Source organism: Ictidomys tridecemlineatus, chromosome 3, assembly GCF_052094955.1.
Source record: "Ictidomys tridecemlineatus isolate mIctTri1 chromosome 3, mIctTri1.hap1, whole genome shotgun sequence".
In the NCBI taxonomy this organism is placed as follows: Eukaryota; Metazoa; Chordata; class Mammalia; order Rodentia; family Sciuridae; genus Ictidomys; species Ictidomys tridecemlineatus.
Genome location: NC_135479.1, coordinates 113,158,508 through 113,302,686, shown reverse-complemented (window position 1 = coordinate 113,302,686; position 144,179 = coordinate 113,158,508). Strand labels below are relative to the sequence as shown.

Sequence of the window (144,179 nt, the reverse complement as noted above, 5' to 3'; positions counted from 1 at the left end):
CTTACTTCCAATGTGGTAGCATGGAGCTGTTTTAAAACCTAGGGGACTGCAGAGTTAATAGGACAGCCAGTAATAGAGTCTGTATACTGTGACACCAGGGGAAAGAAGAAGACAAGGACTGAGGAGGAAGTGGCCAGCTACAGGACAACACTTTGCTTGCATCAGTAGGAGATTCTGAGTTGGGACTTCTGAAAGATATAATAATGGCCAGAGAATAGTCAACTTCAATCTCCTGCCAGCCCAGGATGTCTTGTAACTATATCAAAAATGCAGGAACTTTTCATTCCTTCCATTCCCACTGATGGAAAATTCAGAGAAGATAAATTCTAAGTTTAAATAAAATCTGGAATTTCCATTATTTTGTGAAATCAGACTTTGTTTTCAGAATCAAGAAAGTATTTTCAACCTTGATTATCTGAAAAAAAAACTTTTAAATACATAAAATGTAGCAGAAAATTCATCAACTAACCTATTTACTAATCAACACTTTGGGAAAGATTTCCTTGCTGAATAAAATTTAAAAGAACAATGGGAGGGTAAAACAAAGATCCTTTCTTGTATGACCCATGAGAACTACTTGTTTAATATACTAGTTTTGCACATGGCATTTAATTCTCATAATACTATAAGATATGTCCTAGTATTTTTGAGTTATTTTATGATTTTAAAGATGAGTAAACTAAGATACAAAGAGTTAGATAAGTTTAACTGAGTTAACTGGCTGTATGTTTTATGTCTTTAGAAAACTTAACTCAGGATTCATGATATTTAATTCCAATTTTTGGTATTTAAGACAGTTTATATTTAATCTTGCTGCTGCAGGTAACTCAATATAATGTTATCATATGCAAGTATATTCAAAATCCCAAATTTATTCTTCTCATCCCTAGAAGTGGGGTTCTCACCAAAGCTCATCTTGTTTACTCACTCATTCTCCTCTGGAAACCCCAGTGCTTGGAAGCCCTCTTCCGCAGAACACTAGGAAGCCAGCCCTGCCCTCTGCAACCCATGAAAGGGCTTCAAGGAAGTTTGGGGTAGAGATTACTTCTTCTTTAGAACCCACAAAATAACCTTCTTTTCTGAACCTTGGAAAATCTTTTTTTTTTTTTTCACTCTGGGGGAAATTATCTCTCCCTTTGATCTTTTCCTCTAATTAGATTGAGACCAGAGACTTTATATATTAAAAAGGTGAATTCCCAGATTCCTCTAAAAAAATTGGAAGTCCGACCTCCCTGGGTTAACATTCCATAGAACAAAGGCTGGGACAGTGTGGCAGCTGCCACCTTTTTACTCAAGTCACACACCCTACAGTTATCACAGACCTCTCCAGCCCACTTCTCCCATCACTTTAACTGCCAGGGCCTTCTAAATGTTTGGATTTGAAGCCTTGGCTTAGGGCTTTGGAAACAAACGCCAGGAAGGGTTGCTGGAACTTATTTGGCAAGTGTCATAATCTTCCCTGACAGAATGAAGCAGAGTAAGCTACATGCCATTCTGGATGACAGGAAGAAAAATTCAAAGCAAGTGTGTGGGGAGAAAGTATCAAAATGTGATTCATCTGCTAACTTTGCATAGTGAAGAAAATTGACTTGTATTGTTGTACACCTGAGTTTTTAGTCTGCAGTGCACACCTGCTCCCACTGAAGTGTAATGATGTGTTCAACATTCTGCATTGTACAGAACAGGCCTTCCATAAATATTTACTCAATCAGGTTGTCTTACTGTTCCAAAGTATGTTAGTCAAGAATATTTAAGATCAGCATCTGCGCCTAAACACAAATGAGAGAATGTTATAGAAACGTAGAGTGTATCAGTCTTATGTATACTAACAAGTTTGCCTGCTCCCATTCTTTGGAAATGCAATGTGTACAGTTGAGAAAGACATATTTGATTGATGGCTTAATAATTAGTTCCCTGGGCCTTCAAACATTTTTAAAAATGGAGTCATTAGAAAGCTGTCCCTTTATCTTGGATATGCCATCTATACAGATCAAATTTCCACAAAATAACAAAGGATTCTGGAGAGTTACCTGGGTAAATTCAGTAACCTGGTATTTTCTCTGGGTAACAATGCTCTTGAATTGTCAATAAAAGAAAGGTTTGTCCTCTTTGGATAAATTTTTAAACTAATTGAATGCATGTATATCTGACCCAAGAAAGAATAAACAACCTCTTCTTAACTGTACAAGACCAATTCCCATAATACAAACACAGTACTTTACCCACAAGACCTCAAATCATTTCTACAACAATCCTCTGAGGTAGAGTTTGGAAATAGTTCCATTTTACAGGCAAAGAAACTAGGAATTAGGAAAGTTGAATCACTTGTATATAATCACATAGCATAAGTACTTGTACAATCTGTGCTCAAATATGGTTCTGAAAGATTCTTATCTAAAGATGAAAGGGGGAAACTTCAAAATGAAATTGACCACATTATGCTATGTACACATATGAGTATACTGCAACAAATTCTCCACCTTTAGTATATCTGTAATTAAAAGAACAATGAATAATTAAAATGAAGTCCCACAGAGGAAGGGAGACAGGGAAATGAATAAAAGGAAGTACTGGGGACTGAAATGGAGCAAATGATATTCCATGCAAGTATGATAATTAAAAAATGAATCCCACACTCTTATCTATAAATGTAACACACTAATAAAAACATTTTAAAAAGATTAATCTCCTTCTGAAATAATTTCTTCCTTCTCTAAATTTCATTTCTCACCCTAACCATGTATCACTGCTAAAATTCCACCATCCAGAATTATTTTCTTGGGGGGGGGGAGAGAGGGACAGCTAATCAAAACATCAGAATTCTCCTGTTTCATTAAAACACTTATGTATAGGACATGCTAGGTGTCAGTTCTTCAAACCTTAATGTGGCTCACTGTAGTCAGTGGGTCCTGTCAGACATGCTGAACTAAATCCTAGGAGAGAGCCTCAACAGGGCACAGGTGTGGTTGGGAAACACTGATATACTCAGATGGGCAAGGTTGGGGTGGGGCTGGGGGCAGGGCAGAATAAAGTGTTATTCCTGGGAATAATTTGACAGTCCTGAGTGCCAAGGGTCCAGGGAAATGGGCTTCCCAGAGATGAGAATATTAATATATTAATGTAAACCCTAATATTTGCCTAGACTTGGTCATGGTTGCCTTAAAATAATATTGTACATTCAAACATATAGTGAAAACACTTGGGCTTGAGGACCAAGTTCTGCCACATGGCTGAAATCTGTCCCTGTTGTTGGAACCATTTCCTTCTAGTCATGCTTCTTAAGATCCAGGGTCACTGCCAATACTGTTAAGAGAGTTCATGTTTCCATAATTTATAGGATACCATTGGAGTAAATGGCCCCATATTGAGTCTAACTCATCAAAGGAGATTTTAATTGTCATTTATTATAAGCCACCCTTCTTTCAACCCTATCTTTTGTAACTGCCTAATATTATCTCTTCTATGTCTCTGCCAGTTGCCATATCCAAAAATAGACACCAGTGGGAGAGACTTCTGCTACTGTCTTTGATAACCTCATCTTTTTGACCTTCACAGTATACAATATTAACAAAAAAACAAATCATAGCCTACAAGCAGTCGCATATTTTTCAAGTTATCTAATTTTTATATAAGATACAGGAAACTTGATTTTCTCCAAGGACCATAAACAACATGGCTAAGGAAAATAACAGAATGTAGCAGTATTATTCTACAGGATTAGCAGAGCACATAGAAAAGCTCAGGTTGTAAGGTCATCTGGTCTGGGTTGAACCCCACTCTACTATTGACTAGATACATGACCTTGTGCAAATTAATATCCCTAAGGCTTAGATTCCACATTTGAGTTTAATGCACCCATCACTCAGGGCGATGACTGAATAAGTTAATGTGCATAAAACATTTATTATAAAGCCTACCACAGAGTAAAAGCTCAACAAATGGTGGCTAATATTAAAAAAAAATGTCAACGGATAAACATCAGTGTGTCTTTCTCCTACCCCTCCCAGAGTTAAATAAATTGAATCACTTACCAGGAAGAATTATGGAATACTTACAATAGTCTCATTTCTCTACAATTTCTTTTTACAAAACCTCCAGTAATAAAATGATTCATTTAGAAAAAGGAGAGAGAATAGGAAAAAAATTATACTAGCAAACCTACCTAATCTTCCTCAAGTTCCTCCTCCATAAAGAGAAGTGAGAAAAATCTATCAAAGTTGGGTAGATAAAACTTGCTCATATATGTAAAAATGTTTTATATACTCTACGTGCAGTTTAAGCTTATAATATTATTATTTCTTATTTGGGATAGAAATGACTGAAGATGGAGTGTTAAATAGAAGAAAGAACACTCAATAACTGCCTCATCAAAAGTATCATTTCTGTCTAATTTTAATCCTTATTGCTGGAGGTCAATGGATACTGGTGTTTTTATTATCAATGGCAATGATGAATTATGAGATTAAAAATATATTAACTGCTGGGAAAGAAGAAACCGTTACCATTACAGGGTCTCATTTCTTTGTAATATAGTTTCTCAGGTAGGTCAGATGAAAAGGAAATCACCTAAACTGCCAAAGGGGCTTGTCTGCTGGCCCTGCATTTACCATTCTGGAACCATTCTGAAGCAGACATTTGTCCAACATTCATTTTCCAGAGCAGACTACAGGGTATTCTAGAATCAGTGTTTAAAATAACCTTGCTTAGCATTCTATATTGGATGGAGACAATGCCATTTGAGAAGCCTTTTTCAAGGACAAATTTAAATTTTCATTTAATTAGGGTTTGCATATATGGTGAAACCTGGCAAAGTGAACATATTCATAGAGGAATGATTTCTATCCTATGTTGCTCCTAGATATGGACACACATATACACTCATTCCTAAGCATTGTTCCAGAAAGGCAAAATTTTCAGGTATGGGTCCAATTTAAGTGGTTTGTCTGAGCGAGTCTTAGATAGGACTCACTTTGCCAGGCTGATGATTCTCTTTTCACATTTTAGCCTCTCCGTAAGACTTGAATGTGCACATATCATAAGTTTATTTATTGAAGTGGGTAAACTATTTTTAAACTAACTCTCTCTTCAGAGAGGGAACAATTTTCCTTGGAAAGAAAGAATATTATTAGCATGAAAATTAGAAGGTGTATTGATTTTAAAAAGGAGCATGCTCTGAGATCACACTGCCTGGGTTTAAATCCTCCTCTGCACGTGGCAGCTGTGTGACTCTGGGCACTTCTCTTTATTACTCTCCACTTCAGCTCTCATCTTTAAGCTTGTTGCATGGACACAAAACTCACTAAATGTTGTGGACTTAGTCATTAGGCTGAGTGAGTGAAGATAAAGAACCCTAAGGGCAACAATAACACCAAATACAAGAAATTATACATTTATGTGCATAAAGGCTACCAGATTGTGCGGTGTGTTTCCTTTCCAATAAGAAGGCCATAGCTTACTTTATTTTTATCAATGTGGGTTTTTCAGCTAGTGCCTAATTTTATTACTAGAATATTTCTTTTAGGAGTGAAGCTAAAGTTAACACCCAGGGTGACATGTTCAGTTTATCAGTATGTTTGTGAACAAAGTGAAGATTGCTACAAGTGAGTTCTAAAAGCAAATCTTAATCAGAGTACTTCATCCTTCCATGTGGTAATTTTCTTCTGCACCATTAATAAATGCTGTAAGTCTAAATGATTTCAATTGTTGAGATTCTTTCTCAAGCATTCCTTTATAAAGGAACAAAGTCCTTGTCTTCTTGATTTCAAGAACATCCACACTCAATGAAATATAAACATCTATGTATTGGATTCTGTGAGCCCTGTATGCTACATTTCCAGGAAATCTTTCCTTTAAGATAATAACAGTCTAGTTCAGGAGTGCACAACTCCTGCTTATGGGCCAAATCGGTTCCACTGCCTGTTTTTGTACAGCCTGTGAGCTAAGAATGTTTTTTACTAAATGGTTAGAAAAAAATCAAGAGTAGTGTTTTATGATACATGAAACTCATATTTTACTTTCCATTAATAAGGTGTTGTTGGAACACAGCCACACACACTCATTTTCATGTTGTCTAGTTGGTTTTTATATTACAACAGCAGAAATGACTGAGTGGTATAAGGAAATCATAAGAACCACAAGGTCTGAAATATTGAGTATCTGGGCCTTTAAGAAAATGTTGCTGACTCTCTGTCTAGCCTACCTCTATCCTCGAAAAGATGGAACACTGATATTCTAATAAGATCATAGCCAAGATTCTACTAGACAGAATATGCTGGTATTTATCTGATGATTAAAAAGTAGTTTTCCACTTCAAGGCCGGATAGAAGAAAATAGGTCAGTTCTTTGCCAAATAAGAAACTTAATGATTTAAGAATTCCCCCCAGATTGTCTTATAGTGGTAGTCTGACCCTAACCATATGGAGACTGATTTTGGTTATTCCATTTTATCTTATTTTTAAATTTTTTTAGATTTATATATGACAGCAGAATGCATTACAATTCTTATTACATATATTGAGCACATTTTTTCATATCTCTGGTTGTATACATAGTATATTCACAACAAATCGTGTCTTCATACATGTACTTTGGATAGTAATGATCATCACATTTCACCATCATTAATTACCTCATGCCTCTCCCTTCCCCTTTCAACCTCTGCCCTATCTAGAGTTTGTCTATTCCTCCCATGCTCCTGCTCCCTATCCCACTATGAATCAGCCTCCTTATATCAAAGAAAACATATGGCATTTGTTTTGGGGGGATTGGCTAACTTCACTTAGCATTTTCTTCTCTTAACTCCATCCATTTACCTGCAAATGCCATGATTTTATTCTCTTTTATTGCTGAGTAATATTCCATTGTGTATATATGCCACATTTTTAATCCATTCATCTATTCAGGGGAACAGATAGAACACTAATCATTGGCATATATAAAGAACTCAAAAAGCTAAACACCAAAAAAACAAATAACCTAATCAATAAATGGGCCAAGGACCTGAAGAGACACTTCTCAGAGGATGATATACAATCAATCAACAAATACATGAAAAAATATTCATCATCACTAGCAATTTGAGAAATGCAAATCAAAATCCACTCTAAGATTTCATCTCACTCCAGTCAGAATGGCAGCAATAAGTCTTGGTGAGGATGTGGAGGAAAAGGCACACTCATACACTGCTGGTGGGACTGCAAATTGGTGCAGCCAATATGGAAAGCAGTATGGGGATTTCTTGGAAAACTGGGAATGGAACCACCCCATTTGACCCAGCTATCCCTCTCCTCAGTCTATACCCAAAGGACTTAAAAACAGCATAGTACAGGGACACAGCCACATCAATGTTTATAACAGCATGATTCAAAATAGCTAAACTGTGGAACCAACCTAGATGTCCTTCAGTAGATGAATGGTTATTCTATTTTAAATATTAAATAGACAGCAAGTCAGAATTTCTGGCAATAAAACCAAACTCCAAACCCACCCTCTATCCTGGGTAGTTGGTGACATGTTAATATCTGCCGTACCAGCACCCTTTCTGGGAAAGTGGGGTAGAAGCTCCTCTTGCCTTGTTGGGTGGCAGTTAACATCCACTGAACCAAATCCTACTCTATTCCAGGCACTATTCTCAGTTCTGAGGATCCAGAGACGAACAGGAAAGCTAGGCCCCTGGGTCTCAGGGAACTTAAAACCCAGTAGAAAACACAAACAGTAGAAAATGAATACATAAGAAAATTACCATAAAACACAGCGTGTTAACATATGATTCCACTTATATGAGGTACCTGAAGTGGTCATATGTCTAGAGACAGCAGAGATAGGAGTTACTAGGGGGTAAGGGAAGAGAAGAGTTATTATGTAAAAGGTGTAGAGTAGTTTCAGTTTTTCAAAGCTTATAGAGATGGATGATGGTGATAGTTGAACAATGGCAATTTAGTTAACATCATTAATCTGTATGCTTAAGAGTTAAGATGGCAACTTTTGCATTATATGTACATTATCACGATAAAAAGTAAAAAAAAATATCTACAAGGAATAATATGTGGTATTGAAAGCCTTCTCTAAAAGGGAGGAAAAAACACAGGTAATCTACCAAAAGGAAAAAAATAAGTGCACCTGATACCTTATCAGGAACATTAGACTAGAAAACTGTATTCCAAATTCTGTGCTAAAATTGCTTTCAATTTAAATTTCTATACTGTGGTGAGCCGCCTCTGCCGCTTATGCAGATTATGGTCGCCATTACAAGATGGCGCTGGCTCCACTGTGGTTTGTGACAAACAACTCCTTATTTGGGAGAGTTGGCGCATGGCTTTTCAGCACCCTATGAGAAAGTTCCACATGGCAGCTTCGCATTGGGGCTTGAGATGCTATATTAAGGCTGGGAGGGGCATCCGAGGGATCAGTAGAAGAAATATCAAGGGCCTGAATAAACCGCTGAAAGAAGATTCCCGAGTTGCGTCTTCCTTGCGGGCAAGGGGTCGCGACAAGTGGTGCCGAGACCCGGGAACCAGAACTTTCAGCGGTCAGGGGTGGTGCACCAGTTAGTCCCAGGTAAGTGGGATCCGCGATCAAAGTGGGGCAGCTCCTCTGTAAAGAAAGAGAGAGCGGGAAAAAGGTATTTGCTCCTCTGCAAATAAAGAGAGAGCGTTATATTTTATTGCAGCTGCAATGTGTACTTTCACTTTTGTTTTTTGTGCTTCTTTTGTTTGTTTTTTGTGCTTCTTTTGTTGTGTCATGGGTGCCGCATCTTCAAGTTCGCTTCTCCTGGCCCTAGATGGCCTGTTACGTTCCAAGGGACTAGAAGTAAAACGTAGTACTTTACAGAGATTTTTATAGAAGGCAGATATTGCTGCACCGAGGTTTGCATTTTCGGGCAGCCTTACTATACCTAGTTGGGATAAATTAGGCAAAGATCTTGACTTTGCTTCTGAGCAGGGCATATTAGAGGGTGGAGTGATACCCCTTTGGAAGATGGTCCGTAGTTGCCTTACAGATGGCAGATGTCAGGAAGCACTTACTAAAGGACAGGAAGTTCTAGAGCAATTACATGAGGAGAAATCAGAAACGGCAACAACAAAAAGTGAGATATCTCAGGAGAATGGGAGTGTGCGGGATGTGAAACAGGGGAGGAGACGATTGTATCCAGATCTCAGTACGCTGTGTACACCCCCATGCGAAAGTGGGTCAGAGGAAGAAGAGGATGAGGAGGAAGAGCTTGGGAGGCTGTCTTGTCAGCTAGAGAGTGTAGATATAGGAGAAGGGAACAGAAATAAACAGGGGCTCAGGAAAAATGATCCTCCGGATCCACCGCCGTACGGTGGGGGTGTTTCGGGGAGAGCTTTCCATGCCCAAACATGGAGGGCTGTTAACGCTGAGATGGGTCTTGCTTATCCAGTTTTTCAGGATGACAATAGGGGAAGATTCCATGAACCCTTAGATTTCAAAATTGTGAAGACCCTGGTGGAGTCCGTGCGCACTTATGGGGTGGATGCCGCCTTCACACTAACTCAGGTGGAGAGTCTGCCTAGATACTGCATGACTCACTCTGATTGGGCTAGCCTTGTTCGGGCTTGTGTTTCTCCAGGCAAATATTTGGACTGGAGAGCATTTATGCTAGAGGGAGCTGTAGAACAAGCTGCCCAGAATCATGCAGCAGGCCGTCCTGCCTGGGACAAAGATATGCTTCTGGGGCAGGGCAGGTTTGCTAACCAACAAACGGGGTATCCTCCTGAGGTATATGAACAGATCAATAATATTTGCATTCAGGCATGGAAGTCACTTCCAAATAGAGGAGAGGTGTCTGGTAATTTGACCAAGATTATACAAGACCCTACAGAACCCTTTTCAGATTTTGTAGCAAGGATGGTGGATGCCGCCGGAAAGATTTTTGGGGATCCTGATAGAGCCATGCCCCTTATCAAGCAATTGGTCTTTGAGCAATGCACCAAGGAATGTAAAGCAGCAATCACTCCTTATAAAAACAAGGGCATAGAAGCATGGATGAAGGTGTGTAGAGAGATTGGAGGACCTTTAACTAATGCAGGTCTTGCAGCTGCTGTCCTTCGGATTGCAAAAGGGGGTGGTCCTGGTGCTGGAACATGCTTCCATTGTGGTCAACCCGGTCATTTCAAACGTGAATGTCCCAAAAAAGGCAATTTTACTGGACCTCCTCATGGTGGCCCTTCCAATGGCCCTTGTCAACCGGGGCTGTGTCCAAAATGCAAAAAGGGGAAGCATTGGGCAAAAGAGTGTAGATCAGTGAGGGACATCCATGGACAGCCTATTTCAGCTGGGCCAAAAAACGGCCAACGGGGCCCCGACCCCAGGGCCCACAAATATATGGGGCAGTGGAGAATGTCACACCCGAACCCGTGACATGGCCATCTCTATGCCATCCCATGAGACGCGGAGAGCCACTACAGGTGCCGCGGGATTGGACCTCTGTTCCACCTCCAGACTTGTATTAACACCTAAGATGGGAGTCCAATTGGTGGAAACTGAGTTCAAAGGGCCTTTACCACCTGGCCCTGTAGGTTTGCTAATTGGACGTGCATCCTCTATCTTACAAGGTCTTCATGTTTTCCCCGGAGTCATAAGCCCTGATGCTGTAGGGGCAGTAAAGGTTATGGTGGAAGCTCCAAGGGGCATTGTGTCTATCTCCCCAGGGGATCGGATTGCTCAATTGCTAATTTTGCCTAGTTTACATAGTCACTTCCCTGCTGACTCAAGGTCACGGACGGGAAGTGAGATTGGTACCACCGGAGGGAATTGTGCCTATTTGTCACTGGATATGAGCAATCGCCCCACTTTGGAATTAAGCATAGAAGGTAAATCTATTGTGGAATTGCTGGATACAGGAGCAGACCGTAGTATCATAGCCCTTAAGGACTGGTCTAAGGGATGGCCAGTGCAGACTTCTGATCAATCCCTAAGAGGACTTGGATATGCCCAAGCTCCTCAAATCAGCTGTAGACATCTTTCTTGGAAGGACCCGGAAGGACACAATGGTACCTGTCAGCCTTATGTACTTGATCTACCTATTTCTTTATGGGGCCGTGATTTGATGAAAGACATGGGGTTCACTCTTAGTAATGACTATTCCCCAGTGTCTCAACAAATTATGCAAAATATGGGGTATAGGCCAGGTCTAGGACTAGGAAAACACCTACAGGGGCGTAGACATCCTGTGCAAGGTCATCAAAAGCTTAACAGATTTGGTCTGGGTTTTTCCTGGGGGCCACTGGGGCTCAAATACCTATAACATGGCTCACCGAGGAGCCTGTTTGGGTGCCTCAGTGGCGTCTTCCCTCGGCTAAATTGGCAGCAGCCCATGATTTAGTTAAAGAACAACTTGACTTGGGTCACATCCAACCTTCTACTTCTCCATGGAATACTCCCATATTTGTCATTAAGAAGAAATCAGGGAAGTGGCGCCTACTGCATGATCTACGAGCAGTTAATGCTCAAATGCAACTTATGGGGCCCATTCAAAGAGGGCTGCCTCTGCTCTCCTCTGTTCCTCAGGGCTGGCATATCATTGCTATTGACATTAAAGACTGTTTCTTTTCTATTCCTTTGCATCCTAAAGACTCACAACGTTTTGCCTTCACCCTTCCCTCGTGTAACCACGAGGAACCAGATCAAAGGTTTGAGTGGGTGGTGTTACCGCAGAAAATGGCTAACAGTCCTACGATGTGTCAGATGTACGTGGGGAAGGCACTCGCACCTCTCAGACAAAAGTATTCCTCCATCAAGATCATTCATTATATGGATGATGTATTATTGGCCGCTAAATTAGAGCAGACAGTTCATGAGGCCTATAAAGAACTAGTAAAGCTGTTAGCTCAATATGGACTGCATATTGCACCTGAAAAGGTTCAAACGGGGGATTCTATTAAGTATTTGGGAGCGACAATTGGGTATGACAAATTAAAACCACAAATAATCACCATAAGAACTCAGGATCTCCGCACTCTAAATGATTTTCAAAAACTGCTGGAAGATATTAATTGGATAAGAGGATATTTACATATTCCTAATATTGTGCTCCAGCCTTTGTATATTACTCTTAAGGGTGATCCAGATCTTGCTTCCCCTCGTAGCCTCACCAAAGAAGCTAGAGCGGCCCTTATAAAAGTAGAAGAAGCCATACAGCATGCTACTCTATGCAAGCTCCAGAGTGATAAACCTTTCCAGTTATGTGTACTTGCCACTATGCGGCAGCCTACTGGAGTACTGTGGCAAGATGGGCCTTTACTATGGATCCACCCACATGTATCCCCGGGAAAATCCTTAGAATATTATCCTGATGCTGTTGCAGCGTTGGCACTTAAAGGGATTCAACAAAGCATTCAATTTTTCGGAAAATCACCTTCTTCTCTTATTATACCCTACACTAAAGCTCAAATTAATGTTTTGTGTGCTAATCTAGACAACTGGGCTATTCTATGTTGCTCGTTTCTAGGAAATATTGATAATCATTACCCTTCTCGTCCATTACTCCATTTTGTTCAGGAACATCCCATCATTTTCCCTAAAGTAACTTCATCCAGTCCAATTCCGGGGGCTGTTAACATCTTTACTGATGGTTCCAAGTCTGGAATGGGAGCTTATGTAATTAATGATTCTCCCCCTGTCCAGCGTCAATTTGCTCCTGGAAATCCACAATGGGTAGAACTACAAATTGTTATTGAGGTTTTTAAGCAGTGTTCTTTTCCTTTTAATCTCATTTCGGACTCCATCTATGTGGTACAAGCACTAAAGTCCTGGAGGCCGTGGGAGCTATTAGTGATGCCCATAATGTATCTGCTTACTTTGATCAGCTTCAACAGCTTATCTGTAGCCGCACTGCTCCTTTTTATCCAATGCACATCCGGGCTCACACCTCTCTTCCTGGTCCGTTATCACAGGGTAATGCCTGTGCGGACTCAGCCACTAGAGGTCAGTTGATCTGCTTGGCCTCCTCCTTAGAGGGGGCTAAATTGTTTCACCAGAATTTACATGTTAATGCATTGACGCTGCCCAGGTGTTTTTCCATTTCAAGAGCGGATGCTCGTCAAATAGTATTACAATGTCCCCATTGTGTCACGTTTCTTCATCCCCCTACTTATGGAGTGAAACCACGGGGGTTAAAGCCATTGGTTGTCTGGCAAATGGATGTGACACACATACCTGACTTTGGTAACCTTAAGTATGTACATGTTTCTGTTGATACGTGCTCTGGAATTATTTATGCTTCTGCTTTATCGGGAGAAAAGGCACGTAATGCTGTTACTCATTGCCTAGAGGCATGGGCAACATGGGGTGCACCTGCATCCCTTAAGACTGATAATGGACCTGCTTATACTGGCAGGCAATTTACATCTTTTTGTTCTACTATGGGAGTACACCTTACTCATGGTCTACCTTATAATCCTCAAGGACAAGGCATTGTTGAGCGTGCTCATCGCACCTTAAAGGAAACTTTGCAAAAACAAAAAGGGGGAATAGGAGCTGAGCACACTCCTAAAGAACGCCTGTCCTTAGCTCTCTTTACCATTAATTTTTTGAATTTGGATATTCATGGTCGCTCTGCAGCCGATAGACATGTGTCCCCTCAGCCCTCTGTGATTGACTATGTTAAGTGGAAGGATGTTCTTACGGGCCAATGGAACGGCCCCGACCCCGTGCTGACATAGGCACGAGGATCTGTATGTGTTTTTCCCCAGGATCGCACGGAACCGTTGTGGGTCCCTGAACGCCTGACAAGAAGAGTCTTGACATCAACCAACCAGCAACAAGAGATACCACAACAATCCTGTGATGAGGATCTTCATTCTGCTAAGTGCTCTGGCTCTGGTGCTGGTGCCAATGGCACAGACGACACCAATGCAGTGGTGGGCAGTGGCACGGGCATGGCCAAAGCCAATGCCGGTTCATGATTTAATGATTCCAGGAATGCTTCCCGCATCATCGGTGACTATTTGGCCGGGAATTGGTCCATGGCGGCGGAAGACATGATCCAGTCTCAACTGACTCAGATAGCTGTCTTGAATAGTACCCGTGTTGATCCCGTGACTTTGGGTCAATTCACCGATTGGATATCTTCTGCCTTTTTCTTTTTTAAAGAGTGGGTGGGAGTAGGCATTTTTGGTGCAATGTGTTGCTTCGGTATGTTCCTCTGTTTGTGGTTTCTCTGTCGCCTCCAGGCCCGCAGTGCTCACGATAAGGCTATGATCATACAAGCTCTTGCAGCTTTAGAAAATGGCAACTCACCTCAAGTCTGGCTTGCGCATCTTAAACAGTAAATCTTTGACATGGTCATTGCACCCCAAGTTATTATAACATTGCACTGGGATTGACATGTCTTTCCTCGTTATTCTTTTAGTGTTGGAAAGCCCTTGCACTCTGCAGGTCTTGCTACCATTGCACGCAGATGGGTTTCCACACTAGTGCCTTTGACATGGTCGTTGCACCCCAAGTTATTCTAACATTGCACTGGGTTCGACATGTCCTTCTTTTGTCTTTCTTCTAGTGCTGGAAAGCCCTTGCACTCTGCAGGTCTTGTTGCCATTGCACGCAGAGGGTTTCCACACTGGTCTTTAGCTATGGCTTTAAAGCCCGTGCCTTTCTCTCAGGGTGTCGCCAACTTAATTGTGGTTGTCCTACAGAGGTAGTCCCAGCTACCCCCTTTTGTTCACCATCGTCACGATACAGGATGCGAGGCAAGGCACTGCACTTGAGTGATCCCGCAGTGGACCGGGACCTCAAGGAGAGCACGTCCTATGGCATGCGGGTTTGACGCGTCCACGCCCCGCCCCACGAAAAAGGCGTCGGCTGATATGGAGTCAGATCTGGGGAAGGCGCCTCCTTAGGACTGAGCCATACTATGCAGCCATTCTGCACAGTGGGATAGGACCTCTACTCTCGCCTGTATTGTTTTAAGAAAACAGAAAGGGGGAACTGTGGTGAGCCGCCTCTGCCGCTTATGCAGATTATGGTCGCCATTACAAGATGGCGCTGGCTCCACTGTGGTTTGTGACAAACAACTCCTTATTTGGGAGAGTTGGCGTATGGCTTTTCAGCACCCTATGAGAAAGTTCCACATGGCAGCTTCGCATTGGGGCTTGAGATGCTATATTAAGGCTGGGAGGGGCATCCGAGGGATCAGTAGAAGAAATATCAAGGGCCTGAATAAACCGCTGAAAGAAGATTCCCGAGTTGCGTCTTCCTTGCAGTCAAGGGGTCGCGACACTATACCCTAATTATTAATTCACTGTAAAGGTAGAATAAAAATTTTCAAACAAAATAGAATATAAACACACTCACATACACACACACACAAAAAAACATAACAATGGTGGCTAACTGAGCGGCTACGCTTTATGTAAATGCACTTTCATCTTAAAAAATATTTTGAATAGGTTATTCATTCACATAGTTTTAAAACCAAAATATACAAAATATATAAGGGTAAAATTGCCCTCTGCTTCTCACCTCTGTATTCTCAGTTTGGTCCCACTGTACCACATAAAAAATAAATAAATAGGGCTGGGATTGTGGCTCAGTGGTAGAGTGCTTGCCTAGCACTTGCAAGGTCTTGGGTTCAAACCTCAGCACCACATAAGAATAAATAAAATAAAATAAAATAAAGATATTGTGTCCAATGACAACTAAAAAATAAATATTAAAAAATAAACAAATATATAAATAAAGGTATTTTTTCCATCTACAACTAAAAAATATTTTTTAAAAACCCTAACAACCCAAAGTCAGCAGCATATTAAAAGATTATTTATCATTGCCACTGAGATTAATCTCAGTAATGCAAGAATAATTCAACATGTAAAAATGAAGTGTAGCTGGACACGGATGAATACACCTATAATTCCAGTGACTCTGGAGGCTGAGACAGGAGGATTGCAAGTTTCATGCCAGCCTCAGCAACTTAGTCAGGTCCTCAACAATTTAATGAGACTCTGACTCAATTAAAAATAGTAAGGACTGGGGATGAAACTCAGTGGTAAAGCATCCCTGGGTTAAATTCCCAGTATACCTGACCCTCCAATAGGTGATAGATCACCAAACTGGGAACTGGGTAGATAGCCAAGACTGACTCCAACATCATGTAGGACCTCACCTTGGTGGGCACATGCTCCTGAAATGAATGCAAGATACATGTCAGACAAAATCTCATCAGATCATTGCAAGAATTGACAAAATTGGTAATCACACCCGTGATTCGAGAAAAACATTCCAGACCTCATAACTCAGGCTGGGGTGGAAGAGTTGAAAACAGAAATAAGATTGCCATACAAAAGAGTTGAAGGTGACTAGTAGTTTACACTGAAATCTAGAATACCATTTTCCTAAGCTAAGAATGGTTTTTAGCAGTTAACTACTATGCGTAGAAAGGTTTTACGTTAAAATGTGCATTCTTATTACATACTATGTAGCTAGTCTATAGAGTGATCCCTCTGAAGTTTTGTGAACATAACATCTTCATGTATTGGACCTGGTGAGCCATGCTATGAATTATTAAACACAAAAACTTGGAATAATATTAACTATTATTATTAATCATTAATTTACTATCATTATTTAATAATATTTATTATTCACATTAATAGTGAAGGAAAAAATTGACATGGTCATTTGATTCACATAGAACATTTGACAAAATCTAATATCTTTCCACAAGTAAAAAAGAAACACACACACACATACCAAAGGAAAAAGGAAACTTCCTAAACTCATGAAGGGCATTTATGAAAAATATAATATCATATTTATCAAAAGTTATAGCCATAGAAATTAGGCAATAAAAAATTAAAATATCCAGTTGAGAAAGAATGAAGAAAAACTATCTATTTGCAGAAGGTTCCCAGATTGCCCTGGAGAAAACTCCAAAGGAAATGAACAGTGAGTGTCAGGGCCTGGGAGCTGGGGTAGGGGACCAGGGAAGAAGACCCAGCTTCACTCCACTCCACGTGCCCCAGGTTCCACCACTTGAGCCTCTGGTTTACTAACTCACTTGGGTCCCAGGGGTGCCCACAGGCTAATGTAACAGTTCCTGGAATAGCCCTGGTTGAAGGGGTTGTCACCCTGGGGTAATTATCCCTGGAGGGAGATAGGGATGGGAAGAGGAGCTCAGAAACAGCAGGACTGGGCAAGGCCATCTCTCCCAGTGACCTTCCCTAAGTTGGTCAGCTAAGCCAGGGCTCAACACAGGCCTGGAGCAAGACTCCAAGGCCAGGGAAGCCCAAGAGTGACCCAGAGCATCCTGCCTTCCTGGGATTCTAGGAAGTGTGTCCTCCCCCATCATATTTGAGAGCAGCTCTCCCCAGACACTGCTGACTCTGCACCCACCCCTCCTGCCTTCTCAGGGCTCCTCATCCCCTTGTGCCTCTCCCTGTGCAGCATCCTTGCTCTGTCTCCATTGGCCACACCTGTCCTCCCACCACGTCCTTCCAGATGCCTTATAAGCTCTTCCTTGTGCTGCCTCACAACTGCTCCAAAGACAGTGTCACTACTCTGCTCCCACCTCACTTTCCCACCTCTCATTTTTTCCTAAACACATGATTTCATCGAATTTCACTATCTGGGAGATCAGTGGCTGTGGGAATGCCAAATCACATTTTCCTAGTCAAAATCGCATGGTCCAGGAAAATCTGGGCCGAAGTAAACAAAGAAGTAAAGGTCAAGCTCAAGGTCAAGCTGACTGGCTTCTTCTATCCCTAATTTCACTTTCTCCTTTCCCCTACTCCATCCACCTCACCCATTCCTCCCCACCAGACCAGGTTGAGGCTGACCACAGCTTCAAGGTTTTAGCTAGTGAATATTCTGTCACCATGAGAAGTGGCCCAGCAGTACCTCTCTCCACACCAAACCCTCCCACGGTACATGCATGAAGACTTTGATCTTCAACACTATTCTCCACTAGAAAAAACTAAGATTCCACATCAGGCCAGCTCTGGAATATCCCACCATGTCCAAGAAGCAACATGAACCACTATGCTCTGTGAGGCTCTGCCTTCTTTTATGTGTTCACAGCGCTTAAGAAACTAGTATCCTGCAAGGTGCAGTGGTGCATGTCTGTAGTCCCAGTGACTTGGGAGGCTGAGGCGGGAGGATTGCAAGTTCAAGGCCAGCCTCAGCAACTTAGCAAGGCCCTCAGCAACTTAGTGAGATCCTATATCAAAACAAAATGTGCCAAGGATTGGGGATGCAGCTTCAGTGGTGAAGCACCCCTGGGTTTAATTCTTACTACCAGAAAAAAATTAGTTAATAGCAGAGTATAAAAAAGTTGCAGCATTTTTAAATCTGGAGGAAAATTTTTTGATTAGATGTGTATAAAGAATAGAAAATGTTGATTATACATAAGGTATAGAAAAATCCTTAAAGGAATAATAACTAAAAAAAATTTTAAACACTGAGCAGTAAATTTGAATACCTTCCTCTCTCCACAGGGACTCCTATCAGACACAAACAGAATTCAACAGCTCTGAAGCACCCAGACCAGCTTCTCTCATTGACTCCACTCCTGGGGCTCCTGATCCAGTTCTGTGTCTAAAACACCCTTACACTCCACAGGACCAAAATAAGGTGGCATCTTCCTCTTGCCCCATCTTCTGCCCAACTTCCTGCTGCCTCTCCTTCTTCCCCTTATCCCGAGGGATCAGGGCATCTGGCTTCTTTCTGTTCCTTTCTCTCTTTTCTTCTATGCCTACGTGTGGATTGTTTCTTTTCTTTGTGTTCTGGGGATTGAAGAACGCAGGGCCTTGCACATGCTAAGCACACGCTTTACCACTCAGACACACCCCCATATAGAAATATTTCAGGGCATCAAAGATGCCTCAGTCAATCTGGGCATGGTGGTGCAAGCCTGAGAACCCAGTGACTTGGGAGACTGAGGCAGGAAGATGGTAAGTTCGAGACCAGCCTTGGCAACTTAGTGCGAATGTATTTCAAAATATAAAATAGAAAGGACTGGGGTGTAGCTCAGTGCTTAGGGGCCTGTGGGTTCAATAACCAATAGCAAAAAAAAAAAAAAAATAAAGGCCAGTCATTGCATTAGGGGTTGAAAGCACACTGCAAATAGTATGGCCAGCCTACTTTCAGGGTTGTGAGGGCAGCAGCAACACAATGCCCTGAGCTCTTTAGGGAGTGGCCAGGGTGGTAAAGAGAGGGTATCATGGAAAAAGAGTAGGCAACCAAGCCCACAGCACCCAGGTACATGCAGAGTAGAAATCCAGAGACTTGCACAATAAAAAATGCAAGAGGGTTATTTTAGCTACTTCTGTTTTCAGAGACTGTCCAGTCCAGGAGTAATAGTCTGAAGAATGTCTGATGGCTTTGAGAGCATCATCATGATAGCAAGGGCTGGGGCTGAGCTGATGGGGGCCAGGAAGTGAAGGGTAGAGCTAATGAGCAGGGTCAACTCTTTCATGGAATAAGGCACAAAGGGTGAGAATGGGGAGTGGAGGCCTGGGAGGATAAGGGCAGGGTTTGCTTGGCTTTTAAGATGAGGCACAACCATGGGAAGGAATGGTAATAATAGTTATTGTCATACTAAAGGAATCCCATGGCAAAGATGCCAACTCTTATCATTCCTATTCAACACTAAAAAGAAATAAAATAAAGACACACAGTTTGGAACAAAGGTAATGGAACAGTTCTTCACAGAGGACATGATTTTCCACGTAGAATGAACAACACCACTCAGCAGTAGAATACCCCTGATTGAATCACCAGTATTGAAACAACAACAGTAATAACTTCAGCTTATTTGGAAAATGCTAAGAAGAAAATGAAGTGACAAGACACAGATTACAAGAAAAAAATTTACAAAGTATAGATCTGAATCCAGTATAGATAACTCATAAAACTCAGTAAGGAAACAATCCATTTTTTTTAAAGTGGGCAAAAGATTGAACCAAAACTTTACCAAAGACACACCTAAGACCAAGAAGACATGAAAATATGCTCAACATACATAATTGCTCATTAGGAAAACACACCTGGAGCTTTAATGAGGTACTACTCATTTATTACAAAGGCTGTAACAAAAAGACAAAACAAAAACAACTGACAATGTCAAATGTTGGTGAAAATGTAGAGCAAATGGAAATCTCATGCATTTTTGCTGTTAAAAATTAGGAATGGTACAATGGTTTCAGAGGACAAATTTGTCAATTTCCTATAAAGTTGCACACATGGTTACCGTAAGACTCAGCAATGCCACCCCTAAGAATTCGCCCAACAGAAATGAAAACTTATGTTCACAATGCCTCTACACCAATGTTGGTAGCAACTTTATAACTGTGAAAAACTAGGTTGACACAGTGGCCCACACTTGAATCCTAGTTGTTGAGAGGCTGAGATTGGAGGACTGCAAGTTCAAAGCCAGCCTCAACAACTTAGAGAGGCCCTCAGTAACATAGTGAGACCCTGACTGAAAAACAATAACAACAAAAATTAAAGAAAAAATAAAGAGGGCAGAGGGTGGGGGATGTAATTGCTGAGGGCCATTACCAAGTAGGAATGACGCATCGAAATTTCCTTGCCAAGCGTACCCTATGCTGCTTAGAGGACATTCGATGGGACATTGCATGCATGCTTTAATAAGGTGACCTTGCTCAAGGACCAAGGCGGATCCGGGATTAGAGCTGATCAGGTTTGAGGAAGTAACCGCTCCTTGAGTTTAAGGCGTTGCCAGTTTAAGATAATGGGTTTTAGGGAAGTTAGAGGTTGAAGATTATTGCTGGGATTAGGGTGTTCCTGCTGCTTGTTCCTGTTGAGTTCTCGTGAGATTAAAATGGGATTTGGAGATAGCCTCGTGGAGTAGGTGATTTGTGCGGGAGACGGTAGAACGCGATTGCCCCTGGACCTGTGTGGAGGCGGTGTGAGAGCGGGAATAAAGAATTGCTGTTTGAACCTACGAAGGTGTGTGGTGGCTCGTGATTCTGGTGCCAAGCCGAGACATTGGCTTTGGCATGTAATTTTGCAGTTAAGCACCATGGATTCAATCTCTGGTAGAAACAAAACAAAACAACAACAACACTGCAGAAAAAACTAGATACAATGTAAATAAAAATTCTTCAACTGGTTAATGCATAAATAATGTGCAGGGTGTCCATATAGTACTACACTGCAATAAAAGGAAATAAATAATATTTATTTATGAGATATGAGAAACATGGATGAATCTCAAATGCATTGTACTAAATTAATAAAGCCAGACTAAACAGTCAAAGACTCCATTTACATATGATTCTGGACAAAGAAAAAACAGAAAGATGAAGGGAGAGAAAATGACAACCGAAGATGATGCAATGATTTTCTGGGGTAATGATCATGGTGAAGAGAGCAAGACGATATCCATTTGTCAAAATCCTTGACCATAGACCAAATAGGGTGAATTTTATTGTGTGTCATTATTCTTCAATAAATGACTTAAAAAAAAATATCCTACCATGGCTCCCAGGATTTTACTTCATCCAAACTAAACTCCATGCTTGAATTTCTGAGCCTTGTTGATCTTGACCCTCACAGGGTCAACTTCATTGCCCATGCCACCTTGTGCTTGAATGAGAGCCATATCTTCCCTCATCAATCCTTTAACATCTTACTTTCAGGTTTCTGTGCTTTATTGCCCTGTGTGTCTCTCACAGGCAATGTCCTCCTGTCCTCTTCCTCTGCACAATCACACCTAGGTCCCTAGAGTGGCATGTTCTACTCTACAGTGCAGGCCTCACCAAACTTAAGTTTCTTCCAGTCTGCTATACCTACTCCCTCTCAGAGTGCAAGATCCCCAGAACAGGGTAGCATCTGGCCTAAAGGTCTGGGTATCTAGTATCAGAAAACCATGGGATGGGAGAGGCGGTACTGCCTTTTCTCCACATGACTCCACCAAGATCAGCACAGAGGTGATGCCCTTTGCATGTCAGCACCTATGGAAACAGGGCCATCCTCTCAGGCCAGGTGCAAAAACAGAGGTGATAACAGATGTAAGTGACCAAGAGCGGCTAAAAGCCACTTTTAGCAATATGGGAAGATGGTCTCATACCCAGCCCTGGCCCACTTATGCTGTGAGGCTCCTGGTATGACCAGGTGCCCAGTGATGGGTTAGTGAGTGGACAGGGAGGAGGAGTACTCACCTGTACACAGATGTTACAATATTCACAGTGGAAGGTCCTGGGTGGGCAACGGATGGAACAAAGGGGCATCTAGGTGATGTATGCTGCCTCAGGGTCCTGCTCAAAGGAGCCTGACATAGGAAGAGGTTTGGGCAGTGGCAGGAGGCCTTTTCATCATGTGACTGCTCAGGACAGCCCCATAGCATCACTGGGCAACAAGAAGGGTGGGGAGGAGGTGGGCAGAGGAATCCCTGTCCCTGTTGAGCAAGCTGTCCAATCCCATGGGCTGGCAGTCAAAGATAAGAGAGTTTCTAGCCACAAGAGCTCTCTATGGGACTCCCCACTTTGGAATAGCGATCAGTGCTTAAAGTCGGGTGTGAAATGGGAAGGAGGGAGAGGGAGCTGTGTGGTTTGGAAGAGCCTGCTGGCCTCTCTGCCAGCCTGCCCAGTCCTCCCTTCTATAGTAACTGGAAAACCTCCAGGATTCTGTTTCTTCTCACCTCAGTGGCTTGGGAAATGAAGTGCCAGGGACTAAGTAAGGATGACATGGGGAGAAGGGATCCTGAGCCATAGGTGGGGTCAGCACTTTAGAAATCACTCCTATAGGCCTCAGAACTTGGGGTGCCACCTGCTTCTCCATCAATGTAAGATGTTTAAGTCAGAGAAGTTCAGGGACACCAGGCTGCCAAAGGTGACCAGAAAGTGAAGGCCAGTAACCAGGCCAAAGACCCACTCCCCATTCAGAGCAAACCACCTGCATCTGAAATCAGAGGCAGACTCAGTTCTAGTCTGGGGCAACCCAGAGCTCCCCATGAGGACTGGATCTTCTGAGGTCAGACTCACAGACCACAAGGACAGATCTAAATATCCAGGCTAGAGACAGACCACAGAGACATCACCAAATGTCACCAGCATTACCAGCCTCCCACAGTTCCCTAAATGCAGCAGGCACTCTAGACCTCTGTGCTTCTATCTATATATCCTTCTTCCCCTCCTGACCCTCTCTCCACTTCCCTGCCTCTGCACTATCACTGTCTATTTTCCCTTCTATCTCTGTGTAAGAAACCTGACAGATTGTATGGAGACTCACGGAAAGGCAAAGAACACAGCACTGACATTCAGCAGCCATACCTCATTGAAAGTAGCAAAAAGACTGGGGATAATCCAAGCATGTCCAACTGGATGTTGGGTGGGGGACTTCAAGTCATTGGAGAATGCTCTGAGTAGGTCTCCTATTCTGAGCAAAATGAAGCCACCAGTGACTTTGGCTGAGTTAACAACAAAGTGCCATGACAACAGCAGGGAAGGAAAGAAGTATCAAGTGTGACATCACAGAGATTCCAGAATGGGGACTCTGGCTGCTTCCAGTGACTTCTGAGAGCAACCTTCCCCACCCCCACATACACACATATTGTGGATAGGAAATCCTGCTCTTATGGTGTTGGCTTTGTTGGAGCTTGTGATGGTGTGATGAGGTTTGTCCCCCAGAGGTTCATAGGCTAAGCCTTGGTCCTCAGTGTGACAGTGTTGAGGTGGTAGAACTTGTAAGACACATGGCCTAGTGAGAGTTAATTCTGTCACTGGGCATCATGCCTCAGAAGGGAATAATATACTTCTCGTGGTCCTGTGAGAGGGGTGAGTTATATCAAGGACAAAACTTATCCCTACCCAGGTTTCAGGTCATGTAATCTCTACCCCTTACATGTCCTGCCACCATGATGCCATTCACCATGTTATGATGACCTTCATCAAAGGTCAATCATAGGGCCTTCCAAATATTGGACTCTGAGGTAAATAATCATCATCTCTGTACAAAGTATGCATTCTGGGGTATTACATTAGAGCAACAGGAAGCAAGCTAATACAGGTTCTCTGGAGAGATGGCATGGGGAGGAGCTGGCTGATTCTTACCACCCTTCCAGGCCCAGTGCTAATTGAAGCAGACAGAGCTCATTGCTTATCCTATCTATCTCCCCTTCTTCCTTTTTGTTATAACAGAGTTCCAATTTGAGGAAGGATATAGCAATCTACCCAACTAAATAGCTTCCCAGTTTCTCTCATTTCCAGGGTGGGCTTTATGACACAATTCCAGTTAAAGAGATATGCCAATGTCTACTGAGGTTTTCTGGAAAAGCTTTTTCCTTTTCAATAAAAGGGAAGATGATGCAGTTGGCAGAGCTCTGCCCACCTTCTGTCTTGAAGTTACACCTGGTGCCTGGGGTGCCATGTGGGACCCTTGAGGCAACAAGTCATGCTACCCCAACATAACTTGTGACATTGTTGAATCCCTGTCCTATCCCTCAACTACCTCCCCCTGAGCTGCATATTAGGAGAAAATAACTGAGTTTCTGTTACACTGTATATGTCATTAGATTGGTCACTGAGCACCCGAAACCCTCTGTGTTTGTCAGATTCTGCTCACCATAGTTTTGGTGGGTGGCAGAAACCATGGAGCTGAAAATGGCCCAATATTTGTGGCTTCTCTGCAAGTGATTAATGAGGCCTGTGACCCAGGTGACATAAATTTCACTCTAGAATTGATACCACCAACTGAGAAGTCTGTGCTGAGATGCAGCAATTGTACAAATGTTCAAAGCCCATATGAAGAGCCCCTTCCCTTTTAGGGGGCTGGGAATTGAACCCAGGATCACTGAGCCTCATCCCCTGCCCTTTTATTTTGGGACAGGGTCTTACTAAGTTGCCAAGGCTGGCTTTGAACCTATGATCTTCCTGCCTCAGCCTCTCAAAACTCTGGGATTACAGGTTGTGCCACCATGCCTGGCCAAGAAAATTAAATTGATTAAAAATAGAGCAGAGGTGGTGGCATTGAGGCCTGGGAAAAGAACAGTCAGCTTAGATAATGAATGACTGGTTCAAGAAGATGGGGGCTGATTCAAAAGAAAATAAAATGTTGATACCTTCAGAGGACATCTCCCTTCTCCGACATTTTGCCAAGGTTGCCTGCCTCTAGGGAATTATACCTTCCAGCAAGGACTTGTTCATGGGTACCCCCTGGGGCTGGCTCCCTTCCTGCCTTTCTGGGCTGATATGGAAAATAGGGAGAGGAACCAGGAGAGCTCTCTTCCTTCTCTTTGTCCACATAGGCAGGATAGGAGGGGGGGGAACAGGAAAAGAAAGAAAACCTGAAATCTTTAAAAGGTGCATGACACCCCCACTTTTTCAGACAGCAGCTCTGGACTCCCTCCTCTTCAGTGTGTAACAGTGGTACACTTTATGCTTTGCATATATATGCTCTGCCACTCAACTGGTTTTTAAAATAAATATGATTCTTTCACTTCTTCTCTCCCTGTTACTCTGTAATTTCTCTTCCTCCCTCATCTCAGGGAAAACGGGATTACCTTTCTTCTCCATTTTAGACTGATTTGTCTGTCCTTGAGTACAAATCCACTATAGGAACAAAGTAATCCAGACCTTGGGAATGGTACCAGAAAAATCTCAGAAGTGTTATCTTCCAAATTAACAAGTGAGTCACAACTCCCACAGGAAACTCATGGAATGTAGCCTTTGAGTCACCTCTTTTATAATCCCCTGTTTCTGCTGATGAGCAGAATCACAGGCTTATGGATAAGAGTCCCCTGTGTTTCTCTTGCAACAAATTTGGCATCCTCCAGATGGGACCCATGTTGCTTAGGAGCTGACTTACTTAACAAGACAAACAAATCTTTACCATGTGCACCTCAGATAGAGCACTAATCTCCAGGATATATATAGAACTCAAAAACTTGACACCAGAAAAAAATAAATAACCCAGTCCATAAGTAGGCTAAGGAACTGAACAGACACTTTACAGAAGAATAAATACAAGTGAATAATAAATATACGAAAAAATGTTTAACATCTCTAGCAATGAAAGAAATGAAAATCAAAACCACTCTAAGATTTCATCTCACTCCAGTCGGAATGGCAATTATCAAGGATACAAGCAACAATAAATGTTGGTGAGGATGTGGGGGGGAAAGGTACACTCATACTTTGCTTATGGGACTGAAAATTGGTGTAACAACTTTGAAAAGCAGTATGGAGATTCCTCAGAAAACTTGGAATGCAACCACCATTTGATCCAGCAAACCCCCTCCTTGGTTTATACCCAAAAGGCTTAAAATAAGCATACTACAGTGATACAGCCACATCAATGTTTATAGCCACTCAATTCACAATAGCCAAACTATGGAACCAACCCAGATGCCCTTCAAGAGATGAAAGGATAAAAAAAGTATGGTATATATTCATAGTGAAATATTACTCAGCATTAAAGAATAATTAAATTATGTCATTTGCTGGTAAGTGGTTCAAACTGGAGACTCTCATGTTAAGTGAAATAAGCCAATTCCCCCCAAAACATGAGAGGAATATTCTCTCTAAAATGCTGATATTGACTTGCAATAGGCAGGTAGATGGAGGGGAAGGGAAGTTCCCCTGATTGAACAGGGCAGAGTTTGGGGTAGGGAAGCAGGATGGGAATGGGAAAGACAGTAGAATGAATCAGACATAACTGATTTGCCTATTACACAGTGCATGCATGTCTTAAAACATCAAAGAAAGGCCATTTGTATACAATTTTTATGTGTTAATTTAAAATACTATAAAGGATTTCAGAATGCTCAGAGTTGAGTGAATGAGGAAGGGAACAACAGGAGAAAAGGTAGAAAGGGAGGAATAGGCAGGTGGTTCACGCTAGAATAGTAGTTGATAAATGTCCAACCCTGTCTTCATTGAGAAACTGTCATGATAGGCTTCACTATTCCATCCCCTATGATATTTAAATCTCAGAAACAGCACTGGATTGACCATTACCAGGTCCAGAAAATGGTCAGCTAGGGAAAGCCACCATCCCTAACTCTGAACACTCCTACTGCTTTTCAAGTTTCCCCTGGTTGCTCATTTGCCCCCCTGAAGTCAACGGAGACCAAATGTGCCTAAGACGAGATATAAAGTCTCTGGTTTCCAAAGGCCCCGCCTTAATAGAATGCTTCCCCATCAGAGCCTGTGTTTCCTTTTTTTTTTAACTATTTTTTTTTATTGGTCCATGTTATTTATGCAGAATGGTGGGTTTCATTGTGACGTTTTGATATAATTACATTTTATATATAGTTGAATATGAATATAATTATGTGCTTCCTCTTTTTATTCTATCAGCCTTGCTCTGATTCCTACCACCTTAGAATTGCTATGGAGATTGATGACAGATGGGTCTCTTTGCCCAGTTTATAAATATACTACCTTTGCTAATTTTGTCTCTGACACAGTTTTATCTTTGACATCATGAAACGTTTACACCTTTTGCCTAAGAATAGAGTGCCACCTTTCTCCAAGAAGGACGAGTGGAGGGAAAAATCAGCAAATGCTATTTTCATTTATTTATTTTGGGTACCTTCCATGCTTCCTAAATTCTGTCTCTCAATACTATTCCAAATACTTATTTCAACTCTAAAGTTGGCATTTAGAGGAATTTGGTTTTCCCCCCAATAAAAGACCTCTATATTGTCCAAAATATATGTAGACATAAACTTATGAAACTTTCAATGCCTTAAATAGTTTTCTCATGTGGTTTCCATAAAGCAATATTATGGCTCAGAATGCATATTTAGAGAGTTATGATGATTTTTGAAAAAATTCTAATTATAGTTTAAATGACCTAATTGCTATTCAAAATCAGACACATGATACGTAATTCAATATATTTCTTTAAAATGTTATGCCAAGGATTAAAGTAAATTATAGTGTATTGTGCATAATTTCACCTTAATTATGTATTTCTGTGATTGGTTTCCAGATTTACTATTTCTGTTATCATTGTCAACCACCTTCCTCCTCCATAATTTTTCTTGCTTATAAGGGCATAATGCTGAAATGATGAAACTCTGAATTTTTTTAATAGTCTTAAAAACAAGTGCATAGTTAAAAGAAAGTTTAAAACAATATGAAAATGGATAAAGGAAGAGGTGAAATCTGTCCTGCTCATTTTACTTGTGTGAAGTAATCAAGATATAATATGTGTGTGTGCATGCATGTGAGCATGTATGTGTTTTATAAAAAGTTAGGAAGGAGGTTTTATAAGAAGTTTACACAAATGTGAATTTAAAGAGCACCCAGTCCACACAAGATGGCGCTCACTCTGACAACCAACTTCCTGGGGACCTCCAAACTACTCTCAGATTTAATAATTCTCTAGAAGGACTCTGAATTCACTGAAAACTATTATACTAATGAGTATGTTTTATTACAGGAAAAAGATGTAGTTTAAAATGAGGGAATGAATGATGCATATAGAAAGGAGTCCAGGAAGTACTGAACATGGAGCTTTCTCTCCCTGGATTCAGGGTGCATTACTTTTCTGGCATTGATGTTTGACAATACACATGGAGTATTGCAACCTGGGAAATTCCTTGGAGCCTCACTGCTTAGAGTTTGTACTGAGACTCTGTGGCATCAACACTATAGGTAGATTTGTTTACCTACATGATTGCTCTTGGTTTCCAGCCTGTCTGACACCACATAGCCCAAATCCCCTTCCTTAAATAAAATTGGTTGTTGTCCTGGTGTAATCACATCCCATCCAAAGCCTACCTGTGTGTGGTCGGCTCTCACCATATATTAATTTGTTAGACTATCTGGTGAACCAAGGCCCAGGCAAATAATCAATCTACTATCAGACCTATCAGACATTAAAGATACATTCCAGAAGGCAATATCAAAGGCCAGGTCTCTTTTGGGGCAAGGTTGAATTCTTTACTACACAGGCTCCCAAGTGAAGAAACCATTAAAGGAGTAAAAACATTCATCCTGATTATTTTCAATTGATTTCAGACATCATTCCATGAAGTTCTTTAGAAGAAGGAATCAGTACTTTTTAACCATATGGAGCATCTGCAAATGATGGGAGAAAATGGATGCTGCTCAATTTTTTGTTTGTCACGGCAGTTCTTTACTTCACTTGATTCCTGTTCTCTCCTACTCTGTTCACTCCTTTGAGTCTGATTACTGGAAGGCTGGCCTGAGTTAGAAATAACTTATACAAATACCCACAGAAGTGGGCACGAGAGTGAGCCTTCCATTCAACATTTGTGCAACATTAATATGTTTCACTTGCAGAATTACCACTTAACAGTGACTTCGTTGCTCAGTTTAAGTGTTTATGGGTGTCCTATATATGGGATGCCAGGGCATAATAGATTCAATACAAAAGATAATATTTCTTTTCCACCATGAAAATATATTTCACTCCTTCTCCCTTGATCCCACTTTTCTCCTTCAAATATACAGACCACTCAGAAATTATCCTGTTTTCTCACTTTTGATGGAAAATAAGAAGAAATAGCTCTCTGCTATAGTTACGTTAAGAGTTTAGGAGTATAGTAACTGGGTCTTGATTCCTAGTCTCTGACTCAAATAAACCATTGAGAATGCTGGGAATTGTTGTGCCCCAAAGTGCATCTTCTTACCTAAATAGTTAGTGACTCCTTAGCTTTAGTGGACAGTTTCATGATGAGAATGACAAGCAGTTTCTCCAAAAAAAAGTAGAAAATCTGAAATTCGTCCATTCCTTCATTGATTCGGGTGAAATTCACACAGCATTAGATTAATCATTGTGAAATGACTGCCTCAAGTAGCATCTGATACATTCAAATTGTTGTATAATCACCACTTCTGTCAATTGCAAAACACTTCTCAAAGTAAAACTGTACCCATGCTAAGCAGTTTCTTCCAATTCCCCCCTCTGGCAACCATGCTAGGTTTTATTTCTATGATTTTATCTGTTTTGGATATTTCATACAAATATAATTTTATCAAGAGATGGTGTTTTGTGTCTGGCTTCAGGAATCACTCAATTTTAAATGTGGTCACAATGTTAGAACAACACCGATACCATCACTGGGATAAACAGACAGATTTTAAGGTGGGATTGGCCTGCTCGCTGTTAGTTAACAGCCTCTTTCCTAGTTGAAAGAGTGGTAGAAGAGGCTACAGCTGGAACCTTAGTGAAAAGGAAGGGTCCTGGTGAAAATATTCTTTAGGAGATCAAGGAGTAGAGACAAGCCATCATTGATCCATAAGTCCAGGGAGGACACAGAATCCTGTAGAAATACTACCAGGAATAATAGTTTCCATACATAAGCCAAATATGATATCCTAGAAAATCCTCAAAAGTAGAGAATAGAGAAAAGTATTCTAACTTAGGCAATCAAGTAGACTCCAGACTCAAAATGCATGGAAGAAGCAAAGAAGGTTATAGGGTAAAATAGAAACATTAAAGATGACACCACTTGAAACTCAACTTGAAGCAAAATTCTTCTTTGATCTTTTTGCTTCTCCATCAGAAAAATGAGTATAAATATCTACCAGGCTGGATGGTTGTTAGAATAATCAATATTGTTTATAAAACAACTGGCACAAAGATAAGAGTCATTAAGGAGGAATTATAGAAATGAGGCCAATATCTGTGGAGTATTAACCACTAATCTTGGGGTAGGCATTTTCCCTTTATCTACTTTCCTGTTCCCTGTGGGGTAGAACACTGTGTTCAGGCTCAGCAGGCACTGGGTTAGTGGATCCACCTTCAAAACCAGCATTGCCATGAGTTTGGAGGGAGTTTGGTTGTGGGTTATTAAATGGATTCCACAGTAATTTTGCTCATTGGAAAGGATGGCAGATGGACAGTGTGACCCTCTATAATCTTTGTAGTTGTAGAAATGGCAGTTAGTGGAGGGATTAGGCCTTTTGATATTGCACTGCCAACTGGAAAGCTCTCAAATTTAGAAGGACAACTTCTGTATCAGACTAAGTAGGTCAATTTTTTTGTGCCTTTTCCATGAAATGCTTTCTGCCAAGCAGGAGGTGAAGATTCAGGGTCATTTGTTGGTTTGATAAAATTTATGTTTATCAAGTATTTTTTAGTATCTATCTCAACTTTAAAAAGAAATACCAAATAAGTCAACATTCCATAATACAAACAATATTTTGAGGTATTTGAAACCAATTTTACATCATAAAGGCATTTAAAGGCCTGAGACCAAGTCTTAAATATGACATAATCTGAAACAATGCCCATATTTTTTAATGCAGTAAGCTACACATACTGCACTAAGGAAAGGAAGGACCATCTCTTCCTCCATTAATTTTTGTTTTCTGAATAGCTTTGTGTATTTTAATCATGAAAACTTTATGTGCTTTCTAGAAATTAAGTTCTTCTAATTAACCAACGTTAGTTGGAGAAAAAAAAACAATTTGGAATTCAATATAACAAAGCAAATCAAGTCTGAAACTCATTTGTCTATTAAAAGACGAAATGCATGATTTGCCACATGAAGTCCTTTCCTGGGTTTTTTGGTGATCCTTGTCTTGAGTGGCAGTTGATGTTGATATAGGAAAGAATGATGTGAAGCCTACTGGACAGATTTATACTATCATTTTAAGGGGTAGGGGATGAGAGATGAGGTGGGTTTTGTTAGATTCCTTCTTTTTAGAAGATAGAGGCTACTGACAAGGTAAAGGTGCCGCAGTCTGGCTGGGCAACATTCAGGAGCCACTTGTCAAAAGAAACAAACTTTATTTTTAGAACACACATGCCCACCACACAGCTCTTCAGGAAAAACCTTCAGAGCCCAACTGCCACCACCAGCTTCCCACAAGCCTCTCTACCTCCCCCACCCCTCCTGCTCTTCAGGCGATTGGCTGGGTTGCGTGGGCGGAGCCAAAAAAGTCCCCCAATGAGCAGCTCTGTGGTCTGAAAGGGCTGGGAAACAGCCCAATGAGCATCACCACAGAGGAGCCAGTCAGTTGGCAGCTAGAAGTTTGCTGGGCCGCTGTGAGCCAATCATCAGCTGGCAGCTGGAAGTTTGCTGGGGCCCCTGTGAGCCAAACATCAGCTGGCAGCTGAAAGTTTGCTGGCAGCTGGAAGTTTGCTGGGGCCACTTCGGCTGTGGCTCTCAACAGGAAGGGAAGGAAAAAATTGTGGGGAAGGAAGCCCCATTTTTGGACTAATTCACCAATTGATTGCTTGGTTAGGCTAGAATTTGAAAAGCAAACAGGGAGCAGACATCTGATTTAAACCACTATTTCCAAAAATAGTTACTGCTTTGGTGGTAAAATGATAACATTAGGTCAAATACACACTTTCTATTAATGTTTTTAAGCACCTTCTCTGTGACTAAGTGATGCTGATTTTACATTTACATTGGTGATATGTTGTTCTCTTTTTACATATATTTGTTTAAATAAAAAAATTAATACAAAAAGAGTTCTATGTAATATGCCAAAAATTATGAAGATTGTATAGGAAAATTTGTGATTTGGGGAATATTAATTTCAATGAAAAAAAGCAGGCAAATTCCTTAAATACATCTAGTCCTAAAATGCACTGGTCATGAGAGTTGACATTCTAAAGACTCCTGACCTGTTTGAAGAACTAGATTTGGGGAGTCTTCAGAATTTTTTTGTACAGAGACATAATTAGGTACGGTGGGTATCAGAAAACTGAGGCTCCTGGGCCAAATATTATGTACCACCTGGTTTTGTAAAGTTTTTCTGGAACACAACCATGATGGAGAACATGCTTCTCCATTATAAGCAGAACTGAGTAGTTGCAACTGAGACTGCGTGAACTTCAAAAATATTTATTGATCTCACCTTTACCAAAAAATGTTTTGCCAATCCTCAATTTCCACTATAAAGTATCTAAGAGGTTTTTTTTTTAATTTTACTGATCCAGGAGAAGCATAGCTCTTTTAGCCATTAAATCAATATTGAAACTCAACTTGAAGCATAATTCTTCTTTGATGCTTTTGCTTCTCCATCAGAAAAATGAGTATAAATATCCACTGGGATATTTAATTTATTAAATCTATCAATATTGATTTAAATGTTTATAAATATTGATACTTTTCATTATTAATGTTCCCATGTTAATAGGTTAACAGAGATAGGTTATATTATAAATTTCAGTTTGCCAAAGTTCATCTCTTATATAAATAAATTACTATAATTCTATAACTACTTAAAAGTTAGTATAAAAAGGTCTAGCCTCTGTAGGCCCAGATTTAAAATAAACCCATTACCTTACAGCTATTCCTTCTACCTTTGAGGGTGCACCATATTAATCATTAATTTTAGAGGAAAAGCAAACTCTCAATAAAGGACATTTTCTTCTGCTCAGTCTTAAGTAAAGCTCAACAGCAACTGTCATGTAATTGGTTTAGAGCAATACACTGAAAGAAATGGAGAACACTATCAATAAAGCCTCTTTAAAAATCTATCCACTTGGGATTTAGAGATGGCATGAAATGAAAGTGAAGGGAGGCAGTTTCAGTGATGACTCCTAGGAAGCTAAATTTAAAGCCCACTTTATTCCCTGCTACACTCCTGATCTAAAAAGAGTAGATCTGATGGTCAGTTGCATAGTCAGTTTCTCTCTCCAGAGAACCAGGAAGAGATGGCTTGTTGGTGCTGAGGCAAAAAAAATGGCGGCTCCCTAGGAAGAAGACTTGAGCTGGGCTGCTTGTGAGACACCTGGAGCTATGAAACTGATGCCTGGTGCTAGACTTCCCATAGATCCTGTGAAATTCTCCACATTTCCATAATTCCTACTACCTGTATTGAAAATAACTTTAATTAATTAATCCAGATAGTATTTTTCAAATATTTGTGGATCGCTATCATATCTTCCCTGACTTTTCTTCTTCACGTGAAATGTAACTATTTTAGAAAATATCTCCTCAAAAAAAAATTTCTTTACTGAAAGAGAAAAATCTTAATAATATAAACAAATCAATTTTAAAAACTGGAGTTTAATCCCAAACCCAGTGATGTGACCAGCACAGCGTAGACAAAGCGCTCTCATCTCCCTTGCTCTAAACACTTGTACTAAATCATCCATAGGTCATATGTAGTTGTTAGTGTTTTAAAATGATACATCATATCATTAACCTTATATTTAATTAATTCAGTAATGTTTTTATAATTAAAGCTGACAGCAATCATTTTTTTGGGGGGGTGGTCATCAGCAACATTTATTTTACTTCCCCTCATGATCATTTGGTAATACAATTTTAATATGTAACTTTATAACAGATTTCATGATCATTATGTGGTTCATTAAACTTCAGTGGAAATAGGAAAAAACAGGTGGTGGGGAGGGGAAGAATGGGATCAAATCCTCACTCCCAATATTCCACATACAGATGGTACAAAAATACCTACAAGATAACATTCTTCCTCTCTTTTGGCAATCAGAATCCACAGACTCACACACACACACAAAAAAAAATAACCTGGCAAACTAACCTGTCTTGAAATACATAGCACACATTAGCGTTTCAGAACATAATTGATTGTACAACATGTGAGAATTAAGTTATTGTATTTTTAAATGGTAGTGTGAATTACAGAGACAGAAAAAAGAAATAAACAAATCTTCTACTTCAGCATTAATGTCTACCAAGACTTGGCAGAGAAGACAATATCTTATTCATGATACCTTAACATATATTCTGCTCTAAGATATCTGAGAATAATTGGTCTCTCCTTACTTCGGTATGGAATTTTTTAAACAACATTTTTAAACTTTTCAGTCTGTTTTTCTTCATTTAAAAGTTGAAGATTTACTTTAATCCATCTCTGGGAAAATAAAGTCTTGCAAATAGATGATTTTCTGCTAAGTAAAATTTGGCTAAAACCTACAGTGTAAAAAATACCTAAGAGATGCAACAATTACATATTTTTTCCCAAAGACTAATGTTTTCTCATTATATGGAGAAATAAAAAAACATGAAAAATCCAAGAGAACACACAGCAAGAAGTCCAATATTTAATATGACTCTAACTTGTGGAGTCTCTTCTAACATTTGTAAACAGACATCTTCCTCCTCCTTCAAGTCTCTGAGACTCCTTTTGCTGATGCTTTTACTTTTAAATCCACAAAACCAGTCTCTGAACTTCCATTACTGGCTTCCATTCTCCATTTCTTTCTTTCTCTCTTTCTCACCCATGAAAGCCACTTGCCCATTGGAATAAGTATCTACTGGTATTTCTGCCTCCAAATGACCCAAGGAAGCCACTGGGTTGCCCTCCTCTCTGCAGGTCACCAAAAGATTGATATCTTCAGGCTGAAATCCCTTAATTCTACCTTCAGATTTCCCATTGGGAATGACATAGATGATGTCCTCACTCATCTCACTGCATTGCAGAATGCTCTTCTCCTGTATCTTGTATGGCTTATCTTTCTGAGAGCAGTTTTCCTTCATTCCAGCCATTCCACCATACAAAGCCCCTTGTTCATGGCAACACTTCCAGAAAATTGCCAAAAGGAATAGGGTCACAACTAGGGAAGTCAGGTAATCTGCTACCCCCTGAATGTAAAGGTACAGCTGGCCTCCGTGCATCTCCATAGTGATTGATACCCATGCTATGCTGATCACCACCATAAAAGCCACGAATCCTCCCCACAAATATTAGTGCCTGGGAGCTTACACTCTCAAGGATGAGTTTACATCAAGAGTGAATTTGATAAATATAGAGTCCAAGTTACTCATTAGATAATATATAATATCACATTGATAAATATAGAGTCCAAGTTACTCAATAGAGGTACAATGATGATGGCCATCATCAAGCCCCAAGGAACAAGCTTCATCACCAGCATGGGTAAGCCATATTGGAGTGCCCAGCTTGACTTCCACACTTCACTTGCATGCAGTGTGCTCTGTGTTGATGCAAGCTATGTCATCAGTAAACAGTATCCTGGAAATCGTTCCTGGGAAAACTATCATAAACACTGACAGAAGCTTCAAGAAGCCAGCCTTAAGAGTAGAGCCTTTGGTGTAAGCAATGTTTCTGGCTACCAGAAGTTGCAAGTACAGTGACTTAGTTGGTCAGCACACCAGTACCACTGAAGCTGGGGTCTACACAAGAATGAATCTAGGCCATGGAACAACATTGGAAACTTCTGTCAGGAATTACAGTGACTATCTGTCATCATTTTTAGGAATTCTCTCTTAGGGTAGACATTACAAGAATTTGTGTTTAAAAAGTTGTATGTCAACAAGATGAAAGGGATATTAAGTGAGGCCGACATATACTTTCTCTTAACTTTCTCACCTACCAATCACCGTAATCATAAGTGTGAGCTCCCCAACAATCATGAGCAGAGCCTGCAAAGTGTCTGTGTAGATCACCTCAACAAGGCCTCCTGTGACAGTCAGCAAAGCAGTCATGCTCATCCAGTGAGCAGGATGACAGACTTATGGAAGTTCCAACCCAAAGACTCCTGGATAAAGAAGGCACCCAAATACAGATCCATGGAGAGCTTGGTGAAGATAAAGAGGTTCAGAGACAAGGCTGCAAAGTAGACCTGAATCCTATGGCCACCAAATCTCTTGGACAAGTATTCAGGCATGATGTATTCCCCTGACTCGATGTAAATTGAGATGAAAACCCATCCCAGAAATTGCAGATGCAGTAAGGCATTGAATTCCCATGTGCCCATTGCAAATTCACTCACAGCTCCAGATCCTGCTAGCCCAATGAAGGGCTCACTCCCAATATTGCTCACAGAGAGGCACCAATTGCTACCCAGGCCATAGAGCTACTCACCATGAAGTATCCACTTAGGGTGCTTCTATTAGATTTCCACCTGGCAAAAAAAAAAAAAAAAAAAACAATGCACATCACCAGGATAAAATGCAGGGCCACTGTGGCCATGTCTGCTATCTCCAGAACAGTCCTTGTTGTGGTAAATTGTGAATGAAAGCATCCAAATGACAGAAATGCCCAACTTTTTATTTACTTATTAGTAACCTCAGCCAAGTCTGTAAACCATACATGAACTGGATTGTACAGAGCAATACAGCAGGTCAAAGTCTTTGTCCTTTGGTTTCCTGTCTTGATGATAAGACTTGGAAGGAGACAGTTTAAATTTCCCTCCGTTTCTTAATTGGGATTTGAGAATTTAGCTTGTACTCTTAATCCACACTCTGAAAGACCATTGGCATTTACTCAGGTGCTGGGGGAGCTATTCTGAGTTGCAGCTAAGTTTGGTGAAGCCTACTGTACCAACCCTGGTGGAAAGGGCCCAGTGCGTACATCGCATACTATGTTAGCAAATTCTCCAAAGAATGGGGATTTCAGTGAGGACTTGCTGAATGCCTGACCCAGAACAGAGAAGGAACAGCTAGCTGCCTCTGAGGCAGGGAACTGAAGGGGAACCTGGCAGGGAAGTCCTGGCATTTGGGCCCAGTGTCTCCCAGGCAGCGAAAGCACCCAAATCATGTTTTCATTTCTAGACCCAGGTATATAAATTATACTTATCCCTAGCACGACATGATCCTATTAATTGACTCAGATTTCCAGTTTGCCAAAATTCATCTACGTTCATAATAATTAAATGCATAGCTCCTGTGTGCTAGAGAACATTTTGCACACTTTCTATTATTTCATTTTTCATGATAATACCACCAGAAGTATGTTTCTTTGTCCTCAACTTCTTTCACTTCCCCCTCCACACCTCCACCAAAGAAGACATAAATCTTTCATTAAAGTTCATTTCTTGATGGAAGTAAATAGCAATCTTGGCATGACAGAATTATATAAATAACTGTGTAAAGGGAAAGAAAAATTAAGATACATCATGAAAAAAATGTGTTTGTCTCTACCGTGTACAAATAAGAAAAGGCTTATGTAGAAAGAGCAAAATGAAAATGATAATGAAATGGAGAGAGATTGGTTACTTGACCAAAGTTAAGAGAACCAGCAAGCAATGGGACTGCTTTTAAAACCAAACCCCATGAAACTAATCAATATGTTCCATTGTCTACAAACTTTAACCAGACAACTGCCTTCTAAAACTCAATCTTCTTGATCATCAAGTTTTTTAAACATATTTTCTCGTCTTTATTCACATCATCGATTTAAAAAAAGAAACACTGTATAGAAAATATAGTCAGGAATACAGGATAGCAAGCTGCTAAAAACCTGTTTAAACTTTTATCTTTATATTTATCAGCACCCCTTTGGCTATGTTAAATCCACCTTATTGAGCTATTATCTCCTTTGCATTTCTAAAACTTTTCCTTAAAAATAAAGTAAAAAAAAAATCCAGCTAGCTACATTATGCCCATAGATCCCACTGATAAAGCAGTCAAATTAATGTGTCAAAAAGAAGTTGTAGCCAAGCATAGTGGCACATGCCTGTAATCCCAGTGACTGGGGAGGTTGAGGCAGGAGGACTGCAATTTCAAAGCCAGCCTCAGTAACTTAGTAAGGCCCTGAGCAACTTAGTGAGACCCTGTCTCAAAAGAAAAATGGAAATTAAAAATAAAAAAGAGTTGGGGATATTGCTCAGTAGTTAAATGCTGCTGGGTTCAATCCCTAGTACAGAAGAAGAAGGAGGAGGAAGTGGAGGAGGAAGAGAAAATTATTGAACAACCCTTCTGGAAAAGAGTGCAGAAATCTATATCAAAGTTCACAAAAATATTCTTATTCAACCATCTCACAAAATCTCCCTTCAGGAATATAACAGAGAAAAATAATACAACTTTCTAAACATAAATATTTTTCTGAACTTTATATTTTTAGCATTATCCTATTTCTGTGTTCCTTATTGTTTAGAAAGGCAAACACATAAACATACAGAAAATAGAATTATGAATAAGCTACAGCTCTTAGTGAACTGTTACATTAACTTAATGATGTTTCTGAGAAATACATGTAGATATATATATATATATATATATATATATGTATATATATATATATATATATGAGCATTGCAAAATGCTCATATAAATCAAATGAATCATGAGGTACAAATGCATAAGTGTGATCTTTTTATTGCTCTATTTAACATGGGTCTATGATGTATATATAAATGTATGTGTAATAAGTAACTAGACTCCTATGCTGTGTTCTCCTGGTCTACCTTTTTGAACATTGCAAACTTCTGTCAGGAATTACAATCACTATCTGTCATCAGATGCTATTGCCAGGTGACTAATAATGCTCCAAGGAAAGCTCTCAAAATCACCAAAAGATAATAAGTTCTGCTTCTCCTAGAGTTTTCCAGATATCTGTTTTCAACTTTTCATGATGACTTGATAATTATCTGGAACCTATAGTTAAGTCTACTGAGCACCAAATCACTGAACACCCAAAATGTCCTTAACCAACAGTAACTTGTTATGGAAATGCCAGTGAGTTTACAAACTATATTTTCTCATGGTTTCTGTTCACCACCTGCTTGGGCACTGAGTATCTCACATATTATGGATATTTCAACAAGGAACAATATAGAATTTATATTTTCAAGACGTTTATTCACATGTCTCCAAGATATTACCTAATATGGCTATCTCATGCCAATAAAAGTGTTCTTCCCAATAAACCACAATGCTAATCATTTTTTCCATGAACTGTTCATTGGAAGGTAGCAGGAATCAATAAGATTCTTTAGTTTTTCTATGGTCTAGTTTTGAAGGAAGCAGGAATCACAAAGAATTTTTAGGATGTGTCCTAAAAGCTCATATATGAGACAATGTAAGAAAGTTTAGAAGTAAAATGATTGGGTTATGAAAGCCTTAACCTCATTGGTGAATAAATCTCCTTGAATGGATTACCCAAGTGGTAGCTGTAGGCAAGTGGGGAGTGGTGCAGAAGGTAGGTCACTGGGATGTGCCTTTAGGGTACATATTTTGTCCCTGGTGAGCTCTCTTTGCTTCCTGATGGCCATGTCCTGAGCTGCTTTCCTCCTTCACATCCTTCTGCTATTATGTTCTGCCTTACCTCCAGCCCAGAGCAATGGAGTCGCCTGCCTATGGACTCACTTCTGAAACTGTGAGCACCACATAACCTTTTTGTCCTCTAAAATTGCTCTTGTCAGGTCTTTTGGTCACAGTGATGTAAAAGATAACTAAAATGAAGTCTTTTCAGTTGTGGTGGAGCCCACAGCAATGAAGACCACAATCTTGACCTTTTTTTTTTCCTTAGCCTTAGAGATGTGATATATTATTCTTCTGGTATATTTGTATAGATTGTATACTGCTTGATGGTACAGCAGCTAAAGAGGGGAGATTTTTACCTCCTCTTCACCATAGATTTATATAAAATGTTTTATTATAAATAGATAATTATATTATGGGAGTGATTATATATTGTTTTTGGAAGTGCAATATTTCATATAAGGGGTTAAATGTGTCTAATTTTCAAAAACATTATATGGACATCTAGAAGGTGTAGATCTGATAGTTTTCACTTTTCCAACACTGAATGGATTCTATCTAACACTTAAGTAATTAGAAGAAGCTGAGTTGATTTTGAATGACCTGCACTAGTCAAAAGTCAGAGAGGGAAAGGAAGAAAAAGAGAACTACTTTTTAGAGTTGGGAATTGAAGACTGGGACTCAAGAAAAAGTAAGTGTTGGAAGTCTTGAGGGTTAAATTCTTGAGAGTGAATGAGATTGACCAAACCGATGATGTGCATGTGAAGCAAAAATATACTCAAGTCTAAGAAAATTGATAAACCAGCCCTACTCAAACAGAAAAGGGAAAATTTAGTTAAAAGTACAGAAAAGGGGCTGAGCTTGTGGCTCAGCAGTAGAGCACTCACCTAGCACATGCAGGGCGCTGAGTTCGAACCTCAGCACCACATAAAAATAAAATAAAGATATTTTGTCCAACTACAACTAAAACAAAATATTTTTTTAAAAAAAGTACAGATAAAATTGTCACATTATTATATTAATTAAAAGAATCAATGCAATCGAGAAGGAAAACAAGTCAAGGAGAATGAGAATTCGAATACAAGACTCTCATTACCTTCAACAACAGTTAATTCTAGGGAGGGATTGGGCATGGAAATCAGACTGTCATAGTTGAAGAGAGAATAGAAGGTGAGTAACTAAAGATAATAAACATAAACTTTCTTAAGAAATCTTGTTTTGGATGAAGAAAGATTATTATTTGAAGTATAATTTCTTATAGCAAAAAAAAAAAATGTTACCTTCAAGGGTAATAACCTAAGTCAGCCCAGAGCACTTATTTAGTCCATAATGAAAACCAGAAATTGTCGATTGATGATTAAAAATAGAGGAAAATGGAAGATTCAAGAGAGAGTGGTTGCATCATGGAAAATGTTATTGTTTGATGGGAGGAAAAATTCTGGTATCTTATAGAAGGGCAAATGTAAATTAAAGGTAATATATTATATATCTCAAAATTTGTTATGAAAAATGAATTTAAAGGTACTTATCCAAGATATAATAAAAATTAAAGTAACAGATATGTTAATTTCCCTGAATTAATTACTATCTATCATGATGTGCCCAATAAATACAAATATTATGCATCAACCAAAAAATTTTAAACTTTTAAAAATATTCAAATTACACAACAAAACATCTTATGCCACTAAGCAACAGCTTTAAAATTATTTTTGGAGAAAAAATAAATGAAATGCTATTGCAACACTTATAATTTAAAAAAACCTAGAAGATAGTGCATTTAATGCATAATAATGCTTTATGTCTTGAATGCTGGTATGTGATGAAAATAGTTTAATGAAAGGATTATAAACTGGAATGTAATTTTCATGAAGGATTATGATGTGGCATTCCAGAAATTTTTAGTCTCAATCTTTCCTTTGTGTGTAATTTCACTTCTAAAAAATAATTATGTTGTCCTTTTATTCTCCATCAATGGCATTATTTTCATAGTTTCCAACTCTGTTGTGAGTTTTTTTGGTATTTATAAAAAAAAGAGGAAGAGAGAAAAAAGTCATAGTAAAAAAGTATAAAAAGAAGCCAGTCTCAATTTTTAGTGTGGAGAAAAGAAGTTTTGTGTTTCAACAGCAGTTATCTTTTGAAGTACATTCATTTAAAAATATATATATATTTATTTTTTGTTGTATCCAAAATGCTCAAAAACATAGACATTTGAAGTGTTTATATTCCAATTTTTACTTAAAATGAAAAGGGCAAAATTGTGAGAGAGGCTCAAAGTTCCAAAAAGTCAACAATGAAGGAAGAATGAGAATAAAAGGAAAGCATTCAATTGACCAAGAAATTAAATATATTTTCTCAATGAGTTTCCTGAGTTCTTTCCTTACTAATATATAATAAAATACTTCAGTTTTCCATTGAGTGAAATGAAGAATGATGAAACTGTACTCATCTATATCATCAAGGAGAGAAAATTCAACTCTCAAGGGGAAACTTCTTATTGTACCATAATGGCTTCTCAGCCACAGGAAAACTAAATTTATTGGACAAGTGAGGTAGTATTTGGAAGTTCATGTATGTGAGGCATATAAAGGAAAATAAAAATGGACCTAAGTGTTTGCTAAAAACTTTAGAAAACTTTGCTGCTATACATATCTCAACCTGAAAGAATTTAATGGGCCTGAAAATGTTAACCTTAACCATTGCTATAGGTTATATATGAAGAAATATTTAAGATAACAACTCAAGAGAGTCTGCCTTTTTCCCCCTAACCTCCACCCCCTTCCATCTCCCACCCCTCTGATAAACTGAAAAATGACCCTCTCAGGTTCACATTCCTTCAATATTGAATTCTACAACTGTTTAAGGAATGAATAATACAAGTTCTATGCAAATTCTCAAAAAAATAAAGGAGGAAGAAATATTTAACTTATTTTATAAGATCAGCATACTCTAGTCCTAAAACCATACACATAAAAACAAAAATCACACACCACTATTCTCTGTGAAAAGAAGATATAAAAATATTTAATAAAATCTTGACAAATAAGAAAAAGAAGGATATATATATATATATATATATACACACACACACTATATTCAGATAATTGGTGTGTAGAATAAAAGTGCATGATATTAAACTAAAGGATAAAAAACATGACCATCTCAATGGATTAAAAATCATTTTATACAATTTAAACTTATTCTTAATAAACAAGTGAAATTTTTCACCAAATAAGAATTCAGAGAGCTTTCTTAATATAACATAATACCAAATGGTGAAAGATTACATGTTTTTTTCTTACGATTGGAAACAAGAAAAGGATATTTCATGCTACACTCAAAGTCCTAGAAAATATGAATGCTATTTTTACTTAGCAATTTTATTTTCAATTTTTCCTTGATAATGACTGATTTTTTCATTGATCCTACATTCTTTGATAAGAGGTTTCTAATGCAATAGCATTGCAAGCCCTGAAATATGTGGAGATAATTTTTAAAATAATGAATAGACATGCATATTAACAATTACAAACATTGCTTACAGAAAATAAATAACATCTTAGAGAATGGAGCAGATATACCATGTTCATTGATTCGAAATTTCAATAATGTTAAAATAATTTGTGCCCAACTGTTCAGTGAATTTAACCTAACCTCAAACAAAGTCATAGCAGGCCACTTGCTATTGAAATTAAAAAGTTGATTCTATAAATAATATAGAAATTCAATGGGAACAAAGTTAGAGGACTTTTACTGGTGTAACGATAGAAATGAAAATCAGTGGAACAGATGGAGTCCATAAATTGACCCACTTATGTATAAATAATTGATGTTTCTTAAATAATTAAAGACAATCCAATACTGGTAAAAATAAAATATTCAATAATTGATGCTAGAACAATTAACTAGCCATAGACGAAATACAAATCTTGTTATTTCATAGCATACATAGAAAATGTAAAATGTATTATAATCTCAAACATGATTAACAAACTTCTAGAAGAAAACATAAGATAAAATGTTTGAGGCATAATTTAGACAAATATTTCCTACTCAAACCAAAAAGATGAACAAGAATTCTGTGTCACATGGATCATGCTACATGACTAAAACTAGACACAGAAAGACAAATAGTGTGTGTTCTCACTCCTTTGTGAAAGCTAAAAATAATTTATCTCATAGAAGAGGGTAGAGTAGCAATGTCTAGAGAATGGGAAAAGCAAAGTAAGAGGGATGGAGGATGGAGAGAAGATAGACAATGGGCAAGAAAATGCAGTTAGATAGGTGGAATTAGTTCTGGTGTTCTAGAGCACAGTAGAACAACTGTAGTAGACAGTAATGTATGACATTTTAAAATAATTAGAAGGTTGGGGTTGTGGCTCAGTGGCAGGGTGCTTGCCTCGCACATGTGAGTTACTGGGTTCAATCACATAAAAATACACAAAATAAAGAAATTGTGTCTATCTATAACTTTAAAAAAATTAGAAAAGAGAGTCCAAGCATTCTCAGCACATAGAAATGACACATGTTTGAGGATGTAGAAATTATCCTGTTTTGATTTTATTTGTTGAACATACATATTGAATTATCATAGAATATCCCATAAATGTATACATATATTATTTGTCTGTCAAAAATAAATAAATACATACATACATAAACATTTCTTTTCTTTTCTTTTCTTTTCTTTTTTTTTTTGGTACCAGGGATTCTTAACCACTGAGTCTTGTCCTTAGCCCTTTTTATTTTGAGCCAGGGTCTTAAGGTCAGCTGAGGCTGAACTTGTGATTCTCCTACCTCAGCCTCCCAAGTAGCTGGAATTATAGGCTCAGGCCACTGCACATCGCTGGCTTCAACTTTTGCTTTATATATAAAAAAAAAAATACACTGGTAAACTTCTTGTCAAGACAAAATAGCAGGGACTTATTTCTTATTTCTCCTTGTTCCTCCCCCTTAAATAAAAGTATAATTCCTGAAGTAACACAAGAGGAAACTAAAGGAGAATTTCAAAAGGTGGTAAGAGGAACTGGGACAGGAGCACAGAACAGAACAACAGAGGATGGCAACTCAGACCTGGTGGTTCCCAATCCCTAACTTAGCAACAGAAATCAGTCCAGTAGGCCTGTCACTACTACACAGAGTTGCCCTGACAACTCTAGATGAGCCGGATACCACTAGCAAAAGGTTTGGATCCTAGTGTCCTACAGCCAGGAAAGTTCTCTGCTCCCCCTCCAGGCATGGAACTTTCTACCTTTGTCTTGTAGGAAACACCAGCAAGAAAAAACCCTGCCTCAACAAGCTGACCATCTCAGGAATCCTCATTGCCCTCATAGACCTCATAGACCTAAGACTACTCTTCTTCACCAAGAGACAACAGGCTGCCATCTTCAGAAACATTTCCACCTCCCAGCACAAACAGGCCAGTGGGAATCCCTGAAAAAAATAAAGGAAAAGTGAATAACACCATACTTCTCTAAAAATTAAGTTAGGATTCACATGCCCACAATAATAAGTTAAGATTCACATGACAAATCTAAATGGTATATGCCTGCTGAAAAAAATCTCAAAGGAAAATAAAAATATACAGATAATTGGGTGAAAATACAACATGCCAAAGTATGTAGAATGCAACTAAAATGGTCCTAAAGGGACATTTATTCCACTAAATATTAGAAACTTCTCAAATCAGTAATCAAAGTTCCTACCTAAAACAAAACAAAACAAAACAAAACAAAACAAAACCACCAAGATTGAAACAAACCCAAAGCTAAAAGTTAGGAAATAGAAAAATTTGAGCAGAAATCAATGAAATTGGTAATAGGAGGAAATCAGGTGAGAAAATCAGCGAAATAAAAGCTTGTTCTCTGAAACAGTCTGTAAAATTGGTAAACCTTTAACAAGACTGACAATAGTGGGGGAAAAAAAAACACAAAAAAACAAAAAACAGGCCACAGTTACCAGTCTTGAAACAGAAGATATTACTACAGGTTCTATTGCCATTATAAAGCATAATAAGGCAATACTACAAACAATGTAGCACCCATACATTTAAAAACTTAGAAAAGATTAACTAATTCCTCAAATACCAGATACTACAAAAATTCCAACTAAAGGAACCAGATAATTTAATTTTCCTTAAATAATTAATTTATCATTAGAGAAGTTGAATTTGTACTCCCCCTCCTTACCCGGCAAAAAAAAAAAGAAAAAAAAAATCTCCAGTCCCAAATTGTTTCACTGTAGAATTATATCAATTATTTAAAGAAGAACTAACACCAAATTTATATAATTTTTCCAGAAAATGAAAAAAGGAACATTTTCCAGCCTACTCTACAAAAATTTATGATATATTTTCCATCCTAGTCTACAACAATTTATGATGAATTTTAAAATAACTAGACAAAAAGAGATCCATATTACCCTAATACCAACACCAAATAGAGACTATAAAAGAAAACTGCAGATCAGAATTTCCCATAATTTTAGGTGGAAAAAATTCCTCATCCATAGATTAATAAACCAAGTGCAATAATGTATAAGAATAATCATATTCCATAACCAAAATTTATGGGAAATTCTGGTCTGCAGTTTTCTTTTATAGTATTAAAGCTTAGTTCAATGTTTGTAATTCAATCTATATATTTAAATCAATTAATTCAGAGAAAGCATTTGATAAAATACAACATGAAATGTTAAAAACTCTCATCAAATTAGGAATAAAGCAGAATTACTTCAAGGGCATCTACAAATAATCTATAGCTGATATCATGAAATGTAAAAAGTGAAAAATTTGGTGCTTATTCACTTTTTGGGGGGAGTGGTTACTGGGGCACTCAACCACTGAGCCACATCCCCAGCCCTATTTCATATTTTAATTAGAGCAAGGTCTCACTTAGTTGCTTAGTGCCTTGCTTTTTACTGAGGCTGGCCTTGAACTTTTGATCCTCCTACCTCAGCTTCCTGGAATTACAGGTGTGCCACCGGGCCTTGCACTTATTCACTTGGCCACTCTTATTCAATATACTACTTGAAGTTTTAAGCACTGAAGTAAGGGAAGGAGAAGAAATAAAAGTTAAGCAGATTGGAAAGGAAGAAATTTAACTTCTCTTATTTGAATTTGTATTGATTCGAAGATCAAATACAGAACAGTATGACATTCTCCTCAAAATAAGATTGAATAGAGTACAGTACGGCATTCTCAAAATTCTAGCACACTTTTTTTGTGAGTATAGATAAAATTATTCTAAAATTGATATAGGGGGCTGGCATTGTGGCCCAATGGTAGAGTACTTGACTAATGTATTTGAGGCACTGGGTTAGATCCTCAGTACCACATAAAATAAATAAATAAAATAAAGGTATTGTGTCCAACTACAAATAAAACATAAATATTATTTTTTTAAAAAATTATATGGAAAGGCCCAAGCTTTCAAATGGCTAAAACAATCTTGACAAGAGTAAAATGAAAAGAGCCATTTACCCAACATTAGGACCTACCATATAGCCATGGTAATCATGGCAGTGAAGCCTTGTGGATGGATAGGTACTTGCATCTCTTGGAACACAATAAAGAAACCAGAAATAGATCCACACAAACTTAATTGATTTCTGACAAAGGAAAACTAAATGTAGCAAGGACAAGCTTTTCAACAAATAGTGATGAAGCAATTGGATATTCATAGGCAAAAATTAAAGAAAAGAGGGAAATTAAGAAAAGAAAAAGAAAATAGTCATTTCAAACTAAACCTCACAGCTTATAAAAAGATCTTACTCAAAAGGGGTCATTGACTAAAATGTAAAGAATAAAACTTAGAAAATAAATAGGATAAAATCTTTGGGACTTGGCAAGGACTTCTTAGATGATACCAAAGCATAATCCATGCAAGAAGAAATTCATGAATTATACTTCAACAAGATTAAAAACTTTTATTTAGTATGTGAAGAAGGTGACATCATGCCAATTAAAAGAGATCTAAGTTTCACTCTTTCTTTAGGTCCACTTGAACTATCATTTACATAAAATTGTTGCAGATCTCTTTGCCTACCTCAAATCAACACTTCTTCTCCACCAAAGATATTGCTTCAAATTCCAAAATTTCTTTTTGCATTTTACTCTTTTGGAATTTAACATATGTTACCTGTTAGTGATCCATTCATACAAAATTGGATGGCTCATCTTCCCAACTAGGCTGTAGGTAAGTCCAAACATCCCTTGGTGATTATCAGAATGAATCTACCAAGGAGCAATCTGGTAAATCTAACTCAAGGAAACATTTTTCTTATATTTTTGTCCCCAATTTATTTAATTTTTAAAGGTAGATTTTAGTTTTAGAAGTTTTAGATATATGAAAATATTGAGGGGAGATCCAAGATGATGGGCCAGAGGGAGGCAGCATTCTGTGTCTCTCTGTGACCTGGGACTCAGTAGTGAGAATACTGCTTCTCTGTGAGTTACAGAGGACATCCCACAGCTGCTCCCGTGCAGGAATCACAGCCACCATGCCCATGCAGGGCTCCAGGCCTTAGCATCAAAGTAGGTCTCCCAACTACTCACCCATGCAGGACTACCGGATGCCCAATTGGGACCACCAGTATCAGGACCTGCACAGAAATTTTGGCCCCCCACTCCAGCAGAAATCCCAGACAGCACACCTCCCACACAGGACACCCAGCAGCTACCCACATACAGGAAACTCTGGCCACCAGTCTTGTGTGGACCCTCATCTACCAATGTAGGGCTCCCCTGGTTGCCTTTATCTTGGAACTCTGCAGCAACTGAGAGAGTCCCCTACATGCAGTAGTCTGCCTGCACTAGGGGACATCGCACAGGCTCTGAAATCAGCTGACAGACACTTACTGCACAACACAGAGCTCATCTCTGAACACATCATCCTACACCATCGCCCAGCTCCCCCCACCCTACCTGACACCCCAACTCTGAAAGCCGCTGCCTCCATCTTGGATCACCTTCTCACCATCTTTACTGAGGGAAACTCCCAGTTTGGAACTCTGGCTGGCCAGGTACCCACAGTTTCTAACTCTCCCCTTCTCCCCAGCAGCCACTAACTGGGCACAGTGACTGCCCAATACAAAATAGTTCTCAGCAGCAGGTGCAGCAGGTGTGCAGTGCTCAAATGCAACACACAAGACCCCCTGGAGAGAAAGATCCCATATTAGGAAGTAGAATGGGAAAGGGTGAGTGTGGTACAGTTTAAAGACTAACATAGAGACCAGGAACTGGGAGGACCTCAGGCAAGATAAGGAGATAAGACCAGGTGCCCACATCACACCAGCAGGCCCTAAAGGATATCCTTGAGGTACAGTCTCCCTTTGGAGCCTGGCAGGTGCCACACCCAACTTCCAGGTGCCCTCTACCCAAAACCAACCCTCCCACCCTAGTTACCTTTACCATCCTAAGGGTGGAGATACCAGCTAACAACAGATGACTCCACCTATTGGATGAGATGGGAAGCAGGAAAGATACTGATCTCTAACCAAAACAATCCTTGTTTCTTCCTTTGAGATTTTTTTTTTCTTTTTCCTTCTCCCTCTCTTATTCTCCCACTCTCACATCTGCAACCTATGTGATACTTCACATGAATTAGGACACTGAGGACTGGGATGTTGGAATAGTATATTATAATTGTGTTGTATATTATTTTTTTCTTTCTCCAATTTTTATAATTTTAATATTTTTCTTAATATATATGTGTGCTTGTTTTATATACTCTACCGTCTTCCCATTCACTTGTTTACCCAAAATTACTTCCTGTCTCTTCTCCTTCTTCTTTAAATTTTGCTTTCACACTTCCTAAGATATAATATCTCTATATCCTCATCTCCTACTTCCTCAGCATATCATTCTACACCTCATCCCTGGTCCTTTGTTCATCATCAGAAGCTGTAAACCCTTTTGCAAACCTACTGATTATATTATAGATAATAATTGAATTCTCCATTTCTGTACTTTGTGACCAAACTATAAATATCTTAATAGCAACTACTTGATTTAAGGTTGTATATTGTTTATATTGGGATCTGTTAACATTATCCTTCACTTCAAAGGAGAGGTATTGGAGCCCTATAGGGGAATTAGGAGCTTATAGGGTAAAAATGATAACACCTCAGATCCAAAGTGTTAGAAGGGAAGATACACAAGCAATATGAAAAGACAAGAGAAGGGCCTCAAACAAATCAAGATACCACATTATTAGAATCCATGGCCAGCATAGCAGAAGAAATCATAGAGAAGGAGTTCAGGATGTACATAATTAAAATGTTCTGTGAATTAAAGGACAATATGAGAGAGCAAAACAGGAGCAAAAGATTATTTTGACAAAGAGCTTCATTAACAAATAAAGGAAGCAAATGATTACTTCAATAGGGAGATAGAGGTTCTTACAAAAACAAAAGAGAAATTCTTGAAATGAAAAAAATCAATAAACCAAATTAAATGTTCAATTGAAAGCATCACTAACAGAATAGACCACTTGGAAGACCAGACCTCAGACAATGAAGACAAAATATATAATCTTGAAAAGAATGTAGACCACACAGTGAAAATGATAAGAAACCATGAGCAGAACATTCAAAAAATATGGGATAGCATAAAAAGACCAAATTTAAGAGTTATTGGGATAGGGGAAGGCCTAGAGTTCCAAACCTAAGGAATGAACAATCTATTCAATGAAATAATTTTCCAAACATGAAGAATAAATTGGAAAATCAAATACAAGAGGCTTATAAGATGCCAAATGTACAAAAATCACAACAGATCCACACCAAGGCACATTATAATGAAAATACCTACATACAGAATAAGGAGAGAATTTTAAAAGTAATGAGAGAAAGGAATTAAATTACATATAGGAGGAAATCAATTAGGTTATGTGCTGATTTCCCTGAAAGCTAGAAGATCCTATATAACAACATATATCAAGCTCTGAAAAAAAAGGGGGATGCCAACCAAGAATATTATATCCAGCAAAATTAAGCTTTCATTTGATTATAAAATAAAAACCTTCCATGATAGACAAAATGTTAAAAGAATTTACAACTAGAAAACCTGCACTACAGAACATCCTCAGCAAAATATTCCATGAAAAGGAAATGAAAAACAACAATGAAAATGAGCATGGGGAGGTATTACACTGAAGGTAAAACTAATCAAAGGAGAACCAAGTCAAGTTAAATACCAAAAATAAACAAAAGGCCTGGGAATACAAATCATGTCTCAATAATAACCCTGAATATTAATGGCCTAAACTCACCAATCAAAAGACACAAACTGGAATCTTGGATTAAAAAAAAAAAAGACCCAATGCTGCCTCTAAGAGACTCATCTCATAGGAAAAAACATCCACAGACTGAAGGTGAAAGGTTGGGAAAAATCATATCACTTATATGGACTGTGGAAGCAAGCAGGAGTGTCCATCTTCATCAAATAAAGTAGATTTCAAGCCAAAATTAATCAAAATGGATAAAGAAGGACATTTCTTATAGCATAAGGGAACCTTTCATAAACAAGACATAACAATAATAAATTTATATGCCCTGAACAATGGATCGCCTACGTTCATCAAACAAACTCTTTTCAAGTTCAACAGTCAAATAGACCAAAACACAATAATTCTGGGTGACTTTAACATACCTTTTTTACCATGGGATAGATCTTCCAAACAAAAGCTAAATCTTTGTTCAGCTAAACTATATAACTCAATTCTACAATCAATAATTTAGACTTATGTGTCATATAGAGAATATTTCTTCCTTCAATGAGTGAATACACTTTCTTCTCAGCAGCACATGTATATTTCTCTAAATAGACCATATATTATACCACAAAGCAACTCTTAGAAAATTCAGCAAAGTAGAGATATACCTGTATTCTATCAGATCATATTGGAATGAAATTTGAAATCAATGATAAAATAAAAAAATAAAACTACTCCAATACCTGGAGACTAAATAATATGCTACTGAATGAACAAAGCATTGCAGAAGACATCAAAGAGGAGATTAAAAAACTTTTAGAGGTAAATGAGAACACTGATACCACATATAGAAATCTCTGGGACACTATGAAGGCAGTAAGTACTAAAAGGAAATTTCATTTCATGGAGTTCATTCCTAAAAGAAGAAAAAGTCAACAAATAAATGACTGAATATTACTTCTCAAAGCCCTAGAAAAAGAAGAACAAATAAACATCAATAGCAGTAGAAGATAGAAAATAATTAAGATCAGAGCTGAAATCAATGAAATTGACCCTTAGCCATGCTAATGAAGAGGAGATATAAAACTCAAATTACTAACATTCATGAAAAAGGAAATATCACAACAGACACTACAGAAATACAGAAGATAATTAGAAATAATTTTGAAAACTTGTACTTTAATAAAATGGAACATATAGAAGGCAGCAAAAACTTTCTAGAGTCATATGATTTGCCCACGTTGAATCAGGATGATATACACAATTTAAGCAGATCATTTTCAAGTGATGAGATAGAAGACACCATCAGAAGACTACCAAGCAAGAAAAGCTTAGGACCGGATGGATACACAGCCTAGTTCTACAACACCTTTAAAGAAGAACTAATATCAATATCTTCAAATTATTTCATGAAATAGAAAAACAGGGAGCACTTCCATACTCATTCTACGAGGCCAGTATCATCCTGATTCCAAAACTAGGCAAAGACACATGAAAAATAGAAAACTTCAGACCAATATCTCTAGTGAACATAGGTGCAAAAATTCTCAATAAAATTCTGGCAAATTGAATACAAAAAGATAATGCACCACCATCAAGTGGGGTTCATCCCAGAGATGGAAGGTTAATTCAACATATGGAAATCAATAAATGTAATTCATCACATCAATACGCTTAAAGATAAGAATCATATGATCATCTCAATAGGTGCAAAAAAGTATTTGACAAAATACAGCGTATCTTTATGTTCAAAATACCAGAAAAACTAGGGATAACAGGAACATATGTCAACATCATAAAAGCTATCTATGCTAAGCCCCAGTCCAACCTCATTCTAAATGGAAAAATATTGAAAGCATTCTCTCTAAAAATTGGAACAAGACAGGGATGCCCCCTTTTACCACTTCAATTTAACATAGTTCTTGAAACACTGGCCAGAGCAATTAGACAGATGAAAGAAATTAAAGGGATACACATAGGAAAAGAAGAACTCAAAACAGCACTATTTCCCAATATGATTCATACCTAGAAGACTGAAAAAATTCCACCAGAAAATTTCTAGAACTAGTAAATAAACTCAGAAAATAACAGGATATAAAACTAACACTAGTAAATCAAAAGGCATTTCTGTATATCAGTTACAAATCCTCTGAAAGGGAAATGAGGAAAATTACCCCATTTACAATAGCCTCAAGTGAATAAATAAATAAATAAATAAAATACGTGGGAATCAACTTAATGAAAGAGGTGAAAGACCTTTACATAAAAACTACAGAATGATAAAAAAAGAAATTAAAGAAGACCTTAGAAGATGGAAAGATCTCCCTTGTTCTTAGATAGGGAAAATTAATATTGTCAAAATGACCAATACCAAAAGCACTATACAGATTTAATGAAATTCCAATAAAAATCCCAATGACTTTCCTCATAGAAATAGAAAAAGCAGTCATGAAATTCATCTGAAAAAATAAGAGACCCAGAATAGCTAAAACAATCTTTAGCAAGAGGAGTGAAGCAGGTGGCATCACTATACCAGAACTTAAATTATACTACAGAGCAATAGTAACAAAAAGAGCATGATATTGACACAAAAACAAATTGGTAGACCAGTGAGTGGTACAGAATAGAGGACAAAGAGACTAACCCATTTTCTTACATTAGACAAAGATGCCCAAAAGATACATTGTAGAAAAGATAGCCTCCTCAACAAATGGTTTTAGGAAAACTGGAAGTTCATATGCAATAAAATGAAATTAAGCCCCTATCTCTCACCATGCACAGAACTCAATTCAAAGTGGATCAAGGACCTAGGAGTTAAACCAGAGACCCTGCATCTAATAGAAGAAAAAGTAGGCCCAAATCTCGATCAGGTGGAATTAGGCCCAACTTCATTAATAAGACTCCTATAGCACAAGAATTAATATCAAGAATCAATAAATGGCATGGATTCAAACTAAATAGCTTCTTCTCAACAACAGAAACAATCAGTGAGGTGAATAGAAAGCCTACAGTTTTGGAGTAAATTTTTACCACATGCACATCACGTAGAGCACTAATCTCTAGAGTATATTAAGAATCAAAAATCTATACACCAAAAAACAAAATAACCCAATCACTAAATGGCCAAGGAAATGAACAGACACCTCTCAGAAGATGATATTCAATCATTCAACAAATATATGAAAAAATGTTCTACATCTCTAGCAATTAGAGACATGCAAATCATAACTACTCTAAGATTTCATCTCACTCCTGTCAGATAAGCAGCTATTAAGAATACAAACAATAATAAGTATGGGCAAGGATATGGGGGAAAAGGCATACTCATACATTGCTGGTAAGACTGCAAATTGGTACAGCCAATATGGAAAGCAGCATGGAGAATCCTTGGAAAACTTAGAATGGAATCATTATTTGACCCAGCTTATCCCACTCCTTGGTCTATACCCAAAGGACTTAAAAACAGCATACTACAGGGACACAGCCACATCAATGTTTATAACAACACAATTCACAATAGCTAAACTGTGGAACCAACCTAGGTGTCCTTAAAAAGATGAATGGATAAAGAAAATGTTTATATATATATATACATATACACACACACACACACATACATACATACACATATATATATACATACACACAATGGAATATTACTCAGCATTAAAAGAGAATACAATTATGGCATTTGCAGGTAAATGGATGGAGTTGGAGAATATAATGCTAAGAGAATTAGCCAACTCCCAAAACCCAAATGCTGAATGTTTTCTCTGATATAAGGAGGCTGAATCATAATGGGGTTGGTGCAGGGAGCATGGATGGATTAGACAAAATCTAGATAGGGCAAAGGGATGGGAGAGGATGGAAGGGCCCATGGAGGTAGAAAAATGGGAGAGGATGGAAGGGCACATGGGGGTAGAAAAAATGGTGGAATGAGATGGACATAATTACCCTAAGCTCATGTATGAAGACATGAATGGTGTCTATAATTTGTATACAACCAGAGATATGAAAAATTGTGCTCTATAGGTGTAATATGAATTGTAATGCATTCATATATACTGTCATATATAACAAATTAGAATTTAAAACATTGAGAAGGTAGTAAAGGTATTTCTGGTGTACTCTACAGCCAGTTTCCCCTGGTATTTAAATCTCATATTAGAGAACATTTGAATAAATATTGTTATGTTATTATTAAGTAAAAGCCCATAATTTTTTGGACTTCTTTAGTTTTCAAGTAATGTCCTTTTCCTATTCAAGGATCACATCCAGGATGTATTATAACTGTGTTTACAAGTCATGCTTACCCATTATGTCTCTTTAGACTCTTTAATGTGATTGTTTTAGACTTTCTCAAGAAAAACGCTTTTCAGAAATTTAATCAGAAGATAATTTTTCTCATAAGAATCATTTAAGATATGTATTTTCTTTTTCTAAAGATATTTTATGTTTATTGTCTCTATCATAATTTCAAGGGGGGACAAACTGAAGAAACTCACATCACCCATCTGACTACACCTGGCTCGTCAAATTCAGAAATATTTGAAACTAGTAAGTAGAAATCTATTTCCAGACATGTTTTCAAGGATATTGACTTGACGCTCCATTTCAATGCTTAGGGTCACCACATTGGGAAAGGCAGATTGTTTACTACCCAAGACACCTGGCCAAGTTTGGGATAAATCCCACACCACTCTACTCCACAAACTGTACACCCATGGATTGTCTCTTTCTCTAGGAACTACTTTTGTCATATTTGCACAATGATGATATTTGGACTGAGTGTGGTTTCCAAGTCCATTCAGTTGTACTAACACAATTGTTTCTTAAATTACAATTCTCCAGTGTCCAACTCAGTACCTATACCACTGTGGCCACTTACTAACTGCAATATGTGCAAAATTCGTTAGCATACCATATAAAATCTTTTGCTGTATGGCCTCAACTTAGCTAATTGGCCTCAGCTACCTTTACTATTCAAAATGTAGCCTATGATCTAGCCATGTGAGGTGATTTGAACATAGACTCTTTTGTGCCTCTAGAAAATGGAGCAAAAGATGCCCAAGAGAGATCTGGAGAATTCGAGGCCAAAATGACATGAAACTAAGGGAAGTTTCAAGACAGTTTTTATGGGTAATCATTGTGTCTGCAGTAAACAGCAGTAAAAGAGCAGCAGAATGTTGCAGAAGGTGACGGAAATAACTGAGAATGATGTAAACTCAAAGAAAGTCTGTGCTTAGAAATAAGAGCTGATTCATCATGACTTATGAGAGCAAACGTTCAAAGAGCAGACAGAAACAAAAAGCATCTCAGCTGAAGACTATATAAAGATAGCCCTGCAGGAAGCTAGATGAACCCTCTCTTGTGCAGCTGCCTCGCCATCATCAAACCCCGGGACTCCGACCTCACCAGGCCATGGGGCACAGGAGTGCTTTAGTGACTGATATTAAATTTTCCCCACCAATAAAACAGAGGTTTAATATGAATATTAATTATGTCACAAAAATAATAAAGTTAGAATTTTTGGGGAACATCTGATTTCATGGACTCAACTACAAATTATTACTAAGTCCCAATACTCATTAATGTGCCTGGTACATAGCAAGTGCGCAGTGGATGTTTATTGAAAGAGTGAGGAAAGCTCCTAATAATTATTTCAAGTCTTCCACAACATCTGAAATCCTCGTCATTTTATTTTCTGTGGAATCCTCCAGAGTCCCGCTAGGTGGCGCCCGCCATCCGAAGTTTCTTCTTTCCTGGGCTGTTCAGATTCTTCTCCCCAGTGATGCATGGTTTCCTGTGTGCGGTTGGCAAAAGTCTTTTTGACTATTTCACTAGGCTTTTATATTTCCTTCCTATGTGATACTCCTGGGATATTTCCCCGCTAATCTTCCCAAGCTGTCTCAGTAACTGCTGAAGGGGGGAAAAATAGACTGAAGAAACTTGGTGCAGCTCGTTTAAATACCAGAATAGCTACAGTAAAAACATGCATTTTCCTCTCTTAAAAATACTTTTTCAAGGATTTTGTTATATTTTGCTTGCCTTTGCGAGCCTGTCATACTTTTATGCTTCCCACTCTCATTTCTCCATCAGAAGTGACATTAACATTTTAAAGTAAATGTTTCTGAAAGTTTTCTGTTTAGACTTGTCCAGATTTGAGGCAGGAACATAAGAAAGTGAATATGAATGGTTCCTAAACAACTAGAAACGTTTACTTAGGAAACTAACTTCTCAAAATGTAATTTTAAAAATTTGGACTAAATCTATTATTTGAAGGTAAACAAGGGACTAGAAAGATCAGTTAAACACAAAGTACTCAACAGGGATTTGGTGAGATCATCTGCATATTCTCCCAGAGTCCAGGCCAAAAGGACTTAATGCTTTAGAGCCTTTCACTCCCCTATTTCCAGAATTTTCTTTTAAGAGAGAGAGAGAGAGAGAGAGAGAGAGAGAGAGAGAGAGAGAGAATTTTTAATATTTATTTTTTAGTTCTCGGCGGACACAACATCTTTGTTGGTATGTGGTGCTGAGGATGGAACCCGGGCCACACGCATGCCAGGCGAGCGCACTACCGCTTGAGCCACATCCCCAGCCCTCCAGAATTTTTTTTTTATATTTATTTTTTAGCTGTAGTTGAATGCAATACCTTTATTTCACTTATTTATTTTTATGTGGTGCTGAGGGTCTAATCCAGGGTCTCGCATGTGTGAGGGAAACACTCTTACCGCTGAGCCACATGTTTTAACTGATCTTTCTATGTATTTTGTTGTTTCTGGGGATTCTTGTCCTCATCTGGCCTACACCTTCTGCTGAGGCATCGTCCTGGAAGTTCTTGTCACCACAAATTCCAATCCTAAAAATACTGCTCCCTATCCCACCCTTGGTATATATCCAAAGAAGTTAAAATTAGGATACTACAGTGACACAGCCACATTTATCCATTTATCTGTTATGTATCTACCTTATATATGAATATAGACGGATGAGTATATTTTCATCTGTTTTATTTAGTGGTAAATACTGTACCGAGCCCTACTCACTACCCATAACACCTTAAGCAATAAATGAATGAAAAGGCAAGGTATGAATTATCAAAAGTTTCTTACCACTTAATCAGAGAAGCACTGTCCTAAAAATTTTGTAAACATTACCTCACTTAATTCTCTGAATATCCAACAAGGTAAATTCTAAAATTATTCTTTTGTACAATGTATTTCATAACTTAACTATAAACATATGAAAAATCAGTATGTGCAAATGAAGGGCTCGGATACTTTGCTTAGTATGCTTGACCAAAGCTCAATTTCTTAACCGCAAACCTGTGCTGCTTCCCCACAGATTGAATATGAGGAAACATTCTTTTGACTTTCAAACAAATTAAAAAAAAAAAAAAGATGACCATAGATCCTATAAGCTACTTCTGTGGGTTTAATACTGATTCCAGAAGGAAAGAAGGAAAAAAAAAGTGTGACCTCTCAAGCATGATTTGTATTTAGTAAAAGGATGATTTGTCTTAAGACCAAGCAAACCCAAAGCAACCTCACTCTATTCTGAGCAGAAGGATGACTTTACTAGAAACCCAGGGAAATATATCACTGGTATATAAGGTCCAGCATACCTTCCTGCCCTGCTGGACCATGAAGCATCTTGCCATTTTGGGTGTTGATCCCAGTTTCAGGGGGTGAGTACTGTTTTGTCTAAATCAATGTTTCTCCAAGCACTGGTGCATAGAAATGCAATTCATAGAGTTTGGTGAAAGCTCATTTCCAGTGCCCATGACTAGTAGATCTAGAGGGCCAGTAATTTGCATCCAGGTGAATCTAGTAGAGATGGGCTGGAGTCACACTTCAGAAATGTGTTCTCCACTAATTATGAGTAATCATCATTTTGCCAGGAGCCTTAGCTTAAGCCACTGGGCATCAGATATTATCTTAGCAATGGTGACTGGACCAAATAGAGGTGCTAGGTTGACCCACCATCTCTGTGTGCCCAAGATGTTCTTGGTTTGAGCACAACAAGTTCCATGCCTCAGGAAGCCCCTCACTCCTAAGCAAATCAGGAATGACTAGGACCTAGTAGGTGTCCTAATCAAACTGAAAGAATAATCTTCCATCTATTCTTTCCTTCCTGTCTTCCCTGAACACCAACAAGGAATTATGTTACCCTTACTGCTACACAGTAAGCCCATCTTACAACCACAAAGTTGACCTGAGGAAAACACATGGGAGAAAGTATCGCCCACCTACAAGCAAAGTCACATTCATGGTTGTACCATGCCTGGGCCCTCCCAACCTCTATGCAGTAATAAATGTTCTTACTGTTTGTTCCAGGTTGATTTACCATTCCAGGCTTACAGGCAAAAATATCCTAACCAAGGTGGTTTGGCAGCTCAGGAGCTGCCAAAGAGGACAAAGTTTTTCTTAGACTAAATGAAGGTTGTACACTTAAAAACAGGGTGGTGGTTGGGTAAATGCATTATTTTGGTTGTGGAGAAAGAATTTCTCTAGGTCCTCTTCTTGAAAAGTATGGAAAAAGGTTTGTGAGAACCCAAATCACTATATAATATATTCACCCAAAGCTGTCCCAGTAGCCTAAATCAACAAGGTGAAATTATTAGACATAAACGTAAAGCCCTACTTCTAGGCCCCAAACAGTCATTAACTTCACAAGTGTAAGATGGTAAGAGGCATGGCTTAAGAGGAGCGTGTGTGAAAGATTTAGGGATTCTGTTTGACTGTAAGCTCAATATATGCCAATGGTATGATGTGGTTGCCAAAAATGCTAATGCAATTGTGGTCTGCCTTACCAGAAGTGAAACAAAGATTTCCCCTGAGCCACACCAGCCACAGTAACCTTTAAAACGGGATTTATTCTTTCTTAGTCAACTGTGTTCTCCTGTTCAGTCCATGGGAATTCTAGGTACCTTTCTCCACCTTCTGGGAATTCTTTGGGGTTGTCTTATTATGACCTCGTCCTTCTGTTTTTCATTTTCTCAGCCCTAGGTTTATTTAGCTATCTGCATTATACATTCTGACATCCAAACACTAAACACTAAAGAAAAGCAGATAAATGGGAGTGGTACAAACTACCTTCACCATTCTCAGCAAGGACTTCTAACCTGTGCAGTTATCTTTCATCTTTCCCAAACAGGGCTCTGTCCCATTCTCCAGGTATCTAGAGCCATCTCCTAAAGATGTCCATCCTACTTTACACTGTAGAAACATGCCTCTTTTTCCATGAAAATGTAACATGAATTGGTATAGCCCTCACCCTTAGGATGGTTAGTCTGTGACTTCATGGGCATCTGCATGGAGAATCCATTCCAAATTAAGAGACACCAATATCATAGAGACCAACACCATCTCCAACTTTGTATCCCTGAGCACCTCCATATTTTTCACACATGCCTGTGCCACTGCTGTATGAGGAACCAAAGTGCCAGGGTCCTCCAGATGCCAGATAGGGCTTTGTTCCAACAACTCTTACCTAGAGTCAGGTATCTCCGAGAAATCAGGAAATGGGAGGGGAGTGCCCAAATGTCTCAGGGAATATAAATCTTACAGCTTTTTTTTTGGTGGCTTCCTTTTGGAGGGGCTGTAAGTAAACATCTTATCCCTTCCCCCACACTACAACTAAAAAATAAATATATAAAAATATATATTTATTTTTTAGTTGTAGTTGTCAATACCTTAATTTTTTAATGTATTTTTATGTGCTGAGGATCGAACCCAGGGCCTTGCATGTGCTAGATGAGTGCTCTACTCCTGAGCCACAACTCCAGCCCCCCTTTTCCTGCTTTTATTCCCCCCAAAAATCTCTGTCTTCTTTCTCATTTTACAGAACAATAAAGCTATTCTGGAAGCTGACTTATATAACTGATTACTCTGGAGCCTGTTTGTCCAGTTTACCCACTGTGCCCAGGTATGCCTGTAGCCCTACCAAGGACACATCTCAGAGCCAAGATAAGTCTTCATGTGGAATAACTAGAGACCAACAAACAGGAAGTCAGATTCCTGACTTTTCACATTTGACTCTGACTTCTCTGCTCTTTCAAATCAGTGGAAAGAGATTTTTCCTCCAGTCTTTATCACAGCTTACATGTGACATCTGCTGACACCAGCCACTTCTTCTGAGATCATTCCTTTCTAGAATTTTCACTCTTTTTCTTTTCAAGATTTTTTTGGGGACACACACACACACACACACACACACACACACACACACCTTTTAAAAAATAATAGAACAAGAAATTTTTAAAAAATCATGGGCCAGTGACATAACTAATAGAAATGTGACCTAGTATATGAACCCTTCTCTATAAATGAATTCACACCTTTCTTTTCGTTTTCAGTATTATAAACTATAAATGAGATTGGTCAAGTAAGGACAGACTTTTCTTTTTTTTCTCCTCCTCCTCCTCCTCCTCCTCCTCTTTCTCCTCCTCCTCCTCCTCCTCCTCCTCCTCCTCCTCCTCCTCCTCCTCCTCCTCCTCCTCCTCCTCCTCCTCTTCTTCTTCTTCTTCTTCTTCTTCTTCTTCTTCTTCTTCTTCTTCTTCTCTCTCTCTCTCTCTCTCTCTCTCTCTCTCTCTCTCTCTCTCTCTCTCTCTCTCCTGTCCCACTCTTTGAGGGGTTTCATGTGAAGAGTACAGGGCTTCGGGTAATAGAGATTGAAAACAACTGTATATTTTCCTTTCTTTTTACATATTGAGGTTGAATTGCACAAGAAGAGAATATAGAGTCAGTTTTCTGCTCCTGAGACTCTCACAAATCCTTACAAGGTGCTCAAGGTCACTACAACCTGCTACAAGACCATGCCACAGTGAGGACTCTGAGTAAGCAGAGGAGAGACAGCAGGTCCAGTGCCTTCCTGTGGCCATGTAGCTCTGGCACATCTTTGTTCTCTTTCCTTCCAGCTCCTGGCACTCCACAGAAAGGCTGTTCCCAGCCCCAGCATGAAAGGTGTGCAAGCTAAGTCACAGCTTCTCTGCCGTCAGTCTAGTGTTGCCATGTTTCCGAATGGAGCCTTCACCTTCTGAGCTTCTGTCCAGCTTCCCCATGTCCCCTCCTCTCCTCTCTTCAATCAACACCATGTGACTTCCCCTCCCTACCTGCTCCACAGTGACATCTCTCACTAAGGTCACCAGAATCCACTGTGTTGCTAAATGCAATGAACATTCTTGGTCCTTCACAACTTGGATTCTTTACAACATTAATTGCTAGTTTTTACCTTTTCTTGAAACTTTCTTCCTTGGTTTCCATGAAATCACTTGTTTTAGCCTCTCTTTCTGTCTCACAGGCCACTTAATCTCAGTCTTCTTAGCTGCCATCTCTTTAAGTAATAGTATTCTCTAAGATTCTGATCTTCCTCCTCTCCTCACTCTTCACCTCATCCTTAAGTGGAATTGTATGCACTCCTGTGGTCTTAATGGCTACCTGCAGACTAACAATTTCACCTACAGACTAACAATTTACAAAGCTGATCTGTCTTTAATACTGATCTCTCTTTTGAGTTGCAAACTCTTGTCCTCTAAATATTTGTTGGATGTCCAGTAAAAGACTTCCAATTCCACATGTTCACAACTGAACTCATTATCACTTCCCTCCAATCCAGCCTGTGGTTTGTATCTCTGTTAACAGCACCAAGCACACAAAGCTCAGGGCTACCTTAATCTTCTGCATTTCCACCATTCTCCCACATCTTTCCTAGAAGTCAAAGCCTTGCATCTTCTATAGATGCTTAACTTTCAGAAGATCTACTCCAGGTCTCTATTATCATCTAGGTGATGGTAATACCCTCCTGAAAGTTCTCCCTACCTCTAAAACTTTACCTCTCTCTCTACAACCTGTTATCCTCATTATTACCAAATATTTTTTTCTAATAACAAGCAAGTCTTATTTCCTTGATCAAAATCCGTTAACAATGGCTTCTCACAGACTTCAAGACAAATATTAAATCTCTTATCATGAACTATGAGACCATTATTACCTGTTTTTAGTTTCCTTCCTAGAACTATCCAACTCGCTACTGAGAGTGACATACAGATCACAGGCTGTCCTGGCACCTAGAAAGAAAACCTATATGATGAAAGGGGAGGTAGCAAAGCCTTTTCTGTCTTTAAAATATTAGTAATTACTTGTGTGCTTGTGTATTTCTCCCAAAACTACATTGTAGGGTCCCCAAAAGCAGTAATGGATTTTTTTCCATATTTTTATTTTAAATATTTAGTTTTGTTCCTTTTCTATTACATTGTTTAATCAGTGAATGGAAGCAAAGAGGAAAAGGAAAAAAAAAGATGAGGCAGAGATGGCAATACCAAGTGGGAGAGAGAAAAAGAGACTACAGAGATAAAAGGAAGAAAGGAAAGTCAGCCTTTAATGACACTGTTTTACTGTGACTGTCAAGCTTTGTTCTGCTCTTGGCTTGTCTCCATCTTGCAAACATGCAGCTCCTAAAGCTTGCTATATAATGTTTTAATCAAGTAACCTAATAAAAGAATTTTTATTTGAGAGACAGAAAGAATATTTGCCCCAAAACATCTAAGAATCTTGTTGGAGAGCAAACATCTAAGCATCTGAAGACAGCTGGGGATATTTTTAAAGAAAAAGAGAAATGTTAGGAATTGAGCAGAATTATTCACTTGCATCTCATTAATATTTAACCTTAGGTATATCTTTAGCAAGCTGGAGAGAGAATATTAAAGTCAGCCTATCTTCTAATTGAATATTCTAAGTATGCTAGACAACCGACCAAGACAAAATCAGGCCTGGAGTAAATAACTGCTGAAGGAGTCAGCAGTGTTAGAACCCTTTCTTCCTGTCTCCAGATACATATGACACACCATGTGATAGCTCTTGACTTTTGTCTCAAGTGCTTCATCTTTTCCCCAGCTGGAAAGATGGGATATATGATATTCTGCATAATGTCCCAGTTGGGTAAGGCTGAACATGGAAAAGGGATTACAAATACCAAGGCTTTCAGGAAAAAGCCCCAAATAGTAAAGGACTGTCATAAGATTCTGTCACCTCACGTGACCGATCAGAGCAACTTGTCAGTTCCCAGGACGCATTTTCACTGACTAAGGTGAAAAACCTTGGTATCAAGATGATATTCTTTCTTTTTCTTTCCATTACTTCCTCCTTCTTTCTCAGTAGCAGTTGTACACATTAGGAACTCAGGCTGATGTTGAAGGGGAAAATATCATATATTTTGACCTTTAAAACACTTGGCCAAACATGAAAAAATGTTTAACATCCCTAGAAATCAGGGAAATGAAAATCAAAACTACTTTGAGATTTCATCTCACTCCAGTTAAAATCATAACCAGCAAGAATACAGGTAATCATAAATGCTGGGGAGGATGTGGAGGGAAAGGAATACTTAAGTACTATTGAGATTGCACATTAATACAACCACTATGGAAATCGGCTCAGAGGTCACTCAAAAGACTAAACGTGGAACCACCATATGATCTAGCTATACGGCTTCTCAGTGTTTATCCAAAAGAATTAAAGTCAGCATGCTCTAGTGATGTACATACCCTTGTTTATAGCCGCACAATTCAAGTTATAAAATCAGACTATATATGTCTCTCAGTAAAGGAATAGATAAGGAAAATATGGTGTATGTGTATATATATATATATATATATATATATACACACACACACACACACACATACAATAGGGCTTTGTGCAGCCATTAAAAAGGATGAAATTATTTCATTTGCAGGACAATGGATAGAACTGGAGAACATTCATGTTGAGTAAAATAAGCCATAAAGTCAAAGGTCATATGTTCTCTCTCCTATGTGGAGGCTAGAGAGAAAAAAAAATATTTTAAAAGGGACCCATGAAAACAGAAAGGAGACCAGTAGAGTGGAGGACAGTGACCAGGGAGATAGAAGAGAGGAAGAAAAGCTGAGGTCCTGGGAGATAAAATTGATCAAATTATGTTGTGTGAATGTATGAATATGTCACAACCAATCCCACTATTATGTATAATGGTAATGCACCAATGTAGAGAACCTTGACCAGAAATATATATTTTCAAGAGGGTTGATAGATTGCATTCTTATCTCTAGCCTGAGGAAGAAACTCGAAGGTAATAGCTCATGAATGACTCAAATGAATTGCACTCCACATAGTGGAGCAAGTTTGCAAACAGCATATGAGTGACTGAAGTCAAGGAGGGGCAGGGTTAGCAGGAGCCAGGTATCATCACTGTGGTGGTAAATATTTTAGATTTGACCTGGTAGGCAATGATAATACATTAATATAAACATTTTAAGCTAAAAACTGAAACAGATTTGATTTTAGAAGATGATTCTGGCAGCAGATAGGAGAGAGAAGATGAAGGGGAAATCAGAAAGTTTTTGCAATAATCCAAGGCAGATATGAAAGGGTTCCAATATAGGCAGCAGAAATGAAGAGTAGTGGTCAAAAGGCCAGGGAGAGAAAGGGAGAAACTAGGGGAAGTAGTGAGTAGCCTGGAAGACACTCGCCTCTAGCCATGTGACTTCAACTCCAGGTTGTTGTCTGGTTACACCAGTTGCTCCACAACATGACAAGTTGACAAGTGTTAGGGAAGACATCTTTCATATTCTTGCAAATCTGGGCATTCAAAGGAGAACTTCTGGGTTGGGGATGTAGCTCACAGGTAGAGCACTTGCTAGCATGTGCCCTGGGCTTGATACACACACACACACACACACACACACACACACACACACACACACACACACAGTGTCTCATCAGCACTACCCATTGAGCATCCATGATCCCTAGGCTTTGCGCCAGACTCTCCTTGTTGCAGTTCTGTTAGTTACTCCTGATTAACAAAATCACTGCTGTAAAATGAAATCACTTCAATAAATACATGCTCCAAACATTGAAAAAACAAGCATTTTTTAACTCTTGCATTTTTAAAAAGTCCAACATAAAAAATAAGCAGCATATTTGCCAGCTCAAATATTTGAAATGCACTTCTTGTTTTATTTATAATGTTCACTAACAGCTTACAACGCATTTTACTCTGGATATAAAAGAAAGAATAAGTGAAGAAAAATGAATATCATGAATCTGAAAAATTAAGAAAATTACTTCAGATAAAATCATACACTTACCCTGTTTTTCTCAAACCTAATGTCCATGATAATTATATCTGGTGAATGTTAAATATTTACCTTCTAGATTCCAACTCTAGAGATTCTTATTTGGTGGATTCAAGAAGGAATCAGAATCTGAATTTTATTTAGTTTCCCCAGGAAATTTTAATGTGGGTGATCTCCCCAAGCCAATATTTGAGAAACATGAACTGTCTCACTTGTATATGGCCCATAGAGTATCAGCAAAACATATCACATTTCTACCTCATTTACAAAGACTTTTGCCTGGTCTCTCACTGAATCCAGGTCTCCTCATTAGTTGTGAAATCAGGTTCATCAAAATGGTGAAAGAAAATCTTCTTACATTTTATTTACTTTGAGGAAAATCACGACACTGTATACTGTGGAAAGGGGGGTATACTAGAGATCAGGAAGTCCTGCCCTCGGTCTGGCCTCCAAGACTATGGACTGGAATTTGTGTAAGAAGTTTTCCATGCTTATGGGGGTCTCAAGAATGTGGCATTTGATGTGAGATATAGTTCAAAATTGTGTAAGTAGTGTGGAAACCTGGGTCAGGAATTAGATGAAATAGAAGGTCCAGACAATGAAGCAGGAAACCCGGCACAGGAGAGCTCTAATGACCTTGATCTCACATTAATTCTCCAGTTGATTCTATGTGAAGCTGAGATAGAAATCCACTCCACTGAAAAGTTTCTTCTGATGATGTTTATTGGCTCAGTTGCAAATGAAAAGGCTCAATTTCTAGTGCCTTTTGGAAGTATTACTGATCTTTCTGAACTCAGCTCCAATATCACATCCTTAAGGAAGTCTCTTCTGGTCCTCACCCCATCCCCTCCTTCTATCTGTAATCTCTACTCTGCCGTCTTCACTCCTTTCAGACCATCCACTTGTTTGAGCAGTGATCCATTTTATATGTTTGGGGACCCTTACCTTAAAAGACATCTTGAAAACTGTAGAATGAAGATGTTTTCCCTTCCTTAGGTTGGGAAAGAAAATATGTGACTCACAGTCTAAGAAACAGAAAGACATAATGGTTTCTGATAAATTTCAAGAACTTATTATTTGTCTCCTCCACTAGGTTCTTCAAGGGCATGATTTATTTGTGTTTGTATCCCCATCTCATTTGGCATGTTGTCTGGCAAGTGACAGGCCCTCAGTAAATGCTTATTGAATTCTCAAGAATTCATAAATATTTATTTATTCTTAAATACATATTTAACCATCTTATAACTCATTTTCAACACTTGCAAAAGGAAGATTGAACTATATTTTCTCTAAATCCCTTTGAGATCTAAAATTTAGGGGTTTTTTTCCTCTTTGTAGCATACAAAAATAATATATATTAAAGAAGTTATATATATATATATATATATATATATATATATCCTAAAATTTAATGTGTATTCTGTACATATGCAGATCTTGTTAGAATGCAAATTATAATTCGATAAGCCTGGATATGAACGTGAGATTGTGCATTGAATATAAGCTCCCAGGTCCTACTGGTTCATCTGGTTAAGGATGACATTTTGAGTAGCATTATTTTAGGAGATGGAGCTGATACTATCCCTGACTAAGGTCATGTCATACACTTTAAGGTAGTTAAAGTCATAGTACAAGATTTCTTTGTTCAGATCCCAGCTCTGACAGTTCAGAGGAATATTGGACAAGTCATATTTGTGCCTCCGTGTCCTCTCCTGTAACATTATCTTCATGGATAATGATAGGCTTTCATGACATGAACAAGTTAGTTCACATACAATTCTTCTACTGGTGCTCACACTTAATAAGTACCTTAGACATGAGCTCTACGTTTCACTCTTTTACAGTCTTCTTGCTTTAGCAGTAATTCATATTTTTTATGTTTAGAAACACTCACATTAAACAACAACAACAACAACAACAAAACCTGAAAAACATAGAGAGAAGATATTTTCCCTTTCTTAGGTTTGGAAAGTAAATACAGAATCCATAGTTCAAGAAACAAAATTAGAAGAGGAAAAATAATTAACTCATCTTTTGTCCAGTGACAATATTCTCTCCCTTTCATCTCATAACTTCCCAATGGTAACAGTGAAAACATGTACTTTTATCCCTTTCAGAAAAGGTAAAATGCAGGAACTGCAATCTATAATAAAAAGAAATTCCAGAGTCTGGGGTTGTGGCTCAGTGGTAGAGGACTTGCCTTGCATACATGAGGCACTGGGTTCAAACCCTAGCACCACATATTAAAAATAAAGAAATAAATAAAATGGGGGTGTTGTGTCCATCTACAAATACAACTAAAAAAAAAGAAAGAAAGAAAAAGAAAAGAAACTGGATACAAAATATGAGTTGAAACTCAGAATAGCCATAAAGGTTAACAGAAACAAAACAAAACAAAACAATACAAAACAAAAACCCATACACAAAATAAAATCTACTAAGATACAAGGGTGATTTTCTAACATTAAAATAACAGTTCTTTAGCAAGCCAACTGTTTTTCAATTGTGGGGACAAGTGCATGGAGTAATGCATACACGGCATACCTTAAGGGTGTCTGAGTGGCAGGCTGCTTACCTGTAGGCACAGTCCTGGGCATGAGGCCATGTGTTGCAGTCCCTGTGCTTGCTCTATAGCCCGCTCCTTGATTGGTCACTGCAAGGGCAGTTAGCAGAATGGCATTGATGGCTGCCTGTAATTTGCTTAGCTTCTGCCTGAGTATATATACATGGCAACTGCACAATAAAATCAGACCTGCTTCCTGCTTGGTCTCCAGAGGTCTTGATTAGTGACTCCACAGACACACTCTCCTCTACCCTGTTCCATGGACCTCCTTGCTGGACAAGAGGGAGCCCATACATTCAATGACAGGTGTCTAACTCATAAGGGGTTATTATAATGCAAGAAGGCCATTCCAACCTGAAATAATTTAATAGAAAACAGAGTATTCATTTTCAGGAAAGGAGAAAAAGATAAGAGTCAGAGTGCCACACGGAAAGAAAAACACTCAGAGAATCTTCTATTATCAAGAGTCTTGTATTCCCATTAAGAAGGAGGGAGGGAAAAAGACAAAAGAGGTTCAAAACAAATATTACTGAGAACCCACTGTATGCCAAGTTCTTCATTCTGAGTCCTAAACATCCTAAACAGTGATGCTCTCTGTTCAAAGAGTTTCAAACCTCCTTTTAAAGATGAAGAATCTTGTGAGTCTCTGACTCTCCTGACACTACCAAGAGTCAGAAGCTTATACTTGCCTGAACAAAGTTTGGCACAGCTTGGATCTAAGTATAGTCATAGTAGATTCTTTAAGACTCTAACTACTCCCCTTGTTTCACTTTGCAGGAACTTCTAGATTTGAGCTTTCTCAAGATTAAAACAAGTTTAAGGTCATATATTAAATGGAAAGCCAAGACAAAATGAAGTGGAAATGAATATATTGTGCTAAAGATTCATTCCATCTTTGAATTTTGGAAAAGTAAATTCTGGGGCCCAAAAAGGTTGCAAGGCTGGTTAACAGTCCTGTCCGCTGGGTTTAGACTTTCCCTGGATTTCAGCCAGTATGTGGCTTGCCTTCTTTTAGTTTAACACACATGTAGAGAAGAATATCTGCCTCATTTTTAAGCAGTGCCAGATACAAAACCCACAGGTTCATGAATTGTGCCCTATCTTAACTTTGATTGCTTGGGTTGCCAGTGCTCTTTGGATTAGTGTTTCCACTGGACCTCTGAACCATTGTTAAGTTATGAAGGTTAACCCCAGGAAGGGGGCAAGTAAACCCATGGCCCTAAAAGATGCTTGGTTACACCCAGAGAGTAGATAACTCTTTACTTATAAATAAAATAGAACACAAAGTAGAAAACCTGGGCTGTTGGTTTAATTTATATCTCATTATGCCACAAAATTTTTTTTTATATTTTGATGTATATGCTGTCACTTTTAATGCTGAAACTAATCCATCCCTTTTGTTTGGACTACACACACACACACACACACACACACACACACACACACATACTCTCTCTCACACACATGCATGCAAATCAGTCTCTTTTTCACATTTAGAAAATTTCACCCTACATCATGTACAATCACAAAAATAAGATTCTGATTAGAATAAGTTATATTCCATGTATGTATAATATGTCAAAATATACTTTACTGTCATGTATATCTAAAAAGAACAAATAAAAAAGTAAAAAACAAAATATATAGGAAATTCAATAGTGGGATTTAAAAATTAGTGAAGGGCTTGAATAAAAATTTCTAAAAATAGAACATTCTAATGGGAAAAAGAGAAAATTCCAATTATTCAAATTTAAGTTCCTATTTAGAAGAAAGAAAATCTTTACTAACTATACTCTTAAGAGAATCAAATAACTTAGCAATGTTTCATCACTGTGAGCTTCCTGAAACAGAAAGATACATAAATATTGCAATTCTACCTTCATATTTTCAAAGAATCAATGAATAAAAAGAAAGTAAAAATTGCATCCTGTGTGCAGGAATTTTTGACAGGCTTTAAAGAAGATTGAAAACTAAAAAAAGATTGCAATCCTGTTTTTCTTAACATAGCTTAGGATAAGATGTTCTAATAAAGAATGAATTAACATTCACATAGTGTTTAGATTAAATATTTACAAAGAATGGCAATTTCCTGGACACTGAAGTAACCTGAAAAATATAATTTAATGTTTCTTTGCTACATCAGAAGGTATTAACATTGTTACACATTTTGAGTGCTACAAAAATAACATCATCTAACAGAATTTATCTTGCTACTGCCCACATACAGACACCTTTAATGGGAGAATTGCCAGGTTAAAAGAGCAACCAGTGTTTCACTAAAATAATATGTAATATTTGGGAAGATATATTCCCCCTTTTGTATTATATTTAAAATATAGTATTGAGAAATAAGTATTTTAGGGTTCATAAACTCCACATTCTCTTGCTAATCAAAATGTAATTGCACATGATTTCTGTTTCTACTTGTTGTTATTATAAACATGGATTTTTTAGTGATAGACATATTCCTCTCCAAAATCCCTATTTGACACACAGAGCTAAATAACTTAAGAGCCTTGTTTTAAATACATGAAAGCAAATCTAAGAGATCTAATGTTTTCTCCTAATTCAACTCTCAGTCTTTTTAAACAGAGGAAACTTCCCAATCAACTTACAATTGTTATAAATTGACCAATTTTTCCATATAAGCTAGAAACAAAAAGCAGACTTGCTTTTGAAATTATTTGAAGTTTTTATGAGTCTTGAGAGTTATGTACTTCTGCAATATTACAAAATGAACATTAATGTTTTCATTTTGGAGATTTGGAAGATTTATCTAGTAATTAATATTGATATATTGACTATAAAGAACAGCTGTTTTATAAATGGACCTCACTAATGCAATCGATAGCATTTATTGAACGCATTAAACAGCAACCAAGCATTAAAACAGAAATACAGACTGGAAACTGTGCATCCATTATGTTCATAATAAAAACTGACACACTCCTAAAGTTTTCACCATAGAGAAATGTCTAAAATGTTCATTTCCTTCATAATAAAAATAACTGGGTAGGAAACTAATTTGAGGATGGGGAAGAATAAGGACATTCTGCATTTCAAAAACATCAAAGGGGAAAACTCTTGAAGACTACAGCTTCTTAGTTACAAAACAAAGATAACAAAAGTCAGAACTCTGAAAAATCATGGAAGAACTATATAACCAGCTGTCTGGGAAGGAGTTCTATAACTTCTCTGCAGCATCTCTATGGTGGACAGCTATGGTTCCCTCAACCCACTGTCACAGAAGCTACACATTTCATCTTGATTTTCTAAATCCTGCCTTTAAAAATTAAATTTTAAAAATTTTAATAATTTTATTTATATTTTTTAATGTGGTGCTGAGGATCAAACCAGTGCCTCATATGTGCTAGGCAAGCCACAGCTCCAGTCAAGAACATATTTTTATTAAAGTATGTTTTTAAAATAATCTTTTAAGTGTATAATAATGCCCATGTAACCAGTTTGAAAAGATATATTAGTTAATATTAAAAAAAACTGAAAGAAAAAATGTACTAATATCACCATTTTTATTATTTTCCTGCTCTTAACTTTATTTTTGAATAGTAATTCATTCATAGAATACAAAATTCAGAAGCTAATAATATTTTACAAAGTTTGATATATTGTTGAGAGACATGACTGTGCCCTAAGCAGTTCTAAAAATAGTCAACTGCCATTAATATCACATTTTGTTCCTCGTCCATATCCTGATATGATATTTCAGCCCTCTAGTTTTAACACTGTATGTGCACCTTCAATATTCTAAGACATTGCTTCAACCAAGAATGCAGAACATCATTAGGGTATAATTCATAAAGTAGGAAGTATTTAGATTTGTATATACATATACGCTTATGCCAACTCTTTATTTTAATGTCTTATCTCTCTCCTACTCAATAAAATGGCTACTAAAATAAGTTGTTTCTCCATCTTGTGTGGGAAATAGGAATAAGGAATATAATATAAAGTAATGTAACATAGGGTTTGTTGCAAAAGGTCTACTAGCATTGAGAAGTATGCCCAGTTTTAAGATTCTTATAACAATAACACAATTTTTTTGAATTTTAAAAATTTTTAAACAAAAATTTATGATGAAAAGCTAATGTGAAAAACCTAGCATATGGTCCAAATTCACACTGTTATAGATCAAGAGACTTAGGCCCAGGGAAATTAAGCAGCTTGCTCAAGATCGTATATCTAACAAATGACACATCTGAGACCAGAATCCAGTCTCTGGTCCCTGAATCTTGATCTCATTTTGCAGCTAAAATTATTTCCACTGATGCACATTGCCTTTGAATGTCCTGCCAAGATAGTACATATTCAAATAATGAATAGGGTGTTCCCTTAGATCTTTGTAGGAATAAATTAATAAATAGAATAATGAAGGAATAAGATAAATTCATAGGCGATTTACTCATAATAATTTGAAATTAAAATTAGACTGTTTGTAGGTTATTATCAAAATTATCACCTAGAGAGGCCCTCTTTATCTTATTGAAACCAAACTCTTTAAAATGATGGCCACACCCAAGAAATTGAACTCAGGATTAACTGTTCTTCTAGGCTGTCTAGCCCACCCTCTGTCCCGTGTCTTGGCCATCTTCTTTAATACTTTTTTTGGCTTTATTCCCTCTCTGCTTTCAAAATTACAGCCTCCCCCCGAACTTTTGGTACTAGGGATTGAATCCAGGGGTGCTTAACCACTGAGCCACATCCCCAGCCTTTTCTATGTTTTATTTTGAGATAGTTTCTTGCTAAGTTGCTTAGAGCTTCACTAAGTGCTGAGCCTCACATTGAACTCATGATTCTCATGTCTCAGCTTCTTGAGCCACTGGGTTTATAGACATGCACTGCCCTGCCCAGTTATAGCCTTTCTTTAAGGTCTATTGCTACTCTCTTTTTCTCTCATTGTGATATGACCATTTGCATAATTAATTCTCTATAAATGGTCCCAAATTTCCTTCCTCTGTTCTTTTGTTGATCTTCACTTAGGGTTATATTTCTCACTGCCCAAAGAAAATCTCCTTTTGAGCATCTTAAGCAAGTACTTCAAATTCAACCTGCTTAATAATGAATTTCTTTCTCCACCTAAAAAAGTCCCTCTATTGAATTCCATGTTTTTTATGTCCTTTTGATAAAGCAGAATCACAACTTTGGAGTCTTCTTTGGTTTCCAACAACGTGTGCCATCACTAGACTTTGTAAGCTTTTTGTATAATTTATCTCTTAACTTCTCTTTATCCTACTCCAGTTGCCTCTTTCTTGTCTTTATTACCTAATTTGGGACTATTTCATAAAACTTTTAATTTTTTTCTTTTTGTCTCTGCTTTTCATCCTCTAGCTTGACTAATAGACCCATTCTTCAGATGAATCTTTATAGAAGGTGAATCACTTGTATTCTCTTAGGATCCATCAAATCCACTTACTCTTTACCCAACATTTTTTTTTCATGGTATCTGATTTTGTTTTTGACAATCTTATGATCATATAATTTCTAAAGTTGTTCTGATTATATATATATATATATATATACACACACACACACACACACACACACACACACACACACTCACACACACACACACACACACACACACACACACACACACACACTATATCATCTTCTTTTATTTTTCTTGTTTGGGTATTGGGAATTGAACCCAGGGACACTTTACCACTGAACTGCATTCCCAGCTCTATTTCTTATTTTAAGACAGGGGGGGCTCTCTTATTTTAAGACAGGGGCTCTCAGACTTGTTTAGACCTTGATAAATTACTGAGGCTGGCCTCAAACTTAGGATCCTCCTGCCTCAGCTTCCCAAGTCACAGGGATTACAGACCTGAGCCCCTGTGACTGGCTATACTTTATCTTTCTAATGGATCAACAAAAGCACCAACCACATACCTACACGTGTGCATGTATGCACATACACACACATGCATTTTGCCATTGTTGTGCTTTGGATGTGGTGTCCCCCAAAAGCTCACGTGTGAGACAATGCAAGAAGGTTCAGAGAAGAAATTATCGGGTTATTGGGTTATGACAGCCTTAACCCAATGAGTGAATTAATCAAATGATGAAATTAATTGAGTGGCAGCTGAAGGCAGTTGAGTGTGGCTGGAGGAGGTGAGGTATTAGGGGGTGTGGCTTTGGAGTATATATTTGTATCTGGCAAGTGGAGATATCTCTCTCTCTCTCTCTCTCTCTCTCTCTCTCTCTCCTTTCTGATCATTACATGAGCTGCTTTTCTGGGCCATATTTTTCTGCTGCAATGTCCTGCCTCACACCTTGAGCCCAGAGGAATAGCTATCTATGGATTGAGACCTCTAAAACCATGAGCCCCAAAATAAACTTTTCTTACTCTACACTTGTTCTGGTCTGGTCTTTTAGTTGCAACAATGAAAAAGCTGATTAAGAAGCAGCCATCTTGCATGTTTCTGTTTGAAAACAATCCTGAATTAAAATTTAGTCTGACTTGGATGGTAAAGAATTTTAAAATAATGTTTAATTTGTTATCGTATCTTGTCATGTTGATTTTCAAAAGCAAAGTAATTTATAGGTCATGTATAAAATGTGAGTAGTGTTAAATATTTTTGATTTGCATTATCTATAAGCCATGCTAAAAATTACTTTAAATAAGTAAAAGACAGCATTTTAGATACAGAGAAATATAATTAGATTGGCATAGTTAGGACCAAAAATGTAAAGTAGACATTGCTTCCTTATCTTCAGCCATTCCACAAACAGGCTAATGAACACAATTTGAAACAGAAGAAAATCTTGCTCAGTTTTGAGTCAGTGAAGGGATTTCCCCAGTATTCGAACATGTCAATATAAACAGTTACATAAGTTTAATGTAAGACCAGTAAGATTTGAAATGACATTCCTCAGCTATGTGAAATGTTGAGCAATACCCGTCTAGTCCTATCATATTTTTAGAAGAGGAAAACAGTACTTGCTGAACCAGAATTACAATGAAAATTAACAACAAATGACAAGATATATTACATCCATTTAGCCACAAGCCAAACTTACTTAAATCAGAACTGTCCATCAAAAATAATTCTGTCAGCCATTTATGATCTGAATTCTGGTGTTTGTAATCAATTAAATTATAACATACATGAAAAGACATGAGGCACTTCTATTTTGTAGTAAGGTGGGCAGTGCCCAAGTATTACGCTTTAATAGATGTTTTGAGATAAACTATTAAGTCTGCCGCTACTGCCTTCTTTTTAATGCCAGTGATCATTTTTGTTGCAGGGATGTATTTTCTAGGATTTTTCCAAAAACTCCATCAGTGGCTCCTCTCCCTGGCATTGAGAGAATCCAGGGCCTGACCTGCATTCCACCCAAACAGCCCCATCTTCTGGTTGCCTTTCTTTTCTGCGATGTAGCATTGGGCACCCTCCTGAATGAAAATCTTCTTGCCTTTCTCAGCATTACCCATTTCTAATTTACTTTTTCATCATTCCTCTTGCTAAGGTTGACTTTTGGAAGTGGAACATCCCATTCACAATGACCAAGAACCTAGAGATCTCTATTCAAAGTCTTTATCTTGGCATCTAAGGCTGGACATAGCCCACTATGGCCTCATCTTCCCTGAAAACTTGAGCTTTAAGGCCTGCCCCACACAGCAAAGTGCCTCTGTAAAAGATTTGGTTCTAAACATCTTACTCTGACTTGTCTCAATTGACTGACTATAACCTGCTTTTGGTCCTTACGGTATTTGCCTTTAGAATTAAAGTTCCCTGGCCTGATACTCCTGATCATTCCTCTGCTGTTCAACTCTTCAAACCCTTCTCTTGAAACTTCTCTCCCTGATTGCTACTATTTTTTAATCATCTTGTTTGTTACCATGACCAAAAGACCCAACAAGAACAATGTAGAGGAGGAAAAGTTTATTTTAGCGCAGTCAGAGATTCAGTCCATGGTTGACCAACTTCACAGCTCCGAGCCTGAGATGAGGCAGAACATAATGGTGGAAGAATATGGTGGAGAAAAGCAGCTCAGGACATGAAAACCAGGAAGAAGAGGGAGAGCTAAGACCACCAGAGACAAAATATAACCCCCAAAAGCACTCCCCCAGTATTTCTTCTACCACACCCTACCTGCCTATAGTTACCACTTAGTTAATTAATATCAGTGAATTGATCCACTTATTAGTGAAATTTTTAATAACCTAATTGTTTCATTTGTGAACATTCCTTCATTGTCTCATACTTGAGCTTTTGGGGAACTCAGATCTAAACCATAGCAGTTACCATTAGTTATGCAAGAAAAACACTCTTCTTTTTTTTTTTTTTTTTAAAGAGAGAGTGAGAGAGGAGAGAGAGAGAGAGAATTTTTTAATATTTATTTTTTAGTTCTCGGCAGACACAACATCTTTGTTGGTATGTGGTGCTGAGGATCGAACCCGGGCCGCACGCATGCCAGGCGAGCGCGCTACCGCTTGAGCCACATCTCCAGCCCAAAACACTCTTCTTTTTTCTGGCACATTAAACATTGCCAAAATACTTCCATGCTCTTCTCTCCATACCTACTCTAGAGGTTGCTCTGTGTACACTCAAATACTTTCTAGACAACTATTGTCCATGACTGTTTGCTCCCAGACAGACAGATCTAATCAATGCCTCCTATGAATTATCAAGCATATCCATCTTGATTTTTGTTAGCACTGGTCTAAATTGTCTCCTCAAGCTTTCTTTGTTGATCTCATGTCCACCTCACTCAGTGCCCATCAAAATTACTTAAGCATTGCCCACAAAGAATACTTCCTCTGAAATCATATAGCAGCATGGTTACAAAGAGGTATCATGGGCTGGGGTTGTGGCTCAGTGGTAGAGCACTTGCCTAGCATGTGTGAGGCTCTGGGTTTGATTCTCAGCACCACATTTAAAAAAAAGAAAGAAAGAAAGGTATTGGGTACAACTACAATAAAAAATAAAAATATTTTAAAAAGAAGTATCATGTAAGTTCCATATATATGAAACATATTTAAGTAAAAAAATTTTCTTGCATGCACAAGGCCCTGAGTTCAATCCTCAGCATACCCCCCCCCCAAAAAAATTAGTAGGCTCATTACAAAAGTAAAAAAAAAATGGATAAAATTAATTTTGTTTAATTTTACTCAACATACCCAAAATTTCATCACTTAAACATAAAACACTGAATTATTGAGATATTTTCACATTCTTTTTAAATTTTTCATTCTAAGTCATCAAAGTCATCAAAATCTGGTGTGCAGGGTTGCTGTGGCTCAGTGGTGGTGCACTTGCCTGGCATGTGTGAGGCACTGGGTTCGATTCCCAGAACCACATATAAATATTTAAATAAAATAAAGGTCTATCAACAACTAAAAAAATATATTTAAAAAAAACTGGTGTGCATTTAGGGGGTTGGGGGTACTGGGGATTGAGCTCGGGGCCACTTTACCACCGAGTTACATCCCCAATCCTTTTCCCAGATAAGTTGTTTAGGACCTCACTAAGTTTCTGAGGCTCTCCTTGAACTTGTGATCCTCCTGGATCAGTCTCCCTAGTCATGGGATTAAAGGCATGTGCCACCATGCCTGCCTCTGGTGTGTATTTTGTAGTTATAGAAAATTTCAATTCACATCAGTCATATTTCAGATGCCTAATAGAAACATGTGCTTTTGTGGGTGCTGTAATGGACAGCACAAGTCTATCATAGATGCTAATTTGTTTGGTATTTAGCATATGCTAGTGTGAAAAGTTAGTTACTGGGTTCTAGATTGTCAGCTCCTAGGGCTTGGGAATAGCCAGTGCCAGTACCCAGTGCTGGGGCACAAACCTGATAGGAAACAAGCACCAAGTAAAGAGGCCAATATAACACACTGCATAAGAGCTAAAGTGAGATGAAGCTCAGTGCTGGGTGCTCCACGCCTCCTCTATACCTTTCAGATCTGCCTCCACTAAGGTCCACTCAAGGAAGGAAGTAAAGTACTAGGCCAAATAATTTTTTAAATGATTAATAATTATAAATATGCTATGTTCTATAAAGCAGAGAGGTGCCAAGAATCTCAGAACTAAGGAAAACTCACCTAGTATTTAAATAAAATTTAAAATGAGAACTGAAAGGCATGTAAGATCCAAAGGAACAGGGAGAGAAAGTGGTTCTGGGCAAAACCAATGGCCCGGGTGAAGGCCTTGAGGTAGGAAGAGGTTGAGAAAGGATCCTGAGAGGTTCCCTAGAACCTAAGTCCTGATGTGCTCTTGACATACTAACCATGTTTTCTTAAAAACTTGAAGGAAATCCAGATGGGCTCTCAGCCGCTGCAAGTCTGTAATCCCAGGGGCTCCAAAGGCTGAGAGGGAAGAACAGTGAGTTCCAAGCCACCCTCAGCAAAAAGAGAGGCACTGGTCGATTGAATGTCTTCTTCTGAGAAGTGTCTGTTCAGGTCCTTGGCCTATTTAGATTGGGTTATTTGTTTTTTGGTGTTTAGCTTTTTGAGTTCTATATATACCCTAGTGATTATTGCTCTATCTGATGTGTGAGGGGTAAAGATTTGCTCCCATGATGTAGACTCTCTGTTCACCTCACAGATTATTTCTTTTGCTAATAAGAAACTTTTTAGTTTGAGTCCATCCCATTTATTGATTCTTGAGTTTAATTCTTGCGCCACAGGAGTCTTATTAAGGAAGTTGGGGCCTAATCCCACGTGATGGAGATTAGGGCCTACTTTTTCTTCTCTTAGATGCAGGGTCTCTGGTTTTATTCCTGAGTCCTTGATCCATGTTGAATTGAGTTTTGTGCATGGTGAGAGATAGGGGTTTAATTTCATTTTGTTGCATATGGATTTCCAGTTTTCCCAGCACCATTTGTTGAAGAGGCTATCTTTTGTCCAATGCATGTTTTTGACACCTTTGTATAATATAAGATAATCAACAAATATATGAAAAAATGTTCATCATCACTAGCAATTAGAGAAATGCAAATCAAAACCACTTTAAGATTTCATCTCACTCCAGTCAGAATAGCAGCTATTGTGAAGACAAACAACAATAAGTGTTGGCAAGGATGTGCAGAAAAAGGTACACTCCTACACTGCTGGTGGGACTGCAAATTGGTGCAGACAATAAGAAAAGCAGTATGAAGACTCCTTGGAAAATTGGGAATGGAGCCACCATTTGACCCAGCTATCTCACTCCTCAGTCTATACCCAAAGGACTTAAAAACAGCATACTACAGGAACATAGTCACATAAATGTTTGTAGCAACACAATTCACAATAGCTAACCTGTGGAACCAACCTAGATGCCCTTCAATAGATGAATGGATAAAAAAAATGTGGCATATATGCACAATGGAATATTACTCAGCAATAAAAGAAAATAAAATCATACCATTTGCAGGTAAATTGATGGAGTTAGAGAAGATAATGCTAAGTAAAGTTAGCCAATCCCAAAAAAACAAATGCTGAATGTTTTCTTTGATATAAGGAGGCTGATTCATGGTGGGATAGGGAGCTGGAGGCATGGGAGGAATAGATGAACTCTAGATAGGGCAGAGGGGTGGGAGAGAAAAGGATGGGGCGTGGGGTTAGAAATGATGGAATGTGATGGACATTAATATCCAAAGTACATGTATGATGACACAAATTGGTGTGAATATACTTTATATACAACCAGAGCTTTGAAAAATTGTGCTCTATATGTGTAATTAGAATTGTAATGCATTCTGCTGTTATATATAAATTTTTAAAAAAGTGCTAAGCAACTCAGTGAGACCCTGTCTCTAAATAAAATACATAATAGGGCTGGGGAAGTGGCTCAGTGGTTGAGTTCATTTTTAAATAGATTTTTATGTATGTTGTAAGAAGAGGGCCCAATTTCATGATATGTGAATCTTCCCAACACAATTGCTGAAGACACCATTATTTCTCCATTGTGTCTTCTTGATGGCCTTATTGGAATGTAGCTAACAACATATGCTTGGGTCCATTCCTGGGCTCTCTGTTCTATCCCATTGGTCTGCATGTCTGTTGTTCTGACACTTTCATACTGTTCTGACTAACATACCTTTGTAATGTAATTTGAAATAGGAAGAGATGTCTCCAACTTGGTTTTTTTTTTCTTCTCTAGATTGTTTTGACTATCCAGGATCTTTTGTGATTCCACATATTTAAAATTTATATTTCTGTAAAAAATACTATTTCAGTTTTGAGAACAATTGTATTGAATGTATATAATGCTTTGAATGGTATGAACATTAATTCCCATTATCAATACATATTTTTAATTTTATTTGCATCTTCTTGCACTTTTTTCATCAATGTTTTATATTTTTTGGTGTTCAAATGTTTCACTTTTTTGATTAAATTAATTCCTAACTATTTTATTTTGATTATTTTTCTGAGATTTTTCAAATAGATCTGAAACATAAAGAATGCAACTGATTTGGGATGTTAATATTATATCCTGCTGTTTTACTGAATTCATCTACTAGTTCTAAAAGGATTTTTGTGGGGTCTTTGAGGTTTTTTTAAATATAAAATCATGTTATCTGCAAACAGAGATAATTTTATGAATTACTTTCCAATTTGGATACCTTTTCTTTCTTCTTCTTAGCTGCTTGCTCTTGCGAATAGTTCCAGTCCTGTGTTGAATACAAGTGGCAAAAGTGAGCCTCCTTGCCTTGGACCATATCTCAGAAGAAAAGTTTTCAGTTTTTCCTCATTGGCTACTTTATCTATGGGCTCTTCATAAATGGCCTTTGTTAGGTTGAGGAAATTTTTTTCTACACCTATTCTGTTGAGAATTATTATCATGAAAGAATGTTGAATTGCATCAAACTAAGAAACTTCTGCAGATCAAAGGGGAAAAAAATCAACACAGTGAAAAGTTAGTCTGTGGATTGAGAGAAAATATTTGCAAACCATATATGTGATAAGGAACTCACAAAATGTATAAGGAACTCAAAAAACTTAATAGATGAATGACCAATGAGGAAAAAAAAAAAAGACACAAAATCCCGATTTAAGAAATGGTCAAAGGACCAGAATACATGACGAGACATTTTTCTGAAGAGAACAAAAATGGCTAACACTTGTATAAAAAGGTGTTGGACATTACTAATAATCAGAAAAATATAAATCAAACTCACAATGAGATATCACCTTCTACCAGTTAAGATTGCTATTATCAAAAAAGCAAAAGATAAGTATTGGTGAGGGCAAGGAGAAAAGAAAGAGAACCTTTGTACACTGTTGGTGGGAATGTAAATTGGTGCAGTCATTATGAAAAACAGTATGTAGTTTCCTCAAAAAATAAAAATAGAATTATTATATGACCCAGCAATCCATCTGCTGGGCATGTATCCAAAGGAAATGAAATTAGCACATCATAGAGATAATCAGCACTCCTGTGTTTATTATAGCACTATTCATGAAAACCAGGTTGTAGAAATCATCTAAGGGTTCATCAACAAATGAATGAAGAATTTGTGAGATGTGTAGTGTGTGTGTGTGTGTGTGTGTGTGTGTGTGTGTGTGTTGTTCAGCCTTAAGAAGAGAGAGATACTTCCATTTAGGACAATATAGAGGAAACTAGAGGATGCTATCCTAAGTAACATAAGTCAAATGAAGGGAAATATTGCATAATCTAATTTACACATGGAACATAAAAAATAAGTTAAATACATAAAAACAGGGAGTAGAATTGTAGTTACCAGGGTCGGGAGAGGGAGAAAGTGGGAACATGTGGTTCAAAAGCATACAAAGTTGCTGTTATATAAAGATGAATAAGTCTGGAGATCTAATGTATAGCATTAATGATATTTTTGTGAATAATATTGTATACTGAAAGTTTGCTAAGAGAGTAGATTTTATCACACCAAAAGAAAAATAAGAAACAAAAGCTAACTATGGAAAGGGACATATATGTTAATTAACTTACTTGTAACATTATTTTACTACATGTATTTATCAAAAACAGCATATTTCATACCTTAAAGATATACCATTAAAAAAAACGAGCTTCTATTAAGGAACTCTTGTGGGTGGTCACACCACAAATTTAGGGACAGAATTTTAACAAGACTTTGGGTCCCATCTTAATGAGTTTTCTTCAAGTTTTAGACTTTTTCCAATTCCATAATCTTTGGGACAGAGAACAGAACCAAAACTTCTGCATTCTGTCCCCAAAAGTAAAATTTTATGAAATGACCCTGAGAGAAAGTGATCACTCAGCCCACTGGATTGATGTTTGAGAAAACAGGTGTCCTACAGTATCTTATTAAATCATAAGCAACTCCTCAATTACTTGTCTTGGTGTTAAGCAATAAAGAAAAGAACTGTGAAGGGCAGCTAGTCCTATATCCCAGAATCCACCTATTAAATATAAACAGGAAGCCTATGAATAGAATGAAAGACAAAGCAGCTAAATCAAAGTTCTACTTTCCCCCAACTTCTGTTTAATTAAATGTGACAGAAAGTCATGACAATGCTGCTAAAATTATTTGTTTTTAATTGGCATCTCCTACACTCCCCAAAATCAATGGGGGTAAAAAATCTCTGGCGGCTGTACTGGTGTGATCACAGCATAAAGCTCTTTCTATTTTTGAGTTCCTGCTTCCTATTATTCAAATGCACTTTGGAATTTTTCCTCCACAATTGAAGCATTGGTTGTTGCCCTGTTACTTAGTCAACATTGTAGGATTTTAATTGAGCATGGCTGTATCTAGGAGGAAAAGGGCAGCAAGATTGTAAAGCAAACATCTTATCAGCATGGCCCAAGCCTTGTTAGTTGTTTTCCGTCTGATTTAAGATTTCTACACATGCTCGGAACTTTGCCACATTGCTGAATCAAAGTCTCCATTAAAACACTCTATTTATCAAGCCAAATCAATAGGATACGCAGTAAAGTTGGTACTTTTTCCCCCCCAACATAATAAATCAATGGAATATCTTGAAATAATATATTTAATTCCTCATTCAGTTGTATTTTGAGTTTATTCAGCAATTGCATAATCAGTCAATGAGCCTACTTTTCTGGTCCAGAACTCCTGGGACTCTCTCCAGCACATTTTTCTCCTCCATCAAGATAAATTATTACTAATATGTTATATAACCTAAGAGCCTAAGTAATTATTAAACAACATTTTTTTCCAACAGAATTTAAAATCTACACAATTTTAAAACTTTTTGCATAAAGACAAGAAGCCAGCACTAGCCACAACTCTAACCCAGTGGACACTAACCATAGTGACAATGGAGTATATATTGAGCACTACTGGACATGTTGTTCTTCAAACACCTTTTTCTCATTCTTTTCCAACAGAACCCCATTTTTTTTTACTTGAAAATGAACTTTCTTACCTCCCTTGCAAGCTGATGATGACCATGTGTTCTTGGCAATAAATAGGTTTAAATTCTTGGTGAGTTTTCCAGGTTAGCTATTGTTTCCTTGAGAGAGAGAGAGAGAGAGAGAGAGAGAGAGAGAGAGAGAGAGAGAGAGAGAGAGAGAGAGAGAGAGAGAGAGAAAGAGAGAGAGAAGAAAAAAACTTTCCATTTTTTACTGCCTGGAGCTCATAACTGGTTATAAAGCAGTCATTTTGCAAAATTGAGGTGAAACCTTCCTGGCACAGGAGGTAGAACACAGAAACAAGATGATCTATATCCCTGATGGTACCTTTTGAGCAACTGCACATCAGTTCAAGGCTACCACCTCTAATATTTCTAACTATTTAAGAAGAAGAAACCCCCTTTGGTCAAGGAAGAATGGTCATAATTTGTGACATGTAGCTGAAAGAAACCCAACTGATAGATGTTCTATGCATCCAGTGCAGTTGATACGCTAGTATAGGAAACCTTGTGGGGGTTGTTCTCCTACAATCAAGAGTCCCCGTAGCTGCCCAACACCAAGTGTGTTTGGGGGGTTCAGAGGTGAAAGAATAAGAGATTCTACCTTTCAGAAGCCTAAAATCTAATAGTTGAGACAAGTTTGTAAAATGATCATTACAATATAGTGGTACTTATAAAGCCAGGGTTTCATAACAGTGTTGCCTAGGACAATATTGAAGTTATAAAATCATCTGTTATCATGCTTACCATATATTTTATGATATACTCTGGCAATCTAGAGGCTCTGAGGAGTCCTTCACCAAGGCTACCTAACTTTCTTTTATCTACTATATTTCTTTAAATTATTTAATAATAAAACCTTTATCCCCCCATACCATTGGCAGTACCTCTTAATGTTCAAAGAAGCATTTTGGGAGGGGGGGGTGGTTATACTAGGGTTTGGACCCACGGTACTTAACCACTGAGTCACATCCCCAGCACTTTAAAAAATTTTAAAATTTTGAGACAGGGTCTCCCTGACTTGATGAGGCTGCCTGTGACTTAGGATTACAAGCATGTGCCATCACAACAAGCCCAAGAAACATTTTTTTTAGGGAATAGTGTACTAAGACATTTAATAAAGTTATAATATCACTGCTTTGACAAATGTTAGCAGTAGAAATAATTCAGCCATATTTCAATTATTCACATATTAGTACTTTTTATTGGTTCTCTTTAGTTATACATGACAATAGAATTTATTTAGACTTGATTATAAAAGCATGGAATATAATTTGTTCTAATTCAGTCTACAGTACTTCCCTCCCTTCCATCCACTCCTGTTCCCTTCCCTTTACTCTATTAATCTTTCTGTTATATACTTATAGTTTTTTTAAAATTAGTGTCTTATGAATGTACATGATAGTGAGATTCACTGTGGTATATTCATGCATATACATAGGAAAGTTAGGTCAGATTTATTCCACTATCTTTCCTTATCCCATCCTTCCTCCCTTCCCTTCATTCCCATTTGTCTACTCTACTGATCTTTCTTCTATTCTTCTTTATTAATCCCCCTATCTTATTTTGGATTATCTCCCCCATATCAGATAAAAAAAAATTTGACTTTTGATTTGTGGGGATTAGCTTATTTCACTGAGCATGACAGACTGCAGATCCATCTATTTACCAACAAATACTCTAAATAGTCATTCCTCTTTATGGCTGAGTAATACTCCATTGTGCATATATACCACATTTTATTTATCCATTCACCTATTGAGGGGCATTGGTTCCATAGCTCCATAAATAAAGAGGAATGGGATAACTGGGTCAAATGATGGTTCCATTCCTAGTTGTTTGAATAATCTCCATATTGTTTTCCAGTATGGTTGCACCAATTTGCAGTCCCACCAACAATGTATGAGCATACCCTTTTCATAACATCCTTGCCAACATTTATTATTATTGTGTTCTTGATAGCTACCATTCTGACTGGAGTGAGATGAAGTTTTAATTTTCATTTCTCTAATTGCTAGAGATGTTGAACATTTTTCACATATTTGTTGCCTTCATATTTCTTCTGAGAAGTCCCTCTTTAGTTCCTTTGTCCATTTATCAACTGGGTTATTTGCTTTAAGTTATTTTTGTGTGCTAATTTTTTTTAGTTCTTCATATATCCTGAATATTAATGCCCTGTCTATGAAGCAGGTGGCAAAGAATTTCTCTCATTCTGTAGGCTCTCTCTTCATGTTCTTCTTTTCTTTGCTGCAAAGAAGCTTTCTAATTTGATAACATCTGTGTATTATTTTTTTAAAATTTCCTTCTTGGCCTTGGGTTTGTTACATATAGAATTTATTTACAATGTTGAGTATGTTAAGAAAGTCAGTTTCTGAGACAACATGATGGATTGTTGAACCTACATTTTCTTCTAGCAGGTGCAGGGTTTCTGTTATAACTGCTAGATCTTTGATCCACTTTGAGTTGAGTTTTAAAGTAGGGTGACAGGGTTAAATTTCATTATACTACATATGGATTTTCAGTTTTAATTGTAATATATATGGATTTTTCAGCACCATTAGTTAAAAAGGCTATCTTTTCTCCAACAGATGTTTTTGGCAATTTTGTCAAGTATAAGATTACTGTATTTATATGGGTTTGTCATATCTATCCTATTCTATTTGTCACTTCTATCCTATTCCATTGGTCTTTATTTCTGTTTTGGTGTCAGTGTTGTGCTGTTTTTGTTACTATAGCTCTGTAGTATAATTTAAAGTCTGGGATTGTGGTGCCTCCAGCTTCACTTTTCTCACTAAGGATTTCTTTGGCTATTCTATGCCTCTTATTTTTCCAAATGAATTTCATGACTGCTTTTTCTATTTATATGAAGAACGTCATGGAAATAGAATTTCAATAGGAATTAAATTGAATCTGTGTACCACTTTTAGTAGTGTGACCATTTTGAAAATATTAATTCTGCCTATGTAAGAACATGGGAGGTTTTTCCTTCTTCTAAGGTCTTCTTCAACTTATTTCATATTATATAGTTTTCATTATAGAGGTCCTTAACCTCTTATTAGATTGACTCCTAAGGGTTAGTTTAATTTGTTTGTGTTTTTGAGGCTGTTTGAATGAGATAGTTTGCCTAATTTCTTTTTTAGCAGGTTCATCCTTGGAGTATAAAAATGTGATTGATTTATAGGGGTTGATTTTGTATCTCAGTATTTCGATGAATTCATTTATGAGCTCTATAAGGCTTGTGGCCAAGATTTTGGGGTCTTCTAAATATAGGATCATGTCATTGGCAGACAGAGATAATTTTAGTTCTTCTTTTCCTATCCCTTTAATTTCCTAATTTTCCTAGCCCTTTAATTTCCTTTGCTTGCCTCATTGCTCTGGCTAGAGTTTCAAGAACTACATTGAATAGCAATAGTGAAAGTGGGCATCCTTGTCTTATTCCTGGTTTTAGTGGAAATGCTTCCTGTTTTTCTCCATTTAGAATAATGTTGGCCTTGGGTTCCTTATATATAGCCTTTACATTGTTAAGCTATGTTTTTTCTATCCTTAGGTTTTCTAGTGTTTTAAACATAAATGGATGCTATTGGCAAATGATTTTACTGCATCTATTGAGATAATAATGTGACTCTGTCTTAAAGTCTATTTATGTGGTGAATTCTATTTACTGATTTCTGTAAATCAGACCAATCAACCAACTTTGCATCCCTGGGATGAAACCCACTTGAGCTTTGTGCAGTATCATTTTAATGTGTTTTTGTATGTAGTTTGCCAATATTTTACTAATACTTCAATTATTCACATATTAGTAGTTTAAAAACAAACATTTATTGTGGGTTGAATTGTGTTCTTGCAAAAGATATATTGACATTATAATCCCTGATATCTGTCTATATGATTCTTATTTGTAAAAAGATCTTTGCCTATGTAATTAAACTGTACGTAAATATGAGATCATGATAGATTAGTGAAGTCTCTAAAACAATCCCTTGTAAAAAATGACAATGGTATCCTGTAAGAACAGAGGACACACAGACACACAAAGCAGAAGGCCATGTGAAGACAGAGGCATAGGGCTGTGGTGTATGTCAGTGGTAGAGCACTTGCTTGAGGACCTGGGTTCAATCCCCAGCACACACAAAAAAATAATAATTAAAAAGAGGCAGAGGACAAAAGCAGAGATTAGAGAGTCACAGCAGCAAGCCAAGGAATGCAGAATTGCTGGTAACATACTCTAAGTTAGACAAAAACCATAGAAGAGATTCTTCTTCTGGGCTTCCAAGAAAGAACCATCTGACTGGCACCTTGATTTAAGCTTGTGGCCTCCAGAACTATAAAAGAATACATTTCTATTATTCCAAACTGCTGCAGTCTGGCTGGGCACAATTCAGGAGCCACTTGTCAAAAGAAACTAACTTTATTTTTATAACTACAAACGCCAAACAAAACAGCTCCTCAGGGAAAAAACCCTCAGAGCCCAACTGCCACCACTGGCTTCCACAAGCCTCTCTCCCCCACACCAGCCTCTCCACCTCCCACAATCTTCCTGCTCTTGAGGCCGATTGGCTGGGTTGTGTGGGCGGAGGCAAAGAAGTCCCCCAATGAGCAGCTCCGTGGAGGACCCAATCAGCTAGATGTTGCTGGGGCCGCTGTGAGTCAATCCTCAGCTGGCAGTCTGAAGGGCAGGGAAACAGCCCAATGAACATCACTGCAGAGGAGCCAATCAGCTAGATGTTGCTGGGGCCGCTGTGAGCCAATCATCAGCTGGCAGTCTGAAGGTTTGCTGGGGCCCCTTTGGCTGTGGCTCTCAACATCTCCCCCTCTCTGTTTAAACAACAAGCATGTGGCTTGGGGACCGTGCCTGCCTTAGGTTGTCCAATACTACATATGGTCCTTACCCGTCTTCGAATGAGCTGACCTCAGGGAGTCAGCCTCCTGTCTTAGGTTGGTATCATTGTAATTGGATCTTACCCGTCATTGACTACCGGTCCAGTATACAGCCACACCTGTGGAGAGGTCTTTGTACCAGCCGGGGGGGGGGGGGTGAGGTTCTTTACCTCACCTCTGTTGGCCCCCAAATTTTAGCTGAACGATCATGACAAGCAGAAGGGAGGAAGATACACCAAGCCAATTGACGGCTCTTGTTGGAAAAATTGTACCACCGATGACATCATCAGCAAAAATACCCCAACACTACTACAAGTTGCTGCACTAACAGATAGTTCACAATGCATACAAGTAAGTTCACAATACATACAAGTGACACATAGTCTAGGCAAGTTCTGCAAGCAGTTCAGTGATGGCTATTGCAGAAGCTGTAGATTAGTTTTATCTTTGTCTTCACCGGCACTGGGATGAAGATAGGAATTCTAGCAATAATGGCTAAAGAAAAAATTATGTAACATTCCAGAAGGCACTAAAAGAACACAATTTTCTTAACAATTTACATTATCTTGAGAATTATTAAATATAATGAAAAGGAAAGGTGAAAGTAAACAAACAGATCTGTTAACCTCCTTTTTTGTTTACATATTAAAACAATTCTTAACAGTTATTTACCCAATTTAAATTAAACCATTTAAATCACGTGAATAAAAAAAAATATTTGGATCCATTTTTTCATGAGCGCTCATCATATATGATATATGGACATATGGACATTCAAACATATAACACAAAACACAAGTGTGCACACATAATATAATACATACAACACATAACATAATAGTAAAGGCCTTATAACTTTTTCCAGGTGAAATCTCCATTGCAATGTTTAAAATCTCTATAGTCAAAAAATAAAAAATAGAACTGATCAGCAAAATATTAACCTAGGTCTGTATGAGCTCAAAAAACAAAATAGAACTTCGTGATATGGGAAAGGGCAATAATAAAATAGATATTGAAAAAAGCATCCTGGTTCTGTCACAGATGTAAGGATAGCCAAATTGGAGTTTTGGATATCAGCTGTTATGGATTTGAGCCAAATCATCTTCTTTTTGGTCTGTAGAAATCGCTTTAGTTAATCTCTCTGGAATCCAAATCGGCTGCTGTTCTTCCTGTGGAAACACACAAACAGACCCCCGACTCCAGACAATTACAGGGTCAGGACCTTTCCATTGTCCTGTTAGAATATCTTTCCAAAGTACCTTGGGCTTATGTACATTTTTTGGATACATATGCCTTTCTGCAGCACTAAGTCCTGATGAATACAAATTTAAAAAGTTTAGAGTAAAAAGGGTTATTTTAAGTTTATCTTTGGGGAATATATACCCCTTCCCAATTCCGTCTTTTTGCTTTAATAAGTACATTTTAATAGTTTGATGGGCTCTTTCAACTATGCCTTGTCCCTGTGGATTGTATGGGATTCCTGTTATATGAGTAATGCCAAATGATGAGCAAAATTGTTTAAAAGAGGTGGAAGTATAACCAGGGGCATTATCTGTTTTTAACTGTTTTGGAATGGCCACAGTGGCAACATTTTGTAAGCAATGAGCTATAACATCTTTAGTTTTTTCTCCGGCATGAAGGGAGCCCATCAAAAATCCAGAAGAAGTATCAACTGTAACATGCAAATATTTTAACTTTCCAAATTCTGGCAAGTGTGTGACATCCATCTGCCAAATATGGTTAGGTATCAATCCTCTAGGATTAACTCCAAGATTAACTTGTGGTAAAAAGCTCACACAATTTTGACATTGTTTAATTATTTGTCTAGCTTGTTCCTTAGTTATTTTAAAATGCTTTTGTAAAGTATTAGCATTGACATGGAACCTTTTATAAAAATTTATAGCTTCTTCTAGTGTAGAGAAAATATGTATGTCATGTGTAGTTTTATCTGCTAAATCATTGCCCAAACTAAGGGCTCCAGGCAATCCTGTAGGTGCCCTGATATGTCCTATAAAGAATGGATCTTTTCTGTCCCAGATTAAACTTTGTATAGTGGAAAACAAAGAGAAAACAGTAGAAGAAGGGGAAATCCTACCAGCATCTTCAAGGGATACTATAGCATTAACTATATACTGACTATCAGAAAATAAATTAAATACAGAATCTTTAAACATCACAAAAGCTTGTAATACTGCATTAAGCTCTACCTTTTGAGCTGATTGTTTGGGTACTAAAAATGTAAAAGTTTGATCAGGTGTAACTATTGCTGCTGTACCATTATTTGACCCATCAGTGAATATATTTGGAGCATTCATGATAGGTGTTTTTCTTGTCATTTTTGGAAAAATTACAGGATGCAATGACCAAAAAGACAATAAAGGATTAGATGGTAAGTGGTTATCAAATGAAACATTAGATTTGCACATGATTATTGCCCAAGTATTTAATTCATTAGCTAATTCATCAATTTGATTCATAGTATATGGAGTAATAATTTTATTGGGAGAAATTCCAAACACTGCCTTTGCTGTTTTTATTCCTTTGAGTATTAATTGTCCTACAGCCTCAGGATACCTAGTAAGAATAGTGTTAGGAGAATAAGATAAATGTATCCATAATAATGGACCTTCTTGCCAAAATACTCCTGTAGGAATATTTTTGTTGGTAGTACAATAAATAATAAAGGCAAACTTATATCAATTCTATCTAGATGCATATTTTCCATATATGTTTCAATGATTTTTAATGCCTTTCTTGCTTCAGGCGTTAACATTCGGGGTGAATTTGGATATGATGGACCTTTTAGGATATCAAATAAAGGTCCCAATTCTCCTGTTGGAATACCTAGATAAGGCCTTATCCAATTTATGTCTCCTAATAATTTTTGAAAGTCGTTAAGTGATTTGAGTTGATATACTCGTATTTGAATTTTTGGTGGATGGACCATGGTAGAGGATAATAGAACTCCTAAATAATTAATTGGAAAATTTAATTGTACTTTATCTATTGATATCTCTAGATTATAATTTTTAATAAATTTGTAAGTGTGGCATAACATTCTAGCAATGTGTTTTTAGCTTTGTGTGCTAATAATACATCATCCATATAATAAAATATTTGTAGTTCAGGATTTTGATTTCTAAGTGGCTGGATTACTTTGTTAACATAAATTTGACACATAGTTGGGCTGTTAGCCATCCCTTGAGGGAGTACTTTCCATTCATATCTCTGATCAGGACCTTCGTGATTCAGTGCAGGGATAGTAAATGCAAAACGTGGACTATCCTCAGGATGAATTGGAATTGAAAAAAAAATCTTTAATATCTATAACTAAAACATACCAAGTTTTTGGCAAAGCAGACAATTGAGGAATCTCCGATTGAGCAGGTCCCATAATGACCATTTCATTATTAATGGCTCTTAAATCTTGCAATAATCTCCATTTACCATATTTATTTTTGATGACAAAAATGGGAGTATTATGGGGAGATACAGAAGGTTGTATCTGTCCTTCTGCTAATTGTTGTTTGACCAGATCATGGGCTACTTGTATCTTTTCTTTAGTCAAGGGCCACTGAGGAACCCATACTGGTCTTTCTGATTTCCATGTAATTTTTATTGTCTCAGTGGCCCTTTGTGAAAATCCAACTCATGTCTGTCTGTTCCTTGATCTATTTGTATTGGTGCTGCTATACCTTGTTCTTGTTTTTCTAATCTTTTTCTTTTCCTAAAACCTTGTCTAGCCATAATAGTGGGTGCATTTTCATTGATGTTATTTGTTAATGTCAAATCTAATTGATCTAGGACATCTCGTCCCCATAAATTTACGGGAAGACGATCCAATACATATGGCTGTATAGTTCCTTCACATCCTTCAGGATCCTTCCAATCTAATACCATTGCACTTCTATTGGGATTAGTCGCCACTCCTAGGCCTCGAAGCGTTTGAATGGCTTGTTGTAATGGCCAATGTTTTGGCCATTATTGACGAGAGATGATGCTAAGGTCTGCACCTGTATCCAGTAGCCCATTAAATTCATGTCCTTGAATATTTAGTTTTAGCATGGAGCGAGAATCTAAATTTAAAGAAAGCATAGCCCAATCTACACCTGTGGAGCCTAATCCCTTGGAACTTCTTTCTACAGCATGACTGGAAAATTTATCATGTAGGCTTGGTATTATTAGTAACTGTGCTATTCTATCTCCTGGTGAAGTTACTGATATACCCTTTGGAGAACTGGCTATAATTTTTATTTCACCTTTATAATCGGGATCAATTACCCCAGGACTTATCAAAAGTCCTTTTAGAGTAGAAGAGCTGTGTCCCAATAATAAGCCTACTGTTCCTTTGGGAAGAGGTCCTTTTACCCCTGTGGGAATGATTTGAACTCCTATCTCTAGAGTTAGTACTGCTCTGGCAGAGGTGCAGATGTCCAACCCTGAGCTCCCTCTGGTTTGTCTGATGAGAGATCTGATGGACAATGTGTCCTGGGCACTACCCTGATGGGGTTGCTGGGTTTCTCCAGTGCTCCGTATATTTGTGGTTTGGGGCCCCGAAGCATTAGGGCCCCCTGTCCATTTTTTGGCAATGGAGCCCGATGCCTTTGTCCACAATATTGTGGATAAACACCTTGTCCTTGTTCATTTTTTGATAATGAGTTACCCTCTATGGTGGTTTGAGAACAGCATTCATTAGCCCAATGTAATGGAGTACCCTCTATGGTGGTTTGAGAACGGCATTCATTAGCCCAATGTCTCCCTCTACGGCATAGTAGGCAAATACCCGGTATTCTACTCCTTTGATACCTAGTTTTGTTAAACCCTCCTCCTATGGGGCAATTCCTTTTAAAATGTCCTGTTTGTTGACAACTGTAGCATGTTCTTGGCCTGGCATATAAAGCCTGTTTTACTGCAGCTGCCACAATTTGCCCTTGTTCATTAATGTCTCTGGCATCTAAAGCCTGTTTTACTGCAGCTGCCATGACTTGCTCTTGTTCATTAATGTCTCTACATAATTTAATATATGTGTTTAAATCTTCCTGTTTCCATGGTCTAATGATATCTCTGCAACAACGATTTGCTTGGTCATAAGCCAGTTGTTTTATTAATGGCATTGCTTGTTCTGTAGTCCCAAAAACTCTGGTAGCTGTTTGAATAAGCCTATCTACAAATTCAGCATAAGGTTCATTAGCTCCTTGTATTATCTTAGATAATTGACTTTGTAAACCTCCATGTCCTTGTAAAGTCTTCCATGCCTTAACTGCATCTACAGCAATTTGTAAATATACACCAGGATCATATGCAATTTGTTGCTGCCGATCCTCATAAGGTCCCTTTCCTAACAACATATCTAGATTTCTCTGAGGATAACCAGCTGCTGCATTTTGACTAGCCGTCTCCTTGCAAAATTCCTCATTGGCAACCTTCCATAACAGGTATTGTCCTCCATTTAGCACATCTTTACAAATATTAGCCCAATCTGCTGGCGTCATGTTTAAGTTGGTAATGGATTCACCAAGCTTACAGTGAAGGGTGCTTGAGGACCATAGATTGTTACTGCCTCTTTTAGCTCCTTCACTGTTTTGAAATTTAAACCCTGGTAAATTCGCTACCCTCCTACCTCAAATACAGGGCATACTTGAGATCCTGTCTCAGGATCCCAACTATCAACTGCGGAGGTTGGGAGTCTCCTAGAATATGGAGGTGGTGCTGTTGATTGGACACTTATGCCCTCTGGTAATAGAATGCTGTTAGTAGCAGTCTCCTGTAGAGGTGGTGCTGTTGGTTGGACACTTTCGCTCTCTGATAGAAAGGTGTTATTAGCAGTCTCCTGTTGTAACTTTTCCCCTGATGGCTTTTTCTGCTCTAAACTTCCTTCCTCTGTCTCACTAGCTCGAAAGACCTTCTCTTTTACTGGAATCTTTTCCTCTTTCTGACTAACTTGAGAGACCTTCTCTTTTACTTGAATCAATATGTCTTCTCCTTCCTCTACCTTTGTCTGAACTGAAGGCTTTGGACTAAGCAAACCAGATATGAATGTCCACAATGGCAATGTGCCAACTGGCAGAGTCCCTGGGTTGTTCTTTTCTATTCTTTTTAAATCTTCACCATTATGGTTCCATTGTGATATATCTAACAACTCCTCCTTAAAAAGCCATGGGCTACATTTTTGTATTATATCAACGTATGCCCTGACTGCTCTTGATTTTACTGGGAAGCTTCCTTCCTCTAACAATTTACTTAACAGTCTTTTGGTTTGTTTTTTACTAATTTCTGATCCCGTATTTCTACTATAATACAACCCAATAAGATGATGCCAAACAAAACTGAGACAGAATCCAATAAAAATGGAACAACAAAAATTCATTATAGCCTTTCTATCCTCCTGACGTGTGCATCGGTCCTTTCTCCCTATCTGTTCCTCAGACGCAAATAGTTTTTCCTCAGATGTGAGCAGTTTTTCTTCCGTCTCACTCATCTCCAGGGACAGGCAAGTTAAAACAAAAATGAAGCAAAACAAAAGAGGAAACTTAGAATGGCTACCCATCCTCTCGCCCTGCCCTCAGGGGCGAGCAGTTTACTTACCCTCAGTCACTCCCTGTGCGAGCCACCAAATGCCTCAGTCTGGCTGGGCACAATTCAGGAGCCACTTGTCAAAAGAAACTAACTTTATTTTTATAACTACAAACGCCAAACAAAACAGCTCCTCAGGAAAAAACCCTCAGAGCCCAACTGCCACCACCAGCTTCCACAAGCCTCTCTCCCCCACACCAGCCTCTCCACCTCCCACAATTCTCATGCTCTTGAGGCCAATTGGCTGGGTTGTGTGGGCAGAGCCAAAGAAGTCCCCCAATGAGCAGCTCCGTGGAGGAGCCAATCAGCTAGATGTTGCTGGGGCCGCTGTGAGCCAATCATCAGCTGGCAGTCTGAAGGTTTGCTGGGGTCCCTTTGGCTGTGGCTCTCAACATCTCCCCCTCTCTGTTTAAACAACAAGCATGTGGCTTGGGGACCGTGCCTGCCTTAGGTTGTCCAATACTACATATGGTCCTTACCCGTCTTCGAATGAGCTGACCTCAGGGCGTCAGCCTCCTGTCTTAGGTTGGTACCATTGTAATTGGATCTTACCCGTCATTGACTACCGGTCCAGTATACAGCCACACCTGTGGAGAGGTCTTTGTACCAGCGGGGGGGGGGGGGGTGAGGTTCTTTACCTCATCCCAAACCACCTACTTCATGGCACACAGGAAAGTAATACATCAATGTACTTCCTGTTGGACTTCTACCAGTTCTATTTGTTCTTGAAATTTCTCTGGGTACTCTGTCTCCAGTCTAGCAACTGCAGGATGGAAAAGGAAAGTCTGGAAGAGTTTGAGCCCTGACTTAGACTATTTTCAACTCTTTGAATTTAGGCAAGTTACTCCGAGTCTATCTTCCCGATTATAACATAGAGATAAAAATTTTTATTCATAATATCATCCATTCATTTGACAAGTACTGACTGAGAAGTAACTGTGTGTCAAGCACTGAGCAAGTCACACAGATAGATAATAAACAAGCAATTAATAAATCTTATGTCCTATAAAGGAAAAGCAGTTGCTAAAACAGGGTATATCCTGACCATCTATGCTAGTCTCAGAGGTATTTCTGAAGATTAATTCAAATGTATATGAATGTGCTTTATAATCCTTACCTCAAAATACAAATATAATAGAAATAGGTTCAGGTGAGGCAATGAAAATGAATGTCTCTATTTCCTCTGGTGAAATTCATACACATAAAGAAAAAAAAAAGAACAAAATCAGAAACAAAGAACTATTCCTAGGATTTTTGAAGGACTGGCAGGAGATACCCTTGTAGGGATCATAAAAGGAGATAGGATATGAGGAATTCATGAATTTATTCAGCACTCATTCAACCAAGCAGTTAGTCATGCTCCTCACAGAGTTTAGCTAACCCCCATTCATCATGTACTGTAACTAAATAAGATGATTGATAATTGTTCCTTTTTCTTTCAAAAAAGAGATAAAATGAACAGTCATGTTTATTCACTAGGAGGTACACATAGGAAATATTACTGGTGTGCCAATAAAAGGAAGGCAAAGTAGTTAGCCCCGTTACTTGGGCAAAACCTATAAGAGAAGAGCACAAGTTATTTTAAATGAAACATCTTTGAAGTTATGGAGCTGAGTTTTGAAAGTTCAAGTTATTGATATCTGTCTGCACAGATGAAAGTATAAAAATAATCTTCCTCAACAAACCTAGTCAGGGGTCATCTTCTGAGTTCTTTGGGGATTACCCAGACATTGGAAAGACAATCTCCTCAAGCATTCAGAGGACTTGATTTTCCAATCCTCATGAAGTCAGCAGTCAAGAGTTTTCCATGCAAACATAACTATTGTCTTTTGCAAATGTTAAAAGGTGGTAAAAGACCTCTTCTTCCAGAAATGAGTCATGCAGCAACACTGAATATGAATTTCCAAAGACACATTATTGCTTATCTTCTAAATAAAACTGCATTGGAGCACAAAGGAGTCAAGAGAGGGTGAGCTCTGGACAAATGTGTTGAGCAACTGGATGTACCAACCCAACTCTTGTACCTCTCAGTTTCTTGATGCTAGTTTGGATTTGAAATGTCCCCTGAAGGCCTATGTGTTAGAGAATTGTTCCCCAGGGAGGTACAATTGGGAGATGATAGAAACTTTAAGAGGTGGCACCTAGTGAGAGGTCTTCCAATCACTGGGACATGCCCTGAAAGGGACCATGTGAACCTGGTCTCTTTCTCTTTCTTTCACATCCCATCCACAAGGTGAGTGATTTGCTTCACGACGTGAACTCTGCCAGAATGTGCTGCTTCATCATAGGCTCAAAGCCACAGGGCCAAATAATGATAGACTGAACCATCGAAAATTGTGAACCTAAATAAACCTGTCCTCTTTATAACTTGATTATTTCAGGTGTTTGTTATGGTAATGGAAAGCTGGACAACATACAAAGGTCTATAAATTCCCTTACCAATTTCTTCCTGAAGTTTAAAAAAATAAAGAAAAAGAATAAATTTTAAAAAATGATAGTATGTGTGGTATAAGTAAACACACAAAGCTTTGGGGTTATTTTAAAAATATGTTTATAATTTTAAAAAAAGACATTTTACAGTTTCAGGACTTCATATGTTAAGGCTTTGATATCAAACCAACTTTTTGACATCAAATTGGATATATTTCATTCATTCAATATTCAAAGAAGAGTGGCCATAACTCTAAACCTTGCCAGCAGTAATTCAAAATCAAATACCTAATCAGCAAGAGGAGAGTTGTTTCATCAACTGTGAGGAAATCGTGGCAAACAAGACTCATGTGTTCAATCAGCATCAAGAGATTGTGAGGATAATGGCATGCATGAGTAGTATTTGAGTTGTAATTACATCTACTCCCTGAACCACTTACAATTATGTCCATAAATTTTCCTAAAACAATCTACACCTCTGGAGATGTGCTGCCATCACACCCTGAGAGCTCCAGATTCCTTCTCTTTGACACTTCCACGGTTGTGGAGCTGAGAGGTTCAGCTGAAATGGAAGTTCATTCACATGATTTGAATATGGAAAATGTTAGATTGAGCAGTAAGAGACAATTCATGAGGCAATTTGATATTCTCAATGATGACAGAGGTAAGTTAGGGACTAACCAAGGACATCTAGAAAAAGTATGAGTAATTACAACAGGATCTAGAAAGAACCTTAGGCATGCACGTGCACACCCCCCCCACACACACACACACCTACATTCAAGCCAAGAGGACATGTAAATATAGTATCTAGTTATTTGTCTCAAATCCATAACTTCAACTTTAAAATGTTAGTTTTGAAAAATAGATAAGAGGTCATCTGATATCTTATTTTACACTTGAGTGGACAAGGGCAGGAAAGGCAAGGTTCCTTAGTCAAGGACAGAGTGTGCAGAGTTGGCTGGAATCTGGCTGGCCAGAACCTGATGCCGAGGCGAGGATGGGAACCTGGATGTGAGTGAGCTGGAAAAGAGGAATCTGACCTGGAAAACATATGCTCCTGGAGAAAGTCCTGCTCCTATCCTTTGCTCCCTCCGGGGATCTGGGTGCTCACCTGCTGCAAATCAATGGCCACTTAGGTTCCTTCCACAATGCTCTTTTTGACAATCCATGGGTGCTATGTTTGCTTTTGTTTTCTTCAACTGAAAACCAGCATCTCAACTAACAGTAAACCCCAGTAAATCTGTATTCATCTGTGTACCTCTAAGTTGTAATTATATCTACTCTCTGAACCATTTACAATTATGTCCATAAAAGATGTGCTCCTTTAATTTACAGTATCTGATTGCTCAATGAGAATCCAGAGTTTCTCATTATGCTTTTATTAGTTTTGTTTCCTCTTTACACTTAAAATTCTGCGTTGTTCAAGAGAAAATGCAATGGAACGGGTACATAAAGCAAAGTGTTGGTTTATATGTCACCATTAAGGGATTTCCTCCCCCTACCTGTTGCTCATAGCTTTTTTTTAAAAAAAAATCATTTTGAACTTACAAGGACAAAGGCAGAGGACTGATGTGTTTTGTGGCCTCTTGGCCTGAGAGGTGTCTTGTCTTACTTTCTTTCCCCAGGCTTAAGCTTTGAAGAGAACAAAGCAGTTCTGGAGCTTCTCTCCCTTCCCCAGAGTTATTATTATCTGAAGAGCAAAGAAAATAAAGTAGAATGTCGCTTCACTGCAATACTTCTCAAACTTTCATGCTTGTTTCATCTTGTGGTAGTGGTGGCAATGTTCCAGGCTAGGAGGAAATAGGCTCTTACATGGGGGTGCTTAAGCAAAGAGTAATTTATTAGTGCTAATACAGATGAGTACATAGGAACTAAAATAAATAAACAGGAGGAATAAACCCTTTAGGCATACTCACAACAATAAGGCCACTATTCCCTTAAGAGCCACTCCTTGGAAATAGCACTCTCTCTCAGTCCCCTTGTCTCTAAAACTTTGCACTCTCAATTGCTTTTTTATCACAGCCCCAGTTTATTCCTAGAACTGCATTTTCTCTGGTAAGTTCTACAGATTAAAAACAGAAGCATGTATTATTGACTAAATTCATGTCAGATATAATTGCTCTGTAGAGATTATTAAAATTGAAACAGGTTTATCTGTTCAGGTTTGCAATATGAATGCAAAGTAGAAATGTCAGTGATTTTTATTTAGCCAATAACCAAGGAGAAAGACTTTGCAACAGCTCTATTTTTTTTCTGAGATACAAAAATATGTAGGCAATCACCCTTCTTACACAGAACTTGTGTTTTTCTTTTAAAAAAGTGAAATTAAATTAATAGTTCAGTGAAAATCTTTCTAAATGCATAACAAGATTCCTCGACTCTACCAGTAAAGCAAACAAAATATAACTTAATTCTTTACGAATCCCGGGATTATCAAGTGAGATCTAATCTTCCAGATTAAGAGAGTTTCTTTGTCACAGAGCAACATGGTTTCTCCTAAGTGATTGGGACCAGTTAGGCAGCTGCTAGGCAGAAGGGACTCCTCCAAACCTCTGAGCAACTGGTCATCAGATACTTGTCATCGTGACAGTCAAATGAGGCCCTGCCATGACTGTTCTCAGAAGTTCTGGGAAAGAGTCCTATTTAACTCCTCCAGAGTAGAGTTTTGGCATGTGACCACAGCTACACCCAGAATTCCAGATGGGCCTGTCTCAGGAGTCTGTGGGGTGTTTGCTTCTTTATTTGGCTTTGTGCTGAATTGTATGTCATTTTCTGCCCACAACTTGGTAAAAGAGAACATCTCTGGGTTCCCTCCTAAGCATGTGCTCCCAATGCAAAAACAAGGCTTCCAAGTGCCAATCATAACTGAATAAAGGACAAAGAAATAAGAAAATTTATTCTCTCAAGTTACCTAAGTAATACTATCCAAAGAATGCACTCTACTTTCAATCCTATGGGTATTTCATGAAAATGTAATAATCCCCACCCTTGAATTAAGTGGAGAGTTAAGGTTATTAACATGTTTTAGAGTAACAAAGTAATTCAAACTCAGCAATAGCAACACTTGCTTCATAGATTTGAGCAAAACATTAATCTTTGAAAAATACAGATATAATAAATAATTAGAATCCTCACCAGACAGCTACTAATTTAAACTCTTTCACATTCTTGTTCACTTGAAATATTTAAGAAAACACTATGAACAAAAAGAGATTTAAAGATCTTATGATTCACACTATCAAATGTTCCTTTCCCAAATTCTTTGATTATATACTGGTGCCAATTTTCTTCTTTTAATACTGAGTGCAATTTTACAATACTTTGATCCATCTCAAAATCCTATTACGGCTCCCTGTTTTCTAAAAAATTAAGCCCACATGTGTTTATATCTTAGTGTTTTTAAGCTTATGCACTCTGGCCTAACTTATTGCTAGTTTACTTTCTATTTCTATACAAATTACTTCTATACTATTAAATCTTTCATCATTTCTTGAGAAAGCTTTACATTGTCCTCAGGCCACTTCTACTATCAATTTCTATAGGAAGCCTCTGTGATCCTTCCAGATATCTTTTATCGAAATCTACTTTTTCCTCTGTACATGCCATGTGGCATTTATCATGTATCAAGCTGTGCTATTATCTTCACATATTTTATCTCACTTACTAGATTGTAAGTAACTTGATGGCAGAATATAGGTTATCTTCCCCATATGGGTATTACTTATAACACCAAAAATGGGGTTTTGCAAACACAAAATGAAGATAATAGAAAAATATTACATAATTATGAGTAAGGTCCCATTCAGTTGCAAAATAACAGAAACCCCACTGAAACTCGCTTTGTTTCTAAAAGAAGAATTCACTGGATCATGTAAATGGGCAGTCCTAGCATACACCTGACCTGGAGTATAAAAAGATTGAAGAGGATATCATTTCAATTTTTTCTCTCAGTCTCACTACTCTTTTTGTGACTATATGACTTCATTTTTAATGGAGATGGTGGTCAAGAAAAGGACAAGCAGCCTCAGAGCGCATACTCCAAGGAAGACCATCCTTGGCTCAGCTGGGGTTTCAGATAGTCACATCAAGTCCAGGATGAGGGCACTCACAGGCAAATGATAAAAATATTTACAAAATTACACTACAAATTTCAAATTGAGTGAGCTTTTTAGGAATTTTTCAGATTGCCATGAGGGTTAAACTCAATAACTTTAAAATTTTAGTGAAAATATCAAATGAATAAACATGAACTTGTATTATTTTTAGGGAATACAAATGATATAAAAGCCAAAGTTACAATCACCAAGGAATCATGGTCTAGTAGGTAGTTGATAAAATTTGAGGTTCGACAAACAAAAGATTATAAAACATGGTATTAACCAAGAGTTAAATATTGAGCACACATTATAACCTTAGTAATAACTTAGGATGATTGTGAAATAGATTAGTTACTGAAGATATTTTGGAGGTGGTGAGAAACACTCTTATTAACAAAAGAGGGATTGCTTTTTAATTGTTGGGATAGGTTAAGAAAGAATAAGATGGAAAGTCAAAGAACAAAATTTCAAAATAGACTCTCTATTTGTAGAGACTTATTTATAGACTCACTTATAATGGAGAATTTATGTTGAAAATTGGGCCAGATGGTTATAGTGAAGTTAACTTAAAGAAGATTGTGAGTACTAGGTTTATGAGTTCAAAGATAGAGTTATTAGAATTTCACTACATGTAGGTTTCTAGATGAATGGAAATGGCAACCCAGCTGCAGGTTATAATATTAGAAGTTGGAATATTTCTGTTGTGACTGAGGGGCCACCACTATGTTTATGCAGGTCGTGCAGTGCAGAACTTGTGTGGACATCAATCTCATTTCAGTGGGAATGGTGGTTCTTGGCACTACACTGTTCTTATTATGCTGCATGGCTCATCTAGATGCCTTTTAGGAAACAAAGAACACATAAAATTTAAGCCAGGAGGAAGATAACTAGATACAAAGTATAAGTTAGAAGGCTGAAGAGAAAAGTAGAGACTACATTATGGAGTTCTCTGGATGTGAGGCTAAGAAATTCAGAATTTCTCCTGTATTTAGTGCAGGGGATAGACTGGGGAGGTCTGTGCAGAGCCACCCCTGAGCTATTTGAGAAGTCTTCTCTCAGCCTTGAGCCAACGAAATTTTGGTTTGGCATTGCAAGCTCTTTTGTGGCTCCTCCCACTTAATGAATTGCACAATGACCTCTGTCTTCCCTTGGCTAGAAAGACTGATCTCCTAGCTCTGGAGTTGGGAGTGACCCACTGGGAACTGGAAAGCCCACCTCCTACCTTATTTGGTGAAGAACATTCTGTAGAAAGCCTTTGAAGTTCCCCCATAGAAATAAAGCAAATGTGAGCTCTCACTCTCTTTTTCTGATGTGGAAGTTGACCCTTAAGGTTGAAAAGCCATTCTGCCCTCACTTTCTAGAATTACTTTCTTTGTAGTGTGGGTTTTCTTGCCACCTTCTTTTCTTAGCTATATTTCATAGCCACCTGCTTCACGCAGAGGAACCCCAAATTCTATCACCTGGGCGGGGGGGTGGGTAAGAGAGGACACTGAAGGATTTTGAATAGAATAATGGAAATGAATGAGTGATTTAGGAAAGTTAAATTTAAGTTACAGCGTTCAGGATGGATCCAAGGGACAGAAATTGATAAAATAGATAATCTTTAAAGGATTGTTAGAAACAAGGTGCAGTGGCCCAGGCCTATAATCCCAGTGGCTTGGGGGCCTGAGACAGGAAGATTCTGCAATCTGCATTTGGGGTAAAAATTGGGAGTTCATAACCCACTTCAATCTAATGTATGAAATACGATATGTCAAGAGCTTTGTAATGTTGTGAACAACCAATAAAATAAAAATAAAAATAAAATTTAAAAAAAAGATTGCAAGTTCAAAGCCAGCCTCAGCAATTACTCCCCCCTCAAAAAATCATTAGATGAATGAAGAAGAAAGCAGACAAATGAACCATAGAATAGAAAGCAAAGGCATGATTTAGTAGGTATTTTGAAAATTAAAAAAAAAAGAATGAAAAACCAGAAAGGGAATTTGTGAATCCTTTGCTGAAGAAAAGAAAATATATCCTGGGATCTATTATTATTACTTAGGTAGACATAAAAGACACAATTGCAATTTTTTTGAAGTCACTCCCACCAGTGGTTATATTACTGGCAGTTATAATAGCTCTTTTCAGTTTGTAGTTTGCATAGTGCTTTCAAATATTTTTTCCCATTTAGATATAGATATTTTTTGAAATCATGGAATTAGGTAAGATCCTAAGCCTAGGTCACATAGCTAAAAAGTAGAAATTGTCATTTATCACCTATAACACAATGCAATTTAATAATGTAATGACAAACTTTCCTATGTTTACCTAGACCAGAAAAATCATAAACAGACAGGGATCCCAGCACGTCCAAAATGGTCTTGTGTTCTGGTTTCCATTATTTTATGGCTCCAGGGACCGTTGTTTCCTATCTTTCCTCTTCCTATTACTTATCTTCCTTTCAAAATTTTAGAAAAATAAAAATTCTTTGACCCTATTTCCATCTACATCACTTTACTTCCCCATCCATCTAAGCTGCCGACACAGTAGTATATGTCTCTGTCTTCTCTGCAGTAAGTTACTTCTTAATCCATTCCACCTCTGCAATTGATAACAAGAACCTTCTCCTGGTCATTTCTATTGGAAATTTAACAGTATTTGTTGTGTTTAACCTCTCTGCAGAAGATGATATAATTTAACTTTCCTTTATTCTGGAAATTCCTGCCTTACTTTTCTGTTCTCTTTCAGATTTATTTATTTTGCCTCTGTACCTTTAACTTTCTTCTGTCCTTTCAGGTTCAAAATCCTCCAGGGCTTCATCTTTCACTTTCTATTCTTCTCATTATGTATACTTTCTTTGGGCCATTCCATTCGCTCCCTCCAAAGCTTGTGTACTGATGGCTATATTTATTATTACATTTCCAATTGAGATTCAAAGCCATATATTTATAACTGAGTGTCCAATATAGGCTTTATAAAACATGCCTAGCACTGCATTTCTTACTTGCCCTTCACCTGCATCCTTCCTTCCCTATTGTCTTCAGAATTTATTGACCCACAATTCATAAAAGAACCTAAGGTAGAAAACATGAAGGATCTTTGATTCCTTTCTTTTCTTTTATCTTCCCTGGAGTAATTAATTTTACATGCCAACTTGACTAGGCCATAAGGAACCCAGATATTTGTTTAAACATTTTCCTGGTTATATCTGTGAGGGTGTTTTGAGATGAGATTAATATTTGAATCAGTAGGCCTGAAAAGCAGGTTGCCATCTCAAGTGGCCTCATTCAACATATGGGAGGCCTGAATAGAATAAAAAGCTGAGTAAGAAAGAATTCTCTTTTAAAAAAAAATTTTTTTAGCTGTATATGAACAAAATACCTCTATTTTCTTTTTTTATTTTTTTTATATGGTGTTGAGGATCAAACCTAGTGCCCCACACGTGCAAGGCAAGCCCTCAGCCACTGAGTCATAGTCTCTCAGCCCAGAAATAATTCTGTCAACTGTGTTAAAACAGAGAATTCAGTCTTCTGCCTTCTGACTTGAACTTAGAATGGAACTTCTTCTCTTCGCCTTCCTGATTCTGGACTCACACTATACTAAAATTTCTCTTATGCTTCATCTTTCAGACTAAAATCTTGGACTTCATGGACTCCATAATTGTGTAAGCTAATTCCTTAAGGTGAAGGTGAATTTATTTCTATAAGATATATTAATATATATATATATTAATATATACCCTCATTTCTATTTTTCTGGAGTGTGTGTGTAAAACATATATATATATATATACAGATTTTAGTGTCAAGAGTGGGTCTAGAGGAATATAGCTCTAAAGATTAGTTCTGTGGTTGCTGGAAGCAGATTTTGCTATGGTCTTAGTACTAATACACTGAAAATTTGGTGTTCCTCTGAAATAGTTTTGTTGAAACTTAATTCTCAGTGTGATAGTATTAAGAGGTGAGGTCTTTGAGAAGTGACTAAGTCAGGGGGGCTCTTTCCTCATAATATAAAAGATACATGTTTTCCCTTTCTGCCTGTGAAGATGTGGCAAGAAGGTGCCATTATGAACCGGAGAACAAGTTCCCACCAGATACTGAACCCACTAGGGCCTTGATCTTGCACTTCCCAGCCTCCTAAAACCATGAGGAATAAATTTCTATTGTATATAAATTATCAAGTCTGAGTTATTTTTTGTAGCTGCCTGGATGAATTAAGACAGCTCTCCGATCTGATTAGATGTAGAGATACCAATGACTATTTCTAATAGTAAAGGGATAATGATAGTCCATCAAATGTTCTAGCAATAGGGGTAAGCAAAATATCTCTTTTGGATACGCATCAAACACTTACAAAAAGCAAGCAGCTAGGTGACTGTGTAGAAGATACTTACAAACACTTTTGGAAATATAACAAATATAAAAAGGTTGACTGCTCCTAATGGAGCTGGAAAGAGTAATGAAAGAAAATGTTAAGCTTAGAGATGTAAATTCCCAGTTCAAACATCTCATAAATGATCCAAGCTTCCATATGTGCCCTAAGGAGATTCTTCTCTTTTGTAGCTGCAAGGATGAAAATGCTGAAAAAAACAAATGCATAATCTAATCCTGCAATTTCCTGAATCAGGACACAAACTGAACTCGCAGTCCTGAACATTGCCTACTGTTAAAGTGAGGATACTGATTAGGAAAGTTAGGGTTCCATAAGTTTAAGGGGGTCATATGAGGAGATCATAATGAAACTGAGGACACTGAGGCCCTGGATTCTGATGAGTTTTCTTTGCCAAAGGAATCCACCTCTTCCTGTAGTACAAAAAGTGGTCTCCCCCCATCTCCAGTGGTCATAGCTACCCACACCCAGTGTTAACTGGCCTCTCCACCCTCATCTAATGGGATTAACCCTGCATTACCTGAGGAATCCATAATGGCCATCCCTGAGACAACTACCATGCAAGACCATGTAGACTCTCCTCAGGACACCCCCACCACACCTCACTTTTATACCTATAACTAGACTCAAGTCCCAGTAGGAAGTACACAGTACGTTAAACTCTGAAAAAAAATAATTTATATGTACACAGGCAGAAATCAGGGAACATGTGGGAATGTACATTGTAGATATGGTGGTAGGAATGTAGAGTTGAATCAATCCGAATTTATTAATATGGGCTCACAAAGCCGAGATCCTATATAATGTTGCAGCTTTGGAAATTAGGAAGGGTTCTACCATCTTGTTTATTTCTTTCAAATATGAATGAAAAGGTGACCCACCATGAATGAATTATAATTGCCAGACATGCTTTGGTTTAACGTAAATGAAGAGATTCAAAGGCTTTGGGAGAAATTATGAATATTAGATTGTACTTGTCATCCACTCTGGGAGAATCCAAAGTACATGATTTTCACCACAACTTTAAGAAATAAGTTTTTAATGGGGGCCCTAACAACCTTGAAGAGCTCTGCGATTACTCTTCTCTTTAGGCCAGAGCTCATAGTGGAGACTGAGTCACTGAATTGAAAAACCTAAAAGCAATGACAATAATTAGATCTCAGGGTGGCAGGCCAACTAGGAGCACTCAGTCATCAAAGGCAAGATGGATATGGGTACTGTAATAGACAGCAGACTCAAAGTAACAATCCTAATAGTCTGATCAAGCTGGGGACGCAACTTCGAGGTAGAGCACCTGCTAGCATGCACAAGGCGCTGGGTTCTATCTCCCGCACAGAGGAGAAAAGCAACAACAACAAAAGAATAGTCTGACCCATGAAGTCTCATACATGTGGCTAGTTTAACTTACTATTCCCATTAGTGAAACAAATGGAATGCCTACTAAATTCTTACATGATCTGTATAAGCAGAGAAGTTCTAGGTCAAGTTAATGAAGTCTAACCCAAGTCATAAAATAAAATAGATTCATAGTCCCTTCATCAATTCCCAAACTCCAGTCAGTTTATAAACATGGTTTATAGACTCGTTCAAATACAAGGATCCAGTTCCCCTTGAAGAAGAACCCCCCAGTACAGTGCCCCAAAATCTATTCTGTTCATTTTTCTTCCAGCTTCCCTAAAACGGACCTAAAACCTTTAGCCAGAGTAAATATGCACTGGAGAGAAGGAAATAATAAAACTTTTCAAGGACTATCAGACTCTGGCTCTAATTGATAGTATTTCCAGGAAACTGCAAATATTACTGTGTCCCATCAGTCATTAGAGTCTAGTGCATTTCAGGTGATCAGTGAAGTCTGAGCTCAGGTCTGTCTTACATTAGAGCAACAAGTCTCTGCTATGGTCTGAATGTTTGTGTCCCCTCTAATAATTCTTATGTTGAAATCCTCACCCATAAGGTGATGATATTTAGATGTAGGACCTTTGGGAACTTATTAGGCCAAGATGGTGGATCCCTTATAAGTGGCATTAATTCCTTTATAAAAGAACTCCAGAGAGAAGCCTCATCCTTTCCATCATGTGAGATCACAGTCCAAAGATACCTTCTATGTACCAGAAAATGGGCTCTCACTAGGCGCCAAAGTGAGTGACTCTTTAGACTTCAATTTCTCAGCCTCCAAAACTCTGCAGAATAAATTTCCATTGGTTATAAACAATCCAGTTTTTGATATTTTGTTATAGCGGCCTGAATGGACTAACATAGTTTCCAAACCCATTCTATGGTTAAATCCCACCTTCAGAGTGCATAACTGGAATAGATTATAATGATCGATTTTTAGTATCAACTTGACTGGATTAAGGGATATCCAGATAGCTTATAAAGAATTATGAATTCTCAATCATTGTATTAATAGGCACTGAGCAAGTCCTCCTGAAAGGGAAAGCCAGTGCTTCAGCATTTGACTAGAATGACTGGGCTATACCAGGTGTTCTTGTGAGGGTGTTTCCAGAAGTCTATAAGTCAATGGACTAATTTGGGGAAGATCTACCCTCAATGTGGATGGGCATCATCCAATAGGCAGAATTTCCAAATGAAACAAACAAACAAAAAAGGCAGAAAGATAAATTCTTTCTATCTCTTCTGAATTCAGGATGCCTTTTTCTTCTTGCTGCAGACATCAGAACTTTCGTGTTCTTCAACTTTTTGATTCCAGGACTGTCTGGGTACTCAGGCCTCTATCCTCAAAGTAAGAGTTACACCATCAGCTCTTCTGGTTTTGAGGGCATCAGACTTGATAAGCTATTCTTCCAATTTCCCTGGATCTCCAGCTTGCAGATGATCTCGTAGAACTTCTTAGCCTCCATAATTGAGTGGCATCTGAGCCAGTTCCCTTCATAGATCTTTTCTGATATCTCTCTCCCTTTCCCCCCAACAAACATCTTATTGATTCTGTCTAGAGAAACCTGACTAAAACACAGATATACTTAGCAGCTGGCAGAATCCCCGTATTGATTTAACTGACCTGTGGAAGGAGAAATATTATGAGAAAGGGCAAAGAGATGGAAGCCATTTCCACCCATGGATTCCTGAGCCTATGAATCTGGACTATGGGATAAACAGTGCCATGTATTATCAAATGCTGATTCAGAGCATATAAACCTTTTGACCAGGCCTTAAAGGTCCTACCACCTGGCTAGTACTGTTTCTCATTTTTCAAAAGACCATTCTAATGTTCTGACAAATCATCTTCTGCAGATGTTGTGGGAAGCGTGTTAAGAACAGTGTACTCCATTGAGCATTGGTTCCTTGCTACACTTTATTTGCTGTGAAGCATTTCCCTTGATCAGAAGCAATGCTGGGTGAAATAACTATGATGATGGATAAGGCATATTGTGATGCCACAGATGGCAATTTTGGCAGAAGTTTTGTGTGTAGGCAAGACAAATCCTTATCCAGAGTGTTTTCTGCAGTGACTAGCTAGTTCTTTTCCACTACTATAATGAAATAGCTGAGGCTGGAAAACTTTTAAAAAGAGGTTTATTTAGCTCAGAGTGCAAGTAGCTGGGCCTGTGGCTGCTCCACCTCAGGGTGGGTAGTGGCACTGTGGGCATGTTGGAGAGGAAGAGATTATGCAGTGAGAGGAGAGAAAGAGGAAGGGCAAGGGCTGGGGTCAGGCTTGCTCTTTTTATACCATTTTCACCAGAACTAAAGCAGAGAACTACCTTAATCCATTCTGAGGGCAGCGACCAGATCCCAAGGACATCTTACCAGGCTCCACCCCTAAATGTTCCACCACCTCTCACACCACCACCCTGGGGACCAACCTCCCAATACATGAACTGTGGGGAATAAATCACATTGAACCACAGCTCTAGCTTTGCAATGATCATATTTGCATGTTAAAATGTTTTTCTGTCCCCCACATTATTTTTATGGATGGATTCCTAGAAGGGAAAACATTAAATCAAAGGGCCTGAATATTTTATGGTATTTGAGTCATATTGCCAACTTGCTCTTCAGAAAACATGTAGTAATTCAGAGTTCCCTTTCAGCATCCCTTTAAAAAAATGTTACCACATCGAATAAATCTTAACAGGAATTTAAAAAATATGTTTACTGATTTTATTAGTGATAAAAGATTACTAGTATTATTTTCATTTCTTTGATTTCTAATGAAATTGCATAGTTTGCTACATATTTTCTAGTTGTTTCTCTTGTGAATTATCTGTTTATGAGTTTTGTGACTTTTATTAATTATCTCTGTTTTTAACAACTTACTTAAAATCATATGATTTCAAGTTAAATCTGTGATTTAGAAAATCTACTTAATCTATACAAATATTTTCTCTGTATATTTAAAATTTTAGCCTTTGAAATGTGATCATTTTAATTATCAAGTAGTCAATCTATTTAGTTGTTATTTCTTCTAATGCTTCTCTACTTAAAAACATGTTTTGTACTTAAAATTAGATTAATTTTATCTCACATTTTCCTGCAGAATTTTTTTCTTTTCTTTCTCCCTTTGACTTTTTTCTTGTGAACTTCTTTTTTTAAAAAATTTTATTTTGATGCACAGCAGGGATGAAAAGTAGATTCCATCTTTCAATAAAAATTCATTCAATCAATATTTATTTATTCAATAAAAATATATTCAGGGCTAACTATGGATCAGGCACAGTGTTAGATATGATTAGTGGAGGCAAATGTTGATATGGATATCTTAGTCATATTTGAGATCTGTGGGAAAGGCCACCTGACTGATTATTATCATGGGAAAGGGAAATGTGGAAATGTGTGTAAAGGTAACTCCGCATGCTAAGGATCCTGCTGCTCCTTTTGTATAGTGTGATATCACTCACTCCATGAAGAATCATATCTTAGGATGAGGGATGTGCTCAACAATGTTAAAAACTGCAAAGGAACATAAAGCATCGTTTAATCCTAAGAACAACAGATTTTCATAGGTTATTGATAATATTCACCCTTTGTTCTCTTTGTCTAATTACTTAAAAGTAAGAAGGTATAAAAGTAAGTTAAGCTGGAGGCTATAAAGGAAGAGTTCTTGTGTGAGAGTATCTAATAATAATGATAATAAAGGACTGTAGAGTCGCAAGTTTGTCCTGAATCTGTTTGAGCCTGATCTCATAGTACTACAAATCTTCCTAATCTCCTAAATAGATTAACTCCATCTATTTTTCACGGGTATACTTATGAGTTACTGTCTTTATGGTTTTTAGAGAATGGCTGACATAGAACTTACTTTTGTGCTAATTGTTTACAAAAAAGCAATGCTTTCCTGTCTTGCTTATTGTTGTCTTAGCATGATCCCTGACCTATGTATGCCTTGTCTGGTCCCCCACCAACTGCCACGATGGACCTCTAGATGAATACCCTTATGAATATGTTTTATAATCCTTACCTCAAAGTATAATATATTAGAAATAGGATCAGATGAATCAATTAAAATTATGAATGTTCCTATTTCTCATAAACATAAACATAAAAAAAGAAAAAAATCAGAAATAAAGAACTGTTCCTAGGGTTTTTGAAGGACTGGCAGGAGAAACCCTTGTAGGATCATAAAAGAGATAGGAAATCATAAATTTATTCAGCACTCATTCAACCAAGCAGAGTTGGTCATGCTCCCCTCACAGAGCTTAGCTACCCCATTCATCATGTACTGTAATTAAGATGGTTGATAACTATTCTATTTTTCCCTCCAAAATGAAGGAAGACAAGAGGCTTTGCACACATCCTGAAGAGAGATCTCTGAGGAATCTCAGCTGACTCTTAAGAATAAATAGGAACAAGATCAGTTTTGACCAACTTGGTCTTAAAATACCTGGAAGAAGAGTATAACCTAAGCACAGTTCTACATGGACATTTAAAAGGAGAAATCAATGGTTGTTTTTTTTTTTAATGGAACTTAAGATGTACAATTGTGTCGGCCCTCCCAAAAGTAAGTAAAGTTGGAGGCTATAAAGGAAGGGTCCTTGTGTGAGAGTGCTTAATAATAATGATTGCAAAGGGCTCTAGAGTCACAAATATATGCCGAGTTAATTTGAGTCTGATCTCATAGATCTATAAATATTACTAACTTCCTCCATTGATAAGCTTAATCAGTTTTTCACTGATAAGATTATGTGTTACTGTCCTCATGGTTTTCACAGACTGGCTAAAATAATAATTGCTTTTGTGCTAATTGTTTACAGAAATTAATGCTTTACTGCCTGTTTATTGCTGTCTTAGTATGATTTCTACCCTCTGTATGCCTTGTTCAGTCACCTGCACGTGTCACTGTGGACCTCGGGACTGCTCTGATGCTGAATATCCTAAAATGCCCACCACCACCCCCAACACACACACCTGGTAGAGAACAAGCACTTTGGGTTACTCCCCACAACTTCACTCTCTTTCAGCAGGAAGCCGTTTGGAGATGTTGTCATCCATTTTTCCATAGATATGGAATGTAGAAATTGACAGTGAGGAAATGTAACAGTGGACCACTTCATGCTTTTGGATATAACCCTTGCAGCTCTGCCCCTGCAATGGATTTTTTAAATGGCTATGTTTGATTCTCTTCCTCTCTCCCTGCTCCTCTCTTTAATGTCTCCTCCTCCCTAATCTCAGAGAAAAAAGGATTACCTTTCTTTCCCATTTTAAGCAGATTCATCTGTCCTTGAGTACATAGGTACCCTAGGAAGGAAGTAATCTAGAATTTGGGGATAGTACCAGAAAGTCTCAGAAATGACTATCTGGCAAATTAACAAGTGAATTACAACTCCAACAGAGAACTTATGGAATATAGCCTTGGGATCACCTCTTTTATAACCCCTGTTCCTACTGATGGGCAGAATCACAGTTTTTGGAACAGGAGTCCCCTGTTCTCTTTTATCAGTAAAGCAGTGATCATGTTTCCTTGTTTTCAAAACTGTGTCCATGAGCTGGGGTTGTGGCTCAGTGTCAGAGCGCTCACCTAACATGTGTGAGGCACTGGGTTCAATCCTCAGCACCACATAAAAATGAAATAAAGATACTTGTGTGTCCACCTGCAACTAAAAAATAAGTATTCAAAAAAACCATAACAATACAAAACTGTCCTTATTGTTGAATTGGCATTGAGGACAAGGATGAAGCTTTCAGAAAGAGACTATAAGGTCCTTGCTTAGCATCTGGACAGCCATCTTAAGTGACAGCCATCATTTTAAGGAAAAAGTTTCACTTTCCTGCCCAAGGACCTTTATCAGAAAGGCTCATTACTCCCTCATACGAACCCAACCCTTAACCACCTGCAAAGGACCTGCCCAGCTCTGATCGCTGAGCCTCCCCCATAAAAGTTCCAGAACTTTTGCCTCTCTCACCTATAGAGTGATGACCTTTATTTGTCAGCTCTGACAAATAACTCTCATGTGTGTCTCTGCCAGGTCTCTGTCTTTCATTTCTCGCTTACCCGTCTCCTGTTCCTTGCCTTCCCTTCATTTTGGTGCTGAAACCTGGGATCAGGCTCCCCAGTGTGCCCGTCCCCTTTTCAAGGGTCACTGAGCATCCTCCGGCCCAGATCCGAATTCCATAATGGGGCCAGGCCCTTAATTCTGTCGAACACTTTCTCTGCACCCACCACTGGACATTTCTCTGGTCTACCTAAATGACTATGGGTCCAGGATAGTGGACTGTTGATCATCAGGCACTCCCAGGGTTCTTGTGTGGTCGGGGGCACCCCCAGCCACAGCTTTCACAGCTACATCTGATCCTTACTGTCAACCAAGTACGTAGGTGGTCTTTTATTTGGGTCCTAGGTTTTGAGAAAAAAACACCCAGGATGATTGGGAGTTGTTCCTGGTGAGACTACCTCTCAGCCTTGGGTTAATCTCTAGGGACTTCTGTCCCTTCTACAAACTTCAGCTCATACTACATAGTCCCAGCTGGGTGCCCAAGTTCCTCTATGGGCTCCTGCCTTGATGCTTACCCAGTGGTGGTGACAACCCCAAGTATTACTAACTGTCCTCTCGACTAGGTGATACTAGAGACCAGGTGACACCCTACCTCTAAACTCACCTCCTACATCTCACGATGGGCAGCTCCTCATCCATTCCCTCCCACAGTTCCCCCCCTCTAGGCTGTGTCCTGGATAACTTAAGTACTCTTTCTCTTCCCCCAGACCTTACCCCCTTTCAAAACTTATCCTCTTGTGCAATCAGATCTGGCCTCAATATCCTTTGGATAACGACTCTAAATGGCTGCTTAATGCCACTCTAGATTCCAATATTATTAGGGATCTTTTCAACCATTGTGAGCATTCAGGAAAATGGAAAGAGATACCATACATTCAGGCCTTATCCTTTCTGTGTTCTAAGCCCTCTCTCTGCAACTCTTGCTCTCCTGTACAAGTCCTCTTAGCTCTCACTTTCCCTACACGTGTTTCCAAAGGGACAGAAGATCCTACCTAGGACTCCTTCTCCTTTGACCCAGAGAATGAACCCCACCACATCACAATTCTCTTTCTAGTGAAGCCTCCACAGCAACTGTCCCTTTGGCCCCTCCACCCCTCTCTCCTCCTGCCACACACTCATAGGCTGCTGCTGCCCAACCCAAATCTCTGTGTCCTCTATGAAAGGTGGCTGGGGTAGATGGTGCAATCTGGGTTCATGTGAATTTCTCGTTGTCAGATGTTTCACAGATAGAAAAGTGGCCTGGGTCCTATACTTTGATATACCACATATATCAAAGAGTTTCAATATATGACTCAATCATAGAATTTGACTTTCCACCATGTCCATATGATCTTTTCTAACACCCTCCTGCCCAAGGAGCTCAGACAAGTTTGGGAGAAGCTAGAAATTGTGCTAATGAGGTACATCAGACTTCCCCTGCCCATCCGATTGACAATGAAGCAGTTCCTAATGGGAACCCCAGTTGGGATTATAATTTGCCTGGAGGAGTAACTAGTAGACACCAATTCATTACCTGCCTCATGGCAGGACTTAGAAAGGCTGCCCATAAGGCTATCAATTATCAAAGGCTCCAGGAAATCTTCCAAGATAAGAATGGAAACCCTTCAGCATTTAGGCCGCCTGACCAAGGCTTTATGACAAAATACTAATCTGGACGCTGAGACTCCAGAGGGGAGACGACAACTACTAATGACCTACTTTTCCTCCCAGAGTTTCCCTGATATTAAGGCCAAACTAAGGTGCCTTGAGAGGGGACCCCTAACTCCCCAAGCTGAGGTTCTGGAAGTGGCCTTTAAGGTGTATAACGAGAGAGACAAGAAGGCCCAGAAACAGAAGTATCAGATGCTCGCTCAAGCCATTGGTCCAGACAGTGTCCCTGGTATCGCTGGCCCATGGAAGGGTCCCTTGGGACTTCCCAGACCCTGTTTTAAATGTGGTCAGATGGGTTGCTGGGCTCATATATGTCCTTGCAAGCCTTGAAAGCCTCTGGGCCCTTGTCCTAAATGCCATCAGAAGGGACACTGGGCCATTGATTGTCCCCCAGTCTATAGTGGTCCCCAGCCGTCTGGCCTTTCGGGTTCCCCTTTCCAACTCCTAGGACTGACTGCAGAGGACGGACAAGGCTCAGGTCCCCATCACTGACCACTACCATCACTCCACGGGAACCCAGGGTAACTTGGCATATTTCAGGTAGGCGTATCCCCTTCCTCCTAGACACTGGGGCTGTATCTTCAGTCCTCAAGGAGTTCTGGGGCCTACTACTTGTTCTATAACCTCTATTGTCGGGGTAGAAGGTAAACCTTACCAACCCTTACAGACACCTAGCCTTGTTTGTGCTTTTGGTTCTCTAATTTTTACTCACTCCTTTTTGGTCATTCCACGGTGCTATGTTCCCCTTATGGGGAACTACACTTCCCTTCTCCCCTCATATACGTTTCAATCCAGAGTCACCTGCCGCTCCCCTGATCCTCACCCTTACCTTAGGGCCATCCCCTATTCTGTCTGCCAGTGCCTTCCCATTACACTCTTCTGAGGTGGACCCTACTGTCTGGGATGTTTCAAGTCCTTCTATTCCCTCACACCATAAGTCCATTCTCATCCCTCTCAAAGACCCCCTCCCATTTTCTGGCCCAATCACAATATTTGCTCTCCCAACAAATACTCCAGGGCTTACAGCCTATCATTTACAAGACCTCTTGTGAAAGGGAGTCCTTAGACCTACTCATTCCCCTTATAATGCCCCCATATTGGCAGTAAAAAAGCCTATTGGTTCCTACTGCTTGGTCCAAGAGCTCCATTCTATCAACTCTGCGGTCATCCCAATCCATCCAATCTGCAGTGGTAACCAACCCGTACACCCTTCTCTCCACCATTTCTTCTGGGACCTCTTACTTCTCAGTACCAGACCTGAAAGATCCCCCTTTCTTTATTCCCCTCCATTTGACTCTCAAGACATCTTTGCCGTTACATGGACAGACCCTGAGCCCTATAACTCCACTCAGCTGACATGAAAAGTTCTCCCCCAAAGGTTTCCAGACAGCCTTCATAACTTTGGACAGGCCTTGACTAAGAACCTAGCATCCATACATCTCAACCTATGGTGCTAGAGTATATGATAATCCCCTTATTTGCAGTCCCTCCTTTGAGGTCAGTCATCAGAACACCTGTGAACTTCTTAAATTTCTTTCTGCCTGTGGCTATAGGGTTTCTCCATCCAAGGTACAGCTTTCCTTGGCAATTGTAACATACCTAGGCCTCCTCCTGACCCCTACACACAAAGCCATTACAGTTAATATAAAGGACCTTATCTCTAATATACCCTGCTAAAGAAGAAATTCTTTCCTTTCTAGGTATGGCAGGATTCCTCAGAACTTGGATTCTTAACTAGTCTATATTGGCTAAGCTTCTATATAATGTGGCCCAGGGCACACTCTCTGAACCCCTATCACACTCTGTTATAAAGCCCTTGACCCATGCTCCAGCAGGCCCTCCTCCAGGCCCCTGCTCTCCATCTCCCTGATCTCACATGCCCATTTCACCGTTAAGTGGCTGAAAAGCAAGAATTTGCTCTAAGGTCCTTGAATGCATGCTGGGGCCAACCTTTGTCCCTGTGGCTTATAAAAGGGTATTGACCTTCCTGTTTGGGGATGGGCCCCTTGCCTACTAATGTTGGCCACAGCCTCTCTACTCATTAACAAGTCAAAGGAACTCACCTTTGGGGCCCAACTCACCATCCTGGCTCCCATCACCTAAAGGAATTCCTTACCTACAAGGGCTTACATTCCTTATCTTGTTGCTACCTTTTATCTCTACAGGTTTCCCTGATGGAAGATTCCAGTCTTACTTTTCACATGTGGTCACTTTTAAACCCTACTACTCTCTTCCCTGCTCCTCAGGACTCTTCCACCTCTTCTCCTTTTACCCATTTTTGCACTGGAGGAGCTTCTTCCACATCCTTCCCACATACAGGAAGGCTCCTTGCTCCAGGCAACATACACATAGAGAGAGTTTGTCAGACAGAGTATACTATCGTCTCTCTAACCTTGGTTGTAGAGGCAGCTCCCCTCCCAATAATACATCCAAATCATCAGGCTGAACTTGTTGCCCTCATAAGAGACTTCACTTTGGAAGGGAGCCTCCCTCAATATCTACACTGATTTTCCTGCTCAGCTCACCACCCTCTGATTCTCCGCTACCCCATGCTCCTTATCTTTTCTGGCCCCTTCTTGCATACATTAGGTAACTTCTTCGGCCATACAATAATGCTGTTCTGGCAAAGCCTAGTTCTGCCTCTTCCCTTTCTCCCACTCTGTCTCCTAGCTACCTGATACTTTTTAACCCTCCCTACAGGCCCCTATCCTCCTCTCAACTCTCTGCAAAATGGAATGAACCTTATCTGGTCATTCTCACCACTCCCTCAGCAGCCCGCCTTGAGGCATCCCATATTGTTCATAACAACCATTTAAAATGGTTTTCTCTGCCCTTTAATTCAGTGACATCCAGAGGCCCTCTCAAGATGCATTTCTCCAAAGCCAGAACCCCCAACCTTCCTTCAGTTTCTGAGCTGCTGTGGTTCTGCAGAATCAAAGGGATCTTGATCCTTTGAAGGCCACAAAGGGCAGACTTTGTATCTACATAAGGAATCCTATTTTTATGTCAATCAATCTGGTATAGTAAAGGACAAGATAAAACAACTCCAACAGGACCTTAAACATTGGAAACAACAGCTCTCCTCTACTGAAGGATGTCAGTTAAGTTACTCCCTTTTCTCCAGTGAGTACTTCCTTTTCTGACCCCTCTCCTTGTCATAGGCCTTCTGTTAATGCTTTTCCCCTGGTCATTAAATTGGTTCAATACCAGATCCAAAAAATCTCTAATCAAACTTTAAACCACCTTTTGTTACAGAAATACCAATCCCTCATCAAAAATTGGGGCACTGGGGACAGCATTCCATCACTGCTCAACCTGCATCATGACAACTCGTGCCTCTAATGAGGATTCAAATGCCACCCCTTTCCAGCAGGAAGCAGTTATAGAAGATCCACCTACGTCACTGTTCCCCCTAAGGGTCCCAATAAAAAACAAAAAGGGGGAATATAAGGTCCTTAGCATCTGGATGGCCATCTTAAATGACAGCCACCATTTTAAGGAAAAAGTTTCACTTTCCCACTCAAGGGCCTTTCTGAGAAAGGCTCCCCACTCCCTCATACCAAACCAACCCTTAATCACCTACATTAGCATCCGCCTGTCTCTGATTCCTGAGCCTCCCTGATAAAAGTCCCAGCATTCAAGCCTGCTTTGCCTCTCTCTCCTATAGAGAGATGGCTGTCAGCTCTGACAAATAAACTCTCATATGTATTTCTGCCTGGTCTCCATCTTCCATTTCTCACTTACACATCTCTCATTTCTCGCTATCCCTTCAAAGAGGTCTCTCTCTCTCTCTCTCTCTCTCTCTCTCTCTCTCTCTCTCTCTCTTTCTCTCTCTTAATCTCTCTCTCTCTGTTCTATCTTTAAATAAAATTTTTTGTTTGCTCTTGCCTTGGCATTTTTTGGGTGTTGGATATTCAACAGTGAAGAGAATAGGACACTATCCTGATTTTCAAGACCAGTTTAAGATGGGGGCTCTATAGAGATCATCATCGGAGTAAGCTCCTCCACTCCATGTCTTTCTGTATTTTCTCTGGAGGACAGTAATGCCCACCCATCAGCTAATTAGAAGTAGTTAGTACAAGCTACCATCTACAAGACTTGGGTGCCTAGATTAACAGCCAAGGTGGCTTCTAATCCCTGTCCTGTAGGTTAGGCATGTTGGCTTCTGCCACTAGTAAATTCTTCCAAACCTTTAAACAATAGACACCACTCCATCTCAAACTCTACCAAGAAGTAGAAGAGTAAGGAACAAATCCCAACTCATATTACCCTGATACCAAAGCCAGACAAAGATAAGAGAGGAAAAAACTTACGATTAATACCCTTTATGGGTATAGATGCAAATGTCCTTAAAAAAACTAAACCAAAGTCAGGAGCATATTTAAAAATTACATATCATTGTTTTGGGATGTAGAAGACTCAATTTAAATTTTTCATTCATGAAAACATCACGTAATCCCTTACCCCTCTCCTCCTCTTTGAAGGGCGCCAAATTCAAAAGTTTTCTTGACCAATCCCATGGGACACAGTGTCCACTCGCTGTTCCTGAGTCACCCTGCCAATCAGAACCTGCCACATTAATTACACAACCTTTCTTAAGCTGAAGCTTGCAAGCTCACACTCTTTTCCCTCTTTCTCTTCTTTCTCTTTCTCTCTGCTCTTTTCCTCTCCCTCTCCCTCTCTGTCCTCCTTTTCTCCTCTCTCTGCTCTCTGCCTCTCCTTTTCTTCCCCTTTGAGCAGCCCCTCAATAAAATCTCTTAGTTGAATTTCCATCTTGGGTGAGTCACTCGCCTTTCAATTGTCACTGGGATTAACTTCAGGAATGCAAGAATGATCCAACATACAAAATGGAGTAGGGATCCAAGATGGTGGGCCAGAGGGAGGCAGCATTCTGTGTTGCTCCATGACCTGGGACTCAAGTTGTGAGAATACTGCTTCTCTGCAAGCGAAATCCCTGCTCCCGCATGAGAATCACAGCCACCATGCCCCTCCAGGGCTCCAGGCTTCAGCATCAGAGTAGATCTCCCAATTACTCACCCATGCAGGACTATTGGGTACCCAAGCAGGCACCATCAACACCTGAGCAGAACTTTTGGTCACCCATCCAAGCAGGAATTACTGACGCCACTCCCACAGAGAACATCAGGCAGCTTCCCACCTGCAGGAGCTCCAGCCATCACTTCTCTGTGGACCTCCATCTACTAACATGGGGCTCCCCTGGTTGTGGTCATCTTGGGACTCTGCAGCAGCAGGTAGTCCCCTACATGCAGTAGCCTGCCTGCACTCAAGAACTTCACACAGGCTCTGAAGTCAGCTGACAGCCACACACTGCACAAGCTAATCTTTGAACTCATCATCTAATACCATCACTCAGCTTCCCCCACAGGACCTGACATCCCACCGCTGAAAGCAGGCACCTCCATCTTGGGCCATCACCATCTTCAGTGGGGGCAACTCCCAGGTTTGGAACTCCAGCTGGCCAGGTATCCAGTTTCTAACTCCTCCATCTCAGCAGTAGCTACCCCCGGCGTAGTGACACTCTGATTACCTTCACTATCCTGAGGGTGGAGATATCAGCTAACAACAGATGACCCCACCTGTTGGATAAGAAGGGAAGCAGGAAAGACATGGATTTCCAACCAAAACAATCCTGTTTCTTCCTTCAAGATTTTTTTTTCCCTCTCCCTCCCTGTTCTCTCGCACTCACGTCCCTAACATATGTGAAATCAAGTACTCTACATGAATTAGAATTTTGAAGATTGAAACACCTGAATAGTACATTACAGCTGTTAGATATATACTTTTATCCCACCACTTTCTACTATTTTAACATTTTTTATTTTACTCAATATATATGTGTGTTTGTTTTATATACTCTACTGTCTTCCCACTTACTTGTCTACCCAAAATTACTTCCTCTCCCTTCTCCTGCTACTAACCTTCCTTTTTAGATTTCTTTCACACTTCCTAAGATACAACAACACTATATCCTCACCTCCTACCTCCTTAGCATATCATCCTACACCTCATCCTCGGTTCTTTGTCCACCATCAGAAACTGTACAACCTTTTACAAATATACTGGGTATATTGTAGATAATAATTGAATTTACCATTTCTCTACATTGTGACCAAACTATAAAAATCTTAAAAGCAAACATTTGTTTTTAGGGTGTATATTGTTTATATTGGGATCTGATAACATTATCCTTTATCTCCATGGAGAGGTATTGAATCCCTTCAGGGGCACTATAAACCTATAGGGTAAAAACAATAATGCCTCAGGGTTCACAGTGCTAGAAGGGAAGACACAAAAGCAGTATAAAAATACAAGGGAAGAAAGTGCCCCAAACATATCAAGATGCCACATTATTAGAATCCACAGCAGAAGAAATTACAGAGAAGGAGTTCAGGATATACATGATTAAAATATTCTATGAATTAAAGGATGATATAAGAGAGCAAATGCAGGCAGCAAAATATCATTTTGACAAAGAATTACATAAACAAATACAGAAAGCAAAATATTACTTCAATAGGGAGATAGAGGTTCTAAAAAAAGAGAAATTCTTGAAATGAAAGAAACACTAAACCAAATTTAAAAAGTTCAATTGAAAGCATCACCAACAGATAAGACCATTTGTAAGACAGGACCCTTAGACAATGAAGACAAAATATATAATCTTTGTCTTCATGTAGACAACACAGTGAAAAGGGTGAGAAACCATGAGCAGAACATTCAAGAAATATAGGATAGCATAAAAAGATCAAATTTAAGATTTATTGGGATAGATGAGGGCATAGAGTTCCAACCTAAAGGAATGAGCAATCTATTCAATGAAATAATATCAGAAAATTTTCCAAATACAGAAAATGAATTGGAAAGCCAAATTCAAGAGGCTTATCAGATGTCAAATATACAAAATCACAACAGATCCACATGCACATTATAATGAAAATGAATAACATACAGAATAAGGAGAGAATTTTTAAAAGCCAGAGAAAAAGGAATAAGATTACATATAGGGGAAATCAATTAGATTATGTGCAGATATTGCAACCCAGACCCTGAAAGCTAGAAGATCCTGGAACAACATATATCAAGCTCTGAAAAAAAATGGATGCCAACCAAGAATTTTATATCCAGCAAAACTAAGCTTCAGATTTGATGATGAAATAAAAACCTACCATGATAAACAAAAGTTAAAAGAATTTACAACTCAAAAGCCTATACTACAGAACATACTCAGCAATATATTCCATGAAGAGGAATTGAAAAACAACAATGAAAATCAGCACAGGGAGGTGTTACAGTAATGGAAAAACGAATCAAAGGAGAAATCAAGTCAAGTTAAATACAAAAAAAAAATCACCCAAAATGACTGGGAATACAAATTATGTTTTAATAATAACCCTGAATGTTAATGGCCTAAACTCACCAAACAAAAGACCTAGAGTTGCAGATTGGATTTAAAAATAAAAAACAGACCAAATAATATGCTGCCTCCAAGAGACTCATCTCATAGGAAAAGACATCCACACACTGAAGGTGAAAGGTTGGGAAAAAATCATACCATGCACATGGATTGCAGAAACAAGCAGGGGTTTCCATCCTCATATCAAATAAAATAGACTTCAAGCCAAAGTTAATGAAAAGGTATAAAGTAGGATATTTCATACTGCTCAAGGAAATCATATACCAACAATACATAACAATTAAAAATATGTATGCCCCAAACAATGGAGCATCTATGTTCATCAAACAAACTCTTCTCAAGTTCAAGAGTCAAACAGACCACAACAAATAATTTTGGGTGACTTTAACACACCCCTTTACCACTGAATAGATCTTCCAAACAAAAGCTAAACAAAGAAACTTTAGATGTAACTGACATATATAGAATATTTCATCCTTCACCGGGCAAATACACTGTCTTCTCAGCAGCACATGGATCCTTCTCTAAAATAGACCATATATTATGCCACAAAGCAACTCTTAGCAAATACAGCACAGTAGAGATATTACCCTGCTTTCTATCAGATCATAATGGAATGAAATTTGAAATCAATGATAAAATAAAAATTAAAGTCTACTCCAACACCTGGAGACTAAATAATATGCTACCAAATGAACAAAGGATTGCAAAAGACATCAAGGAGGAGATTAAAAAAATTTTAGAGGTGAATGAGAACACAGATACAACATATCAAAATCTCTGGGACACTATGAAAGCAGTTCTAAAAGGAAAGTTTATTGCATGGAGTTCATTCCTTAAAAGAAGAAAAAGTCAACAAATAAATGACCTTATACTACATCTCAAAGCCCTAGAAAAAGAAGAACAAATCAACACCCAAAGCAGTCGAAGACAGGAAATAATTAAAATCAGAGCTGAAATCAATGAAATGAAAAACAAAAGAATCAATTGAAAAAAATTGACAAAACAAAAAGTTGGTTCTTTGACAAAATAAAGTTGATAAACACTTGGCAATGCTAATGGAGAGAAGTAATGAGGAAACTGAAATTACTAACATACGTGATGAAAAAGAAAATATCACAACAGACACTACAGAAATACAGAAGATAATTAGAAATTATTTTGAAAACTTGTACTCCAATAAAATAGAAAACATTGAAGGCATTGACAAATTTCTAGAGTTATATATTATACCCAAATTGCATCAAGATAATAGACACAATTTAAACAGATCAATTTCAAGCGATGAAATAGAAGACACCATCTTCTACCAAGCAAGAAAAGCCCAGGACCGAATGGATACACAGCTGAGTTCTACAAAAACCTTTAAAGAAGAACTAATACCGATACTCTTCAATTTATTTCAGGAAATAGAAAAGGAGGGAGCACTTCCAAACTCATTCTATGAGGCCAATATCACCCTGATTCCAAAACCAGGCAAAGACACATTAAATTAAAAAAACAAACAAAAAAAAAACTTCAAACTAGTATCTCTAATGAACATGGATGCAAAATTTCTCAATAAAATTCTGGCAAATTGAATACAAAAATAGAGTTCAACACCATCCAGTGGGGTTTATCCCAGGGATGCAAGGTTGGTTCAACATACGGAAATCAATAAATGTAATTCGTCACATCAACAGATATAAAGATAAGAATTGTATGATCAACTCAATAGATGCAGAAAAAGCATTTGACAAAATATAGCACCACTTCATGTTCAAAACACTAGAAAAACTAGGGATAACAGGAACATATCTCAACATTATAAAAGCAATCTTATAAGCTCCAGGCTAACATCATTGTAAATGGAGACAAATTGAAAGCATGTTCTCTAAAAACTGGAATAAGACAGGGTTGCTCTCTTTCACCACTTCTGTTTAACACAGTTCTTGAAACACTGGCCAGAGCAAAAACACTGGCCAGAGATGAAAAAACATTAAAGATATACAGATAGGAAAAGAAGAACTCAAGTTAGAACTATTTGCTGACAATATGATTTTATAACTAGAAAATCTTAACATTAAGGAGGACCTCACTTTGGTGGGCACATATTCCTGCAATGAATGCAAGATACATGTCAAACCACGTCTCATCAGGTCATTGCAAGAATTGACAATATTGGTAATCACACCCATGATTAGAGAAAAACACTACAGGTGGTAACTCAGGCTGGAGTGGAAGAGTTTGTAAACAAAAATAAGACTGCCACACAAAAGAGCTGAAGGTTGCTAATAGATTACACTGAAATCTGGAATATCATTTTCCTAAGCTAACAATGGTTTTTAGCAGTTAACTACTAGGTGTAGAAAAGTTTTATATGATTACGCACATTCTTATCACATACTATGAAGTTAGTTTATAGAGTGACCCCCCTCCCGCCCTAGTTTTGTAAACATAGTAGCTTCACATCTTGGACCTGGAAGGTCATGCCATTAAGTATTAAACATTAAAAATGGATTAATGTTAATTATGTAGTACACCACACATTAATAGTGAAGAAAAAAGTCAACATGATCATTTGACGCATAAAAAGCAGTTGGCAAAATCTAATACCTTTCCATAATTAAAAAAGATATACACACACATACACACACACAACAACAACAACAACAAATATAAAAGGAAACTTCCTCAAACTCATGAAAGTCATTTATTAAGAATCTAAAATTATATTTATTATTTATTGAAAGTTAGAACCACAGAAATTAGGCAAGAAAATTTTTTTGAAGTATCTACTTGAGAAAGAAAGAAAAAACTGTCTATTTGCAGATGGCAGGATCTCGCATATAGAAAACACGAAGCTGGATATGGCAAGTGAACTCATGTTCACTTGGGAGGCTATGTAAGAGGCTGAAACAGGAGGAACATAAGAAGGAGGTCAGCCTGCCTATTGGTCAGAACATGTTTGAATATAAGAAAGGGCTGGGGATGTAGTTCAGTGGTAAAGTGCTTGCCTACTATGCATAAGGCACTGGGTTTGATTTGATTGCCCAGTACCACACACAATCAGTCAATCTCTCTCTCTCTCTCTCTCTCTCTCTCTCTCTCTCTCTCTCTCTCTCTCTCACACACACACACACACACACACACACACACACACACACATATGCCTAAAGAATATATACACACGTGCACACACAATTAGAACTGATATTAAATAAGTTCCCATTCTATTTTGTGGAATAGTTTGAGAGGCTCTTGGTATTATCCTGGATGGTCAGTTTTCTCTCCTCTCATCTCCAGCCCTTGCCAGGAGGCCAGCCAGGTCAGGTGCTGTGATTATCACTCTTGCTACATTTTAAGGATGATAGAAATGCTAAGTGTTTCCCCAAGGTAAAGGAGCCAGACAGTGTTGCTTCCTGGGCTTGGGTCTCCAGAGAGCCATACTTTTCCCTTCCAGGAGGCCAGCCCCTCAGTGTCTCCCCCACACCCCCAGGAAACACACTTATCTGAACCTAGAACAGACTGGCAGGGCAGCCATAAAAATCAATAAAACATGTTTCTAAGAATTAAACAGTCATGGGGGTCAAGGCAATCCCAACAGGGGAGTGAGTGAGGGCTCAGGCCCAAGAGGCCTCTATTTGGGGCTCACATCCTGGCATCACTGGGTGGGAGGGGGCCTCCTGCTTCAGCACTGGGCGGATGGGAAGATAAACACAGAGTCAGTACATGGGGGCTCTTCCTCACCCTCACCCCAGAGCTCACAGGCAAGTCCCAGGGCCTCTGGAGGCAGGACAAAGGAGAGGGCTGGCACCAAAAGTTACTGCAAGAGTACCTGAGGGGCACCGAGGGTAACGTACCCCACTGCACTCTTAATGCTCCACTCTGTATGTTTCATATAAAACTTCAAGTAAAAATTCCCCCCAAAAATTCCTTTAAAACATCATAAACTAGTGGACTAGTCTTAGTTCTCATTAATAGCTGAGGAAACTGAGCCCCAGAAAGATAAAGGGACTGGCCCAAGACCAACCAGATAGTTAGCAGTGCAGTCTTATCTCTATGTCTTTCTAGGAACACCAGGGTATGCTCTGAAGCCCAGTGATGTGAACCCTGTGCCTTCCAGGTCCACAATCCTGCTTCTTAAACTCCAAGTGCTTGAACTTGAGGGCCAGCCCCACATCAAGGGCCTCCCTCAACATATGTGCAAACCCCAGAGAGCCCTCTCCCAATGCACTCCTGCTACTCCTCACCTCCTAGATACCTACAGCTTTTCCACTCCACTGGGGGGACCCTGTGCACCTGAGTTGAAATCAATAGGTTCAGAGTTGGGCCCAGGGAGGTCTGTGGGATGGTTGGTGGGGAGAACCTGGGTGGGAGCAGGGCTGCCATGGGCTCTCTCAGTCCTCTCCTCCCTCTGGAGGAGCCACCTTGGCTTGGTATCCCTGACCACCCTCACACCTCAACTTGGAAAGCACAGAGCCCAAGGTTCTCAGCCAGGAGCCTCATCCAGGCTGCAGTTCCCCTCTACCATATTTCTTGAGGCAAGAATCTAGAAAGCCAAGAAGAGGGAAGTTCCCGGGATGCCCTGGAGAATAACCCCAAAGGAAATAGACAGTGAGTGTCAGGGCTTGGGAGCTGGGGTAAGGGATGAGGGAAGAAGATCCAGTTTCACCCCATACCACCAGCCCCAGGGTCCACCAATTTTAGCTTCTGGTTTACCAACTCAGTTTGGTTCCAGGGGTGCACAGAGGGTGATCTAACTGTTCCTGGCACCGCCCTGATCGAAGGGGTTGTCCCCTTGAAGGAATTGTCCCTGGAGGGAGATAGGGATGGAGAGAGGAGCTCCGAACCAGCAGACTGGGAAGGCAATCTCCTAATGACCCTCCTTAAATTGTTCAGGGCTCAACCCAGGCCTGGAGTAAGACTCCAAGGACAGGGAAACCAAAATGGCCCTAGGCCTCCAGCCTTCTAGGGCTCCTAGGAAGTGTGTCCTCCCTCAACCTACTTGTGAGCAGCTCTCTCCAGATAGTGCTGACACTGCACCTTCTCCTGCCTTCTCAGGGTTCCCTCATCACCTTACTCTGTCTCCACTGGCCATACATGTCCTCCCATCACGTCCTTCCAGATATCTTATAAGCTCTTCCTTAGGCTGCTTCACAACTACTCCAAAGACACCAACCCTGCTCCCCTTCACTTTCTCACCTCTCATTTTCCCTAGTATGTGCCTTCATTTCAATATCCAGGAGAGCAGTGACAGTGGAAATGCTCAAACATATTGTCCTAGTCAAAAATCACGTGGCCCAGGAAAATCTGGGTTGAAGTAAACTAAACAGGAAAGGTCAAGCTCAAAGGTCACTGCCCTGGACATTGACTGGCTTCTTCTTTGCTGTATTAAACTTTCTCCTTCACTCACTCCATTTATCCACCTCACCCATTCCTCCTCACCCATTCCTCCCCACTAGCTTTAGCTAGTGAATATTCTCTCATCATGGGAAGTGGCCCAGCAATATCTCTCTCCACCCTAAACTCTCCCATGGCCAAAGCAAAAAGACTTTGATCTTCACCACTATTCTCCACTAGAAGGAACTAGGATTCCACATCAGGGAAGCTCTGGAATATCCCACCATGTCCAAAAAGCAAATGAACCATTGTGCTCTAGGAGGCTCTGCTTCCTTTAATATGTTCACAGCACATAAGAGACTAGTATTCTGCAAGGAGCAGTGGTGCATGCCTGAAGTCCCAGTGACTTGGGAGGCCGAGGCAGGAGGATTGCAAGTTCAAGGCCAGTCTCAGTAACTTAGCAAGGCCCTTAGAAACTTAGTGAGGCCCTATCTCAAAACAAAATGTACCAAGGATTAGGGATGCAGCTTCAGTGGTTCAATGTAGCACCCCTGAGTTCAATCCATACTATCAGAAAAAATTAATTAACAGCAGAGTATTAAAAAACTTGCAGAATTTTTAAATTTGGAGAAAGATTTGTTTTTGATTAGATGTTTAAAAAATATAGAAAATGTTGGTTGCACATAAGGTATAGAAAAAAATCCTTAAAGGAATGATAATTTAAAAAATGTTTAAAAGAGCTGAGCAGTAAATTTGAATTCCTTCCTCTGCTTACATGGAACCCTAGCAGACACAAATAGAATCCAGTAGTTCTGAAGCACCCAGACCAGCTTCTCTCAGTGGCTCTACTCCTGGAGCTCCTGCTCCAATTTTGTGTATCAAATGCCTTCACACTTCACAGAACCAAAATAAGATGGAATCATCTTCTTGCCCCTTCTTCTGCCCAACTTCCTGCTGCCTCTCCTTCTTCCCTTATCCCAGAGAGATCAGGGCATCAGGCTTCTTGCTATTCCTTTCTCTCTTTTCTTCTATTCCCACATGTTGATTCTTTTGTTTGTTGTTTCACTCATTTATTCAAATTCATTTTCTTTGTGTGCTGAGGATTGAAGAACTCAGGGCCATATATATGCTAAGCACATGTTCTACCACTCAGATACACCGCCCCACCAGAAATATTTCAGGGCATCAAAGATGCCTCAGTCAAGCCAGGCATGGTTGTGCAAGATCCCAGCAACTAGGAAGACTGAAGCAGGAGGATGGCAAGGTAGAGACCAGCCAGAGCCACTTAGTAAGAACATGTTTCAAAATATAAAAAAAGGGACTGGGGGTGTAGTTTGGTGCTTAAAGACCTGAGGGTTCAATACCCAGTAGCAAAAACATAAAGCCCAGTCACTGCACTGGGGATGAAAGCAGACTGTAAACAGCACAACCAGACTACTTTCAGGGTGGCGAGGGCAACAGCAACACAAGGCCCTGAGCTCTGTGGAAACTGGCCAGGTTAGTGCAGAGAGAGGATATCATGGCCCAGGAAATCTGGGTTGAAGTAAACTAAACAGTAAAGGTCAAGCTCAAAGGTCACTCAGGGTGTAGAGTTTGGTGCTTAGGCAACCCAGTTCACAGCACCCAGGCACATGCAGAGGAGAAGCCCAGAGATTTACACAATAAGAAACTACTTCTTATTTCAGCTACTTATGGTTTCAGAGGCTGTGTCTGATCCAGAGAGAGTAGTCTAAAGAATGTCTGCTGGCTTTGGCCATTGATGAGAGCATCATTGACAGCAAGGGCTGGGGCTGGGCTGATGTGTGACAGGAAGTGAAGGGTGGAGCTAGTGAGCAGGGTCAACTCTTTCAAGGAATAAACACAGAAGGTACAACAGCAGATATTAGGGTGGGGCTTTCTTGGCTTTTAAAATGAGGAGAAATGTGTTAATACCCACGAGAAGCAATGGTAATAATAGTAACAGCAGCACATAGGGCACTTTCTGGTCCAAGCCACTGTTCTGTGTGTTGTTTGTGAATTAACCCATGCTGCCCTCTTTTACAGAGAGGAAAACAGAGTGATCAGGTGGCTAAGTAGCATACACAAGGTCTGTCTGCTGGTATGTTGTAGAGCTGTGATTTAGACTTCTGTGGTCTGGCTCCAGAGTCCTTGCTACCAAGCAACAAACAAGTGGCTCCAGGAGGAGTTGCAGTCAGGGAATGGAGTGAGGAGGGAATGAAAGTGGGAGCATGTAATCAGTATCTGCAATGGGTGCTGCAAGTAAGGGAAAGGAGCCCTGTCTGGTGAAATCCAGTGGGCAGGTCACACTTAGGCTTCTTGAGACTGGGGATCCTGGAATTAGAGGGCCTTATTCTGAGCAGAGGAGGAAGGGCAATGGCCTATGGCCTAATCTGGGGCTGGAAAAACCACAGGATGGAGGAAGGGAAAAGGCTGCCAGGAAAACTCAATGATGGAGTGAAGCTGAAGAGAGGAGAAGACAGGCAGACCACAGGGCTGATGGATAAGGGCCAAGCACAGGAGTCACAGGTGGGAGGGGGACCAGATATGGCAGTGGTGGGGTGGGACTAAAGGATGGGAGGTGAGGAGCAGAGAGGCTCCTCTGTCTGTTCAGCTAACTCAGGGTCTGCAGCTCCCCCCTCCCCCATTGATGCTGCCCACCAGTCTTCCTGAAAGAGCCTTTAGTCAAGAGATTGTCGTACTAAAGGAATCCCATAGCAAAGATGCCCACTCCTATCATTCCTATTCAACACTGAAAAGGAAAAAAAATAAAGACACATAGATTGGAAAGGAGGTGATAAAACAGTTTTTCACAGAGGACATAATTTTCCACGTACAATGAGCAACACTACTTAGCAGTAGAGCACCCCTGATTCAATCACAGGAATGTGATCGGAAAAAGAACAAAACTAAGAACTTCTACCAAAACTTTACCAAAGACATACCAATGGCCAAGAAGGCTTGAAAATATGCCCAACGTCATTACTCATTAGGAAAACACAAACGGAAGCCTTAATAAAATGCCAATACTCATATATTAGCCAGGTTACAGTGAAATTACAAAATAAAATAACAACAAATGACAGTGTCAACTGTGGTAGGAATGTGAAGCAACTGGAATTCTCATGCATTGCTGGTAGAAATTAGGAATGATACAGTGTTTTGGAAGACAAACTTAGCAATTTCCTATAAAGTTCCACACATGGTTGCTTTATGACTCAGCAATGCCATACCTAAGAATTGACCCAATAGAAATGAAAATTTATGTTCACATGCCTGCACACTAATGTTGTTGGCAGCTTTATTTATAACTGTCAAAAACTATTTTATATAGTGACCCACACCTGAATCCCAGTGTAAGGGAGGCTGAGACTGGAGGACTGCAAGTTCAAAGCGAGCCTCAATAACTTAGCAAGGCCCTCAGCAACTTAGTGAAACCCTGATTGAAAAAGAAAAAACTAATTTTAAAAAGGTGGGTATAGGGAGGGCAGGGATGTAGCTTTGCAGTTAAACATCCCTGAGTTCAATCCCTGGTACAAACAAAACAAAACAGAAAAACTAGACACAGTGTAAAGACCCTTCAATTGGCAAATGAATAAATAATGTGTAGGGCATTCATATAATACTCTACAGCAATAAAAGGAAATAAAGAACTGATAGGAGCAATACAAGGATGAATCCCAAATGCATTGTACTAAATGAATGCAGCCAGGCTAAATAGGCAAAGACTCTCTTTATACAGATTCTGGCGAAAGAAAACCAGAAGAATGTAGGGAGAGAAATTGACAACAGAAGATGATGAAAGGATTTTCTGGAGTAGTGAAATTAGTCTAGCCTTGATCATGGTTGAGAGTGCAGGACAGTATCCATCTGTCAAAATCCTTGACCATAGGCCAAATAGGGTGAATTTTACTGTGTATAATTATGCCTCAATAAATGACTTTTAAAAAAAAATCCTACATGGCTCCCAGGTTTTTATTTCATCCAAACTAAATTTTATAGTTGACTTTCTGGGCCTTGTTAATCTTGATCCCCACAAGGTCAACTTCATCACCCATGCCACCTTAATCTTAAATTAGAGCCATATCTTTATCATTCCAATATCATCCTTCTTTTGCACAAGTGTGTCTCTCATAGGCAATGCCCTTCTGTCCTCTGCCTCTCCACAATCATACCTAGGTCCCTAGAGTGGCTACAGTGTGGGCCTCGTCAAACTCTCAGTTTCTTCCAGTCTGCTATACCACTGAGGACCGTCACACCCCCTCAGAGTGCTCCTGGGTGTCTGCTTGGTGTTATTCTGATTGAAGGATGCTTATCAACACAAGTGCAGGATGTACTTACTCACCTCCATACCCATCCCTCAAATAACACATAGGCTAGCACACAGTAGGCTCTGGAAGCAATACATCTAGGAAGGAGAATGACCAGTGAGCTCCAGGGAGAGGAGACATCTGAGCTGCATCTTAAGGTGGGTTTGGAAGGACTAATGAGGCACAATCAGGGGCAAGGGCAGTGGAGAAGGCACAGAAAGTGCCCAGGTGGCAGAGGTGCACAACCGGGTAACCCAGCACAGGCACTGGGCCCCGCTTACCTGTCTAGTTGAGAATCTAGGCCCTCGAAGGGGCGCGTGACGGTGCTCACTGCTACAGCCTGGCTCAGCAGCCCCAAGATGAGTGGCAGCAGGGTGCAGGTGGCAGGGAGAGCCACTATGAAGCTGTGAGTTGGCTAAGAAGTCAAGCCTGGGGACATTTCCTCCCTGGACCCGCTCCTTGACACGACTCCACTCTCACTGGACCTGCCACCTACTCTTCCTCCCTAGACTGGACTGATAGTCCAGTAAAACCAAGGAAAACCTTACTCTACCACGCTGTCCTCCTTCCTGTCCCTTTTCAACCTTCATTACCCTTCTCTATGACCCACTAGATTCTTAACTGCACAGTCCATCCTACCCACGCCCCCAACTCCCTGCCCCGACTCACCTTCAACATGTCATTGATAGGTCCTCCCAAGAGGCTTTTCCCTCTACTCCACGCACAACATCCCCTGCCCCCACTTATACCAACCCTTGGCTCTCTGCCCCTTCCTCCTCACAACCCCTGCTGTTTCCATCTGTGCCCTTGGGACTGTGTGGATATGCCATGGCTTTGTCCAAGAAGAATGACATCTCTCTGGTGCACACAAAGAACATGACACACCTCACCAGCACAGCACCCAGGTAAAGGCAAAGCAACCCAAGTAGCAGCAGGAACAGCTGGCTATTACAGTGCCCCACAAAGTTGTTCACCCACGTATAGTGGTGGTCAAACTCCTAGGGGGGAGGAGGCCAGGTGGGAGGAGGCAGGCCTCAAGGGTCTATCTAGCCTGGCCTCCATCACCTTCAAATGCTCAGGCTTCCACCAAAGTGGCCCTCTAGGCCTACATGTGGGCTCCCATATCAGGGTGAACCTGGCATTTCCACTGATAGAGCACAGTTAGGACTCCATGGCTCATCAGGTCATCTCACATGAATGAGGTCTTTAGGGACTAGATTCTCCTGGTGTCACTCAGAGCAGGATATAGAATAACTCTGGACCTCTGTTTTCTCAGATACTAGATAAGCATGGAAAGAACTCCCTGGCCCAGCCAGCCTTCTTCATTTGGAAACCCATGCAGGGTGTGCACATGAGAGAAGAGCACTTGGAAACCAAGAAAGACTCCAACTTGGACACCCAGATGAAGACAGGCAAAGACCCCAAGGAACACAACAGCAGCTGGCCTAAGGGTCTGGGTATCTAGTATCAGCAAACCAGGGAGTGGGACAGGTGCTGCCTTTACTCCCCCTGATTCCACCAGGCTCCATACAGATGTGATAGTCTTTTGCATGTCAGTACCTGTGCTAACAGGGCCAGACTCTCAGGTCAGGTGCAGATATAGAGGTGATAAGAAACGTCAGCAACCGAGAGTGGCTAGGAGCCACTTTTAGCAGTGTGGAAAGATGGTCTCTTACCCATTCCTGGCCCACTTATGCTGTGAGGTTCCCAGTATTGGCCAGGTGCCCCTTGATGGGTTGGTGAGTGGACAGGGAAGAAGAGTATCACCTCCACACAGATGTTACAATATTCACAGTGGAAGGTCCTGGGTGGGCAGTGGAAGGAGCAATGGGGACACCAGGGTATCAGAAAAGCCTTTTGATACATCCAGGTGATGTATGCTGCCTCAGGGTCCTGCTCAAGGGAGCCTGGCATGGGAAGAAGTTTGGGCAGTGGCAGGAGGCCTTTCCATAATGTGGCTACTCAGAACAGCCCCATAGCATCACTGGGCAACAAGAAGGGTGGGGAGGAGGTGGGCAGGGGAATCCCAGTCCCTGTTGAGCAGGCTGTCCAATCCCATGGGCTGGCAGTCAAAGATAAGAGGGTGTCCAGCCACAAGAGTTCTCTATAGGGCTCCCCACTTTGGAATAGTGATCAGTGCTTGAGGTTGGGTGTGAAATGAGAAGGAAGAAGAGGGAACTGTGTGGTTTGGAAGAGCCTTCTGGCCTCTCTGCCAGTCCTCCCTTCTAAAGCAACTGGAAAACCTCCAGGATTCTGTTTCTTCTCGCCTCAGTGGCTTGGGAAATGAAGTGCCAGGGCCTAAGTGATGATGACATTGAGAGAAGGGATCCTGAGTCATAGATGGGGTTAGCACTTTAGAAATCACCCCTGTAGGCCTCAGCCCTTGGGGTGCCACCTCCTTCTCCCAGGGGTCTGAGGCTTTACTTGGGTATAAGATACCTGGGTTAGAGAAGTTCAGGGACACCAGGCTGCCAAAGGTGACCAGAAAGAGGAAGGCAATAACCAGGGTAAAGCCATCTCCCCATTCAGAGCAAACCACCTGCATCTGAAACCAGAGGCTGACTCAGTTCTAGTCTGGGGCAACCCAGAGATTCCCAGGAGACCTGGCTCACCTGAGGTTGGATTCACAGACCACAAGGACATATCTAAATATCCAGGTTAGAGACGGACCGTGGAGACACCACCAAATGTCATCAGCATTACCAGCCTCCCACAGTTTCCTAAATGCAGCAGGCACTCTAGACCTCTGTGCTTCTATCTATATATCTTTCTTCCCTTCCTGACCCTCTCTCTCCACTTCCCTGCCTCTGCACTATATCATTGTCTATTTTCCTTTCTATCTCTTTGTAAGAAACCTGACAGATTGTATGGAGACTCACAGAAAGGCAAAGAACACAGCATGACATTCAGCAGCAATACCTCCTTGAAAGTAGCAAAAAGACCAGGGATAATCCAAGCATGTCCAACTGGATATTGGTGGGGGGCTTCAAGTCATTGGAGAATGCCATAACTAGGCCTCCTCTTCTGAGCAAAATGAAGCCACCAATAACTTCTTCTGAGTTTACACCCAGAGTGCCATGACAACAGCAGGGAAGGAAAGAATATCAAGTGTGACATCACAGAGATTCCAGAATGAGAGCTCTGTCTGCTTCCACTGACTTCTGAGAGCAACCTTTCCTCACCCCCATATATACATGTTGTGAACAAGGACATCCTGCCCTTATGATGTTGGAGGTTATAAAGGAAGGATTCTTGTGTGGGAGTGCCTAATAATTATGATCGCAAAGGACTCTAGAGTCACAAATATATCCTGAGTTAATTTGAGACTGATCTCATAGACCTACAAATCTTCCTAAACTTCTTATATTGATAAACTTGATCTGTTTTTCATTGATAAGATTATGAGTTAACCGTCTTCATGCTTTTCAGAGACTGGCTGAAATATAATTGCTTTTTGCTAATTGTTAACAAAATAATGTTTCGCTGTCTTATTTATTGTTGTAAATACATAGAAGCTTATAAGACCTTTGTCCTTCAAACAAGTTTCTTGTTCAATTTGCCAGGCAATTTCTTCGATTTTCTTCTTTCTAGTAACTCTTGAAAGGATTTATTCAATAACTTATGAAGCCTCTCATATGGAAAATGAACTAAAAGAGGGTATTGCCTTAAGAAATAATGTTCCGTACATGCTAATGACTAAAATGTAGCCTTCTTTGCTTCTTAGAATCTATGTTTAAATATAGCACCTTATGTCTTACATCTATCCCACTCCCCTTTCAAGTACTAATAAATATGTGCCATACCAAAAAGCCAAAAACAAAAACTGAAACAAAACCCCTCAAATAAACCTTCTTTCAACAAGTTTCTTCCTGAAGCCACACCGGGTTTTGTCTCCCTTCTCAGCCAAATACCTCAAAAGCAGAGTCCATCCTCAATGTGGCTCTTCACTTATTTACCTCTTTACCTATTTATTTCCCAACTGATTGGGATCTTCTACCTCTGCCCCTGCTGTTAACTGCATGGCCTTTTTTAGGCTTTTTTTTCTTGCCTTCTGTTTAGTCCAGTCACTAACACTCCCCATTCTTCTAAAGATTTCTCTTCCCAATTCCTTTGGTTTTCTAGTAATTTCCCTTTTCTGGACCCCAATTCCTTGATTTCTCCTTTTACCTCACTAGTAATTTCAATGTGTGGTAGAAGAACTTAGTTCCACTTAACCAACTCACTGAGTTGGGGATGGTTCTCCTCTCTTTAACATCAAGCTGTCAGACAGATACCACTTGCCTCTCTCCTTCATCTCCCAGGGCTGAGAACTCGTGGCACAGAAACTAATCTGTATTAAGCCTTGCATGTCTACGGATCTGTATGCTTAGTAGAAACAAGCATTTTTTCTAAAAACAGATTGCATTTGCTATTTTAATTATGCAACTTAATCAAATATTATGTAAACTTAGAAATATGAGGGTGGATTAAAAAAAGAGTTGTTTATGAAAATTAAGAGAGTGCTTTGGGAACGCTTCATAGAGGTTGGTGGCTTAAGTAAAAATTACAGTCAAATTAGGTGAAAAATAAGATCAAGAAAAAGAATCCTCAAAAGCTAATTGTATTTTACCTTGAGATTACCTTACCATGTACCTCTCACTGATGGTCTGACTGAAATCTGTACATGATGATGCTCTGTGGCTTAAAAGGCAAAGCTGAGGGCTGGGGTTGCAGTTCAGTGGTACGGCGTTTGCCTCACATGCATGCATGAGGCACTGGGTTTGATCCTCAGCACCCCCATAAAAATAAATAAGATAAGGATATTGTGTCCATCTTAAAAAAAAAAAAAAGGCAAAGCTAAAGCTGAGCTCTAACCAACAGCAGCCAAAAAAACCAACCAACCTCTAACAACAACCAAAAACATTGGTGCTACATTAAAAGACAATTTAATCAAAGTACACTTTGAGGTTTTAAGGTGACTATGCATCAATTTTATAATTCCCAGCTTTAACTGATTCTACTAAGGCCAGGTTCTCCCATGATTGCATAAGAAAGCATCTTCCTTCCCTGTTCTGCCCGCTCTGTGAGCAATTAAATTTCCAACCACAGCTTCAACACAGCTTTTAAACAAGTACCAAATCTGCATGCTCTTTGCATCAAGGATCACTGGTGCCTTCATCCCTGCATCCGCCACCTGCACTTTTGTCCCTGCACTGTGCCTTGTATGTGGTAACTATTTTTTTTTTTAAAGCTGAGATTTAAAGTATATTGAAAACATTAGTCTGCAAATGGTAACCCAAGAATTAGAAGTTGGGCTTCAAGGAAAGTGTCTCTCTCTCTCTCTCTCTCTCTCTCCCCCCCCCCTCTCTCTCTCTCTCTCACACACACACACACACACACACACACACACACATCCCTTTGTTTTGAAGTCATAACATACTCCTACTCAACAATGAAAATGCTCCATTAATAATTATAATAGGAAATTATCATTTTAAGTTGGGTAGCTGAAGCTTAATTAAAAAAATCATATGTCATTTTTCAAAGCATATAGACAACATCAAGTACATTCATTTCATTTGAAAGTGTAAAGTTTCACTTCTCTCTTGAGCCCTGTGAACAGATTTCCTGTGAACCAGACAGGACAAATGTGATTATCCTTTCCCTTTTACAGATGAAAGAACTAACGATCCTAACAGTTACTCACTTACTCAGGATTGAACCCAGAGGCACTTAACCACTGAGCCATATCTCCAGCCCTTTTTACTTTTTATTTTGAAATAGGGTTTCCTTACATTTCTTAGGGCCATGCTGAGATGAAGAGACCAGCTTTCAACTTGTGATCCTTCTGCCTCAGCCTCCTGAGTCACTGGGATTACAGATATGTGCCACACCCCTGGCAATCACTTCCTCTGGACCTCACAGATAGTTTGTGACTCAAATGGGCTTTGTACCATGACACTATGCATATCAAGACATCTGTTTTTTTGGGGGGTGGGGGATACTGGGGATTGAACTCAGAGGCACTCCACCACTGAGCCACATCACCAGTCCTGTTTTACATTTTATTTAAAGACAGGGTCTCCCTGAGTTGCTTAGCACCTCGCTTTTACTGAGGCAGGCTTTGAACTCACTATCCTCCTGTCTCAACCTACCAAGCTACTGGTATTACAGGCGCACGCCACCACGCCAGCTCACATCATGTATTAAATGCCCTTTTACAATTGGGCTGAAGCATCAAGGATCAGATAATGAAAAGTCAAACCTTGAGATCCAGGGCTGGGGTTGTAGCTCAATGGAAGAGCACTTGCCTAGCATGTGTGAGTCATTGGGTTCAATTCTCAGCACCACATTAAAAAAAAAAAAAAAAAAAAGTCCATTGACAACTAAAAAAATACTTAAAAAAAAAAACCTTTAAGATCCATAGTCTTTGCTCATCTGCCCCTAGGATTATGTGCAGGATTATGGCAGTACACTTAAGTTCTTTAACACAGTTTCCAACAAAGTTCTCAGAAGGAAAAATAAATTAATAATTCATTTAAAATATCTTCCTATTAATTAACATATCCAATTTGCTTTCCTTTGATTAATAGTTATTTCAAGAAAAGAAACTGACAGTGATGGGAGTTTTGCCAAAGGGTTATTTTAGATTAGCCTACTTTGTCTTCAAGAAGGAAAGTCCAGTGTGTATGCATGTGGGTGAAGTGAGGCTGTGAGAGAAGGGCATTGTCATTGTGAAAGCTCTGGAAAATTAAAAGCGGTTACTAAAATATTGTTTCCAGGGGTTGAAGAGTGGAATTACAGAATAAAATGGTAAACAGCAGTGTGATCCCTGATATTGTTTCTATCTCATAATTTTAATTTGGGCTGAATTTAATATTGTAATAACTTGATTCTTATTATATTTTATTAGACAAGTTATTTTATTTTTAAGTAATGCTATTGATAACTCCTTTGTTATGACTTAAAATATTTTTGGAAAATATAGCATAAAGAATGCTTATGGGGGCTGGGGTTGTGCTTCAGTCGTAGAGTGCTTTGCCTAGCACATGTGAGGCACAGGGTTCAATCCTTAGCACCACATTAAATAAATAAAATAAAGGTATTGTGTTAATCTACAACTAAAAATGAATTTTTTAAAAAAGAATGCTTATGAAACAGATTATTATTTCCTTTAGGAATAGATTTTAAAATAAATGGTGACTATCTTACTCAAGAGTTAGCATTGGAAATATGACCAGTTATGTCTCATGACAATTAACTATCTATCATATAACATTAAAATTATAATACCAATGGGGAGGGAAAGAAATAATATTGGCCAAATTATGTTACATTGTGTGCATGTACACATATTTAACAACAAATCCCACCATTATGTACAACCATAATGCACCAGTAAAAATATGGAAGAAATTGTACCAGTTTTATAAAAGCCACAGAAAAGCCAAGTGTATCTTTTAGACAAAGAAATCCAACAACCTACATTTGAATATGTGTGTGGATGGGGGACATTAAAAATATTATGTTTTGAGGCTGGTAATGCAGCTCAATGGTAGAATGCTTACCTGGGCAAGAGGCCCAGGGTCCAATTTCTAGCTACACACACACACACACACACACACACACACACACACACACACACAGAGAGAGATTATGTTTTATGTTTTCCTGGATACTGATATTTCCTGTGGTCTCTGTTGTCTCTGAGTTACCAAAAGCTGTGTTATAGTGAAAAGCCAAATGAGCCATTGGAAGACTTCAAAAGTTTACTTCTGAGCTCATAGATGGTTCCCTTCTGTACATTCTAAAGTTCTATAAAACTAAACTCCCCCCCTAAAAGTACTGTGCTAGTTAGCTCATTATATACTAATTATGATAAGCACTAAGCAATAAACTCATAAAATTTCATGTGCTGCCTTGAATTTCAGAATTTAGGGTGTGCTTGATGGTCCAGTTTTAGAATATTGTCAAATATTGTCCAAGAAATTTGAAACAATAGTTCCTGCTTCTTCAGTCAAGCTATATATCTTGTGGCAGTAGGGCATCCTAAATAATTTTCTCCATTACCAAAGTACTGTGCTTTAGGGATGTTCACAGTTTTTTTTGTTTTGTTTTGTTTTGACTTATGAAAGGTCATCATCTACCTCCCCCCTTTACCTTTGCCTGACTCCTTAAATAGCTGAAAGCTGCAAAGGTAGGGGTTAGTAACAGACCACAGCAAGGCACCCAGAAACAGTGCATACTCAGCCATGCTTTCAGCCACCAGCTACTTCTTTCTTGGCTTATCTGCTGACAATTACCACCAGGTCCTGAGCAACATCCTGTGAAAAAGGAGTTATAACACATCTCTTACACAATCCTCAAAAACACAGAATACCTTGAATTTAGCTTCCATTACCTGCTGAAGGGTCCTGGTAAAGGTGGCAAGCAGCAAAGCAAGTGTATTAATTAGGTGACAAGTGGATGAAGTGGCAAAAAGACAATTTTAAATAGAGTGGAAGTCTTGTAAAGGATAAAAGATACACGATTTCTGTAATTATTAAAAGGTTGAAACCATTGTTCATTGATACTAGCAAGCTGTTTTATTTTTTTATTTGGTGCATGATAATTATACATGGTGGTAATGTTTGTTGTTACATATTCATGCAAGGACACAGACTGATACCCTCCTTTCTCTCCCTTCCAATCCCTCCTGGTCTCCTTGATCTACTCCCTGGTCTCCTTTTTATTCATGATATGCTGTCTGTGCCCCCCCAACCCCACCCCTTTCCCCCTTTATCCCTCTATCTTTCACATGAGAAAAAAATATATGATCCTTGACTTTTTTACTTTATTTATTTATTTGTTTTTAAATATTTATTTATTTATTTAGTTTTTGGCGGACACAACATCTTTTTGTTAGTATGTGGTGCTGAGGATCGAACCCGGGCTGCACGCATGCCAGGCAAGTGAGCTACCGCTTGAGCCACATCCATTTTTAAATTTCCCGTATTCATCTGTTTTAGGTGTTGATTTCCTTTGCAAATTAAAATCCTGAATTCCATTTGTAGTAAAGAGATTTAAATAAAAACTCAGACAATGGGAATTATTTACTCTATGATCCCAAACATTATTAATTTAGAACCATCTTTTATTTTAAAGTATACATCCATTTTCTTTCCCAACTTTATTTTTCTCAATCTCCCCCAATTTGAAAATGAACATATTTGTTTAAAATGATAAATTCTCTTCAGCCAGAGAGAATGCTAAAGTTCCCAAATGTTAACTTAGCCCTTCTTGAATATAAGGTTTTGAGTCTCTTTAATTTCTTTCTAATTAGAAATAAAGTAATGTCAGTAAAATTCCTCAGGGTTTACAATTTTCAAATATTAAGCATATATTCTTAACTGTGTCAAATTATATTCATGTAGAAATATAATATTTTTTAAATAATAAGGAAACAAAAAATAAAAGTAACAATAGACCTTCCAAGAGCAGTATAAGTAGCTCATATATTAAAAGCTCTACTCAAAGGCAATGTTATGTAAATTCAATAATAGATCCTGGATTCCTTTGTGTTAGCTGTTCAACTCTGTACTGATATCTTCAAGAAACTAGAATACTTCACCTTGGAAATGTAACATTTTAAAGACACTGCCATTAGTGATGTTATGTACTTTTACACACTATTCTTTTTTTAAAAAAAATTATATTTTAGTTGGACACAATATCTTTATTTATTTATTTTTATGTGGTGCTGAAGATCAAACCCAGGGCCTTTCTTGTGCTAGTCGAGCGCTCTACCGCTGAGCCACAACCCCAGCCCCTACACACTCTTCTTGAATTTGAAATAATAGATAAGTTCAGGTAATAATTTTTTCTCCATTTCAAATTTTATGACTAAAATATTGAGTTGTGTTTTATAGTCTACATTCATTATATTCTGTAAAGTCAGACAGGAGCTTTAGGGAAAGAATACCTTTAGAGTCTGGAATTAAATGTGAAGCAATCAGAAGTTTAAAATGAGTAATCATGTATTCAAGAAGCATAAGAATTTCCCAAAGATCCCGAAATACAACTAAATACTGCATACTGAGTGATAGATGAACAATAGTTTGCCAATGCTTTGTAAAATTTCTGTTTCTTTTGTGGCCAAGAAAATTTTCAATTCAAGTGTAGGCCAGAGTAATTATTATAAATGAATTCCCTCCAAAGCAGTTTGGGTAGTGTTATGGATATTTGTATAGCAACTTTTTTTTACACTGAAAACAGAAGGAATTTTTAGGTATGAGGAATTCTACAGGAATCCCACTAATTAATCAGTCTCAAAGTCTAAAACAGAAAGAGGGAAATTTAAAGTGTCAAATAACAAGTAAGGTCACATACTATTTACACAGAACAAGACTCCCAAAATACTTCAGACCATTTCTTCTCAAATTAGGTACTTCTCATCATAATGAACCAAATACAATTTCTTAATATTACATGTTTAAAAAGAATGTGAACTTGGTTTCTATAGAAGAGAGATGGAAAGAGGAGGATGCTGAACTAGATTCCAGTCTTGCTGAGCAACTAACTTTCTGCAAGACCTGGAAGTTTCTAATGCTATCAGTCACTTTGGTAAAATATGGCTTATTTACCAACATGTTCAATACCCTGTTTTAATAAGTAAGACAGTGTACTTGTAAGTGAAAGCATTTTTAACAATATAATGTGTTATTTTTCATTAGCAAAAAGGACATATCAGGCACATTTAATCTCTGCAGTAGTATAAATGTCACAGGCTAGCTTGGTTGTAAATTGGTTCATTTTATGGCTCTTGGCAACTTATAATTTCAGAGTCCACCTAAAAAATTCAGCAACAGGGACTATCTTTAGGTTGTATTGGCTAAATAGATCTACCCCTATCCTGCAGTCCCCATTATTGATGGTGACAACTAAAGTTCAGTTAGAATACATAAAAATTATGTACCACATTATTGTGGCACTTGAAAAATAATTTACTTACCTTAGAATTCAGATCAAGAGAAGAAATAATTATCATTTATGCGTAAATTCAATCCCCCTCCAAGTACATAAAAAGAACACACTATTGATTTCTCTGCCGCGATATGGGATTATACATTTATTTTATTTTATTTTCCTTTTGACAAAGGGAACTGTTGTTGGCCTTTAAAATGTAATTTGCAAATGTAACTGATGTACTTTTTGCCACCAATAAAACAAATACATATGACAAAAAGAATGCAAACTCATTTCAGCCTGTAAGATTTGTTTTTAAACTATTCTATTTGCAGCCAGGGGAAATACATGAGATCATGTCTTTTTCTCTGCCAACAGCAAATTGATTTCCCCACCCCACGTGGACAGTTGAGCAGTACTAGTCTAGCAAGCTTAAAGTCTCCCAACTCCTGTCATACCATCTGTGACCATGCAAGCGTCTTGGTTAGTAAATTGGATGGGGCAAGACAGTCCACGGGGTATCTCCTGTTCAACTAAGGAGACTGTGCTGACTTTGTGGCTATCCTCTGTGGCTGCCGCATCACACAGAAGAGTGCAAGAAAAAAAAAAAAGTGGAAGGAGTACTCAGCAGGGTGCACGCGGTTTCTGCCATCCACGTCTTCATTTGTGCAAATAC

General features: G+C 38.8%; 1 pseudogene; it reads right to left on the bottom strand.

Annotated features, from left to right (window-relative positions):
• Nucleotides 1–34,882: 34,882 nt before the first annotated feature.
• On the bottom strand, nucleotides 34,883–116,459 carry LOC101973653 (sodium/myo-inositol cotransporter-like; annotated as a pseudogene).
• Between the last annotated feature and the right edge of the window lie 27,720 nt (nucleotides 116,460–144,179).